The sequence below is a fragment of the Rattus norvegicus genome, chromosome 8, assembly GCF_021556685.1.
Source record: "Rattus norvegicus strain SHRSP/BbbUtx chromosome 8, alternate assembly SHRSP_T2T, whole genome shotgun sequence".
NCBI lineage: Eukaryota > Metazoa > Chordata > Mammalia > Rodentia > Muridae > Rattus > Rattus norvegicus.
Genome location: NC_141541.1, coordinates 34,800,398 through 34,944,576, shown reverse-complemented (window position 1 = coordinate 34,944,576; position 144,179 = coordinate 34,800,398). Strand labels below are relative to the sequence as shown.

The window sequence follows — 144,179 nt, the reverse complement described above, 5'->3', positions numbered from 1 at the left end:
TCTGATTGCATGCTCACTGATGCACTCCTATAAGTTCTGCTTAGAGGTGGGCTCCACTCCAAAGTGGCTTTGGTCTCCCATTCAGTCTGGGTCCTGGAGGTGTCGGGATGAAACCCTGCTTCAGTGATCAGGACACGACTCCATATAGAAGGGGACAGAAGGTCCCTGTGGATAAGTCTCTTTGTTTTCCACAGGGCAAGGTCATTTGGGTACATGTTCTTTCCGTTGCATCAGGCCAGTGGTGCATGAGTCTCCTACTCCAGTGAAGAAATTAATTGGAGGTATAGCAGCCAGATCCCCGGCTGGAACCTGGACGAGCTTCCTCTCGGTCTCTTCATTATGCCGATTCTGGATTTTTCACTTAAAATATTTACCTATTTTTATTTTCTGTGCATGTATGCGTGCCTTTCTGTAAGTAGGTGCACCATGAGCATGCCTGCTGCATGCAGACTAGAAGGTATTGAATCCCCTGGAACTCGAGTCCCTAGGCATTTGTGAATTGCCCAATGTGAATGCTGGGAACTGAATCTGGGTCCTCCACAGAGCCCCATGTATTGTTAAGTGTAGAAGCCACCTTGGCAGCATGGATCTCGAGTTTTCTTATTTGTGCAATTAGAGTGACATTTGGATGACAGTGACATGATTTCCAAGTCTCCCATTGACACTAAGATAGTAGGAACACTCTGTGTTAGAAGGTGAACTTTTGACCTTTGAGATCAAGGCCCATGTGAAATCTTTAAGCACTCTCAGACGGTGAGGATAACTCAAAAGAAATGGGAACTTGAACCTCTGATTAAAAAATCAACTTTTCTCACGTACAAGCCTCAATTTCCAATTTACAGTGTGCAAGGGAGAGTGCAAGGGAGATAAATAAATAGGTCTCAGGCCCTCCTACGCATAAGTGTTTGTAACATCCACTTTTGAGGTTTAGGCCAACCACTCACGATACATCAGCACAATTAACCCAGTCATGAGCTCGCGTTTAGAACCTGTTTAGAGATACTTTGTTTGAGTGATAAATAATTCATCACTTCTCTTTTCCTGCTTTTGTTACCTTGAACAGCTCTCGACTCTGCCCTTTGCTGCCGCTCCCTGGAGCATGTGTGAATTGTGGTTTGAGGAAGAAGACATATGAGGATGGTGATCCCCAGGGAATCTAGACAAACCGAGTCATGGTTTCTATGACACCCCGAGACCCCCAAATTGCTTAGTTTCCCACATCTCTTATCATAACATAAAGAGCCACCTTGTAGTTCACCTGAGGACATGTTCCAAGAAAATCATGGAATATTTATTAGTGGTATTGCATTTTCTTCAGCACCTTTTATCCCAGAGGAGCCCAAAATGCACTGTTAACAGAATATGCTGGAAGATTTTTCCCCATTTCTAAGATCCAGCTGTTCCTTATTTTTCTTCTCACCATACCTCATCAATTTTTCTCCCTTCAGTACATCTCTCCTAACTTGTTGGGATTGCTCATTGCTTAACAAATAACACTGAAATGCTGGATACCTGGTCATGAGCTTCCTGCGGTGGCTGTAACAACTGTCACAAAGCTGGTGGCTTAAAATAATGCACATTAATTCTACCTCAGTTCTGCATGTCAGAAATCCTAAACGGGCTCCACTACGCTCAAACCCAGGGGTGGACAGCATTGGCATAATCTCTCCAGAGACTCTAGCAGAGTCCCTGGCCTTGCCTTTCTCTGCTTCTAGGCCAGGATTCCCTGCATTTCTTGGCCCTTCTATTGACCCAACATTCCCAGATTAGCATCTTGAATTCATCCTGCTCAGTCTTCCCATTTCAAAGAATTCCTACTGCTTTTCTTGAAGGGTAGTCATGATTGCCTTTTATGCCCTCTGTATAATCCTCATGATCTCTTTGTCCCAGTTATAAAATCATAGTTGCCTTAGAAAGTAACATTCCTGGACTTCAGGAATTAGGCTTCAAATATATTTGGTGTCCATTTTCCAGTCTATTATGCACAGTAAGGATAGTCTTGGCACCGATCAAGGTCAATATCTTAGCTTCTTACCATTCTGTGCACAAGCGAGGCTATAGCCAAATGGGAGATGCTCAATTCGACTCTAAAAATCACATGTGCCTGCTTCTGTGTCTTTACCTGTAATTTTCTTTCTTTTTGTGGGTGTTGGGGGGACAAGACGAGAAATGCTTTCTTCCCTCTTCCTTCCCCATTCACAATAACTGGAAGAAAGCACCCTGGTGTGCACACTTTCTGTGGTCCCCTTTCCTCAGGGCTCTGAGGGTGTTGGTTGCTCAGCCACTACGTGGCCCATTCCAGAATGCCACTGAGGCTCTCCTCCTCACACCCACTCCCATGAAAAGCCTCTGTGAAATGCCACATAAATTATTTCCATGGGTATTTTAGAGCAGGGGAGGTTTCCAGGTTGATTCCACAGTCTGTGCTTTTGACCTTCAACAAATATTTATTATTCATTGAAAAATATGTATTGAGTTCTTCCTCATATTCAAGTGCAACTCACAGTGATAAAGAGGTAGGGCATGGTCTTTAAGGAATCCAAGGTCCAGAGGGCACTTTTGGTATCAAACAAGCAATTGTCTATATGGTCTCTTTTCAGCACAAGGGAAGGTAGGCACACTGCAAGATTATGCAGCTGAGGGTGGTTGGTCCTTGTGGTGGGGACTGATGGAAATTAATTCAGTAATTAGAGATACTGCCAAAAGGACAGCCATAATATTATGTATAACAAAGATCTACCTCTCATTTGCATACTGCCTTTTATGAGGTGTGACCAAAATATAACAGAGCAATTTTAAAAAAAACAAACACAGCTAATTATATTACAGGGAATCTCAGTGTGTGTGTGTGTGTGGGGGGGACACTAAACAACAATAACAACAACAACAACAACAACAAAAACAACAAAAACAACAACAAAAAAAACCCAAAGGTCACATTGTTTAGAATTCTTTGTGAGGAGACTTTCTCTCTACAATGTGCCTAGTGAAGATTTTCCTGGATTCTACTTGAAATTTTCTAAAATGGAGGAAAGGTCACATGCATACCATCTAACTACCCACATGTATGTATATCAGCGTATGAGACTTATGCACATATATTTAAGAAATACATATGTATACATACATGCACTGACCTGCAGTGCTGCATTTCTATAATTCTGAGGGTAAAATTTCAGAATATCTTGGGCAATATGAGTGTTGGGACTCATTAGGATATATGTAAATTCTCTCAAAGTAATGGTCTTTGGATAGAGCCCTGTATGTTTTCAGAACATAAAGGTTCTGAAAGCATTTAAAAGTCATTTAAATTTAATTATTTCAGTGTTGATGTTCAGACCTAGGATTTGATAGATACTCAACATGTGTTCTACACCTGATGTACATACTCAGCTTTAAAAATTACAATTGTCCTCATTTTGAAATAATTTCACAGGGACAATATCTACACAATAGCTATTTTTTTCCTTTCCCACATCATAGGTCCATTCTGCAAAAGACTCAGAAAGTCTACGAGTCTCAGGTGACTATAAGATCAAGTCACGATTCTCCTATCTGCCTGCTGCATGGTCTTAATTGAGTCATTTCACATCTCTAAGCCTGGAGTTCACCTATAAAATTGAGCTAATAATACCTTTCACACAGGATAGTTACAAAAAGTAATTATGCTTAGCACATAGCATAAATCAAATTCTTTTCTATTCCTGTATAAAGAAATAGATATAGTCTTATATCTGGTTTTATAGTATATAAAGAAAAGAATAAGAATATGATATTTTTCTAAGTTTCCACAATATCCTAAATATAAAGATTAGGTAATTGGTATCTCATGGATTATTTGTGTGTGTCTCAAATGTTGTGCATTGTTCTTTCTTATCTTTTGGTGGAGAAATACAAATATAGGTATACATGCATGAGTATCTGTATCACCATTTTCCTCAACATCTGAATTGATATGCATATTGGCCTTCTAAAAGACCCAAGCCTGTAAGTACAATAGGTAGTTTTCAAATTTACAACCTGCATCCGGTGATTTCAGAGGAAAGCTTATTTGAATACATCTCTTAGGGGTTTTGAGAATGCTCAGAGGACGCACAGGAGATCAACTGTAATTTAGCATCATGTTTCCGATGACAACATTGCTGTAGTAGTTTTTATACCATGGGGTGGGCTGTATACTATTCTTCCACCCATGGAACTCGTTGAGTGCCTATCACCTTTCGCTCTTACTAAGTGACCTAATGATGAAGGAGTTGCTCTATTCTGAGTTAGAATTCAGTTGGGGAATCAGAGTCACTGTAAATGAGGTGAACAGGAGACTTATGGTAGCAATTAGACTTAACACAAATACGAAAAGATTGGCAATATGAAGGTCTGCAGAGAAGTTGACAGAACAGTAAATAAGTCAATAGTCAAGTGGGCAGAGGATATGCCCAGCCTATGAACTAGAATTACAAAGGAAAGAGCCAAGAAGGATACAAGATACAGTGATGCCCCCTGGGGGCCTGCAGCTTGGCTGACAGTGAGCCCAAGTCATCAGTTGGACAACAGGGCCATCAGTCTGGAAAAAGGGATAGAGTGGTAGATTGCAGCATTTTCTAATATGACGTCTCTTGAATACAGTTCCTCATGTTGTGATGCTCCCTATCATAGGTTTTGTTTTTGTTGCTAATTCATAATTGTAATGTTATGAATTTTTGGAGATAGAGGTTTGCTAAAGGAGTTGCAACTGCTGAGCTAGAGGAAGTCCAGGGAGTGTGAGAAAGAGGTAGGATGACTGGGCAGGTCTCCATGTTCATCACCACATTTCACTCTGGAAACTTCAGACACTCTCCATTGCCCTTTCACCTCAACCTTCCAAATATTGAGTAAATTCTTCTTTTGGCAATTTTAGCCTTGGAAATACAGAGAGAAGAATTATGTTATAAATTGCTTTGATTGAAACAGGCTGACACAGAATAATCAATCAGCATTGCTTGTTAAAGAAGACAGAAAAAGATACTTGAGACATGTGTGCTCAACTTCTCATGGAGAAACAGCTAAAAGGCCTCATCTTCTGTCGAGGTAGCCTGCCAGTAGGACATTGCAATTTGTTGTTTTTTTAATTATTGTGAAGTTTACACAGTTAAGGTTCGTATCTTTCATGTGCAGTTCAGTGTGCTCTGAAAATACATACAATGGATAATTAACACTCCAGTGGAATTGTAAAGTGGTGAAAATAGATAATGCAAATTCTGCAAATTTCTCCCTTTTAGGATTGTTTAGGCTGTTGTAGAGCATTCCTATCGAGGTAGAAATGCAGCCATCAACTGGATACTTTCTGTAGAGTGGTCAGTTGGAAGCATCACTTCAATTGCACTGAAAATAAGTTTGGAGAGTTGCTATTTAAAAATTGAGTTTTCTTAGCTATGCACATCTTAAATTTATTCATTTATGTTTTCTTGAATCTGTTTCAGCAATGTTTCATAGTTTACAGTGTAGAACATATATATTCTAATAATATGCAATATATTAATAAATAATATAATGCAATATAATAGGTTATATTTATATATACATACTAATTTTCATTTTATCTCAGGTTTGCACAACTGCAAAGGCATTTGTCTATCCAGATTGTTAACTGTGGTAGCATAAAGCTCTTGTACCATTCCTGCTGTTCTGATGTCTGTAGGATCAGTGGCGACGCTCACTCCTGTTAAATGTCCAGCCCTGACAATGGTGCATCTTCACTTCTTGCTGCCCAGCCTTGTTCAAGTTGTCATTTCAACTTTATTAACCTTTTCAATAATTCTCTGTAGTTCCTCACTTTTCTCTACTCGATTTCACGTATTGGTCTACTTTCCAACTTACAAGCAGAAACTCGATCGCTTATTTTCAAAATGTCGTAATTTCACTGCTATTGATTCAAGGACAGCATAGAAAATTTGGCTTTCTTCCCATTTCCTTTATCTTCCCCTCTTCCCTTCTTCCCCCTCTTTTCCCTTCCTCCTTCTTTTTCCTCCTTCCTAGATGGTGAATCCCTTATGTTGTCTACCAGTGAACACTATCCCTACTGCAGGATGTGGTGTGTTTATTATTTTCTACTTTCCTGATTTTCATGACCTATGGTTCATTTAGAAACAGGTTGTTTAATTTTCAAGTATTTGAGGATTTCTACATATCTGGTTATTTTCTTATTTTACCTTCACTGTTGGCAAACATATGTGCAAGGCTTCAATTTCCTGAGAGGTATTAGAATTTCCTTTGCAAAAAGACATATGGTCTATATGTACTATCTGTATTTGTATGTTCTACTTGAAAATATGTGCATTCTGTTATTTTGGGGGTAATAGTATAAAAAATTGGTATTAGTATAATTCACAACATGCAAATCTTAGTAGTTTTTAATTTTAAGAATATTTATTTTGTGTATGTGTGTATGTGTATGTCTATGTGAATGAGTGGCAAAAGTGCATGGGTCTCTTCAGAAGCCAGAAGATAGCTTTGGCTCCCTGGGAGTTGGAGTCACAGGCATTTGTGACCTATCTGATGTGCGTGCTGGGAACTGAACTCATGTCCTCTAGAGGAGCAGGAAGTGCTTAACTGTTGGGCTGTCTCTCCAGCCCCATACATCTCTCTATTTTCTTATTGAATTTTCCTAATAATTTATTAGGGAGAGAGTTTTAAGTCTTATTACAGTTGTTTGTGTGTCTCCCCCTTTCTTCCTAGTCTCTCCTCCTAGTGTATTTTAAAGCTCTATTATTACAACAGCCAGTGTGGTTATAACTTGTAGAATAATTGATCTTTTTTACATTGTGATCTCTCTCTCTCGCTCTCTTTGTCTGTAGGAGGATTGCTTGTCAAGATATCTATTTTATCTGATATCAATATAGCCACACATGGGTTCTTATGATTACTGTTTGAGTGATTCATCTTACTCCATTCTTTTACTTGCAACCCATCAGGTCTCTGCATTTCTTGTGCACCTCTTGTAGACAGCATATAATTTAGTCTAAGTTTTTCTAGTCAGTTGGAAAAAAGGATCTGTGCTATTTATTAGGATGTGTATTCCACTGGCTTTTTAATGCAATTATTGTTGCCCCTGGATTGAATCTACTATCTTACCAGTTGTTTTCCAATTGCTTCATCTTTACCTTGGTTTCTAAGTTTCTCTTTCTCCTCTCCTGAATTCATTAGATTATGATAGTATTCAGCTTTCTTTTATTCTACTAGCTTTTTGTCAATCTGTATTTTTTCAGAAATGCTCTAAGGATTAAAAACTAATGTTAGGTTTCGGTCTTCTTAGTGTTAGTATTGCAACTTACCAGATAAAATGTAAAGTTGTACAAAAAAAATACTCTTCTTTCCTTCCCTCCCTCCCTCCCTCCCTCCCTCCCTCCCTCCCTCCCTCCCTCCCTCCCTCCCTTCTTCTCTTCCTTCATATCGTTCTTTCTTGATAGGAGGTTTTCTAGGTATCTCCTGCTGTTTTCAAACCCACGATCATCCTGTCGTGGTCTGCCCGGTGTCAGCACCACGGGCATGCGCGGCTGTGCGGGTTTCCCATACTCTTCATGTTAACACGTGTGGCCACACTGCCTCCGTCTCCTGAGTGTATGCGCTGCAAGGATCCGCAGCTGTTTTTATATAGTCTACTTACAAATCTTTTTGGGGCTTCTAATGATTTATAAAACCAAACGTCTTTAAGATAAAGAGAATGAAAAATGCCATCATTTCTCTTTCCCCTGATGTTTCCCTCTTGTCTGCTCTTATGCTTTAGAAATCCCAAACCCCACTTGAGAAACTGCATTCAGGAGATGTCCTGGTGAAAGACTGCTGAATATGAATCTTTTTGGTTCAGACACAATAAAAAGCAGATGTTATTTTCATTATTATTATTATTATTATTATTATTTGCCAAATGTCATAATTGGGTAATGGTTACATTTTGTTTTTCTTTCATTTATTTAATTCATTCATCACCATCAAGGATGTTCTCTTTAATCTTCTGGCCCTTGCTGGCCAATTGCGCCACATTTAAGATTTTTCTGTTACGTTTGGGTTTCAACATTTGGAATATACTGTGTTTAGTTTTTCTTAAATCACACATTGAGTTGACCCAGCTTGAGATTAAAGTACATTTTTTTTAATTTAGGAAATGCTGGCTTATTTAAATTTACCTTATTTTCTCTTTTATTAAAAAAAAAACACAGAATGCCAAATCGCTGTCACTTCTCTTTAGAGCAGGTCGTTTCTCATTGTCACTTTGGATGGCACGTGAGGGTCTGAGTCCCATCGCCGACCACATCTCTTACCAGCGCTCCTCCCGTCCTCAGCCCAACCGGTGCATTCCACTGCAGACGTGTGCATTTTCTTCCTAGGACCTCCATTTAGGCTGTAGAATCTTTCCCTATACTTTCGTTTGCTTACCTGCATTTTTTTATTCAGCATTATCTTGCCCTTGAACATATTTATAATAGTTAATTTAGTGCTTCTGCGTGTTAATTATAATAGAATAATATTAGGGCGTGTTTCAGCTAGTTGTTTATTTTCCTCATTACAGACCACACATTCTTACATGCCTAGTAACTTTTTTATTCTATTTAAGGACACTTTAGGTGACGCAGCACAAGGAATCTTAATTGTGCTATAGTTTTTTAAAGGGAGAGTAGCAGTGTATTCAGGTAGGCATAACTATTTGTGTCTTCTTTAGATTATTTTTTCTTTCTTTTTCTTTTTTTCGGAGCTGGGGACCGAACCCAGGGCCTTGCGCTTGCTAGGCAAGCGCTCTACCGCTGAGCTAACTCCCCAGCCCCTAGATTCTTTTAAGAACGTTTACTCATCTTCATTATGTAGGTCCCATCCAGGCTTGTCTTTAGCCTAAGGTGTAGCCCTTACTATGAGTGTGTTCCTTGTCCTTAATAGGAAACTTCCCTGAGTTTCAACCAAAGTTATGAGTCAGCTCTGTGAGAGTTGTGTGACTTCAGCGTACGCAATATTCGCTGGGCCTTGTTGGCTCTCGCTGCACGCACGAGGCCCCATTCTTTGTGGCTCTTTCTTCCTCTTTACTCTGTCTAGCCAATTCCAGGGACTTTAGCAGTTTTTAAATTACAGAAAGACTAATATTCTCAGCTTGGGTTTAACTTATGCGAGCTATTATCCGAAGTGTCTCTAGTTGGCAAGCTGAACGCTGGTTCTAAACATTATCTTTTTTGGATCAGCCTTCAGGTGAAAGATAGTGACTATTTGGAATAACAACTTCTATACAAGCAGAGAATATACAGTGGAGCACCATTGTAAGTTTCTCTGACTTCGTTTGTCTGAGGAGCTTCGGCCCCTGTTGTTGCCCCATAGCTAGACCCCTGGGTGACAGAAAAGTGTTCATGTTAAGAGTGAAAGCTAAGCAAGATGCTGCTACCTAGTTATGTAAATAAATGCTATAATATTTAAAGCAATTACACCTCATTTCAATCTCTTGAAAACAGAGAAATTAGGGTTTTTATTTTCACTTTTAGCAACTCTAAGGGAATCACTTTAAGATATTAGGGTGCAGAAGTCAGCTTTAGTATCTTGAACGTGGATTATAATGGTTTCCACAGAGTCTATATTTTAAAGATTTACTTCCTCCCAGACTTGAGTCTCCAAATACCAACTTTCAACTTTCTCCAAACTTTTCAAACCATTTTGGTGACCAGCCTGTCATAGAGCACATCATCGGCCCCATTGTTAGTCTACATAACTTACAAGAGGCCAAAGGCAACATTTTCAACAGTTGCTTATTAAAGAACATTTTTTTCTATTCAACAATAAAAGGACTTCAGGGGGAATCACTATCCCTGAACTCAAGCAGTATTACAGAGCAATAGTGATAAAAACTGCATGGTATTGGTACAGAGACAGACAGATAGACCAATGGAATAGAATTGAAGACCCAGAAATGAACCCACACACCTATGGTCACTTGATTTTTGACAAAGGAGCCAAAACCATCCAATGGAAAAAAGATAGCATTTTCAGCAAATGGTGCTGGTTCAACTGGAGGGCAACATGTAGAAGAATGCAGATCGATCCATGCTTATCACCCTGTACAAAGCTTAAGTCGAAGTGGATCAAGGACCTCCACATCAAACCAGACACACTCAAACTAATAGAAGAAAAACTAGGGAAGCATCTGGAACACATGGGCACTGGAAAAAATTTCCTGAACAAAACACCAATGGCTTATGCTCTAAGATCAAGAATTGACAAATGGGATCTCATAAAACTGCAAAGCTTCTGTAAGGCAAAGGACACTGTGGTTAGGACAAAACGGCAACCAACAGATTGGGAAAAGATCTTTACCAATCCTACAACAGATAGAGGCCTTATATCCAAAATATACAAAGAACTCAAGAAGTTAGACCACAGGGAAACAAATAACCCTATTAAAAAATGGGGTTCAGAGCTAAACAAAGAATTCACAGCTGAGGAATGCCGAATGGCTGAGAAACACCTAAAGAAATGTTCAACATCTTTAGTCATAAGGGAAATGCAAATCAAAACAACCCTGAGATTTCACCTCACACCAGTGCGATTGGCTAAGATCAAAAACTCAGGTGACAGCAGATGCTGGCGAGGTTGTGGAGAAAGAGGAACACTCCTCCATTGTTGGTGGGATTGCAGACTGGTAAAACCATTCTGGAAATCAGTCTGGAGGTTCCTCAGAAAATTGGACATTGAACTGCCTGAGGATCCAGCTATACCTCTCTTGGGCATATACCCAAAAGATGCCTCAACATATAAAAGAGACACGTGCTCCACTATGTTCATCGCAGCCTTATTTATAATAGCCAGAAAATGGAAAGAACCCAGATGCCCTTCAACAGAGGAATGGATACAGAAAATGTGGTACATCTACACAATGGAATACTACTCAGCTATCAAAAACAACGAGTTTATGAAATTCGTAGGCAAATGGTTGGAACTGGAAAATATCATCCTGAGTGAACTAACCCAATCACAGAAAGACATACATGGTATGCACTCATTGATAAGTGGCTATTAGCCCAAATGCTTGAATTACCCTAGATCCCTAGAACAAACGAAACTCAAGACGGATGATCAAAATGTGAATGCTTCACTCCTTCTTTAAATGAGGAAAAAGAATACCCTTGGCAGGGAAGGGAGAGGCAAAGATTAAAACAGAGACTGAAGGAACACCCATTCAGAGCCTGTCCCAAATTTGGCCCATACATATACAGCCACCCAATTGGACTAGATGGATGAAGCAAAGAAGTGCAGACCGACAGGAGCCGGATGTAGATCGCTCCTGAGAGACACAGCCAGAATACAGCAAATACAGAGGCGAATGCCAGCAGCAAACCACTGAACCGAGAATAGGTCCCCTATTGAAGGAATCAGAGAAAGAACTGGAAGAGCTTGAAGGGGCTCGAGACCCCAAAAGTACAACAATGCCAAGCAACCAGAGCTTCCAGGGACTAAGCCACTACCTAAAGACTATACATGGACTGACCCTGGACTCTGACCCCATAGGTAGCAATGAATATCCTAGTAAGAGCACCAGTGGAAGGGGAAGCCCTGGGTCCTGCTAAGACTGAACCCCCAGTGAACTAGTCTATGGGGGGAGGGCGGCAATGGTGGGAGGGTTGGGAGGGGAACACCCATAAGGAAGGGGAGGGGGGAGGGGGATGTTTGCCCGGAAACCGGGAAAGGGAATAACACTCGAAATGTATATAAGAAATACTCAAGTTAATAAAAAAAAAAATAAAAAAAAAAAATCTGGGTCATTACACATAACAATTCTGAAACTAGATAACTCTTTCAGTTCAGTCACTTAAATCCTGTGTGGAAAAGAAATGATTGTTAGATCTAGAGATACACATCTGCCATCCAAGCATGTGGACATAAAAGACAGGAGGATTAAGACTTCAAGGCCACCCTAGGCTAAGTAATATGACCATACTTAAGAAAAAAATATATATTCAATCCTGGGCACTTCAATTATTCCTCCATTACGTTATATCACATTTTATATTATAGTGTTTTAATGGAATACATCATATTCATTTTCCCATTTATTGCTAATTTCCCCCACTATAATAATAATGTCCTTTAAAATAAAATATTTTTTATGCTTTACCCATTGCTGTCTCGTTGAAGTCTAGGTTCCCCAAGTGCTGCAAAGGTACACAGAGTACATTTTTTTCATACATACTTAAATCTCTCACTAGATTAGGCAACCCTGCCTGTAGATGGAGTCTTAGTCAGAGCCAACATTTTTTGCCTGTGGAAGTCCCTTAATTAGTAATAATCAATTTAATAACTGAATGAAACCTTGAACACTTCAGCAAATGTCATTGACTACAAAAGTCAAAACAGTACTTGGATATTTCAAGGGAAGAGAGGAAGTTAAAATCCTGACCTTGTTGGTGATGGTCTTGTGTTTGATTTTTATAACAGTTCATTCCAGGCTATGGCCAGAGGCCCCCAAATTCCCTCTGGTATTTTCTGCTGAAAGAGTGGTACTGATTTTGAGCCTCATTGTTGTACTATGGAGGTCGGGGACTGGAAGTTAGGATTTCACAGTCTTTTCTTGGCTCTGTTAGGCTGTCTTTGCAAAGTGTGACCTTGGAGATTCACAGCCTCTTTGTGCGACCCTGTCCCTATGGAGATGAGCGAGCAGAAGAGAGGCGCTTTTGTCTCCCTTCCCACATAAGTGTTTGTTTTTAGCTTCATGAGTTTGCCAGAGTGCTTAGATACCAAGGTGACAGACGTCACAGGAAACATGACAGCAAAATAACTTGTTACGAAGACATATATGCATGGAGTGTCTTCCTAAAGGGTGTGGAGCATGGGGTCTGGAATAATGTAGTAATACATTTCATGTCCCTTTCACGAATTTAGCAGATAGCCAGTTTAGTTCTGATTTACACAGGACTCTTCTATAGGAGTCTGAGTATAGTCAAGGGCATAAGGGGTGTGAATTTAGTAGATTGGTGATTTAATTGCAATTCAGAGAGGACTTGGCTATAGAATGTTGGCTGTAACCAAGGGAATAAGGTGTTTCTAATGGGCATGGATAGGGATCATTCACAGGGTCTTAGGTAGGGCATAGATGACATACGCAGGAGCCAGAAAGAATTAGAATTGAGTGTGCCACCTGTCTTCCCTCACATGCTTGGCTTGCTGTGGTGTCCCCTGTTCCAAAACTGAGAAGCTGCCTCCAAAAGTGTCACAGACCACAACATGCAACTTGAGCTCAAGTACTCCATAACCCTATTTTTATTGCAGTTGTAAACAGTACTGCTGCGGGGGGACTGGCATGACCGGCTATTTATTTATTTATTTATTTATTTATTTATTTATTTATTTATTTATTTATTTATTTATGGGTTCTTTGTTATCTGGTTTTAAGGGTACCGGGTTCCCCCCTCCCGGAGAGAGTCAGTGGGGGTGGCAATGAGGATGTAAGAAAAGCTTAGGGAGAAGGCTGTGGGGGAAAATAAAACCTGTCTTCATTTTCTCACCTCTTCATTTGTAGCCACATCACGAAAGGTACTGAGAGCAATACAGAGTTGCCATAACAACTAATAAATTGTAATTAGTCAAGATGGGGGAATAGAGTGAAGAGTATGCAGCAAACACAAACAAGGAAAAGAAAGAATCGAATAGAGGGAGAAAGAAAGAAAATTCACAAGGAAAAGAAGGTGTTGTCCATGCACGTTGCTGTGGATGTCAAAATGTGTTCCTGTTAACTTAGATATAGAGATACGCTAGTGAGTTAAAATATGTGAATGGGGATGAAACGAATCAAAAATTTGTGTAGGGATATATTTTAAAACATTAAGTTCCAAAAATGAGTTGATTCGAGATGGCTGACTAGAGGACTAAAGCATTCTCCCACCCCCAACCACACACTATGGAGAGAAATTTAGGATCAACATGAAAATTCAAATTGACCCATGTGGTGTTTGATGAAATTTTCAAAGATATTATTCTATGATTGAACTGATGCATTATCATTATGTGTGTGATAGGAGCACTGTATCCTGGTGGGCCAATGCTTTTCATGCCCTGCTTTATTCCTCAAAGACCACACTTCTACACCACACCCCCTGGCCTTCTAACTCCCTGAAGAATTACACCACTGAGAGGCATTAGAAGATGATACTGGGATACGGTATGGAGGGGGAGAATGTTATGTCTGATACTTTTCTCAAAGTCTAGGCTGCTGGATCTAGATGGATATTCATTCATTGAATGTTTTTGTTTTATTTTAATAAAAAAGCCCTACTATAGGTTGGCGATGTTGAAGGATGGTTAGTGATCACAGCAAACCATATATATATATATATATATATATGTGTATATATATATATGTATATATATACATACACACACACACACATATATATATATATATATATATTTAAGAATAAAATTTAAGCAGTTGTGATCTGTGATCTTAAAATCCCTGGTGTGACTTGGAAGCCAGAGAGGACTCGAGCTCATGATGATGATGGCTAGTCTAGGCCAAAAACGCAAAGGTGGAAGCCGAAGAGTGCTCCTTGGTAAGACAAGCAGGCATATTCTTTTTGCAAAGAAAGAATTAAGATGCCCGAAATTCAGATTCAAATTTCTAGTGATCAAACATCCATTTCATGTAGCTTCAAAGAGTAACATGATCATCTTTTCTGCTGCTTCTTTTTGCCCACCTCCTCTCCCGTGGACAGGGAGGTTCTTGGTTCCCCTCGTGGGCTTGACGACTGTGCCTTAGAACAGAATGGGACTGATGAAGTATGGCTGTCTGCTTTCATTGAGAAAACATTAGCCAACTCGACTACAAAAGGCCACCTTACAGAACAAAGCACTTGCAATGTATAGAGCACAATGGAAATCTCCCAGCTGCAAACAGAAGTGTCTTTGGCTGCCAAGACAGAGGGACCTTGCAGAAGACAGAGCATGAAAGGGATTCTGCACTAAACAAAAGTCAGAACACAATGGTATATATTTCAGGCACATGAAAGCGTGTGTGGCGACAATACTAAAGAGACATGATTTTCCTGCAGACTGGGGGCAGAGAGAGAGCAGAAACCCAATCAGCCAATACAATTGTGGCACAGAAACAGATCTGGCCTTGCAAAGGAAGAGGGGAGAGAAGCTTATTTTTTATGAATTAATCTCTAGTTGGTTTTCATAAGTTGTTCAGAAACAACAGAGCCTATGAATAATACATACAGTCCACAGGCCCAAAACCACAGAGCTATCTCTGGTCGCGATTGTGAAAATGAAGGCATTTTGAGGAAGATAATTGAGTAGAGGGATCAGAGACAAGGCAACGTAGCATGGGGGTGTGAGGAACAGCAGGGAACAGGTGACTCCCCAGGGAGGAAACTGTACATTTCTAATTTTCCCAGTTAGGTTTCAAATTCCCAGAACACTGGAATAATCCTTTTGTCTTCTTAGAGAATTCCGTTTCTCGGTAATATAATACTTTGCCTATAATAGGTGTTCAAGAGTATTAATAGATAAATAAATCCAATGTTCTTGTGGTAAAGAATTAAGGTTGATTGCTAGCTGGTCATTGTGCTGTGAGCACTGAAATCGAAAAGAAGGGATCTATGTTCTTGGGACCAACATTAGTAGATATGAGGCATTTCTAGGCTGTGGACCTGCTTAGATAAAGGGATGCGTGCCTCTACGGCTCTTTCATATAGTGGTATAATTCATTGATTGACCAATAACCCTCAGCATAGTACATTTGCTTTATCTAAAGACCGCAACAGAGAGCTAAAGCTGCAGGTCCTGCTCAGTGTTTCCACACAACATCAGTCCTACCAGAAGCTCTGTGGAAAAAGAAAGTTCTGTGGTCAGTTTAGCTTGGGAAAGGCTGCTGTCCATATTCCCCTCATTATCATTTAAAACACACCGAGGAAACCCAAATTGCCCAGGTGAAACTTGTTAATCTAATGCTTTCCAAATTAAGTTGATCGTGGAAGAACTTCCTTCCCTTTGTATTTGTTGCTTCTTTTTCAAAACCCACCAGTGTTTTTCAGAGTAGGTTTTCCATGAAGTTAACTGTGATAGCTAATTTCGGGTATCAGCTTGACTAGACTGAAGGATGCCAAGATACATGCTAAAACATGGTTTCAGGGCATTATCTATGAGAGTATTATTACAGAGATTGGCAACTTAATCTATAGATTTGCTATAGAAGGTCTGTTCTCACCACCCTAGGCTGATAGCACTCAATCCATTGCAGGCCTGAATGGAACAAGTCAGTGGAAAAAAGTGAATATTGTATCTCTTCTTAATGAGAAATGTCCGTCTTCAGCTTTTGATTATTGAACCCTGTTTCTCAGGCTTTCAGAGTCTGGAATTTACACCATATTACCCATTTTTATAGATTTTGTTACTCCGTCAACTCCACTGCAAACTTTGGACTCCAGCTTTAGTGGTTCTCCATGTAGCAGAGGCATTTCATGAGGCTTCTCAGTTCTATCATCTTGTGAACCAATTCCTCTGTTACATCATCTCTTTCTATATCTGTATGTCCTAGTGGTTTTTCAGCTGGAGAAACCTGACCAGTAAACAGGGAATCCTGATTCGAGACGTTTGAAGCAGGGTACTTTCCAAGTGAGTGATGAAGAGACTCAAATTGTGAACTATCACATGGCTTGTCATCAGCCATTCACAATCATGCCCCGTCCCTTTGATCCTAAATATAGGTTGAGTTCCTTTAAGTAGACCCCAGATGTGGTCAAGGAGCTTTTGCTCTCCACCCACTATTTAGTAAGCCCGCTTGGATCATGGTCTCCAAGCCTAGTGCAAGATACTTAAATCCTAGCCACTTTCAATAATACGTATGTAAATTGGGCTATGAGTATGTCTGGTCTCTGAGCCATCTTCCCCTTGCAAGCCATTGCCACTCACTGACCTCAGAAGTTATGGCTATTATTCGGATTGGCCCATTGCACAATAATTTGGAAAAGGGATGATAAGATTCTGCTTTTCAGAGTGGAACCAGAGCCTGTTCCAATGCACTGTAGATTCTGACTGGCTAACTCTTTTTCCTAGCAATCTTGCAGAGTGATTCGAACCTATGTTTTTGAGCTTCCACTAGAAACCTGGGCTATGTTAGGAGCTACTCTCATTTTTAAGAGGTGAAGAGGCCCTCTAGAGCCATTACAGGAGAGTATCCAGGGAGCATCATGGTCTCCTGTCACGTGTGCTGTCATCCAATGAAATGTTATGGCTTCAATAGCGTACTTGTTCCCATTTCTTGGTCCTGTGGAGTTGAAGGCTACTTGGTGTTTGCCATTGTGTGGGGCAAGACTCCCATATCCATGAATTTGCTGGGCACTGTTTCTTTCACTGAAAGTATGTAGAGAAGGGGTTGGAGTCAGTTTCCTCTGGTAAAATTAATTATTTGTATTGCTGTCCCATTCTTCAACACCCCTCACTTACCCTCCACTTGTGCCTGCTGCACGCTTCCATTGGTTTTATGTCATTACTCACAGTAGAACTCCCAGACTGGACAGTCCTAATGTCCCAGCTTTGCAACTGGCTGCAGAGCTCTGTTTAGGTTAACTTCCCCGAGCCTCCAGTGCCTCATTTGGAAAGCAAGGGTGATATCACTCACCGTACTGATTATTGGAGAATTTAATGAACCCCTGAAGTACAGAAAGCCTTATATGCAGCAAGCACTTAATTGTTGTGAGTTAACTTATGTCTCCCTATTTTCCTAAAGATCAGTGCTGGCCAACAGAATCCTCTGCAGTGATAGACACTTATTGTGTCTGTGCTGACTGGCTTATTAGCTAAAGTAGCATATGGAATACTGGTGGGGTGACCAAGGAACTGAAGTGGCCATCTTGTTTAGTTCTAGCAATTTAAATAAGCAATTGAAGCTAGTAGCGACCACATTGAACATCAGAATTCTGTGTAATTTTATCAATGGATTTGAATGCTTGGGGTCTCCAAAAGATAAGGCTGGACATCAATCTCATTCTAGAAAGTCAGTGGCCAGTACATTGGGTTCCAGATTTCCATGTAAAAATGGATCTCATGGAGAAAGTCTAGAACTAGTACCATATGAGAGTTACCAATCATCGGTGTCTTCCTCTAAGCCTGGGGAGAACTCACACACCCAGGAAATTGAGATCAGGTCCTGATGCTATTTCAGTATGCCCAAACTCTGAAAAAGACAGTTCGTGTAATGGAGAGGTTTCTAAGTTCTTCCCACAGAAATGTAGACTCCCCGTGAGACTTCATCTTGCTCTGTTCCAGACAGCTATATACATCTTTCCATTGTTTCAGAGTTAAGAGAATGATACTTGCTATGATTTCAGATCCTTGTCAGTTAGCAGAACAAACCACCTAGGCCCATATGAAGTCACTTCTCACTCAGAAATAAGCTAAATTTATAAATGTCAAGGCCTTGGAAATGTTAAAACCATTAGAGAAAGAGAGTTGAGGAATCGGGGTTGGGGGGGGAGAATGAGGATGTAAATTTGGTGAAAAATTAGAATAGCATGCAATATTTATTTTTGTAGTGCGATTTACATATCTAAAATCATTTTGCTAAGAAACATAAAATGTATTATGTATAACTTGATTTGCTCATAAAATTATCATTTAGGTAAAATTAGAGACGTGAAGAACAAAATGGAAAAAATAGGAAAGAACAGACTTTTTAACTGATTCATTTCTTCATATATTTATTTAACAAAAACATCCTAGGGGAAGTTTCTTCTGCGACTCTCTCTCTCTCTCTCTCTCTCTCTCTCTCTCTCTCTCTCTCTCTCTCTCTCTCTGTCTCTCTGGGTCTTCCTCAGAGGTCTGGGGAGAATTTACACACCCAGGAAATGGAGACCAGGTCCTGATATTATTTCAGATACTCCCAGTTCTAAACTCTGCCATGGAAATGTATGAACACTCTCTCTCTCCCTCTCTCTCTCCTGTCCTCCCTCTTCTTTTTCTTTCTCCCTTCCTTCGCCCCCATCTCCCCTCCCCCTCCCTCTCTTTGTCCCTCTCTCGCTCCTCTCTCTATCCCTTCTACTCTCTCCCTCCCTCCCTCTCCTCCCTCCTTCCCTCCCTTTTGGTTCCTTCTCTTATTTATTACCTTCATTTCTTTCTCATCTTGGGTCTTCACCCCTTTACCCACATCATCCTCTGTTCACTTTAAGCCTGGTTTCCTGTTACAGACTATGCAATGAGAATGGTGCGTTATCACCTCCCTCACACCACCATCTTTAATCACAATTACGTGAGCCTTCTCCAGTGGTTCCTTTGCACACCCATATTTTCCCTTGGTTACATCAGTCTGTTCAATGTCATAATGGCTCCTTTCTCCAGCACAGGAACTCCCTAGACAAGGGGGTCAGAGCTCCAGAGTAGATCCATGGTGCTATTGTGCTGTGTGACTTGGCTGTGGCTGTTGGTGAATGGGACAATGCTTTCATTGTCCTCATCATCCCCTGGTGAGAAGAGTGTGCTGTTTGGGCCTCCCAAATAATGATAATGAATGTTATCATAGCAACTTGTGTCTCTGAACTGCTTATCAAATGCCAGACACTGTCCTGGGCAAGTTATGTTTATTTCAACTTAGTGTTTACCAAACTCTAAAAGAATAATGCTAGAATTATCCTATTTTATGGACAGTGCAATGGTTCAAAGAAGGGCAAGTATCTAGTTGGAGGTTCTGCAACTGGGTAGCTAGTGAGCTTATCTGAGAGCCAGGATTCAATCCAGTTTGTCTGAGTCTGTTTTCTGACCTCCTGGCTATTGTCCCTTGGCTCCATAACGCGGATACATTTATTTACATGGGACTTTGTGGGTTAGGATTTTTTCTCTCACTTACCTTAGCCTGTGTGACTCTAAGCAACAGCTTTCCTGGAGACATGACAGTTGGCCTGAACAAAAGGAAATGGCTTGGAAGCTAACATGAGCCCAGGCACACCTGCAAACTTTTCAGGTCTTATGCCAGTGAGACAGAGGTAGGCAGAGGGGAGGAGGCTGGCACAGCCAAGTAAGCTGCAGTGACAAGTTTACACGAGGATGGAGAGACACAGCCGGGAGGGCAGGCTGCAGCCTCTCTTGCTGTTCTTGTTTATTTGTTTCTCCTTTTAAAATTCTGCTTTATGAGGCTACCATAAAAACACTCATTAGGCAGTGTTGATTTTCATTAATGTTGATTCTCCGAGAGCTTAATCAATCTTCTGCGACCAATGACCTCATTCCCATGGGAGAAGAAAGCTGTTTAACAAATTAGCTTTACAGATTGTAGGTAAGGCATACAGATGTGAGGTAGCCTGTGTTGCCAAAACAGGACATAGATTAGTGGTTTAATATGCATAAAAACAGTAGCAGTAAATTGTCTCCTTGCTGTTACCAAATGCATCATTAGGAAGCAGCTGTCCTCTTCCCCTCTGGCCCTCCTCGCTCTCCTTCTTAGGCTCACTTTTGCCTTCTGTGCTAGCTGACTTCCTACAGCACCTAGAGGCATGCGCACATCTGTGTTATGAGGAAGGGACAGGACTCACAGATGTACAGGGACTCAGGGGGAAACATCAACCTCCCTGTCACTGTTGACTGGAGACTGCCCTAGGAACAATTACTCTTCAAGGTTACAGGACAAACTTTTCCTCATGATTGGCACTTCAACAGAATAGAACTCTGCTGATTCTCTTGTTCCGAGGGTAACTTGCTTGTAGTTAATTATCAGGTCCTCTCTAGGGGGCAATCCCCAAAGTAGGGAGGACTTTCCTGGCCAGGTAGCCCAGTCAGCCACTGGGAAAGGCCCTAGGATGAGAGGGTTGTAGGCCTAGGGACAAAGGCCTGGCAAAGAATACCTTCTCCTGTGGCCCAGTTTTGCTGCTGGCTGTATCTGGTAGAACTGACTTTCCTACATGAGTCATAGACGTTCTGTTGTGGCTGCTGGCCACTGGTCCTGGCTCCGCTGTACAGCTGGAAGCGACCGTAAGTGCTTTCTCCAGGTTACACAGGGGACCTGGCACCTGAGTGGACCTGGGCACCAGCTGTGCTTCAGCACCAATGTGTTTTCTCCCTCAGTCTTCCATGGATGCCAGCCACTTTCATTTTCTTAGCTTTCCTCTGGGGGACAACAAGGAACATAGTCCTTTTCTTGTATGAAGAAGAAAAATAAGAGGGTCAGGTTGCCCTGATTTGACTATAGCTTCCCAGTAACAGAGCCAGAGTTCTGCAGGTCAGGGTCTTCTGAGAGGAGAAGGAAGGAGGGGTTTGATTGGTGGGTTAAGAGAGGGCCCGGTGGGCTCTGTTGGCAGAGCCCATTCCTCCTTTCTGTATTGCTGCTCTTGCTGCCTTGGGCTCAGGTGCTTTGTTAGCTGCCTAGCTGGCTCAGCAAGTAAGCCTTCTCTGTGGCCATGCGTGTATCCACAGGGACAGCACACATTTCCATCCTGGCTCTACCAAAGGCTGCGCTTTGAGATGTTCTTGGCATCCAGGTGCCAGGGCAGCAGATGTACGGCAGAGGTTAGCCCTAGGAAATGCTAACCCCTTGTCACAGTCATGTCCCCGGATGGCCTGGCTTATACAATAGGGAGTCTTTCTCCCTTAAGCCTCTAACTCTTTGGTCTGCAGTGCAGTCCCATGCCTGAAATCAGGTCACCCTCTCGACTGTGCAGTCACATGCTACAGTGAGTCAGCTCAGCTCTGCTGTGGAGTTCCACAGACTGGGTTGTAATCATTGGGGTCAGAGCAACTGCAAGTGCAGCTTCTAGGAGCTAGCTCTGGATATACAGAAAGAAGGAGGAGGTACCCCAGACTTGCCTCTTGGCACTCTTCTCCACTTATCTAAACATGTCAAATACAATTTCAGTGCCCAGTATATACCTTAATAGACACCAGGGTGATCCTGACTTCAGTGAGCTTCTTGGTATCCAACAGAAGGCTTTTCGTCTGTGTTTGCTTGATCAGTGGGTTTTGCCTGTTTCCTGCATCCTGAACTCTTGACATAGTATTTAATTAATACAGTTTGAGCATGCCTAATTGGAAACTATAGCACCTAAAATGGCCCCATGATCAGAAAGTGTTTTGAAACCTGATGTGACATCACAATGAAAAGTTCCACACTTAACCTCTCATGTAAGTCAAAGAAGAGGCAGGGGTAATATTTCATATGCAGTTGTCTGTCAGCTGTGTTAGTAAGGAATATATGAAATATGAAATTTGTCTTTAGATTTCTGTTCCATAATGTCATTATGTCTTTGCAAACATTCCAAAATCTGAAAAATTCAACTTCCAAAATACCTTTGGTCCAAAGAATTTTGCCTAAGAGGTGGTCAACTTGAATCTATCTCTGTGCCTATGGCATAGTTGATCCTCAAGAAAAATATAGGGACTTCTTAGATAGAGTCATACATTATCCATTTCTTGTTCCCAAAAAAGAGGATCCCTGCTGCTCATTTGATGCAGTTTCTTGAATTCTGTGTTCAGTGCCTACGGAGCCCTGTGTTCAACTTGCACAGTAATGATATGCAGAGGGAGTTCCTTCCTAGTTTACAGAGAAGGGAAGAGAAGTGAGAGATTAAGGATTTGTCTGAGGTTGTAGCCAGAAAACGTCAATCCAGGATTGAAAACCATACTTACAGACGTTAGAACCCATGTCCTCTCCCGCACTGCTTATGACCAGATGGAAGAGTCTTATCACGAGGACAGTTTATACCCAGGGGCTATCACCCAAGAAAAGTCACCAAGAATAGTAAAGTCACAGGCTAACTGGCTGCTCCCACAGTGTTGTGTAGAATCCATTTCAGAGGGCGGACTCATTCTGGGGCCAGGTGATGCTTTTATGGTCCTCTGTAATCCAGGGAGCCATTAAGTCACGCTTTGAGTTGCCTTTTAGAGGACCATGAGTATAAGATCATATATATATATATATATATATATATATATATATATATATATATATATATGATTGCTATGTCTGTATGGCCTTACATTGAAACTCAGATTTACCTGTTTCCCAAAGATCTTGGAACTACCCCCCCAAGAATAGTGCCTTTGAGCTGCAGCTGTGTCTTGGGCTGGGAGGGAGGCAGTGACCTCAAGGTGAAAGTCTCCATATCCCATTACCAATCCAATTACTGGGCACTTGCAGGTTAGATGAGAACTGCCGGACCGGAACCCAACAATGGATCATTTAGCTCTGTGTCTTGTCTCTGACAATAGTCAGGGCTGAGTGTCTCACTCAGGTGCTTCTTATTGGCAGTCTGCAGACACGCTGCCATGCTTCCCTTTAAATGAAGGAATAGAACTGGTCATGGGGAACAGCAAGTAGTTAAAAGATTCACTGTGTTACCTCAGCTCCCACCCAGCTTCTACCCAATCCCTGAACACATCAATTACTTCATAGAACACGTATGCATTGAGCAGGTACTGTGTCCTAAGCAATCTAGGAAACTATAGCCCAAGCCTGGGTGGTTTCTTGGATCTCAGGGGCTTTCATTGAATAGGGAGAGCACAGGTAATTAAACGTATATCGTGATGATTGCTACAAATACTGTAAAAAGCAAAAAGAATCTCAACAAGAAGGATGGATAGGGGCAGCACCTCTTTTCAACACAGCCAAGGAACTCTCTTGGATAAGATGATGTTTTAGCAAAGATATAGAGGAATTTTAGAAGCAAAACATGGCTACCTGAGGGCAGTTCTGTGGAGAGTATCTCTCCTGTCTTTGTGGATTGGAGGCTGAGAGACTTCAAATGTTAAAAGCAGAACAGTAAGCAGTAGGGATGCATTTGTAGGAAGAAGGGAGGAGGGGCAAGGTCATTGGTGTGCCTAGAAGGGATGGGTGAAGAGAAGATGGGAGGCGGTTTCTGAGAGGCAAAGGGCCACAGAGGCTTATAGACTGATAGGAATTTCGGTTTTCACTTTGATAAGCCCAGGAAGCCATTTGAAGGGTTTTGAGTAGTACACACGACACAGCAACATAGTATTTATTAAACATGTAGTCAGATAAATATTTGTTGAATGAATACATGGAAGACTTGTGGGTGATTGAAAGAACAAATATTTCTGAATCACAAGTATAAGTACACAAAGATCCTGGGAGATAACTGTCTATATTTGTTCAGAGGAGAAGGAAGGTTTCTCACTGAAAGAATGATTAACTACCAGCTTCCTCCCAGTGGAAGCTAAGGATGAACAAGTTTGAAGTCATAGGGCATAAGACAGGTAAGTAGCCCAGTGTCCCTGTAGCAGTGGGAATTGGAGAGAAGCTTGCTCGTGTGACAACTCTTGGTCAGGAATATCACCATCTCCCTGGATGCAGCTATTTGCTTGAAGACAGAGATGTTCTTCATGGAGCTAGAGTTAAATATGTGTAGATGCCCCCACATTAAAGTCTGATGGGCTTTCTGCCTCATAGGCTGGGATTTCACATTACAGTTGCCTCATCTTGAGCCTTGAGAGGGTTTTCCACCTTTAAGTCTCATCTCAACCAATGTCAGAGGGTAGATTACTAGTTTTGTACCAAATGTCAACTCTCTAAAAGACCCATCTAAAATTCCTACCAGTGATTCCCACTTTTTAGGGACTGAAGGTTCCCTTCTCTCACATCTAAGCACGACCATTGACCACTGTTCTGGGTTGGGTCTAGGTTCATCATTTCGGCCTCCCTTCTAGACCCCATGTTTCTTGATTCTGAAATGATGTTCCCGTTTTCTGCACTGAGTGTTATATCTGTATTGTAGGTGTGTCTTTCTCTTTCATCTTCTCTCTTTTCTCCTTCTTTTCTTGCTTTTGTTTGTAAGGAACCAAGCACAACACCAGTCTTAGAAACTACCAGAAGGGAATGATTAATACAGTGCTAGGACAGAGCTTGATTGGACACTCAAAATGCAGGCCTTAGTTCGTTGATTAGTAAAACGAGTATTTCACTTCTCTCTTAACAGACTTGTGCTGGGAAATGACATAGATGAATATTAAAATTATTTTTCAGGGTATAAGACATCCATACACACTTTTAGACATTTATATTTGACACCCCCCAAAAGTAGCAGTTATAAAGAGAGGTACCAGACCTGAAAAACTGCTTTGAAAGTCCTCCTGGGGAAGGAAAACAAGGGGACAAGTTCAGTCACCAATGTTGAGTGGCAAAATCCTGGATAGACACTTTTTTTTTTCTGGCTTGTCATGGGCATACATGTTACTACTCTGACAGATGTTACTTGGATACTAGTTGTTTTGAATTTTTTTATTATTAGAGACAGGATCTTATAATATAGGTCAGATCTACCTGGGCTCTGAACTAACCTCTCCTTCTCTCTATCCATATTTTGTTTTCTCTCAGACTTTCTGGGACCTTCTTTGCTTTGTAAGGTCCTGGGCCAGGTTGCTTCTACACTGACATGCCTCGGTTTCAGAATAGAAGTGTCTACTTCACTGGAGACTTTCTAGGCTTGACTGGTTCACCCACCTCAACACTGCTGTTTAATTGACTGGACTTACAAAAACAAACCCAAGCCGATCGATAGAGAAATAATTTTGCAAATTGTGGGCATAAGTCTTTAGAGATCTGTGTGCTCTGTTATTTGTTAAAATGTTGAAAAGGTAAATCAATGTTCTTTATTAAAACACAATTGCTAGTTTAGGCAGAGGCCGGGAGGCAGGGAGCAGGAGGAGCAGGGAGGAGGTTTTGGCACACTTTTGTACCTTTACTCAAGGGTCACTTGTTAGTCTAAAAGGGTCAGGTGCTGGGAAGGGGATGAGAGCTTCCAGGATGGCAAATGTATTAACATTAGAAGTAGAAGGAAGTCATGGGATAGAGGGCTGTGTGAAAACAGTTGGGTTTGAGACTGTAGAAGATACAGCTGTGATGTGCCCATGTGTAGACATCCTTGTCCCCAGCTTGGTACTGTTGGGAAGTGACGCAACTTTTTGTGACGCAACCTTTCAGAAGCAGAGGTAAGTGAGAAGTCTTTGCTCCCTGGATGTGCTTTTGAGGGGAATTATGGGAACCTGGTCTCTTTGGCTTCTCTCCTGTCCTGTATGAGATGAGCAAGATTTTTTTCTTCTTCTTCCACATATTCCCACATTATGTCCTGGCTCTCTGTAGACCCAAAGACATAGGACCAATCAATTACAGTCAGAAACCTCCCAAACTGCATGCCTCAATGAACCTTTTATCTTTATAAAATGATTGTCTCAGGCACTTGTTACGGTAACAAAAAGCCAGCTAACAGAGGTGCAGAGGAAACCCCAAGAAATCCCAGGATCGTCAACATTTCAGAGTTCATTCACCCGGATAAGTTAGATTGATATGTGGCAAGAGACTCAAAGTCACAAGGCTCCAAATCACAGTTTTATTTCTTGCTTACATTGCATAGTTGTTTGTCAATGTGACGGAGCTGAAGGAAGAGCCCCCATTGCAAAGTTGGCTGCTCCATGCACCAGAGAGGAAAAGAGACAGAGATGATTCTGTTTTGGCTCCTAAAACTTCCACTCAGAACCAAAATTACCATCCTAAGTTCTAGTGTTATTGGGCAAAGAAAGGGGCTTGGGGAAAGATGGGGAGATATGGGCATTTCTGCTCATTTCCAGGCACAGCAGCACTCATCCTCTGTCTCATGGCATCCTATACTGTGTTGGGATGCTGGGTCTTCAAGCACAACATAGGCTGCATGTAGAACTGTCAAAAAGTAGTAGTTGGCTTCATCTCCTCTGCTTTACATCCAAGAATGAAAAGTGGCCAAAGACTAGAGACTCTCCCACACTTACAAGAGGAGTCTGCTCAGTGTGATGATAATTGTGACACAACTGCTCTGCCATAAGACGGTTTCTGTCTTTCTCTTTGACAGTTTTCTGGTGTAATCAGAAAGATACTGAAAGAGCTTAGATTCCTGAGTGTCTGAGGGAATAGCGAGTCACCTGTGAGTCACATTCGAGAAGCAGTCAAACTTGAAGAAGCCAGATTGAAATCCGCAATGTTGTTAGACATTATTGTTCTGCCAAAAGTCTTCCAGTGCTAACAAACCTTTATGAATAGTGAATTTCAGGAAGTAGTGTGTCTCTAATGTCACAGAGAGTGTACTTGGGAGTCATTTGAAGAGAAAGATTTGAGGACGGGATGTTGAGATGTATTTCCTTAAACATTGCTGTCATAGGCTGTACTTGAATGTATGTGTGTCCTTTTTCCCTTCACAGGATCTTAATAAACATTAGAAAAATGACTGGGAGTCCTGGAAATCCTACTTCTATCTGCTCTGCTTATAACTGAGATGGAGGCAAATGGTTAAACCCGCCTTGGTGAGACCTAGGAAGGCTGAGGTCTTAGGAAACACTCTCTTTGGATTTAACATGACAGGATGACAGGACCAAGAGTTCAGTGGGCTGAGGAGGCAAGAAAATCCAATGCTCTGTGGCGCACCAGGGCAACGGAAAGCTCACGAGTTCACCCATTAAAAAGTCACGGCTGTCCTGGAAGACCTCAGAACAAATGAACTGGTACAGAGTTATTGGATATTCAGTATGTGCCAGAAACCACTCCCGGCACTCCACAGCATTATTTGATTCAATTCCTTTAACATCAGCATGTTTCACAAGAAGGGAACTGATGTCCGAGCTGTTTGAGGGACTCTCGAGGACTCATGAGCAGTAGGAGCAGAAATGGAAGTCACAACAAGGCAGTAAATTCAGACTTGTGACTGTAATGTTATGGAATCTCAGTGGCTGCTGACCTCTTAAAAATTCACAGGTACATGGTCAGCTTTCTGTGGTTCTTAGAAAATACCCAAGAACACAAACTTACAAGGAGAAAGGGGATTATTTTGGACAGTATTTCCAGGAATTTGGCCCACGGCCACTTGGGTTTGTTATGTATAGCCTATGATGAGGCAGAATATCAAGCAGGAAGTATATTGCAAGGGGAATTTCTCATCTCATGGTGGCCAGGAAGTAAAGTAAACGAAGGAAGATGCCAGAGACCCAGGACTGCCTTCAAGCACATGTCTCTAGTGACCAGCTTTCTAAAGGCTTTATTTCCCATGGTTCTATCACCTTTCAATAATCCTGTAGGCTGGGGCCATTCCTTTAACACATGGCTCTTTGGAGGATTTTCACATCTAAGCCATAGCCCTGGAATGCATAATAGTTCAATGATAAAGGGCAGTTGCCTAACGTGAACAAGTCTTGAGTTTGATCACAACAGCACAAATAAATAAATGACTAAGACAAAGGAAGATCCAAGCCATGTGTGGGATCATGACTTGCGTATGCAGGACTACCTCAACAGCACATGCAAACCAGCAGTCTTCGGACTGCAGGCTCTGTGTTGCCTGCTGTGGCTGTTTCCTCACACTTTCTTCTCTGAGGTCCTAACGAGAAGGAATGGTGTTTCGATTGTTTCTGCTTCACTTGTCTTAGAAGTCATCTGTGGCTTGGAAGGTGATCATTAACTACATACTGAAATTAAAAACATAGCTAGAACTGACTCTATAACCTGTAAAGGATATGAGAAATCTGAGGCCAGGGCATCTGGTCCCATGAAGGACACCAAGTGGGGATTCAAATAGACCAGGAGGTGTGAGTGAACTCTAGCCTGCTTATTCTTTGAACTCGAAGACTAGGAGGCAAAGGAGATAGAGGAATAATTTGAAACCCATTTAACACATGTTTCTTGAGTGTTGCCAGATGTCAGGAACCACCCGGTGCTGCTTCTGCAATCAGACAAAGGAGATGCATTACCCAGTGACCATAGCGCCCATCTTGCCCTTACATGGTGAAGGCTAATGGCTGCAGGGGTTCAGCCTGCCCTGGCCCTAGGATGTGTGATGAAAGCATCATGTGCTTTCAGAAGCTTTAGAAAGGAGAGCTGCCTGGTGAAGAGCCCCACCCAACGGAGAGAACCCAGTTCACCAAGAGGAAATAACAAACAAAATTGAATTTGTAATTTTTCAATTTTGTACATCTTCAGTGTTTTTCAGTGGAGTTTCAGAATTCTTAGGGATTGTTTTTGATTTCTGGGTTCTATAGCTTTAGGGACAATGCTGAAATAAAGTGTTCACGGAGCAGCTGGAGTGAGGTTCTATTCTGAATAACCACTGCAATAGCTCTGCTTTGTTCCCTGTGAGCACACACACACACACACACACACACACACACACACACACACACACACACAGATTATCATACACACGTTCGCACACATACACACATACTAACATGCACAAACTCACACACACTGACACACCTACATAGGACACACGAGCCCCTTGCTTTCATCTCTATCACGACAGGTTGTGCCTGGACTTTAGAGTGTGGTTTAGGCAATTTTGTTGGCCTCCTCCTTCTGCTCACTTACAGCAGCTGTTAGGAAGGACACAGTCATCTTGAACAGCTCAGAGCAGGGAGGCAGGACTGGGAATGGGCTGCTACACTGATTCCTGAAATGAAACACTTGCTTTGCTAGTGTGCAGGCAGCAGTCCTATTTGGGCTACTGAAGCTATTTCTTCTGGCAAAAGAAAAAAAGATCAGAGACTATCTTAGGCTTCAATAAGAAAGAGAGTCATTGTTCTTGTTGAGATAGTTGTTCTAAAATAAAGGGGCCCCAAGAGGCACCAGAGCCTGGGACGGTTATTTGAGATACAAAGGGGTGATCAGGGATAAGGTCTCTTACTCCATTCTAGGTGGCTGAACAAACTACCACTGACTGGGTGACTAGTAAACAATAGAAAATTATTTTGCAGTTGTGCTGGCTAGTATTTGTCAACTTTCCCTCGGGGAAGGGGGAAACTCACTAGAGGAATTGTCTCTATGGGCTTCCCCATAGGGGCATTTTCTTAATTGCTAACTGATGTAGGAAAGCCCAGCCAACCATGAGTGAAACCACATGGTACAAGAAAGGTAGCTGGGCAAGCCAGTGGGAGTAAGCCAGTAAGCAGCATCCCCTCACTGTCTTTGCTTCAGTTTCTGCCTTCAGGATCTTGTCCTGAGTTCCTGCCCTGGCTTCTTTGGATAGTGGGCTATAACCTTCAAACGGAAATAAATTATATTTTCTACATGTTGCTTTTGGTTATGGCATCTATCATAACAACAGAAAGCAAATTAGGACTTTGCTGATCCTCAACTGAGGGTTGGCTTTCTGATTCACAGATAATAATAGGAGTGAAAAGGAAATCTCTCCTTGGTCTCTCTCAAAAGCAGTAATGCCCTTCTTGAGGGCTCTACATTCAAGTCTAAGTTACCTCAAAATGCATATCTCCTAATGCTGGAACCTCAGGGGTTAAAATTTTAACTTGCATTTTGGATGAGACGGGCATGAACATACCAACCATAGCAGAGTCCAGCTGTCTTCTAAGACTAATAAAAAGACAGAGAAATTTAGTGAGAAGCAGAAGGTTCTAGAAGGTTCTAGAAGTTTGGATTCAGATTCTCCTTCTGCAGTTGGATGACCAGGAGGATGCAGGAATTTTAAAGCTATCTCTAAGCTTTCTCCACTATTCCATTGGGTATATTGCTGCATGCGAGCAAGAAGCTCACACAGGCTCCACAAGTTTTAATTGAAATAATTTAAAAATAAACCTGAAAACTCTTGTCAAGAAAGTCATTACTGGGTAGACAGTCTCCCTTCCAGAAGCATTCTTTCCTAATGAGTAGACATTAGACAGGAAGTGCTACACTGGGGTGATAATCAGACAGTCGGTGCCAGTAGGGATAAGGAGTTGGACAGAAGCAATCCTGGAAGAGACTTCCTGGCTGCATAGCATTCTCCATGATGCTTGAGTTGTGAGGGAGTTGTAAGGGTAGGGGAGCCAACTGGAAAGGGCCCGGTTTCACTGGTATAGAGGCCTGGAGCTTGGTCTCGGAGAAATCATATATTGTTCAATTTTGTCTTCCTATCAGTGAGAATGAGAGCAGACCGAGCCAGAAGACTTGGGCATGGCTCTCCAACTATGAGAGATGGGTACCTCTGGCACTACCTAGGGATGAACAGGAGTGATGGAATGGAGGGCTCTGACAGGATAATGGAGAAATGAATGCAAAGGTAGAGAAGGAGAAGGAAAACTATCTAACTTCACCTTTCACAGGTAGGAGAGACTACCTCAGTGGTCAGATGACCTGTCACCCTTGAGCTTTACAAATTCATTGAGATTGACAGTCAGGTGTCATTTTCCTTCCCGCCCACCCCTCTTTAGTCTTGTATATATGTCCTATAAGGCTACCATTCACATTCCTGTCCAGGGGTGGGGACAGCTTATGTTAGGCTTCAACACTGAAGAAGGAGTGCCTCTCTAAGTCAGCTCAGTCCCTGTTGTTGACATGCTTATTTCAGAAATCATCTGTTGTGTGACATTTTTCCTGTTGAGGCATGGATAGACTTCCACTCACCTCAGATAGTGAACTGGCTGCAGATCAAACTATGAATAGTACCAAAGTCCAATTAGGTGAACCAATGAATTTTATCTACAGTAGCATGGGTGAGAGTTTTACTTATAATAGCAGAAATGACTTAGACAGTTCCATCATCAAAGCCCTCCAGAATGTGGGTGACAGCTCATGAGAGCTCAGTGCAAAGCTTACAGGTAGCTCAACAAGTTGGAGGGACTCCTTTCCAGGTGGCTCAGTTAGTTGGTCTCTGCCATTTCAAGGGTGCTGGCCTAGTCTGAGAGTCTTCTATGCAGTTTGGCTTTTCTGAAGGAAACTATAAGTGGTCTTTATTGCTTATATACCCTTGGGAGGGAGGGTCTTGGTGAATCTGATCAGTTTCAGGGACTTCCTGAACCTATTTTGAGATGTTTACTTACTGTCTAAATGAGCTTCTCTGCGGGGCATATTCTTTCACTGCCCCTAGAACAGTGGTTCTCAACTTTCCTAATGGAACGTTTTAATACAGTTTCTCATGTTGTGGTGACACCCCCAGCCATAAAATTATTTCTGTTGCTATTTCATGACTGTTATTCTGAAACTGTTATGACTGATAATGTAATTATCTGGGTTTTTTGATGGTCTTAGATAACCCCTGTGAAGGGTCATTTGACCTCCAAAGGGGTCATGACCCACAAGTTGAAAACCAGAGCTCTGGACCATCCTGGGGTTTCTTAACGTCAGAGGAAAGTGGTACACAATAGCATTTCACTCTTTACACAAATGTTCCACTTGGTCTCTTATATGTCAGTTGTACTTTTCTTCATTTCTTACAATTCAGCGTCTCCTGGTAGCAGTGAGTTTATGTGTACAATATCCGTTCCTGATATCATGGGCATGCGCATTATGATCTACACTAAGCTGATGAGAAACCTAAAACACAGAGTGTTTAGTCAGGTGTACAGTCCCCGTAACATAAAATCCCAAATAACAACTATAATTTTCCTTAAAAGAAACATTTCCTTCTCATTTTAAATAAGGCTTGGAGGCAAGTAGTCTAGAAGCTGTGTGGTCCCAACATGAAACTGTTAGGGATTCAGGTTCTACCATTCCTAGTGAAGCCCTCACCCAAATGGGTTCTGCTATTATATAAGCTAGTAGCAGCAGCAGAGAGGTCAAAATTCCGTATCTGACCCCTTTGCCTGGAACTTGATCCTGTGCCTACAAACTTCAAAGGGGGCCGAGAAGTATTATCATTCTCACTGACGATTTTATTGTTAGGGAGAAGGGTGTGATACATATTGGATCACATGCTTCTTTCTAAGGTCACAGGGCAGAATTTAAACTTAGGTCTTCGATTTAGGATCAGCACTCTGTCATATACATGGGGGTTTCCCAAAGGTAGAGGCAGAGCTGAAACAGGAAGAACCATAACTAAGACATTAGGTGTGCTTCCTGCTCAGAGAGATTGTCCAACCTTTGAGAAATCCAAGGTTGCACAGTAAATTTTATAGTATACTGTATACTACACAGGATAGTATAGTCTGTTACAGTATAGTATAGTGAATTGTACACTATATAGTATAGTATAGTACAGTACAGTACAAAAAATTGTATAGTATATTGTAAACTGTTTCTTGTGAGTATCTGGAAATAGGACCCGTTCTTGTTTTGGAGCTCTGAGGGGAAAGTTTTCCCCAATACAAGTGTTGCAGCTCTGAAGGGAAATCCCTAATGCATGCATTACAGCACTGAGGGGAAAAGCTTCCCCAGTGGAAGTGTTATTGCTCTGAGGGGACAGGTTTCTTGTACGTAAGTGTTAAAGCTCTGAAGAGAACAGTATCCTGGCAACTGGGAAGGAAGGAATACTACAAAGTCACACTGCACAAAAAAAACTCACACAAGAGATTTATCAGGAGAGATACAAGAGGGCAGCTGCCTTTGCTTGGGTGGGAAGCAGCAGGGAACTGAGCAGCAGACTTTTATAGGGTTTCTTGGGGGAGGAGTTTTCCAGGGTGGAAATTTCCATGGTGGGGATTGATAAGATTTTAAGCCAAGTCCAGGGATTGGTGAGATTTCACGTTCAGGGGTTGGTGGGATTTTGTGCTTAGGGATTGGTGGGATTTTGTGCTCAGGAATTGATGGATTTTGTAAGTTTTCAAACCTGCCAAGTGGGCAAACCCTACAATTCTTGTTTTATTTCTGTTGCTGTGATAAAGTATCCTGTCAAAACATAGGGGAGGAAAAGGTTTATTTGAATAAACATTCCAGGTCACATCCATCATTAAGGAAAGTTAGGGCAGGTACTTAGGGTGGGAACTTAAAGAGAGGACAACTTGTTATCCCGTATGGTATTGCCTATGACCAGGGAATTCATTTCATGTGTAAGGAAGTATGGCAGGAACCACAAAGGATGCTGTTTGATGGGAAGTATGGCAGGAACCACAAAGGATGCTGTTTGATGGTTGGCAGGCAGGTGTATGCTCAGCTAACTTTGTTCCATAGTCAGGACCTCCTGCTTAGGGAATGGTGTCCCTCACAGTGGACTGGGATTTCCTATATCAATTAGCAAGGTTATCCCCACAGGTATGCCCACAAGCCAACCTGATCTAGGCAACCCCTTAATTAGGAGGTGGTCTTTCAGGTGATTAGAGGCTGTGGCAAGTTGGCAGTTAAAACTAACCATGACAAGACCCATGTAACAAATGCACCAGGAGAAACTTTTCCTTGTGGGCTGGAGAAGTCATGTAAACTTCTAGACATGAGGACTGAGTCCAGCCCCGAGGGCTAGCTTAATTTACGCATGGGGATGGATGGCTTCTTTGATGGAGGACTTGTGGAAGAGACTGGCTTCTTGTCTTTGAAGATGCAATTCTCAACTGCGACCCTCTTGTCCATCTGACATTTGACATAAAATAAAAATTCCCATCTGCACAAATGTATACAGAAAATTCTTAATTGCAATAGCAGTCATCTGTCTACAAATACCTCCTGCAGTAACAGTAGTGTCCACTAACATTTAATGGACACTTCAGTGTCCTATACCATCTAAGTGCATTACGAATTTATGCTTCCCACAGCCCATGGGCTTGGACATCCATGCTCTCAGGGAAAATGAATCAGAGTGAAGTTCAGTTAGTTGCTAAGGATCATGTATTTGAACCACATTAGAGTTAATGTCTGAATCTGAGAACTCTGTCCCAGACAGCAGAATACACAGCTTTCCCTGGGGGTGGTTCTTGTTTTCTGGAACCCATCCTTTTAAAGCTGCAGAGAATTGCTCATGCCTTCAGAAATGCAGTTCCAGGGGCACCAGGGCAGAGTAAAGCCAGTGTCATCAGAACTACTTTGCTGTGTATTTGTTTATTGAGGGGAATGTTACTGTATTCAGGCTTTTTATTCCACTGTCTTGACTCTAGAAGATAAGATGAGAAGAGAGTGGGGTCCAGAGACATAGGGGACATCTTTGGCTGTTCCCTGGCCTTGGTTTCTGTATCCTGGTTCATTCTGACTTCCCAATGCAGTCCTTACACAGCTGTGTCTCCTAAAGATCAAGCTCTCCACGATCCACGTTCTTCAAGCTCTCCAAGACCAACTTAGGTAAACAATGTCACCTCGTGCTTACATAGTCTAGAGACCAGATCATTACTTGCCCTGGCTGCTTCAGTTATCGGAGGAGAGCCACAATGGAGAAACTACCACTATAAGGTTGGACTACAGGAAAGCCGGTGGCTTGTTTTCTTAATTATCGATGGATGTGCAAGGGCCCAGCCCACTGTGGGCAGTGCTGTATCTAGCAGGTGGTCCTGGGGTGCATAAAAAAACAGCTTGAGCCAGAGGAATAGCAAGCCAGTGAGCGGGTTCCTCCACTGTTTCTGTGTTTCTTCCTTCGGGATGGTGCCCCGAGTTCCTGCGTTGGCTCCATTTATTAAGTCCTGGCTGTAGACTGTAACCTGCAAGTCAAATAAACCCTCTCCTATTCAAGTTGATTTGACTCAAGGTGTTTCATCACTGCAGGAGAAACCCTAGGAATCCCATTCTTAAGCTAAACATACTTGAAGCTGGGGCTCCCAGTATAGCCTAGACTCTAACTCTTGGCAGACTTGGAGAGACAGCTGACATACATTATTAAAGCACACGCTGTATGCCATGTAGTTTTCCAGCTGGAGGCACAGAAAGTGAACAAAACACTGCCCTCAGACAGCTCAGTCAGGGCCTAGTTTCCTAACTTGAGGTTCTGAATGAGCTTCAGTGGATCTGCATGAACCCTAGAACTAGAGATGTTTTGTACTTCTGTCAAGGTGCACACATTTTTCCCCAGGGAGAAACGTCATTTTAATTTTTTTCCAAATCCAGCTCTATTAAGAATTCTGTCATTTAGAAAAGATTGAGGAACACTGACAATGTAGGCAAGTCAGAATCTAAGCAAATAGTCATTGTACCAGACAGAAGTTTTGTAGTGAAGACATAAATAAATCATCATTAAGACTATGATGATGGGGCTGGAGAGATGGTTCAGCAGTTAGGAACACTGGCTGCTCTTCCCAGGGACCTGGGTTCAAAGCCCCATGGTGTGTCACCTTTGTAACTCCAGTTCCAGGGAATCAAAGAGATCTAATGCCTCCAGGGGCATTGCACTCTTGTGATGTACACATGCAAGCCAAACACTCCTATACATACATTAAAGACAGAGTCACACACACGGATACACACACACACACAGAGAGAGAGAGAGAGAGAGAGAGAGAGAGAGAGAGAGAGAGAGAGAGAGAGAGAGAGAGAGAGATGGCCAGGAGCATAGATAAGGGGTAGAGTACCTGCCTAGCATGTGACTGTTTTATCAGCACTGTGATAGCCACTAGATGACAACAATAACAGTTTTGATGATAAAAACCAAATATTGAAACTCTTTCATTAGAGATAGAAAGGTCCAAGGTTCTATTAGCAACCAGTAGCATCTGGAGATATGTGATTAAGTATGGAATCTAATCAAATAAAAGACCAGGGAGAAGGCAATCCAAGTTTAGGACTCAGAGCCCAGAACATCTAGTCTGTTCTGTGCTATACACTTCCAGTATTTGGATGATGAGTATATGGGCCATGAGGATTTGAATGCTGGGTATAGAGGGTCCCTAGAAGTCAGTGTGTCTAAGTCTCCTGGCCCAGCAGAGGTTGATCATCAGTCCTACTGATGAGAGAGCAGAGAAAGGTGAGAAATCCACAACAGGGCTGTAGCAGATCAGCTGGGGTCTGATCTCAGGATACAGGCTGTCTCAGCACGGAGAAGGTCAACTTCATGTTTCAGCTTCCTCTTCCTGAAACCAGGGATTGCTATTTGATAAATAAATCCTGCAATCTTCCCTCCACACCCTGCCCCAAACCAAAAACATCTATGTTACCACCACTTCACAACTGGCCACTGTGGGCCCCTGACAATCAATTACCCACCAGAGATGAAATTATTGTTTAATGGCTCCCACTCTGACATTCATCCCAATCAATAATACATCAGCAGGGATGAAAGAAATTACCTGCCTCCTGCTAAGTGAAAGAGTCCATTTCTATGCAGCACAGCCCTTCACGCCTCCTGAGCAGGCCGGCGCAGGTGGGTGGCCACGTTCTGAGTGCCTCACTCTAGAGAGATGTGAGCAGTCTCAGTTGAAGCGCTGTGTGCAGCTGCCCACTCATGCTCAGCAGAGTCAGGTAGGCCTTTGAGGTGGGCAGAGATGGGGCTGATGACAAGCAGTAAAACAGACTGGGTTTATGATAAACTCCTTGCCACTCTCTCGCTCCATACCCTCTCGCTAAGGTCTTCCACTCCCTGATTTCAGCTACAGAGAGATAGAAAACAAGTTCCTTATGGAAGTTTCGCGAACCATAGGAGAATCTTAGCTCTGCTAATTATGGGTAAGCTTGGACAAATCTTTCACCACCTAGACCTAAGATTTGCAACACTGACATGGGAGGACTGTTGAGGACTACCTGAGTCTCTCTCTCTCTCTCTCTCTCTCTCTCTCTCTCTCTCTCTCTCTCTTTCTCTCTCTCTCTCTCCAAACACACACACACACACACACACACACACACACACACACACACACACACACACACACATATATTCCCTTTCCTTCCTATGTGCATTTGGAACCATACCATACATATACTGTGATTAAATCCATTATAGATGAATGGTGTAGGTTTAAAGACTATTCAAGAGACTATCTTAGAGCACATTTGCTCTATTTCAATATTCAAATGTCATCAGAAATCAGAGAGGTATAGAGATAATGTTCTTCATAGACCAGCCGAGAGGCATTTAAATAACTCAAAACTCAAAACAAGGCTTTCCCCTTTCCCCCACCCCATTTATCTACATTCAGCTTTTCACCCATCTGTTGGATTTGTATTAAGTGCTGCCTGTTGACCAAGAACTAATAGGTCTTATCATTATGTTATATATTAATATATATATGTATATATGATTGTATATATTATAGTGAGTAAATACAGATATTATAAACAATATGGCAATATTTGTCTTTTTCTGCCTGTCTGTTCTTACACTAACATAGAGAATTTTGAATACAGAACCACAGAGTGACCATTGCCACATGCAGCAAGTCACTGTGACTGATCAGGGTTTTAATGAGCAGGTGATGGGTGAGCCCACCATAGTGTAGGGGCAGGAGGTTGCTGATGCATAGGCAATGAAGGCATTTAGGTAGGGTGGGGTATGTCTTATTGCTACTTGATCTGAATGGCACAATCAATTCCTTACTTGGTCCCCATCCTCCTGTTTTGTATTATGTTTATTTTCTTCGAGGATGAAGGGAAGCCAAGTGAGTCATCTGAAATCCTAGAGAGACTGGGGACAGAGATGGAACTGAAATTTGCATGTTTCAATTCCCATCCTTGGGCCTTTAAAAATTCATTTTTGAATGTCTATTTTTCTCCAAAAGTTATTTGTGGAGAAACACTTATATGGCATCAAGTCATTTTTTTCATGCCTTACTGAGCTATAATTGACAAGCACAAATGACCCATTCAAGGTATGCACTATGATTAGACACAGGCACACACTGTAATGATCACCACAATCAAATCAATTGACAATCTACCACCACTCTTACAGTTATTCTTGTGTGCGCATGCTTGTATGGAGAGGCTTAAGAGTCACCTTCTTGACCAAGTCAAGACAAAATAACATGTACAACTAGCTGTAATCAGCATGCTGTTTCTTGGATTTCTAACAAGTACTCACCTTACAACAAAGTTTATAGATTCAGACCAAAAACTCTCAACTTTCCCAATGTGTGGGAAGGTGGCATCTGGAAGCGACCTTCTACTAGCTGCTTCAGTTTCTACACATAAACAAAGTCATTCAGTGTTTGTCTTTTTGTGTCTGGCTTATTTCACTTTGCACAATGTCTCTAGGCCTATTCCTGTTACTGTAAAAGGCAAGCAAGCACATTGCCTTATATGGTCAAATGACATTCCTCAGATTGTTTTCTTTAGTCACTCACCATTAGAGAGCTTCTTAGGCTGATTCCAGGCTGGGCTAATGTGAATAGTGCTAGAGTAAACCTGAAAATGCATATGCATCTTTGATATGTCCATTTCATTTCTGCGTAGGGACCCTTCAACCTTTACGGTGCCTCTGTAGCTCTTTAAATAAGGAAGAAGGTTCATTCAACAGGGTTGACTGAGCCATGATCCACACCATCCCAAGTAACAGTGAGTGAGGAGTTGCTGTAGGATAACAAAGACATCATGCTCAGATAAGCAACTGAGGAATACAACTGAGGAATACCCCAGTAAACGTTCAATAGAGTCAGAACATTGAGGATGTCCTTTGAGGATGATGGGAAGTGTTTAGGTAGGATGAGAGCAATCTCTGCTGGAATCTGCTAGCTCAGATCACTGTTGATTTGATGTAATAATGATCTCTCAACAACTTTAGTATTGTCATTGTTTGTTACCTTCATGGGGCAAGAAGGGACACTTCTTGCCATAGGGGCTTCCTGATAGAAAAACTGATATTTACTCCTTCAACTCCAGTTTGGTTCTAACTGTCAGAATTCTATTCAGCCTCACCTGGTGGCCTGGGAATAGGGAAGCAATAAGGTTTACGTAAGTGCAGGTCTCTCTGCAGCATAGGAGTGTGTCATGGTGATTGAAAAATATAATTCCTAAACACACCGACCTCTACTAGTAATTCCATGCCGAAGTCCATTGCTTGGAGCTCCGAATAACACAATATTGTTGTGGTAAATATGTGCTTGCTTGTGTACAGTCTTGGCTTGAACCCCAGGCTCTAGCTTAAATATCACTGGAGAAATCAAGAATGAGTCACATCCTTGTAGATATGGTCAATGGGGTGGCTAATGTGGCTGGCAGCAGAAACCTCTACATGCAAAGGAGGAGTGTGAAACCTGGAAAGCTGCCCAGCAGAGAGATGGATTCCTGAAGAGAAGCAGCCATGCACTATACGCTAAGGCAGAGACTTCATTTTGAATCCATTTTCCCATTAAACATCCCAGAATTTTCTCACTGGATGTTCACTACTCTGGGCTAATGGCTTATGTACTTCCTCCTCTTCTTTCTCCCCATCTTGGTTCCTTCTCCCCATGCGACACAGGGACCAGTTTATTCAGAGTCTTTAGCAGACAGAAATCAAGTAAATCTTTTCTTTACAATATACCATCAAGATCTTCACAGGGCAACAGTTAGAGATCCAACGTGAATACAACAGTTTATCGAATGAATATTTGATGGCGTTCTTTTCAGGATATTCAACCATTCCCTTGTTGGGACCTTCCAGTTCCTCTCCACTGGAGTCATTGCAAACTGCTGCATTAAATACCTGCATCTCTGCCTGGCTTAGTTCTCTGCTAACTTCTGGGTTAGGTTCTCAACATCGTGAGTATGCGGAGAAAGCCTACGTACATATCTAGGATTTGGTGCCTCTTACCAGAGCCCTGGGGCTACATACCTTCTCAACAGTGGTGTTTGAGATTGCCATTTTATAAGGGGAAGTGTCTGTTTTAAAATGTTAATAGTTCTTAGAGAGATGTTAACTAGCAGCCAAATCCAGTGCCTAAAACTTATATCGTCTTCTTCACAGTCCCCAAAGTGGATCTTATCACATCCATTGACTCATCCGCCTCCTACAGCAATGCCGAGGCTTGTTTCTATAGCAGCAAAAACAGAGAACACCTCGAATGTGCCCACAGCCTGGAGGTTGCCTGATGCCAAGAGGGACAGCATTCTACAGCTGATATATCCAGGGAGCCTTTCACACACCTATGGCCATGCCTTTGTAGGCAAGTTTAAGTTATTTGATATCAGGGTGCAGTGAATGAGCCTCATCTGTGCCTTGGGCCTGGCTCCCCCATCTGTGTCCTGGCTTTACCATCATTGTCCTAGCTCTGCTATCTGTGTCCTGTCTTCTGAGTCCCTCCATTCTTGGACCTTCACACTTTTGTCTGTAAAACAAAGGACTAGAGTAGATGCTGTCCAGGGAGCTCCAGCTCTAGCTGCAATGACGAAGCTAGTCTGGCTGGGAGATCAGCATCTAGGAAAACACTCTTCTGGAGATAAGAGATGCTTTGGAGAAAGAGAAGAAAGAATCCCTGGAAGATAATACATTTTACAACCCACAGCATAGTTAGTTCTGTCCTTTTCCAGTGTGGTTGAAAGAGTAAACTTTTAAGATGCATTCTCAAGATCCTGGGATCAACCAACTGCATGCCTTTATTTGTACCAATGCATGTATCCACATGTGCACATGTCACAGCAGGAGTGGAGGCTAGGAGACAAGTTACAGCTTTTTTCTTTCACATTTGGATCCCAGGTAGTCAGGCACGGTGACAAATATCTACATGCTAGACTCGTTGCCCGCCCCAGTTCCTGGGCTTATTAACTGCTAGCCACTAAGTGTGCTTCTGGGCACTTTCAGCAAAGCAAAAAGGATGTAGGGACTGGGGGAAATGCCATTTCTTCTTTCAACAGCTTGGGGGCAAAACTCGAAAGGGTCTCCCAGCACAAGGTCTTGAGTGTTTCATAAGTTCCGGTCTCCCCAAAGCTTCCAGGGTCCAGACAGAGTGCTAGTGGCTGAAGCATGTCAGCCCTAGAGGTTGCCCAGGTCACCAGGAGGGTTGTTCTAGAACCTTATTTAAATCCAATAGCTTTGCCCTGTTTTTCAGGTCACTGAGGACACTTCATAAGGTTATGCCAAGGTGCTAAAGTTAGGTCCCACAAGTCCTGGGTTTTTAGTTTTGTTTTTCAGTACACCTCGTCAATCCAGTCTCCTACTCAATCTGCTCCACGAAGCACCCTCCTTTTCCTAGTAGTGAAGTAACATTTACTGACTATGGAGGTATTGATCCTTACTAGCATGACTATACTTAGACTCCTCACCCTTAAAACAGACTTTAATAGACAACTGAGGGCCTACTGTGTGCATGTGTAGTTTTGAGCCTTGGTTGATTGGTTGGTTTGGCTCCACTTAGCATCGCAGCACCAGCCTGCGTTCTTCTGACTAGACGGAGCATATAGACCACATGAAGCTGGGAAGACAGAGTATTTCCACAGCCCTCCTCCCTATCAGCTTTCAAAGCAACAAATATATATATATATATATATATATATATATATATATATATATATATATATCTACTGTGGAAAAGAGCTCCCTCTGATCTCAGCCTAAACAGTCAGGTGAGCAGACTTTCCTTCCTGAGGCCAAGTGGGGAGAGCACAGAGACAGAGGAGCCCCATTCCTATCCCATGAGGCTTTCCCATGAGGGAATCAGGCCTGGGTTTCCTATCATGGTTGTGCTTACCTGTCTTCAGGGGGACAAGATAATGAAGTAGACTGGTATGTACAGACACTTTGATTGTGTTTCTTCCCTGAGGAAAGATTCCAGGATGTAAGATGACTGGGCTAAAGATGCATATTTTAAGTTTCTGCACATTTGTGCAATTTAACTTGGCAATTTATACGAATGGGGAAATGCTTTGAAACTGCAGAATAATATCCAAATAGCAAGAAGGCCATCATTGCTGTTAAGTTTAGCTTGGTTGTTTAGGATCTTCTTTAAGTATGTATCCAAAATATGTAATCACTGTGAGTTCTCAGACCGGAGCAATGTCTTCATCTGCTAGATGAGAATAATGATAGTAGTAGTAGTAGTAGTAGTAGTAGTAGTAGTAGTAGTAGTAGTAAAAATAAATACCACTTTCCTTATTAGTTTTTATGAAGGCCAAATTAAACACTGCAGGCAAGAGTACTTTGTAACTATAAAAATTAAATAATACTAATAGTGATAGTTTTATAAAGTTAGTCTTGCTTCCTACTTCTTCATTATCTGGTTTTCAAACAAGAGTCAATACCTTGGCGTGCACTGAGGAATATTTTGGGTGTTCTGAGAAAAAGAAGAGTAGTCCTGCTAGGTGGGTCAACAGTGATGACTTAAAGTGATACTTGGTTGGTAAAGAGAGAGCCAGGTGACCGCTTCATCCTAACATCCTTGGTGATGACAGCAAAAAAAGTGCCTGAAATGTTCTGGGTCATATATCACCTGTAAACCACATCGCTCTCTCTCCCTCCCCCCCCCCTCTCTTTCTCTATCTCTCGTGTGTGTGTGTGTGTGTGTGTGTGTGTGTGTTATGAAATGTTTTGGAGTTTCTTTTGTGCTTGCGTCTTTCTATTTGTCTATATGTGACTGCCTGTCTGAATATATGTATGTATGTATGTATGTATGTATGTATGTATGTTTGTATGTATATATGTATATATATATTTGTGTTTGTGGGCTTTGGTATGTAGCAATAACTGGCATTGTGTTTGACTTATCATTGTGGCTTGGTACCAATGATATTAGTTGATGGTCCCTCACCCCATGGCAAAAATGGGGACAAGTAACACACTGGAGTGCTGGGTGTCCTAAGGAAACAGGTCTAGTTCATGCAGCAGAGGGATCTGAAGTTACTAGATAATATGTCTCTATAGTTGCTTCCTGGCTCCATGATGGCTCATTTGGCTTTTAATGGGAAAAGCTTTGACTCGCTACCTTTATCAGTGATACACCTGAGCAAATGTCAGCCCAGAGGATCAGAGAATGGGACTCTGTTTTATTTTATTTTTTTTCCCCCAAATAGCAGAAAAGGCACCGGAAATCAATGACACTGAGAGAAAACTAAGTCCAAAAAGACGTTTTGTTTCTGGCTTTGTTCTGAACACCTTTTAGTTGGGGGAGAGCTGCAGACTGGCCTCTTGACTGGCAGGAGGCTGGCCTAGAGTACAGGCTTCTGCTGGCAGCATCTTCTGCTTTCTTATCCTTCCCCACCAGATCCACACTCAGCAGCTGCCCCAGGGCTGCAGGGGGCCTCCTGAGGCCCAGCATCTCTTGAAGTCGGGGGAAGGAAGTCGCTTTGGAGGTCAGGTTTCCTACAGACAGCTGGTGCAGCCTGGGGAATAGTGTGCTGCTGCGTTTCTGAGCCATGCAGACAAATGAAACTGGGGCTGTCAGAGTGGAGCCGAGCCAGCCGGGAGGTTAAACCCAGGAAAGGAAGAGGAAGGAGAGTAGGCAAATAGAAATCACAAGGTGCCCATGTTTGCCTGTAATCTAACATGACTTTCCCCTCTGCTGGCAAAGGGGGGCACATGATGTTAACATTCATTATCATGTCATATTCGATTGACTGCCAGAATTTATTATACTCTCTGCTGTTACGTACTGAATACTGACAAAACCCATTCCCACACCCAAGAAAGGTCTCTGCTTTCTAATCTGCACAGAATAACGGGGAGGTGGAAGGCCATCAATACCAGAGTAATGAGTGTCAGAGTGAGGCCAGACCCACGGTGCCTTCATTCCAGGAACAGCAGGAAAAGGAGGGAAGAGGAGGCGACTGAGGTATGTGTGTCAGCCTTGGGATAATGAAGCAAGAGGTGGGCATGGCTTCCCACTAGGAGCAGAAGGCTTTGCTGTGGCCATCATTTGTGGGGGTGTCAGGGTTATCACCAGCCATGTGCCGTCAGACAGTCTGGGAAAAGATCCATTTGTATCACTTGGAGATACTGGCTTAGAGGCTAGGATGCTTGGTGTCTAAGTCAGTTCATTCATGCCTGGATTATGTATTGAGCAACCTCTATGGACCAGGCACTGTTCTAAACTCAGAGAGTTGTAGAAACAAATAGTTGTGAGACTTCAGAATGAAGTAGTGGGGAGAACAGATAGTCTAAGCAATGCTGGAAAGGACGCTAAGTTCATTAATGGAGTTGTGTTTAGTCATTGGAATATGTATTAAGACTTTTGGTTTAAACCACTGAGCATATTGCTGGAAACATGAGGATAAAGAGAATAGAGTTGTTGTCCCCTTGAGACTTCAAGGAGACTATTAGAAGAAGAAAGCAGAAATCCATCTGAAGGGAAATAAGAAAAATACTAGAGGGGAAGGAAGGTGTCTGGTAGTCAGACAGATGTATAAGGGGAGCTGATGGTACTAGGTCTAGTTCCCTGATGGGCTCTTGATTTTTACAATAAAGAAGGCCGGGGGAGCCATATTCTGGGCAGAAGGTACCGGTGGGACATCCAGATCCCAGAAGGAAAAGGAGACACAGGGAAAGAAAGGGTTTTTTTCTGCCATGCTTTGGAATGAGAAGAAAGCAGAAATCATGTTAGATCTCAGGGCAGCTAGGGCCGGCAGACTCCACTATGGGCGGATGGCCAAGGTGGTTGGGGGGTGGGGGGTAGCTGATACAAGCCACTAACTTTAGGGCAGGAGAAGAAACGGAAATAATATTTGATGAGAGTCTATCTTTATAGGCAGAAGATTCTGCACCCAGCAATTGCGCCTAGCCAGCAAGTTCTAAAATAATAAAGCTGTCTCCGTGTCCTTTATCCGTGGATTCTAGGATCTTGGGAATAGGTTGGTAATGCAGCTCCTCCAGGAGCAAAGGCGAGTAGAGAGAGAAACCCGGTTGGGGGATGATTGCGATCCATCCTGGGCTAAGCAGGATGGAGCAAAATGGAGCTGGGAGGGGCTGGCAGCCCGGTCGGTCGTGGTTGAAGTTCTGTATACAAGCAACACATATGTGGGACAAGGTGCTCAGAAATTAGACTATCATGGGAGAAAGTTCAGAAAAAGATAGAGAACCATTGGCTGAAAGACGGCTACAGCAAGGTGTGATGTACCAGAACTAAGGCTGTGGACGGGGAGAGGCCTGGAAAAGCACCAGGACTTACTTTGCAAGGGCGCCATCTGGGGACGCCTGTAGCCTTGGGGAAACCGTGGCTCCAGCCAGCCTTTGCCTCATAGCCTGTCTATCTGCTTCACTTTCCTTTCTTATTTGTACTTTCCCTCCTCCCACTTTATCTTAGTGTACATGTTCATAGGTGTCTTTATCTGAGTGGATGTCGTGATGATCCCAGGTGATGCGCTTTAGTGGAACGCCCCAGAGATGAGATGGCCATCAGGCCCACCACCCCAGAGAACCGGGAGGGAAGAGCGAAGGCACTCGGTTTTCTTAGAACCTCTCAAATTAAGTTATCTGCTCAGAAGACCCATCTGCTTGTGGGAGGTGAGAATAGAGAAAGAAAAATTCTCGCGGGTCTGAATTCAGGTAAACATGTGATTACAGAAGTCGGATGCTGAAGGCTAGAGTCGTGGCTCAGCCTGAATTCTCCAAGATGGAACTAACATCCAGACTTTTTTCTATATTGAGAGAGAGAGAGAGAGAGAGAGAGAGAGAGAGAGAGAGAGAGAGAGAGAGAGAGAGAGAGAGAGAGAGAGAGAGGAGAGAGGAGAGAACTTCAGAGAGAGGTTTGCTTTTTACATTTCTCCCAGCCCTGGGGAACATCATGAAGAATCTAAAATATCCTTGATAGGGGGCCAGAAAATCAGTACTTTAAAGTCTGAAAGAGTAACTCTCATGGAATGCTGAGAATTTATTTATGTTACAATGATTCAGATTTGCCAGAGCCCCTAAGGACGGATCAACTGAGGGAAAGTTATCTTACCAGTTTCCTGTAAACCCAAGGATTCATTTGCATCTTTGTTTGTATAAATTAAAATAATCATTTACATACACATTTGCATACCACACAAACTGTGTACATAAGATTAAATTAATTAGCAGCTCTGATACATAAGTTGCATACAACAAGAACCCACACTGTGGTGTTGTGGAAAAGGTGCAGGCTTTGGGGTCTCTGCCGTAGGGTTGGGTTTGAATAACCCACTCCTTATGGGTGGGTTATGTGTCTTCACTTTCCAGTTTTTCACACATATAATTTTGTAGAACAGTATATACATCAAAGGCTTGTTTTATCTTCAGGCAGTTTATAGTAGACAGAGTATGCCTAGGACCATGCTTGACACAAGGAAGAGAGAGACAAGCTTCAGTAGAAACCTCTCCCTAGTTCATATATCTAAAGAAGGGTGGGTGTCTGTGACTCCACTCAGTTTGAATTCCATGCTCAAAGTTAACCCTGCACATATTATAACTCTCATCTCTGCCATACTCCTCCATGCATATTGAACAAAGGCTAACTCTTTGCTCAGCTTGTAGGTTCACCATGACCTGTATCATTGAAGGCACCAGGAGGAATAAGGCTCACGAGCTTGTATTGGGTAAACTATTTAGGAAGCAGAAATCAAATTGGACTTGGCAGGAAACAGGGTTCGATGCATCTACTTAGAAGCATAAAGCTAAGAAGGGGCAAGACTAGGAAAGGAAGCTTTCCTAACACATGTGAGAGAGTAGGGAAAGCCTTTGATGCCCCCGAGGAAGGTAGGACCAGTCTAATAAAGAAATCTAATGCAAACTTTCCAAAGGACAGTTTTGTCATGCCCATTTATGAGCTATAAGTTGCTGCTAAGAGTGTAGCCTTGGCCTGTATATTTCAGTAGCTTCTGAAGGCAACCTACCAGGAGCTTAGCAGCTGGCTTCCTCCAATTGACCTGTTTCTCCCTTGAAGAGGAATCTGATTTGTGTTATCTCCATGACAGTGTCTTGTGAGTGTTGAATGGGCCATCAGCATTTCTGGCTAATCCTACCATGGGCCCTTGGTTTCACTTTCCTTCCTCTGAGGTGATTGATATAGCACTCTTCTTTATTCCGCTTTCTGGTGACTCTATCCTTTATTTCACTATGATGACGAAACAGAAATAACCCACCATTCCAATCTGCTGCCCTTCCCGCCCCCAGTTTGTCAGTCCCAATAATGATAAACTGTGATTTCATCTGTAGAAATCTCCTCCATGTGGACTGAATCCTCCCTCATGGTCTTTAAAGAACCCCCTTTGCCCTCTTCATCACCCAAGCAGAGATATCTAGTGGTCATCAAAGTTATCATCCCATTTCTCTGAGCTCTTACACTCATATACATGGACCAGAGAGCTGCACACCATCTTAACATTTTTCATGTCCAGTTTTTCCTCATTCTCTTTCCAATAAAATGTTGCCTCTACTGCGTTGGTAAAATTGTTCAATTTTACCTGGCTCAAGACTCTGTGTTCTTGGTGTTCTGCCTCCTCCATGCCCCCTTCTTTATCTCTACCTTAGTCTGTTCAGATGTGTGGAAAAAAGTCTGGGCATCTAGCAAGCAGGATGATTAATAAACAACAGAAATGTATTTCTCACAGTTCTGAAAGTTAAGCGTGTGAGACTTCTGATGTTAGTGTCTGCTGAGAGTCTACTCTCTGCTTCATAGGTGGTAGCTCTCAGTGGTGTTCTCACATGGTCCAAGAGATGAGACAGATCTTTAGGGTCTCTTTCACAAGAATACTAACTCCAATGATAAGAGCAGAGCCTTCCTTATATAATAATCTCCCCACAATCCATCAGGGTGGGAACAAGTATCCAGATCACAACAAGTACATCCATATATTTTTTATTTTTCCTAGACTCTGCAATGTTTTAGAGTAAGAACACTTTCAGGATTCGTGTTTCTATCCTAATCTTATCTAACTTTACTCCTTAAGTGATCTCCTCTTTTTGCATGTCTTTAAATATCCTTCATTTACTTACATTTTCTGTCACAAAAATGTCCTTTAATTGCAGACTGGAGTGTCCAACTGTCCCCACTTAGTTATGTAATGATACATATTAAAAGAAATTAGGGTTCTTCAATCCAGATCTTCCTTTAAACCTCTCTCTCTCATTCATTACCTTTCTCTCTCATTCATTCAGGCTACTTAGACCACAACTCTTTGGTATGCATGTGTATGAATGTGTGCATTTTGTTTTTTGTGTGTATGAATGTTCATGCTCATGTGTTCGTGTGTACATGCAGGCATGCATCTCTCTCTCTCTCTCTCTCTGTGTGTGTGTGTGTGTGTGTGTGTGTGTGTGTGTGTCTGTCTGTCTGTCTGTGTGCGTGCACACACATGGAGGCCAGAAGTAAATCTTGGGAACTGTGTCTCAGGTATTATCCATCCTGCTTTTTGAAACAGTCTCTCACTGGCCTGCATTCACCAAGTGGGTTAATCTGGTTGCCCTGTGAATCCCAGGACAGGTGAGTCCCACCTGTCTGCCTTCACAGCACAGGTCTTATGAATGTGTCTGATGATACCTGACATTTTTATATGGTTGCAGGAGTCAAGTACTGGTCCTCATTCTTTTGCAATGAGTAACCCACTGAGACACCTCTGCAATACCTTAGCAAAAAGTTTTGCACTCATCCACAACGCCCTTCCCACAACCCATAGTCAAACACTCAGTAAGTGATTCAGGGGCAGCCTTTGCCATACCTTTTTTGGGGTTGATTACTTTCACCTCTTCTACCCTAAACCACAGTACCATTCCACAGCATTTCTCTGGTAGCCACTGACTCATTTTGCTGCCATCCTTTGTGACCTCTCATGCTTTGTTCTTCAGACAGCATTAAGGCATTCCTCTGCCAGCAAACCTCTGACAGTGCCATTGCACTTAGCGCCTGACTTTAAAGCTGTCTCTAACATTAGTGACTTTAAGCAGCAAGTAACTTTTATTCTGTCTCAGGATTTTATGGAAGCCATCTAGGAAAGGCTGAGCGAAACAATTCTACACAGCATCAATAGGAGGTACTCAGTGGCATTCAGCTAGGGCTGGTGTGTGTGAGGCCTCAAACATGGTTCCAGTGACAGAGTGCTTGTCTAGCAAGAACAAAGGTTAGGTTTTACTCCCAGCACTGAAAACAAGCACAGAACAAAACAAAGATTGAATGTGAGCTGACCCAAAATAAATGTATTTTTTCATAATTCTACAGTTTCATATTTGTTTTTGTTTCTGTTGTAGTAATTTCTAACGCCAATAATCCTGTACAAAAAACATATAATACATTTACTATATTTATGAGTGATAAACTTAGAGTGGGCAGAACTAGCACTATACTAACTTATACCCCAGGTACGAGACCCTTGTTACTTGTAGTTTCTCCTGGCCACATGGTTCTGGTCCATCTTTGTTTCTTCTCTCCCCTCCTCTTCTAATCTCCTCTCTCTACCTATCCCCACTCCAAGACCTCCCATCTCATCTCTCCCCTCCACTGCCAGTCACAAAGGCTGTAGCCTCTATTGACCAATAAATAGGGAAAAGATTCACATGAAAACACCCGAGTACTGGATTGACTGCTCATCCAAGGGCCACCTCTCTTAGGAAAGCAGAATTAATATCAGAATTCAAACATCATCAGGACAACCTACAATATTTCCCCCTTTTTGTCCAGTTAAAAAAGGCTCTTTCTCTCAGATAAATTGACCACAACCATAAGAATTATGTAAATTATAAAATGATATACATTTAACATCTAGTCTATCATATTTGTCAAGTTAGATAAAATACTCTATCATCTACCCTAACTTAAAGAAGTCACAATTCTGTGTTTGAATTAGGTTGATTTCAAATTTTATTGCCACTTGAAATCCATCATTTCAATATGAACATCTTCTTTAATGCTAAACAACTTAAGTCATGAGACTATAAGTAGTCTTCAACCACACCAGAGATCTGAGAAGGAATTAAATATTACCTGAATATGTAGGAAGAACAAAAACATAGCTTCCAAAACTATACAATTTGTAGAGACAGTTGACTGCCTGGACAGTTCCCTGCTTTCTTATGATGTTCTAGCATCTGTCTCCAGCCTTCTGGCCCAGAACCCTCTGACAGACCTTATGAGAAGCAAAATTTGTGAAGGACTAGCTTACTATGTCTTGTCAGAGCTTAGCAGTTGACTATCTCATATCTGTTTGTCCTTTTTTGAACAGTATTTTTGTCTGCAGATGAATTAGGGCAATTCTTGCCCAGTGGCTACCTTGCCATGACTGAAGCAACTCCTCCTAGATGTAATGATGCTCAATATCTTCCTTGGAGTAGAATGCGGATACTGTTAGAAGCACAAATGTCTTGTAGTAAATTGATCTTAGTAATAACATAATATTAAATTCTATATTCTGTGGATCTCTGACACTTTTGAAATATATATATATTGAATAGTCAAATATTGATTATTCATTATTTACTACTTGAATAATCTTGAAGACACTTGTAATTAACTAACCTAGAATCTAATGACCATGAGTTTCAATATCTGACTATTAACTTGTATTACTTAATCGTCTTAAATAGCTTGTAATAGTAGCTATTATGAGGACTGGGTTTAAGCTTTTGAATTCTTAAATGATTTACACAGGCACAATGCCAATCTAAGAGTGATGATAATCAATGTTTGACAATGTATATTAATATACAAAATATTATATCAATGAAAACCTTAAACCTTTATCAATATGTAATTTCTGTACCAATGTGAGAAGTTATAACTTGAATTTTTGCACCAAATATAAAGATTTTTATCAATGTAAGATTATGGCTATACAATATTTTGCTCAAGAGTAAATTTAATATCCTATCCTATTTGTCTATTTTGTAAATTTCTATAATAGTACTATATCTCCCCCTTTCTTTACCACTCTATACTTCATCTAAGAAAGAAGGAAAGAGAAGAGGAAACAAAAGTAAGTCATAGTCCCTGAGTCTAAGGTCTTTAGTTTCCTCCCTGTCCAAGGCTATTACATTTGCAAATTATTCCTTGAATGACAACATATTTATAATTCACAAAATAACCCAACCCATTCACCCCAACCTAATGAACTGTGATGTTGATCTTCTTTTGTTTGTTTTTCCCTGAATTGTTTCTCCCTGAATTGGGGCAAAGAATTCCCTTCTGGGGGCGGAGAGGGAAACAGGAAAATTGGCTTTGTTAAAGGAAGGCTAGCTTGGATCCATTTTTTGGTTATTATATTCTGTGTGTGTGTGTGTGTGTGTGTGTGTGTGTGTGTGTGTGTGCATATTTCTACCTTCTAGTGTCTCCAGTCATCCCTGGATTGTGGCTAATGATTACCTCCATTCTCTCATAATCTCTCATTCATGTTTCTTCCCTGCATGCCTTCCATAGAGAATTATGCCAATAGATTTAAAACTTCCATGAATATTTCAGGATGAATCCCTTTACAGTATCTTTCATTATATCTTTGTAAAAGTTATTTTGTGCAATGTAAGGTTTCTGCCATGGGTGCATTCTGGCTTTCAGGATGTGGACCTAACTTTTAGGGATTCCATAATTCAACTCTAACCTAGCTTGCTTACTATTGCTGTGATCAACACCATGACCAAAATCAACTTGGAAAGGAAAAAGATTTAATTCATCTTATGGCTTACAGTTGGTTATGAAGAGAAGTCAAGGTAGGAGCCTGGAGGTAGAAACCTGGGCCCAAAAGCACAAGTCCTCGAGGACTGCAGCTACCTGGCCTCTTATGGCTCAGTTTGCTTTTGATACAACCCAGGACCACTTGCCTAGGCATGTCACTGCCCACGATGGTCTCTCTCCTTTCCATATCAATCATCAGTCAGGAAAATAACCTCAGACTTGCCTACAGGCTAGTCTGATGGAGGCATTTTCGCTGCTGAGATTCTTTTTTCCCAAATGACTATAGTTGGTATCAAGTTGTCAAAAACAACAGACACAAACAGTGCAATTTTTCTTTCTCAATTTAAATCTAAAATTCAGGGCAGTAGTTGGCTTCTGGCAAGAGCTGTAGTAGTTCTTTGCTTCCTAGGTTAGAAGCATATGAAGCAAGGAAAGTGAGGTAGAGTAGTTTTCTAAATTTCCTTGCTATTTCAGTGTGTGTGTGTTTGTGTGTGTGTGTGTGTGTGTGTGCATATGTGAACACATACATGTACTCATGTATGCACTGCTGTGTGACCAGGAGGAAGCCAGAAAAGGACATTGGATGTCTTGCTTATCTCTGCCATGTTTTCTTGAAACAGAATCTTTCCCTGAGCATGAAGTTATGCTTGCAAGCAGCAATACTCCTGTTTCACCCTTCATAGCACTGGGGTCACGTGTACATGTGGCCATACCCAACTTTTTATATGGTCACTGGAGATTAGAACTCATGTTTTTTTTGTTTTGTTTTGTTTTGTTTTTGTTTGTTTGTTTGTTTTTGGCTTGGAAAATGCTCTTACCCATTGAGCTATCTTTCTAATCCCACCTTGCTATTTAAAATTTTTTTCCAGTGTAAGTTATATGTATGGACTGAATTATTCTAGGGTCACTCACAAAAGGTCTCATGTTCTTCATTAGTCATGCATTCGCAGGCTACTGCTCAGTGAGACCTTTGCTTACCTATCTTGGTCCACCTCTATCCTTTTACTGCAGTGCACTTGCTCTTCTCAGTTCTATTCATAACCTGACCTTATGAGACTCATAGTTTGCTTCTGTTTTTATCTTGCCATGACAAAGGACTTTTTGTCTGGATCATTTACCACCGAATCTCCAGCTTCAGTAAAAGAGACTTGGAAGAGATGAGACTTAGGGGAGTCTTTGCTTCAGGAAGAGAAGACACAGAAGTCCCCGGGAAGTGTTTATTAAACGATGAGGAAATCCTCTGTGTTCCCGGAGCTGGGTAGGTGGGGGGAAGAACAGGTAGTGAGGCCATTCTTCTTATGCTCCTAGGCAACTCATTAGAAATGGTTTAACTTGACTTGTATTTATTTCCTATAACTGCCTGTGGGAATCCAGGGAAAGTCAGGTCCCAGATGTAGTGATAGAAAAGAGGCTCTGGAGGTATCCTTCTATCAATGCCACTGGCAGCCCCCTGTTCTCTGTGTGGCTTAAGTATGCCAGCCATGTTAAAACTTACACAGAGGGAGAGAATCTAGGCTTTGCAAATGCTCTTCTCTGGCAGGGGTATAGGAATGAGTGGAATGTTCCCTTGGAGTGAACCCTTCCTACTGAGAATTCTAGAATGAAAATGAATTTAAAATATCATGGCTTGGCAAGTAGTTTGTTTTACTCTTCATTAAATTCCCAGCACAAAACCTAGTGCCTGTCACATAATAGGCACTCAATAAATATTAGTAAAATAATGAATTCCATGGGGATTCCTTATGCAGCTCCTGCAGAATTCAGATGTGAGACTTGATACTGCTGAAGAGAAACCTGGCCATGTCTTAGGACCTGTAGCGCTAGCTGGAGGCCATAGAGTCCAACTCGAACCATCTTCTGCTCCTTGTTAAAATGGTTAAAACTACTTTTGTTAGATGAAAAGGAGCCTGTGAATTGGGTAGAGAAGAATGGCCCTTGCAGGGAGTTCTCTGGCATTTCCAATGGAATCCACAGATCTGAGGACCAGGGCAGTGTTCAGAACTGGAAATTCAGCCAGATCTTGGGAAGAGCATCCGAAGACTTGAAAGACTGCCAGCTTTCCTTGTCCCCGCGTCCTACTATTCCTTGGCTGCAAGCTGGCACCTTTCTCTTACTGGCAAACACAATGACCGTGAACAGCTCTTACAATTCATGCTTAAGTGAAAAGACAGGCTCAAGTGACTTCCTGGTGTTGTCCTTTAGACCTGAGGAGAAAGGGAAGTTGTTTTAGCTGCTTATGGGTGTCATATGTAAACCAATCCATTGCCACCAGAGGGTAGGATCTTGTGAGAAAACAGCCATACCTGGAAAACTATGGGAGAACTGATGTATATGCAATCTTTCTGACAGCCAGTTGTGCCTGCACCACATGAACATACCTTCTGCCTACAGACATCCCTCATATCTTATGGACTATTTCACAAGGAAAGCTTGGGTCACATCTGGTTACTTTCTCCAAAATTTGGAGTTGCTGAACTCAGGCTGAAAGAGTTGGCAGTGGAACAGAAGCTGGAAGGGTACTGTGGGAGATGACCTGAATCAGGTTGGGTATAATAGTAGTCAAAACCTGGGAGGCTCAGAGTTATGAGGAAGCAGGGGCCATATATATATATATATATATATATATATATATATATATATATATATATATATGGTACATTCTCAAGAAACATCACACCCTACAGACAAGAGCCAGTGGCTTTCATGAACTTGAGGATGGATGTGGAGGAGGTGTGAGAGGTGTCACCCCTAAGAGAGAAGGCAATATCTGGCACTAGTTTATCATCTGACATGGTTAAGTTGTCAGCGCTACCTTACTACAACCTGGATTTACCTGGGAAGGAATTTGATCAAAAGATTTCTCAGATTAGATTGGCTGGTGGTCGTGACTGTGAGAGGTGACCTAGAGTGATGATTGGTGTGGGAGGGCAGTCCACTGTGGGTGGTGCTATCCCTAAGCAAATAAGCCTAAGCCATGTAAGAAAGCTAACTGATACGAGCCAGAGAGTAAGCCAGTAAGCAACATTCCTCCATAGTTTCTGCTTCCAGTTTGTCACTTCAGTTCCTGCCCTGACTTCTCTTAGCGATGCACTCTAACCTGTAAGATGAAATGAACCCCTTTATCCTCAAGTTGCCTTTGGTCAGACTGCTTTATCATTGCAACTGAAACTAAACCAGAACACCTTAGTTTTACTGTAAGTACAACTGCAGCCCTAGGGCTGAAACAGACGGAGAAATTGAGGGTCAGAGTCTTTATGGCAAAGCTTAACAGGGCGAAAAGGGTTTTGGACATTTTATAGTGAGGGAACTTTTGGTCTGTAGTAGAGCATCTGGCTGGAGGTCAGACCATCAGTGAAAGATCCTAAGCCATATACTTTTACTGCAATTACCAGTGATTTTCAATTCATCACAACACATTCATCTTGAGTTCTCTTCAGCCAAGGATAGGATCTCAGGTCATGTTGGATTGAATCAGGGGAAACTAAGAACATACACTTTCATTAGGCACTTTAAAAAGTAGTTCCCTTCAGCATGAAAGTTTAATTTACCAATTCTGTATAACACACTCAAAAACACCCACACCCCCAACTATAGAAGAGAAAAACTGTAGATAACTCTGCATTAAATCATTATTATCTCTGCAAAATATGTGTTTATTATGATAACATTTTCCCACAGTGATTGATGGAAACATTTTAATTAATAGCATCAAGAAGCTGATTTTAAATATCATCTTCCTAACTAGATTTTATCATTTAATTTAAATTTACCAGTTATTGCTTAATCATCACGGGTAGCTTGTTACTGGTAGTGGGTCCTAAAAGCGCACACGCGTGTCCTAGTCCCTAGAACTGTCAATGTGGACTTATTTGGAAAAAGTGCTGTAATGGATAGAAATTGTTTTTATGCTTTTGTGAATATAGTCCAAGGACCCTGAGTTGGGTTCATTCTGATTGCTAGACCAGCCTTAAACCCAGTGGCAAATGTCTTTATCAGAGTCAGAGACAGAGGGAAGACAAACAGATATAGGAGAAGGAGATGGAGGGAGAGACCAATGGTTAGCCTTAGCAGAGAAGCAGCTGGAGCAGCCAACAGCTGCACGAGGCAAACAGCCTTCTCGTGAAGCCATCAGAGGGGTCTTAGATCTGCCGACATCCTGACAGTACTTGTGACCTCTAAGGTTATAACAGAATAACTCTGCCAACAAAGCGACTTCCTTTCTGCTAGTTTGTCCTGATGGCCACAAGAAACTAATGCCATTCCATCCCCTTTTCTTTTCTCCTAGGGAAATCTAGAGAGAGAGAGAGAGAGAGAGAGAGAGAGAGAGAGAGAGAGAGAGAGAGAGAGAGAGAGAAACAGAGAGAGAGACAGAGAGAGAGAGCCAGAGAAAGAGCCAGAGAGAGAGCCAGAGAGAGAGAGCGCACGCGCGCGCGCGCACGAGAGAGAGAGAGAGAGAGAGAGAGAGAGAGAGAGAGAGAGAGAGAGAGAGAGCGCTATTGGGCCTAGTTTAAGATCTGAAATCTCAAATTCACTCCCAGTGACACAGTTCCTCCAGCAAGACTACACCTTCTATTCGTACCTAAAAGTCCCTGTGGGCCTATAAGGGCAATTTCATCCAAACTATACTGCATGGAGATTCAGTAGATATAACCTCCAAGTTCATACCTCCAAGGATCTACTTCCTCTGACCAGACCCTCTGTCCAGTATCTCTTAAAAATCGATTAAAAAATGTGACGCCATTAAGTGAATTAAGCCTTATATAATTACCTCTGAAAAGATCCTCACAGGCAGACTTAGCAATACTTGTCACTAGCTCCTACCTGAGTCTCAAGTCAACCAAGCCGGCATTTACGATTAACTATCACAATCTATTTTTCGAAGCTCATTTGTCATGCTTGCTTTGCGTCTTGGGCATGATTTTTAAAGCATGTCTTCAATATTTAGTGCATCTTAGGAACTGTGTCTAGTGCTCCATGGGATTGCTTCAAACTACACTATTAATTTATGAGCTCATAACATTATTGTCCTCCTTTTGGTGAGAGAAACTTTGGTCAGAGACATTCCTGTGCTTTCCCGTCATCACAGAGCTGACCAGTGACCTGATTATCATGTGTCCTAGGAACATCTAATTCTATAACCCACAGACTTTGGGTTTTTGGCAGAAAATTCTGTTCTTGCTATTTTGGAGACAAAGGCAGTTCAGAAAACCAAAGCTTCCCTCTCTGGCTGATTGTGTCTTCCTTGGACTGGCACATTTCTACCTGTAGGTTTTCTCTTGTATCTTGGTGTCTCCCTTGCCCCAAAGAGCTTTCTTTCTCCATGCCATTTCTCTGAGCATCTCATTTTTCCCTTGGCTGCCTGAAGATCCTTTTTCCAGTCCAAATTAACCAGAAAGGTATGTGTGGAGAAGGTTCTGAAGTATCTCCTTCCAGCTGGGCCACAGATAGAGTGTTACAATTTGTCTCCTTGCCTTGCTACGAAATCTCTTCTCTCGATGGTTGGAGTGAATTAATATTACTGCATAATACATAAAATACTAAGGGTCACATTTTATATTCTTCCATCAGAGGTTTTGGGGAATTGTATTAAAGGGTTAGGCTTGCTCATTTTTTCCTAAACCAATGCAACTAAATTCCATCACCCCTTCCTTCCCATTTTCCAAGACTTATACATATGTGCTTTGTGTGTCCCTGTGTCCTTGCCATTGGGGTCCCCTTAATGCAAAATTCTAAGCAAGAAAAAGAGAAAGGGTACAAGAAATGAGCTTGCCCATCTCCGGATGCTCTGAAGAAGTGTAAAAGAAATGTAGAAATCAGGGCTAATGCTAAAGCTAGTTTTAAATTAAAATCATCATTCCTAACACACACACACACACACACACACACACACACACACACACACACACACACATTCACCAAGTTCTTAAGAAGAAAAAAAATATAACTTATTCACTTGAGATTATTTATGTAAATACTTCCAAGAACAGGCCTAGAGACATTTTTCTTTTCAGCAGTCCTTTGAATGGTTTCTATCTTTTTCATCTGTTTTCATCTAAGTTCCACTTTAATGTCCTTTAACTGTATAGTTTTATGTGTCACCACTGATGCTAGTCGCCAGATAAATACTGCAGAGTGCTGGCATACATCTTCTTTATGGGGAATATATATACAAAGTTACTTCTGCATTTGGACACGTGCTCCATATATTTGGAACCTGCAACTGACAGACGAAATAATAAACCAACTTTGTAAAGTAACAGATTCCCAATAGTTTAAGGCATTGAAGAAATCTTGACAACCCTTTTTATTATGATGTATAGACAGCATCCATTCAGCAGCAAGCATTGATTTTTGTTGCTGTTGTTGCTATGCCTAGGCATTGGAGGATACCACATGACTAAAATGCAGGCTGCATTTGAGGCTTAGGGTTTTGAGACTTAGGGCAGGTCTGGGTATAAATGACCCGAGCAAGAACACTTCAAATGGAGTACCATGGGGACTAAGAAGAGAGAACGAGTGACATTCTGAGGACATAGGTTGCAAAATACAACCAGATTTACCTACTTTCCGAGCAACAAAGAGTTATTAAACGAGATTGACTCAGATCTTAAAGAAACACTTATTTTAATTAAAAAATGGTGATAAGTGGGTGACAAATTATTCCATGTTTGTTTCTTCTCTAAGAAAGAAAAACATTACAAGCTGTCATGAACAGTGATTTTCTGTTAGTAAGGTCTGGCTCCAGTTCATGTGAGAGAAAAAAAAATCATGAAAAGTAGCCGTGATAGCTGCCTTCAAATATTTGAGGTGCTGTCATGTGGGGAATGAATTACAGTTGCTTAGAAGTCTTCTAGAGGTCGCTGGCTGGGTCCCTAAGGCAACATTTACAGGAAGCAGTGTCTCTAGCTTTGTATGAAAAAGAACTGTCTCTTTGGGAATGGCTTCCCCAGGGAGCAGTGAGTTCCCTGTCAGCAGGTAGATTCAAACTGAGCCAGATGACCTTTCTAGTTTCCTTCCTGGGGTTCCGATAAAACACACTGTCCAAAAGCAACTTGTGGAAGAAAGAGTTTGTTTTATCTGCCAGGTCACAGTTTACCATTGAGGAAAGTTAGGGCAGGAACTCAAGGTAGGGCCTTGATAGGAGTCCTATGTGCTAGTCTACATAACATCATCTCTAATCGGGGAACTCATAGCCATGGAAGGATAGCAGGGATCACAGAAAGCCTGCTAGCTAGTTTACTCTCAGACTTATGCTTAGCTAACTGTCTTATATAACCCAGACCACCAGCCTAGGGAGAGTACTGCCCACAGTGGGCTCGATCCTCCTAAGTCAGTTAATAATAATCAAGACACTCTTCCACAGTCATGCCAACAGACCAACCTGATAATGACAATAATTCAGCAGTCTCTCTGTCTCTGTCTCTGTCTCTTTCTGTCCTCCTCCTCCTCCTCCTCCTCCTCCTCCTCTTCCTCCTCCTCCTCCTCCTCCTCCTCCTCCTCCTCCAGGTGATTCTAGACTGTGTCAAGGTCATAATTAATGCTAACTGGGACAAACCATGGGAAGAAGCTTGATTTTTTTCCTCAGGCCCAGTGAGCTCTTCATTGTGTCCAGACATTGATCCTGGATTAGAAATGAGAAAGATGCTTTGTAGGAGAGCCTCCCATGACACATAGCAGTGGTGTTTAGGACAAAAGATTCTCATTCCATTCGTGAGATCTCCAAGCAGAATAATTCTATTCTATTATCCACTCTAACTTCCTCAGGCCCTGAGAGAGAAAGGCAGATGTTATCATTGCAATCTATAGAGGAGGATGATTCTAAAACACAGCTAGGATCACATCTACCTTCCATCAGGGTAGGAATACAAGGCTTATGTCATTATGAAGTGGCGGGGACTTTCAGGTTCTCAGAAGAAAAGGAGACAGAAGGGCAAAGTAGTGTTTATTTATAAAGCCAGATTTTTACATACAGTGCCTGCCAAGGATTTAGTGCCATGCTTCAAGTGAATAAATCCCTCCTGTGTCAGAGACATAAGACGTTGTCAAGCTGCCTGTGAGACAATGTGATCATAAAGTCTTAGAACTGAAATACCTCCAGTCACCTTGGTAAGAAAATAATCCTCTCTCAAGTGATGCTTTGAAGTTTAATGGAGTTGCTCCCTATGCAGTAAATGACACCCAGTGCTGCGCTGAGATGTTGGCGTGTGGCTGTGGGAGCAGAGGAGGGATGCCACTTGCTTCCCCACTCTGAGGCCACCCAGACTGACCCCAATCTGCTTTTATAGCACCAGTTCCCATAACTGTCCTATCCCAAACACATAAGCTTCATCCAAACCATCTACTCGGCTCGCCTAGGACGGCAATAGGGAGCTTGAAACCCTGGGACTCTGCCAGGGAAGGGGGCAAAATACCCTTTTGATTTGAATGTGATTTTGACTGAACAAATAGGATGACGTTAAAAATCAAGGCTGGTCTGGATGTGGTTAGATAGCTAGTTTGGACCTGTGACAAGATACATCTCTAGCTAGGTAAGAAGGGTAGAGATGTTCACTGAGAGAACTCAAGCTAATGCCATGCTTGGCACACACAAAATGGAAGAGACAGGATGAACAGGTTGAAGTTAGGAATCTTCAGGGCTGGAGTTGGGGCTTCAGTCAGCTCAGGGTACGAGTCACAGGATTTACCTCCATCCAGAGGCATTTCCCTGGAAGAGGCTGGCAATCAAATATCACTTCATCATGGGATCCTCCTGAACATTAAACCCCATGAGCAGAAGAGGGCACAGCCAGTGTCGTCCTTCCTGTGGGACAGTCTTCATTCTTATTTTAGCAAAGCTCTGAGCACAGGTCTCCAGCATTTAGGACACCAAAAGATTTCCTCACTGGAACACCGAGGTGACAAAAGGGTTTAAGACTGACAGCATTTACAACACACACTAGAACTAGCCACAGTTCACTTTCAAGTGTAGCACAGAGCAGAGGAAATGCAGCGATTCCTGAGGTTGGGTACCCAGCTTCCTTTTTTTTTTGAGAAACTGATGGCTGTCCTCCCTGCATCTCTGATGCAGTCTGGATCCTTTTCACATGCTACTTGTGCTGTCTGTAAATAAAAAATGTCTGCCTGCGTGAGTTTAAATATCCCCGGTAAAGGAACTTTTCTGCCAATGCGCATTTCACAAAGGGAACCTTTTAAGGCATGGGTCATTATTGGTTGAGTGCTATAGGAGCTGAAGTTTAATATATTTCTAGAAAAGCTGGTAGGACTGTCGTGTGTTTGAGGCATGCTTTGCCTCCTCCTTAAGATCGACGAGGTCAAGTAGATAGGCAGGAATTAGATCATACAGGACCATGAGGTCACAGCATAGCTTTCCTATCAGACTAGAAGTCTAAGGGCATTGGAGAAAATAAGCAACAGTAAATAATTCTGCAAGTAAGGCATTGAAAATGGATGACAGAGAAACAAAATCCCTGGAACCTGTGGGTGTGTCATCTGATTCATCTCTCCTGAGGCCGGGTCCATTTCATCCTCTAGTGGGCAGATCATCTCCCAGGCAGACTGGAAAGCCAGCAGTGGAATGCCAGTTGTGGCCCGTGTACACTGGGGTAAAGAGAAGAGTCCCTAATATGTGAATTAAGAAGTTCACAGTAGAGATCAGGGAATAGACAGGGAATTTTAAAGTATTTTCTACATTGGGAATAGAACCAGCTATAATTGGATTAAAAGACACCTAAAAGAGCCATTATGTGCAGAAACAGATTTCTCTCTTTATTTTCCTAGCAATTAGTAATTTCTGACTTGAACCAAGTATAGCGCTTTTGGCCTTTGGAACCTGGGAGGCTTCGTATTTCTAGAAAGTTTGTCCATGTGATGGAGAGATGGAGAAGGTGATTCCAGTACAAAAACTAGTTCTCACTGTGGACCCAAGCAACCTTTTCTTGTTTGTTTGTTTGTTTGTTTGTTTGTTTGTTTGTGGTTTTGGAGTTTTTGAGGTGATGAACTTTATATTTGGACTAGCCTATGATGATGGGGCTAGGACAGGTTTGATCAAAGGAGTGGAGTGAAGAAGACAACTTTCAATCAAAACTAGAAAGCATATGGGATTCTTCAGAAAAAGATCTGGTCTGCAGGGTAAGGAGATGGGATGGGTTAGAAGAAGTTGGTTGTTTCATGAGTATAGCAAGACCTAAAAACCATGGTGCAAAAGTCTGTCACATTCTATTTTGTGTTGTTAGAATTCAATACCCAAACCAAGTCAACTCATAGTGAAATGTATTTCTTTTAGGTATGGGGGCTAGAGGACCAAGGAGCTAGCTTTGACATAAAGCCCCTCTTTTGCTCTAGGGCATCACATGGCTACACAGAGACAACAAGGGTTCTAACTTGAGACTTACCCTCATTTTAGAAAACAACTCTCAAGACTGAATTAGATTTAGATCATCTCTAACAGGCCCTAATTTCAAAGACCATCAACGTATGTCTTCAGGGATATCATAGGATATTTTTGGGAACAGAGCTGAATCATAGCACCTGTTATGGTTGCTGTAAATAATAATACACAACTAAGAACCCTGGAATGATGACACATGCCAGTAATCCTAGCACTCAGGAGGCTCAAGATAGGAATAAAAGCAAATCCAAACACAATAACAGAAAGAAGGATGGTCAACTCAAGTTTGGAATTAACAGGCTCATCACATTTCTGCCATTGAACTATAAAGAGGGAGTTAGAACTAGTGAGTAAGGAATAGATGGCAATGGTAACTTAACCTAAAATATCCTGGACAGAGAATGTCAGTTCAAAAGCACAAGAGTAAAAAGGAGCTCATTGCTTTAAGCACTTTGAAGGTAGTTTAGTGTGAATGGTAACAGAAGAGGGATCATAAGAAATACGCTCATGAAAATTCTTGTTGGACAGCTTAAAGAACTTTGACAAGGAAGACCTTTAATGAGCTTTAAACTCGAGAACAGAGGGCACACTCTGCTTTGGAATACAGGCAGCCAGTAATAGTGGACTGGTTGAGAATGAGAGACCTCACGATTGGCCAAGAAATGATGTGGACAGGACATGATGAATATCTGTATTAAGAGCTGACTGCAGGCATGCAGAAAATAAGAATTCCTTAAAAGGAACATGGTTGGCATGGCTAGATGTTTTGAATCCTTGAAGCATTGGTGGAAGTGAGGTGACGAAAAATGACTGGTCAGGTTGCAGGTTATAGTGATGGGGACATCAAGGAAGAGGGAGAAACCAAGCATGTTTGGAAATTCAAGTAGGGAAGGAGATCAGGGAGAAAGCAAGACTCCTGGTTTTAGGTGTGCTAAGAAGAATACTGTCAGGGAAGCAAGAGAGGACATCTGTAATATTCTGGAAAGAAGTCAGGGTTGGAAAGTTGGATTTAAGAGCTGTCAACTCACTTGTATGCAGCCAACAAAAAAATCTAAAATGAATGCAGCCATGTGAAAGCCTGCCATTTCTTACATGTACATAATGTCCAAATGGTCAGGGCTCTGAGGATACACCCACTTACCAAATGAAGCCATGATAAGGTATCAACTCAGCAGTCCTCAGTTAGCTCAACACTTACCCTCTTATAGACGGTACCAGACTGTTAGCATCAGCCAAACCCCACCCTCCTCATTTTACAGCAGCATTACTCCTTTGAAAAGTTCTTTCCACTTTAAATTCCTAATTAGATTTTCTCTGTTCCACTTTCAAACTCATCTACAAAATTATAGACCAGTCCAAATGATAGAATCTTCACTTAAGATGGTGAGACTGGCCATGTTGGCCTAGACATCTTTGTGGATAAACATCAAAGACCTGTATGTGTCTTTCTCTTAGGATTTCTTCTGCATAACTCTTTCACAGACTCAGTGTGTGACACTGTGAGGGATCTCTCCATGTCTGTGTTCATGCACACCCCTGTCTGTCTTGGAAGCCATGATTTTGGGTGAAATATCTGGGAGCTACCCTGGGAATCAGCTTGAAAGATTAGGGGTGTGCAATCTATCCTCATCAAGTTTACTGCAAGATTTTATGCAAGGGGATGACATGGCTTTCAATTTTATTTTGAGCATTAGCAAGAAATTCCATGAGGAAAATAAAAGCCAGCTCCTTCAACATTGCCTTATAAAGGTCAGTGTCATGGTAGAGAAGGACCCTCTACTAGTGCGGATATGAATGGCTAAAGGCTCATGTGTTAAAAGGCTTGGCCATCAAGGAGGAGCTCGTGATTCTTTGAGAGGCAGAGCATTCAGAGTTAAAGGTATCCCCTTGAAAGGGATTGTGAGACCCTACATCTTCCTCCTCCCCTTCCTTCTCATGATTCTCCTCTTCATCCTTCCCCTTCCTTTTCTTCCCCCTCTTGTTTCTGGCTATAAGATGAACTTTTCTGCTATGTCTCAAATGCCTCACACTAATGCTGTGGGATTCTTTTCACAGACTCAATGTGGGCAGCTGACTGTGGGCTGGAGTCTCCAAATGTGGTTAGTCCAAATCAACCACTTCTCTTTCTAACTTGACTATTGCTGGCATTTAACATAGTGCTAGAAAGCTGAATGGCACGCCTCCTGGACCTCAGCATGCTGAGCCTTCCTTCTAGCCTTCTTTTTAAGTTTTTGAGTCTGTTTCTTTCTTGGACACCTCATTTTTTTCTTTATGACATGTCCTTTTATATTCATTCAATATGCTCCTGAGACAAGGTCCAATGTCTTCATTCACAGTTTCAAAATTGTATAATCACTCAGTAGCTACAGGCTTTATTAAAATTCAGTTATATTAACGATGAATACTTTACAGTCAATAATTATTGAGTGTTTACTTCATGTCAGGAATTATCTCGAGTCCATTACATACAATATCTTATTCAATGTTTGCAATAGCCCCATGAGGTAAGTCTCGTGACTATCGCCATTTAAAAGGTAATGAAGGGAGGCAGAGAAAAAGTAAATAACTTTTCCAAGATTGTTCAGCTAATTAGTAATGGAGTCAGGATAGAAAGTTAGCAGCTTCCCATGCTAATCCTTGTTCTTGACTGCTCTGACATACATAATGCATAAAGGTAACATACAGCTAAGGAATCTCATGGTCTCATGGAGTCCTCTCTATGCACAGTCCGTGCCTCATGGGGACTAATATCTCCCTTTTTGCTCTTGAACTTGTCCCTTGCTCTAAATATCAGTTTAGCATCCACTCCCTGCTATTTTCTGATCTGGAGCCCTGCCTGTGCATCTGTTCTGTCTGGGAGACTGTCAATAGGAGTTACATCTTTTGCTGTTTTGAGCCTACCTCCAAGAAGAAGCAGGTCTCAGCTCTGCATTTCTCTTAGCTGAGCAAGCCCGAAATACATACAAGAATTGCCCACGTCTACCATAGTGTGGGTGGCCATGGTGGCTTGGTGGCTGGTGATCTTTTGATTCCTCTAGTAGAACTCAAAGTTCTCATTGTTTTGGTGCCCTTCAAAATATGTTTGGTTTAACCATGGTACCTGCTCCAGTGTCCTCTGATCAGCTAGCTGTAGGCTCCTTGAGGACAGTGATGCCTAGGCCTGCATTATATACTTATTCATGGTAGACTGATAAATGAGAACATGGGAATCTTTAATGTAGTTCAATCTGTAGTTTTAGAACCCAGTCTTCTGCCATCATGTGCCTCCCTCAAAGCCATATCCATTAAAAAAACAGGTCACACAATTTGGTAATAACTTAATATACTCTTCTAGACTCTTTGCGTAATTAACTTGGTGATTTAACAACACTGGATTTTATTGTCATTTTATAGTGCTTTGTTAATACTTCATTTTTATTCTCATCTTATTTCCACACCTCCTAATCTGAAATAATTTTTATTATCTTCCACACAGTCCCCTTTAAAAAACCTTCTAATCAATATTAATTTCATTCCAAGATCATATTTTGAGATGGAGCTGTATTCTTGGTTCAAGTCTGAAGATCAAGAAGTGGTTTGTAGAATCTATGTTTTCAAAGACATTTTCTTATTAAGATAATTATCTTCTAGGCTGGCAGGGTCTTTTCAGTTATATTGTGGCAAACCCCACTGAGGGGTGTATTTCTGCTTCAAGGTGACTCGGTCATTCTCAGAGAGAGAAAGATTGTCACAGCATGGGGGCGGCCAGCAGAGGCTGGAAGGAAGAGAGATCTGAGGGCAGATGGGGTTCACCCCACTACCCTGGATTCCTGTATAGTTGGCATGTTTGGGTTTGGCACTAGGAGACAGAAGCCCACTGCTCCAAGCTCTCAGAAGCATTTGACATGCTGTAGAGCGAAGGTTCTAGGAACAAAGCCATTAGTGGGATGGAGCCAACAGGAGAAAAAGCTAGAGTGAGCAGGTGGCTAGCTACCAAAAAGGAAGCATGCGGAAGACACGCAGTGATTGGCAATCCTTCTCAATTTTGGTGAGTTTTGCTCCACATTCCAAGTACTTTGTGAACTCTGGTCACTCCATGAGTCAAGAAACTTTAACAAGGTTCAGTAGAATTACTTTTATTAAGATAAAAATATTAAGAATATTGATTTATTCATCATTTGAAAAGCCAGCAAGTTATGATATAATTGCAGAAGAGGGGCAAAATAAACAACTGGTTTCTAGCTTATTTTGACAAAAGGCACCCACCTGTCCCGAGTTGGAGACAGAAGAAGCATAGAGATGACAGGAATGGCTGTTGTCTATTGTTTCCATGTATATACACTAATCCTTATTCTTCCTACTCTCTGTTTTGTGAAATTAGTTCCAGTATCCCACCTCTTTCTTTCTCTGCAACAAACACTCAGAAACTGACTTTTTTGAAAGCACTGACTCCTTGCTTGGATGCCCAATGTACCTAAAACCAGGGTAAACCCTTGTTATGTCTTCTTTCATTTTATAGCTGCCACCTACATCTTTGGGCCAGAATCCAGAGAGATGGCTCAGGTAAGATCACTTGCTGCTCTTCCAGAAGACCCTAGCTTGGATCTCAGCACCAGCATGGAGGATCACAACCATCTATAAGTATAGTTCCATGGGGCCTGACATATGGAGTCTCCTCTGGTCTTTTTGGGTACTAGGTACATATACACCTACATGCAGGATAACACTCATTCACGTAAAACAAAAACAAGTCTTAAAAATTTCCAAGCCCACTTCTTTTTCCATCACATCTAACTCCTCTGTCTCATGCAATAAGCGCTTCCAGGGCCACTTCCTGTCATTGCCTTCAATCTCATTTCCAAGTAGAATCCCAGTAGTCTTTGAGCAACACAGAGCTGTTTTATATATAATGATGCAAAATGTTTCACAATGCTCATCAGATAAAGACCTGGCTATCGCACCAGTTCATAAGCCCCTCCACATGTCTCTCAAGTGTCTTTTTTCTCCTTTGCTCCCCCTATCTCTCCATCTTGTCCCTTCTGCATGCCATGATCTTCTTTCTTCCTACACCCTCAGATACTGGCTCAAGTGCTGATTCTCTAGGAAGTCTTTCCCCTCCACCCTGGGTCAGATGATTCTCTATACATTTCACAAATGTTTTCTTCTATTCAGCCTTTGTGAGGCAGTTACTTACTTTCTAATGAATCTATTCCAATAGGTTTTTCAAAAGTTATTATCTAATGATGAAATCTGATTGTCTAGGAGCCATAGAAATGTGATTTTTGCATGTTACTTTTCATGGGAGGGTGTGATTTTGGGACCTATTCAATTTAACAGTAACTTTAGGGCTTATGTAGAATTCAATTGTAAAGTATAAAAATTGAGGACAGTTCAAGATAACCTCAAAGATTAAGATAAAATTGTTCAAAGGACAGTAAACACACATCTAGAACAGCATGAAATAAATGCTATGACATTGGCAAAGTCTTTCTTGGTCATCTCACGCCCTGTTGAGTGACTCCTGAATTAATTCTTCTACAGCCTTACAGAGTCCTACTTGCTTAAAATTCCATTTTCAGTTTTGAAGTTTACCTGTCAGGGCAAATAATGTATCCTGTTTCTAGTTGCCTTCCAACCTCCTTGTGGTTTCTAACATGGTGGGGACTGGACTAATATTTTGTCTTCAAATGAATGAGTCTATGCTTATAAAGGAAATCCAAGCCATATTTCTTCAAATCCAAAGAGCTGAGCCATTTACTAAAGATAGGGCCTGAAAAGATATCTGTAGGTCCCTGCCATCTGGGAATGAGCTACAGTGTTCTCTGGTTATATCTTCCACTGGTGCCAGTGAAGGATGGTGAGACAGGCCTCAATAATCCTATTGATTTTATTGTTAGGGTTTCAGATCTTTATTTTTTCCAAGGAAAAGTGTGGTTAGGTGGGGAAATGGTGCCCTTTGTTTTCATACAAATTTTATCTTTAAACGCTATTGCTTGTTAGGTCTGCGGCCTCAGACAACTTACCTAGATTTCAGGTTTCTCATCGTAGGGAAGAAACAAAGATGTTTTCTTCCCAGCTTGTCCAGCATATCACGTCAGTGCCCCAGCCCTTCCATTCCCTATCACACCTGGTCCCAACTCACTGAGGAAAATTTTGTCTTTGTCTGAAGCATACACAGCTTTCCTTCCTCCTGTCTCCTAATGAGAATTCAGCCTCTGACAGCTAGTGCTGCGGTCTTTGTGATGTAGAATCAAGGGAATGCTTGAAGAGAGACATGACTAGAGAGGTGGGAGGCAACAGAGAAAGGAACAAAAGACAAGAGCCTGGTGGCAGAGGTTCCAGGAGGAGTCTGGGGGGAAGGCAGTTAAAGGAGGGGGTGTGGAGAAGATGCAGGGCAAGAGCGAGCTGGAGTTAGCATCAAGACTGGTTGCTTTTGTCTGATTTTAGGATATGTTGTTTTGTCTTATGGATTAGATTCTCTTTTGTGGATTTTAAGATTTAAAATTCCAGTTCTCTTCATATGCAGTTGTGTCTTTTAGATGTCGTTCAGATCCTTTGGGCAGGCGAGGGCCTATTTCTTAGTGGATGAGTCACATGTATCAAAATGACACCAGTCAATGATGGGCTACATTTATGATGGCGGTGGAGCCCGTCTCTGTTACATAGTGACATCATAGTCATCATAACATAAGTCATAGCTCAAGGACATCATCATCATAATGTAAGTCATAGCTCAATGTACCTATGTGTTTTGCTGATGGTAGAATAAACAAACTTGCTGTCCTGCCAGTTGTGTAATCATGGAGCACACATGATTAGGCACAGCATAGCTTACTTGATGGTAATAGTAAATGCCTACACTCCTGGTTTATGGTTTATCTTTATTTTAGAGAATACTACATTTACACATAAATATATGTATATATTACACTCATTTACACACATATATGTGCATATGTTACACACATACACACACTCACATGTGCACACACACACAGGCACCCATGAACATGCATACTTTATATGTAATACTTAATGTAAAACATATCCTGCACAGCCTGCATTGGCCTTGAATGTTAGTAGGATGGTTTAGGAGCATTTTAATGAGAATGCTCCTCGTAGGCTCAGATATTTCAACACTTAGTCTTCAGCTGTGTGGTGCTGTTTGAATAGGTTTAGGAGGCATGGCCTTCCTAGAGGAAGTATGTCACTGGTTTTGAGATTTCAAAAGCCATCAGGTTTGAGGTGTGAGCTCTTGGCTGCCTCAGTTGCTTGCTGCCATGCCTTCCCATTTGAAAATGATGAACTCTTTTATCCCTTTGGAATCATTAGCCCAAACTAATGTCTGTCTTTTATAAGTTGCCTTGGTCATGTTATTTAATCACGGCAATAGGAAAGTAATTAAGACGTCCAGTGTCCACTACATCTGATCACATCAATGGGCCATGTTGAATGACTGACTCCAACTGTCTGGTTCTGTGAAAGCACATTCCGATTTGGGCCCATGATGATGCATTTGTCAAAATGCATCCTTGTCCCTAAGAGAAGCATAACTCTATTTAGTTGTTCTGTATGCAGAGCCCCTTGGGCAGTGCCCGGCGCAGAGGAAGCACTTGATAAATCACTGCCTTTGTAAATGCACACCTATCATGGCCACCATCATGGGCTAGGTAGGTGGAGAAAGCAATGTAGCAGCTAGAGGAAGCTACTGATGTAGATCACCCTCAACACCTCTTGGCTTCCATTACTTGAGTGTTTCTAAGGGAAACAGAGATTGGGGCTTAAATTATTTAGAAAATTGATCCAAATTTCCGCATATTCCCTTTAAGCCAGGCAGCACCTCAGAGATTGTTGCAAAGTTCTCATTGGTGGTTGTTTTTCTTTTCCTGGTTGCTTATTGAAAACGGTGAAGGACACCTGTTCTGAAACCAGCTGCCAGTCATGACCTAGATTTTTGGGTTCCATTGGCTAGACTTAGGTCCATGGGCAAACCTGGCACTTGGAGTTCAGCTTCTTGAAGATTCCGACTGCCAGAGCTGGACCGACCTTTCCAATCGACATCGGCGGGTTCAGAGACTGCAGTTCTGAGTGGCAGCTTTCGGGAAGAAAAGAGAGAAGAGAAGAAATCAAAACCCAAATAAATAAAATACAAGAAGAGAGAGGACATTTCAACATCAAAAGAGATAAGTGCTAGGAGAGAGAGCCATTTCTGCTTCTCTGTTCTCATTGGTCGCTCCCATTGCCTTTCCCTTTGACACTGCAGTCTGTGTTCTGGGGGAAACAGAGGGAAACATTCTCACTGATTTTTGTCAAAAGCAAGATGCTTAATATGGTAATCAGTCCCTTCTGAGGAGGATGAATGTGGAAGCTCAGCCCAGCAGCAACGATTATACGGTCCCTAATTGTCTCTAGTGTCAGCCCAGACCAAAAAGGATGAAGGCAAGAGGAGGGGGAGCACAGAAGAGGAACTTTTAATCATGCACTACGGGGCACTCCGGATTTCTCAAGCGTGGGGGAGAAGAGCTGATGGAGGGGATCTGTACAGAGCTCGGTTGCCACCTTGACACTTAGCGAAAATGATGTTTCATCTTTGCTTTTGTTTTTAATTTCCACAGCTTGATTCCTCCAAAAGGAATTGGGCATTTTGCGCTGAATCCTAATCCCCTGGTTACTGCCTATGCTCAGTGTGCCTCACCTTACATGACATGAAACAGAAACTCTGGCCCAGAATGACCCTGAAGCTTGGCACAGGTTACCTTGGCTACTAGTGTGATTTCCTCTAAGCCAATAAAAAGAAGTCTGTGCCTGCAGATATATTTTGGAATGATGCCTTCTGGAGACAGCATCCTTAAGGAGCCCAAATGTCCACTCGCCATCCACTTTAACTGGAGGCAAAGGGCTCTGGTGAAATATGGGAGCTTCGGAGCCAAAGGGCCTGCTCAGCTTGTTGTATGGCCTTGGAAGAGGGCTGGGGGAGGGGAATTACCCATCATACTGAGTGAGGTAGATGTGGCGATTACACACCTGTAGGTGTTAGGTAGACATAGGTTGAGAGATAGAGGGAGAGAGAGACACACAGAGGGAGACACACAGAGGGAGGGAGGGAGAGGGAGAGGGAAAGGGAAAGGGAGAGGGAGAGAGAGAGGGAGAGAGAGGAAGAAGAAGAAGGGAGGGAGGGAGGGAGGGAGAGAGAGAGAGAAGAGATATTCAGGATTGAATACAAGGTCCTAATATTATTCTGTCACCCTGTGATTATGGGACCAATATGCTAAGTGGGGTAAAGGGTTAGGAAAAAGTGAGAAATAAACATTATTATATAGAGCTGGTTGCAAACGGAAGATTATTTGTAACCGCTTGCATATACAAGTGGCAGGCCACGTCGTCTTCTTTGGTAGGCTACCAGTCATCCCTGTAAATTACCAGGCAGCAGCAGAGGCAGCCGGCATTTTGACATGTTAATGATATTTTCCTACCATCACTGCTTCGGTGCGCCTCTGGGCTGTTTCACATCACTGGTGATTAAGAAAAGGAACACTCGGGCTCACAATAAACACTGTGAGTTGCTGCTGCCTTAGAACATTTGAAACGTCTTTTGGGTGAGAAACGAAAGGTTTTAGGGAAGTTCTACCTTTATAGATCCTAGAAGGTTCACAGATGAAGCTTGAGGCCTACAGAAGCAAGACTCTGTCCTGACAGGGATTTGCTGCCACAAATGCCTTTTCAAAACATCCAGTCTTAGCTGAAGAGAGTTAAGTGTATATGTTTTAAGCATCTGCAATGGAGCTTATGGAAGGAGATGCTCTAGGGAGGAAAAGGGTATATAGCCTTTAATATGCCCTGCCAGTCAGAGCTTAGGAAGTGACTGTGTATAAGGAACACTCAGAAGTATTGTTAAATCACTGACTTATATGCAGCCAGTCTTGGCATGTTTTAATAGCAATCTCCATCCCCATACCTAGGGCACATGGCACCCCTGCCTGCGGGAACGTTCAACTTCTTAGACGGCCTTTTACACCCCACTTGTCTTGCTTCATCTGAGTCTCTCTCAGATTTATCTGGTGAATTCTCCCCAGCCTCCTGGAGACATATCTCCTAAGATGATGAACAGTGGCCCTTGGAAGCATCCATCCTTCCTCAGCAGGTGAGAGACTGTGTGGCTTTCCTAGATTTACTGGCAGGAATTCTCTCTGCTGGCTGCAGTGTATCCCGTGTTCAAACAATGACGATGAAAGACCTGCCTATTTCCAGCCCTGTCTTGGAGATTGGCTGGTGGGCTTGAAAACACCAGTTTTTGAGAGGTCGGCAAGCTTTGGAGAAATACTTTTCATGCCGAGCAGGACAATGCAAATTGCCCAGCATCTGGAACAAATCACCGTCTGGATACCTGAACCAAAGCGGAGCAAGCAAAGGCTGCCAATGGGAAAATGAAGAGAGGGTGTGGGAGGGGCAGCCACGGGGCTCTGGGATGTTTGCTGCCTTCCTTTTCAACACTGAGGAGTGACATTCCCCTGGCACAGCTGAGAGGACAGGATGAATTGAGAGGCTTACTCTGGAGTCGCTGGTACAATCATACATCACTTAATGTAGGGACACATTCCAAGAAATGTGTTCTAGGTGATTTCATTATTGTATAAACGCCACGGAGCATTCTTACACTAACCTAGAGGGTATACTCTACTAACACTGAGGCTAGTCTCTAATCTTGTAGACCCAGTGACTTATATGTGGCCCAAAACTTGGCATGAATCACACCAAAGTTCCCTGCAAGAAGTCGTGTATCAGAGGCCTCTGGGCACAAAGTCTGCGCCTCTGTCATTATATGGATGCTTATATAGATAACTCTATTGATCTTCAGAACCACCTTTGGGAGGGGTGGGGATTTTTCAGTCTATTTTATTGCTCAAAAATTGAAGTCTGGAGAAGTGAATTGATGTGCAACATGGCAGAGGGTGTAATCTGTGACTGTGCAGGACCTGGCATGCTGTGATGTAACTTGTGCGGAGCCCAAAGTCAGCTCAGAAAAGGCACTAGCGGGCCTCCTATTCTTTGACTTGGTCCTCTCTCACGATGCTGACCAACCTCCCTGGGTATCCTCTGGAGATTTCTGCAGTCTGCCTTCAAGATCCTCTCAACTGCCCACCTTATCTCACCCCTTCTCCAGAATGCCTTCTCCTTCATGCCCCAGTCAACTTGGGCCACTTTCATTGCCTCTGTGACGACAGAAATCATAAAGGTGACAACTGCTTCACTCCTGAGAATAGTCTAATCTAGTGACAGACAGGCCTGTGCAAGTCTCTTTCTTGGCAAGGGGAAAGTTACAAATTCAGTGCTGTAAACATTGGTGAGCAAAGCCTGAGTCTTGACAGTTACTAATACCCTGCAGTTGTTCCTACCCCAGGGCAATATCAGATGGGAATCACACTGGAAGAAGCAGCTGTAAAGACTCACCCTTTCTTGTCCCATGCCTCTTGCTACTCCTTTGGGAGCTGCTTGGCACCTTCTGATATTTCTCAGCTCCAAAATTTCACTCTGCTGTTCACCACAACTCTCTTTTATTAACATTTTTCGTTTCATGTCTTCTCCTCGGCCTAGTAGTATGCTGCTGTCCCTGCGGTAGACTTAAAGAATAGTTTCCCAAAGATATATTCACTTCATAATCCACAGGAACCATCAATATCACTTTATATGGCAAAAGAGTGAATGTCACCATCTACAGCAAAATATGTGATTAGGTTAAATTTTTGAAAGAAAGAACACGTCCTGGATTATTAGAGCAGGTCCTAATCCAATCATAGGTGACCTTCTAGTAAGTAGAAGACATTTTGAGATTGATACAGGAAGAAAAGAAAGAAGACAGACACTGAGTAGTGCAGCCCCAGTGACCAGAAGGAGAAGGGAAGGTACAGCCCTCAACCTCTGGAACCTACGGAGGAGATTGGCCTTGCTGGAACATTGATATTAGACTTCTGAGATCCAGAGCCATGAGGAGTCTATTTCTGTTGCTTAGAGACACTGTGCTAATGCGAATTTGTGGTAGCAGCCCTTAGGATATTAACAAAACTTTAGAGAACAAACATCCTACTTAGATAGTCTCTGCTAAGCAGCACTGAAATGCTAGCCCTGGTCCTACCCTGAAGCCATAGAGGGGAAGAGCTAGTCTATATTAATGGGGATACTACTGAGAAGCTATAAAGGGGAGGAGATAGTCTATATTAGCCAGAGTCCTACTCTAAAGTCACGGAGTGAGTAGAGATGTTCTATATTAACCTACCCTGAAGCAGGATATATTCTTTATTACCCAGGGTCCTACTCTAAAGCTATGGAGGGGAAGGAGATATTCTATATTAACCAGGAGCAGTCCCCAAGGCCATGCTAAAACACTAGGTATTCTAGAGAGACATTGTGTCCTTCTGCTGTGAAACTACCCCTTTGTTTCACTCAAATGGACTTATGTCAAAGAAATGAACTTAAAAGACAAGAAACTCTGCCAGGCCTAGAATGGGTGTGGATCTTATATTTCACACATCCTGAGTTTCTGTTCTCCTTCAAAAAGTGAGGGGCCAAACTTTACAAAGATTCAGTTTTATAACTGATTATCATGAAAAGGTCATCCATGTCCAGAATTATTCTAATCAAATTCTCTTCCTTTATCTTCTTTTGACCCCTCCTCCTCCTGCTGACCCCTTATAATTCCCAACTAACTTATCCAATTTCTACTGTTTAAATCCTCCCTTCCTTGTTTTCTTTCCTTGGGATCAATTGCACTTAATTCGGGTTGCTTACCTGAGCATGGGCAAACTGTTATTTAGTGGGACATGAGAACTTATCAATGTCTACCCCATTGTAGAAACTATGACTCCCTCTCTCTGTATGGGAGACCTTTAAGCCTCCATTTTCCTCGGCCTCAACTTGTTTTAAAAACTGTCTCTATAAAGAGAGAGGAGGCAAGCTGGAGCCTGTTTCCGCTGTTTTATCCCCACTTAGGACTGATGTGTCTCTCTTAAAGTTAAATTTACATACACTTTTAGCCTTGGTATTAGATAAATAAATTGTAGCAAACAAGCAGGCATGATAGCCCCATTTTCTAACTTGTGTAATTGCAAATAAACACATTTCCCTTTCCTACTGAGTTTTGTTTCTGTGTGTGTCTAGACCTGAGTCTAGGAATATTTCATTGTAATCTTTGCCTCCGAAGGTCTGTGTCCTATTGCCGCCGCCTCCTTGGAATCTGGTCTGATTTGTACTCCTTTGATCTGACCGTGGTATCCTCTTACTGTCTCCCCCACATGCAGGGCTGCTTCTTTCCTCCTAGACATTAACTTAATTGTTAAATGTCTCTTCTGCTCTTCTCTGAACATTGTCTCTCTGCTGGGTTGCCTCCTTCTCTACGATCCCAAGAGTGTATACCCACTGCTCCTAGGGTCTGTCAGGAGCTCCATAGTCACCTGGATGAGCTTACTAGAGTCCCTGACAAGCTGCAATCCCTAACTCTTCTGCTCCTGACTTCCAGGACCCAGGCTGACTTTTCTTTGCTTTTATTAGAGTCAAATGTTACACTCACTCCTTGTCACTAACCAACAAGCATTAAATTTATCAGTAGAGGTTGTTGGCCCAGTGGTACTCCCCCACACAGCCTTTAATCAAGACTCCCATCTTCAGCTGTCTTGTCTTTTCATATAGCCTTTGTTTTGCACTCTGCCAGCACAGGCACAACGGGGAACCAAGATGGGTATTCAGCCACTTGGTGCAGGGATCACACCAGCTCTCACCAGCCTCCATCCTAGCTATTCCACCACGATTTAAAAAATTCTCTCATTGGTTCTAAAAATGTGGGACGTTCTCATTGATGTGTACTCAGACACTGCTCCTGGCTCATCTAAGCAGGCTACCCATGCTCTGCTTCTATGGCTGAGGTGAGGAAGAAATGGCCATATAACTGGAGCCTGGAAAACTTATATTTTTAGTTACCTCCTAACAAGGTAGAAATCAGAATCCCTTCCCAGACTGTACTTACCTAGGCAAAGGGCAGAATATTGGTATGTCAGCATTCCAACTGGCATTGCCGACTGGGGCAGCTTCTAGGAATATGTGGAAGATTCCCAGATCTTCAACTCTGAGAATATCCTCTCCCTTAGCATTAGCTAAGAGGCCTTTACCAATTCTATAGACTACAGAGGGAAAGAATGACTGTCTTTCTCCAACTGCCTTCCCATCCACTATTCTACTTCCTGGCAAGCATCTCCATGGGCTTCCCAAGTCTCTCTAGAATCCTTCCCCCTCTGCATCAGTGTTGCAGATGACCTGGCATGTAGTGTGGGGCAGCTTCATCTTTCCATTCTCACCTTCTCATGTATGACATTGAAATCTTCACAGTGCCTTCTACAGAAGAACCATGGATATTAAATACAACTTCTAAGGGATTCATGGACTATCAATGCATAACGTGCACCATGAAAATATTGTCCCTGTTACTATTGTTACTATTTCCTGTAGGTTTAGCATCCTCCCTATACAACATTACTGCCTTGCTGACAACAGGGCTGCTCAAATCTGGTTTCGCTAGAGTCTGAAAATGAGGGATGAATAATAAAAACGTTAAACGTATTCTCAAGTCTCTTCAATGGCTCCTCATTTCCTGCAGGATAAGGCTGAGAGGTTTTGTTTGTGTGGTGCTGGGACCAGAGCCCAGGCTTTGCATGAACTAAGCAAGTGTTCTACCACTGAGGTGTAGCAGACAAGACAATTTCTTAATGAGGTGTATGATATGTGATATAGGTAATAATATTCCAGCTTTGCCTCATATTTTGTGATCCATATTTTATATCTCACATGTACTAAACACATTCATCACTGGAGGAGAGCGTGTGGAGGTGTCTGAGTTCATGAACTTTTTCTATAATGACACCTTCACCATCAATGTAAGTCTTCAGTCTCGAAGCTAATTGTAGTCAGTTTAAGGCTTGGCTCAGGTGCAGTTCTTCTATTCCTGTCTTATAACATCTACCACCTTGGCTAGGTACCCTGGACTCACTGGCAAAGAATTCATCCTATTGATTGTGTGTTTATTTCTCACCTTTCTTTTTTTTTACTCTTTATACCTGCATACAACATCCCAATCATTATTTTTTTTAAATTATAACCTAATTACAACATTTTACCTCTCCCTGTTTTCTTTCAAATTTGTGGAACTTTTATTAATTGTCATATGCATATATATATATATGTACTGTTCAGTCCATATAATGCTAACTGATGTAACTGTATGTATATAGTCAGAGCTGACTATTTGTCACTGGAGAGCCAGTAGGAGGACCACCTCTCCCTTTTCCAGTCTTCCTCAATTGCTTTTAGTTCTTTGTGTAGGGTTGAACTTTTCTGGGCTTCTTACTTTCTAATTTTGTGTGTTCATCGGTGTTGTCTTGTTCAGCTCACAACTGGGCAGTCGTACTGTAAGACTGTGGGTATAGCATCTGATAGTGCTAGGAGACACAATCACACAGCAAACTCCTTCATCTTCTGGCCCTTACAACCTTTCTACGGTCTCCTCTGCAATGTTACCTTAGGTTCTCAAGTGCTTTGTAGATGTATTTGTTGAGACTGGGTTCTGGAGCTCTGCTGTAGTTTTCTGTATTGGTCTCCATCTGTTCCAAAGAGAAATTTCCTTGATGTGGGATGAAAACTACACTTATCTTTGGGTATAAGGACAACTATTTATACATTGTTGTTAGGGATAATACTGATTTTTACTGCTGAAGACACCATGAATTTCTGAAACATGTTCCAGAGACACTTGAGCTGAAACTGATTTGAAAACCTCCTCCATGAGGACTAGCTTTAATGGTTCCAGAAGGCAGTGGTCAAGCTTTCTAAGGAGGAAGACAACCAATGGTTCTATACAACTATGATGACCATGAAGCACATCAATGACCATGGTATGATAACCAACAGGATGTTGTAGTGGCACAATAACTTGGTGGTAACTAACACATCTCTAGTTGGACTTAAGAGTAATTCATCAATTAGGAGACCATGCCTGGTATTGGAAATCTACCTAACTGCCGAATGCTAATGAAGCAATGCTTATTGGAGGAGAATCTATAAGCAGTGATTTACTATACTAGCATAAACCTAACAACAATATAAAATATTTTAGTAAGTTGTCTCTTCTATCCAGGATTAGGATTTATAGGAGCTATTGTTCTGTAACTTGGCTGAACTTGAAAAGTCAGAAAGCAAGTTGTCAGCAAGGTTGTCATGCTTATCCATGGAGGTTGAGGACTGCACAAGTCCAGGGACAGAATGCTGTGTAGACCCCTGCGGTGAAAATAACTGCATTGTGATACAAGTGCTTTGAACCCAGTTCAAAAGGTTGGTTAGGCTATGAGGGCCAAGTACTGAAATGCTAAAATCAGATTGGGAATACTGAAACACTGGAATGAGAGAGACTATGGGGGAGACAAACATCTGTGGTCATGTGCCCCAGAAACACGTTTATAAGAGGTAGTTCTATAATATAAATGGTCCCTAATTTTTTGGGAAGGGTTCAATTGAGTTTCCTTCCAGAGGAACACATCTTCTCCTTGGCAGACTAACAGACAGGTTTCCTAGTCCAAGGAGAAATATGACATGAGACACAGGTAGAGTATAAAGGTAGAGTATCCTCTGTTTGCTAGGTAGAGTATAAAGGGTCAAGGATTCAAGTTCTGTCAATCAAGGCAATCAAGCAGAATCAAGGAGAGCTTAGAGTATTCTCAGTTGTCTGAAAAAGCCTGGGCAGAAGTGTGGGAAGATAACATTGTGACACAGGGACAATGATTATGGCCATCAGAGAAAGGCAAGGAGAAGCTATGAGGCCTGATAGAGTTATGGGACCTCAGTGATGTACGCTAGAGTCCTGGCCAAAGGTGTGCATCAATCCAAACCTCAGTGGACACTGTGTCATACCTAGATACCTTCAGTGACAGAATGCAGCCCTGTTTCCAGAGTAGTCTTCCAGGGAAAACAGGGTACACCTCCCCATGGAACGTGCAAAAGATTTTAAGAGGGACCATGCTTTCCGAAATACCCAAATCAGTAGTTTTGAATGGGAGGTAGAGACATCAGCCTTCAAAGCTTTGGCAATGCCAAGGCTGCAGAGGATTTTAGGAGTCCATGGTGGGCAGCGGGAGGCTAGACACAGAACTTTTGCCATCTCCTCTCAGCCTCACTTCTTTATTTGTGGGCTGTAAGATCCTAAGATAACTCTGCTCTTCCTTTCTCCCAAGCAAGTCCGGCTTTGCTTTTAAAGGATGACTCATGGGGTTTCCCTCAAAGAGTTTGTCCCAGCCTTTCTTTGCTAAGGACAGATGTCCTCATTTCTAGAACAAGCCAATGTTAACTGTGAGTGTCAGTGGCAGAGCCCCTGTTTGTCCTTCTTTGGAGTTCTTTTATTCTGGTTCTCCATTCTCTTCCCGGCTGACTGACCCAGAAGACATATATTCCAGAGTATCCCTCTTTGCCTCCTGTACATGGCCAGGAGAACAATTTAATCAATGCATTTAAAAAAGTCCTCATTAAGGCAAATTAAGGCAGCAAAGCTGGCAACAGAGAGCTTTTTGGAAAAAAAATAGTGTTCATGAAATATTTATTAAAACAGCCATTGTAATAAATATTTGAAAAGCAGTTATTAACGTTAAATCATATCAGTGTCAAGCGTACGTTACATGCGGTCTGTTCTGCTAATTGAGTGTCAGGGTCAGATGCCCAATCTCCTGACACGTCAGCTGAAGCCTTATGTCTGTGGGCTGGGAGAATTCCTCTAAATGTTCACGGAACGTTGTTCCAGAATTGGAACCAGCACACATGGGAGCCCAGAGCTCCAGAAACACAGGTTCTCAGAGCCTCATACTCAGTGAAGGACAGCAGGGAAATCCCCACATCACAGATGGAAGGCTCTGGTACAATTTCTTTGGAGATGAGAATGTCAAATAACAGAATGACATGATTCTAGAAAACACCAGACTCAGTCCATATTTACTCAGCCTAGTGTCTTAGTCTCTAGATCTCACTGATTTCTGTTTTCATTTGTTTTACACTCTCTTTCTGATAAATGCAATTTGTCCGCTCACAACTGCCACATGCCAAGGCACCTGCGAGCCTGTGTCTGCCCATGGGGGCTCACAAAAGACCTACTTTCAACCTGCCTGCCCAGGCATGGCTCAGATTACCCCAGCAGCCTGAACTCCTCCCAAAGTCACCAGCTGTTGTCCTGGCCACATGTTACCTCATTTGCATCTTAACCCCTGGCTTGGATTTATTCAGTTTTCCTTTAATACAAAGATGGCATGAAAATGGAAACACAAACAATGCATCACACATCACTGAGTACAATCACGGTCACTTGCCATCTCACTATGGTCAACTTCCCAACCTGCCACCTGTCTTTGCACTGGCCTCTGCACTCTGTGTTATCCCTTAGTGAGGACATCATCGTTTGTCAGCTGCTCCTGCTTTGGATGCTTCTGCCAGGTCCTGCTGTTGCCTATGCTGTTCCCTTTGCCTGGATTATTCCTCAACTTTAGCAACTGGCTATCCCTCTTGTTTCCCCCGAGAGTTTAGGCCAGGTGCCATTCACTAGGATAAATGGCACACTATGGACTTTCACTTCAAGATTTTATTCCAGCTGCCATCTGACACTCTAAACTAGTGTGTGTTATTTCAGCCACATGTCAAGTCCATGAGAAAAAGTGTCATGAATTTTATCTCCTTTTACAATTCTTGGACTAAACACAAAGGGTGGCGTATCGCAGATGCTTAGTATTTGTTGAGTGAGTAAGTGAATGAATGGGTTTCTTGGTTATTATGCTTATAGTCTTTTCTGTATAAATGCATATTTAAACATGACTTTGCATATATAATTACTATACATGGTACCACTTAACTCATACATAAATCCAAAAACTATACCCACCCCGTGTAATTATTGCTACTAATATGTCCCTTGGGCATTCAGAAAGCTTAGGTAATTTACTTAGTATTTGTAGCTAGCCAATGGTTAAATCCCAACTCCATTGGCTTCTGCATTTATACACTTTGCAGGTATGTCTTGCAGCTTCCTATGCTTGAACTACTTGTAAAATGCTTTACCGAAAAGCTATCATGTACATAAAAATTCAGCTGTCCCTTAGTGTCTAGCTGCTGTAATTCCAAGGTCCTCAATGGGCAGCTGAAACTGCAGATGCTCCTGAGCTCCATGTATACTGCTTGTACATACAGACCTTGCTAAGAGTTTAATTTATTAAATAGTCACACAGGAGAATAAAAAGGGTAACAAATGATGAAATCTGATTATTATAACAATGCACTGTAATAAAATCACCACCATCATTTGTGCTTTGGAATCATTGTCAAGTACAGGTGTCACTTGAACACAAACACTGGCGCAACAGTTGGTCAGACTGTCAAGGCAACTACTGACTAATCCTGGTTAGTGCACACAGTGTGGTTACACTGCACAGAGGGTAACTTACCTCCTGAGTGGGAGGAGAAAGATGGCAGGTAGTTTCATCTTGTTATTAGGTTTCAAAGGTAAGGATTATTTCTTTTTAGAATTTTCTGTTAATCATGCTAGTCACTATCTCATGTAAGAACAATATCCTTTCAGAATTTTCTGTTGTACATATTTAGATTGCACTAGACTGTGGGTGATAGAATCTGCAGAAAACAAAACACAGATAAAGGACAACAGTATATGAAAGGTGAGTTCCACTGGGGCCGTCCCTTCATAACCACTCCCTTGCTCATATCACACAGACTGCCCTGGCCAACCTTAAATCTAGATCTATCGCAGGCTCCTGTATCTGCAACACAGGCAAAAGCCATGGTAGAAAATGCTTTGCAGGCCCCCTATGAGCTTTGTACTGTCCAGTCAATGAAGTTCTGAGGACATCGGGAATGAAGACCTGCTGCCGTGAGCCTTGGCTTCTTGGCTCTGAACAGTTCCAAACTCTGCAAAGATGTTATCACAACATACCAGCAAATATAATGATAATAAAGCTGTTCAAACCTGATGAGGGACAAAGCCAATTATTATTTTTCAATACAACATAAGCTGAATGATTTGCCAATGGAGCAAGATAATTACCCCAGGAGCCTTCCCAAAGGAAGGGAATAAATGTGCCTTCTGTGAAGTACAGTCTCATGCAGAGTGAAGCTGGGAAATAAATCTTGATGTCAGGATGATAACAGATCGAGTAAAATCAATATTGATTATTTGGAGAAGAGGCAGTAAAAACGTTAAGTTCCAACGCTAAAATTATACTAAAAAGCTGGGGTTTAAACACAGAGCATGGCTCTGGAATGCATATAAAGCGTTGCCTGAGCACCAGGGTAGATGTTTTATTTCCAGTGTCAACCACTCTGCTTTATGGGACGGGAGTGCTGCATTTAGAGGCCCCAGAAGCAGAAGGCTGCCATGGTCCCAATGGTTTCTATTAATTGGGAATCTCGCAGGGTCCATAAATCTCTTACCTTTGTTTTGGACCCTGTCATATTTCTTCGTGGCTGTGGAAACAAGGATGGAGATATATGCATCCTTCACACTGATATAAATGAAACGAAGAAACGAAGAGCAGAAACTGCCAGAAAGACAAAAAGTAAAGTCGGCCAGTCTAGATGCGTTATCACAGCGAGCCCTGTGGCCTGCTTTCCTCTGAGAAATACAAGCATCTTTGTAGCTCCTCCCGAGACCTGTCTCTTTATGAAACCTCCCAGGCTCAAAGACAAAGGAAACAGAGACCAAGCAGGAGAGAAACACAAGACAATGTGAGAAAAATGACCCTAAACACATGGAGTGTAAACATGCTAAGGAGGAGAAGCCCCACATTCAGTAGGGACTGAGGTGGGGTCTAGAGTGTGTGGGTCTTGTCTTGCTTTCTGATGTCGCTGAGGTGAAGGGAAGGAGAGGAAGCGGGGTGCTTAGGTGTGCGCTGCACAGGAGCAAGGCTGGCAAAGAAGGCTCAGAGAGAAGATGCTCACATAGGGAATGATATAAAAGGTGCTCAGAAAACACATCCAGCACTTGCTGATGTGTGTTGCCTTTATTTTAAATAATGAATCAATTCGTTAGTGTATGTGTGTTTGAGTTAGCACACGTCATGGCACTCACATGGAGGTCCAAAGACATCTTGCTGTTCTTGCTTCTTCCCTTTTACCACGTGGGCGGGGCCTTTCCCCGTTCCTCCATTTTACTGGTCTCTAGTCTAACTTTAATCATCAAGTAATAAGTGCATATATTTATGTCATGTAGTCTAAGACTTTGAGATGTGTGTTCATTCTGCAGAGCTTAAATCAAGTTAATTAACATACCCTTCATGTCACTGACTTACACCTTTGTGATGAACACGTTTACCTTCCTCTCTGTTAGCGCATATTATTAACTGTCATCACAACACAGTGCGGTAGGACCACCAGTTCTTACCCACCTTGTCTCATGGAATTTTACCCTCTGAGTAACGTTGTTGTTTGTTCATCCCAGGCCTCTGTACATCACCGTGTTGCTCTCTGCTTAAGAGTGAGGTCAGGAGGAAACATCTTGCTGTATCTGGCTTACTTCACCTTTTGCACGCTCTTCTATGCTGTTGCAAATGACAGGTTTGATGATGGTTCCACTGTGCACATGTGCACATATTACCCAATTTCTCTGGGCTTCAGGATCCTATTTTTCTAAAACAACAATAAAATGAGTTAAGAACTGATAACTGAACTCTGGAGCCTTGGAATTTATAATGCTCACAGACCACAGACCTCTCCTTCACCCTACATATCAGTGATATATCCCATTATCAAATTCTTTCTAAAGTTTTAAGATCCATTCTAATCCAAGTTTTGAATTGGATACTAACCATGTAAGACAGAGCAACTGATGTAAGCATTTGAGGCTCTTGGCTCAGTCATATGATCCTCTAGTTCAGTTGTTCTCAACCTCCCTGATGCTGCAACCCCTTTAATACAGTTTGTCATGTTATGCTGACCACACAACCATAAAATTATTTTATTGCTATTTCATAACTGTAATTTTGCTATTGTTAGAAATCATAATGTAAATATCTCACATGCATCATATCCGATATGTGACCCCTATGAAAAGGTCGTTCAACCCCAAAGGGGTCACAGCCCACAGATTGAGAACCCTTCTGCTGTGGTCCCACATGGCTTTATCTCTACAGGGAAGTAATTCTATTTGAATAGTATTCCAGTCATCCAGAGAACTTTAAGAAACCGTACTACTGGTCCAGAGCAATGACTGTGGGGATAAAGGCACTTGCCATTCAATCCTGGTGTCTAGAGTTTAATCCCTGGAATTCACATAAAGGCAGAAGGAAAACAAGCAAGGTCACAAAGTCTTCACAACATTGTCTTCTGACTTTCACATGTGTGCTGTGGTGGCATGACTTGCTACCCTCACATCATACGTGCACATGCACAATAATAACAAGTAAAATTTAAAAGATCATTGTGCTATAAGCTCACCCATAGTAAGTAATTAGAAACTTTGGATGGGTTTCAGGCACCTGTGTTTTTAGAGCCCTTAACTGTGAAGCCAAGACTGACACCTTATTCTAGTCTAGTGTCTGACAAAACAGCTTACACTCAGTATTTATGTAGTTATTTATCAATTTTAGTCAATCTTAATATAAAGGGTCAGAGTGTAGATTATCAGTGATCTTATTTTATATGCACAAATATTTTCAATACTTGAAAATTGGGTTATTGTCCTGTGTATTTACTCCTTAAAGTCCTCCCCTCTGATATATTTAAATCCTTACTTGGAAGCATCAACCTTCAATGGTGTTTCTTCATTTATTGGGTTTTCTCCAGGTATCAGGAAAGCATGAAAGCCCTCACTCTTCCCTCATCCTCTTCCCCTCTTCACACACAGTGTTCTTTCCACTCATGGTGTCAAGGTTGATAAACCACATACATTACAGTCTGCAGCTACAAGCAAGACTCTGTTCTGTGTTCACAGATCTTTAAAAGCCAAATGCAGATCAACAGTGTTCTCATCTGGCGGGGATAGAAAATATTTAGCCTTTGGTTGCGGGAGGCCAAGACTAAGAAATCTCCTGCTATCTGGGAGTCCCTCTGGGATATTCCTGGAGATAGAGGTGTTTAGCTCCAGGACTAAGGTATCTCCTGCTTTCTGGGATTCCCTCTGGGACAGCCTTGGAGACAGAGGTGTTTAGCTTCTCTCTGTTCTCTTGCCTGCTGTTTGCTCGCCCTGTCGCATTACACATCACTTCCTTTTAGAATGTTAATTTCATATGCATTTTTTTCCATCTGGAAAAACAGTGTCTTCTGTAACACCTTGCCTTTCTTTGGCCTGGAGTTATTCCCTTACACTCCTACATGTACCATCTGTTCTCCCCAGACCACCGACCTTCCTGCCCACCTCACCTTGGAGCTCTGTCCTTTTCTTCCAAACTCCATAGCTTGAACTCATTAGACTTCCCAAGCACTAGTGTTAGTGGGACAGCATCTGTGTATCACTTAGTAATCCAATGCTTCTCTTGAATCACATGGTTTCCCATTCTGGGACTGACTAGATACAGAAATCTATCCCCAAACAGGTTTTCAAGGAAGAAGGCTGTTTAAATAAAATGCTTTCACCCAGGGGATGTTTTTAATCTAGTGGTAGGATTGGCCAAATATCCAGGTGAGCACAGAACTTGGAATATAAATATGACGTTCACCTGTACCTTAGCATCACTACTTTCTCATTCTCCTGCATCCCATGGCAAACAGGAGACAGGTAAGTTATAGGATTCATTCCCGTCCTCTGGAGGTCACTTGTTTCTGTCCCACCAGACCCTTTTGTGGTTTATTTATTTGTCTGCTTATTCTACTTTTATTTTTGTGTCTTGGGGACAATGTTTTGTGTATATAATATAGGCTGGCTAGCCTGGAAGTCACTATGTAGCGCAAGCCTGCCATAGTTTCACAGCAATTGTTTTGCCTTGACTTCCCAAGTACTAGGATTATAAACGAGCCACTCCAGCACCTGGTTTGTGATGTTGTTTTGAAGACTTACATCTTTCTGGATTGTGCTTGGTACTTTGAGAACTTTGTAAATATAAAGACATGTGCCCTTAGCACTGGACATTCTAATATGCCTTGTTAATTCTGTCCTGTTTACCCACATTTGCTTCAGGATTTGCATGCTTTGGGACATAGGTTCCTTGGACTGATCTCTAGCTCTCAGTTCTCATCATGGTTCACTCCTTGTTGGCTCTTCTTGCTTTACCGTCTGGGAACTTCTTTTCACAGTGGTTCAACATCTCCCTTTGTGTTTAGTGTTTATGTACTGGCTGCTCTCCTGTTTGCATTATCTTGAGTATCTGCTTACATTCCCCCGCCAAGACCAAAATAATGGTTACCACAAAACCTTTGTTTGTACTCTAGAAGGCACACGTTTTCCTTTCAGAATCCCTTTGGCCTTTTTCTGGTTGTTAATTTAATACTTTTCTCTTTCCCGTCCTTTGTTCTCCACATGAGCCAAATGGGCTTCATTAGACTGAAGCCTTGGGAATGGTAACCCTGAGCCATGGGGGAGATGGTGAGGAGCCAATTGAAGGAAGAGCCCCTCCCCCTATGCCTAAATAAAAACTTCTATTTTCAACTTTTTTGCTTATTTTCATTTGGGACCCATTCCCTCTCTGCCATTCCTACTCCCTGTTAGCTTAGAGCTTCCAGAGTTCCACAGAGGCAACCTGGGCATCCCCTTACCTGCTAACCACTGTAACTAATGACTTTGTTTACTTGCTTCGTTAGTCAGTCTTGCTGGCTGTTCTAAGAAATACAGTAAGATTTCTAATTCGTTAGTAGCACCCGTCCATTGAAACTCCTCTCTACTTGGCCATTGGGTACTTGGTGGCTTATTCCCTTTGGAACATCTGAACTTTGGTTTCAGCTGCTACCTAGGTGGGACCAGAGGTGAATGGGTTGTTTCAGAGTGTCTACCTAGCAACACTCCACCCTGCTAAGATGTTGCTACATAGACACTGCTCAGCTCTGATTTAGGTTTCATTTTCCTGAATATCTCTTCTAGAGAAATCATCTATCAACACAGAAAAAAAAATATAGGTTCAGTTGTCAGAGATCCAAGCCCATTGAAACACAGTTGATAATTGAAGAGTCTCTTCTGCTGATGTTATGGTTTAACTGACAATAAGTACATTGACTTCCAGAGTCAGATGGATCTTGATAAAAGTTTGTCATTTTAGAAACAAGGAAACCATAGTGTAGAGAAAAACAAAACAAAACACTCAAACCCTCATGTCTCGACCCTATCACCAATGACTTGATTGCCTGCTCCCTAGCCATTTCCTCTTCTGCATCGTTCATCAAATTAAATTACCATTATTTGATTAAAATGGAATCCCAGAGTTGGCATGATGGCTCAGTAGAATACTTGCCATGCAAGCATGAATACCTAGCAAAGATTCCCAGAACCCATGGAAAACTGACTTATTAGAATATGTCTGTAAATCTAACATTTCTATGGCAAGATGAGAGGTGGGGACAAGAGAATCCCTCTGAAACTCTGGGTCAACTATCCTATCACAAGCAGTAGTGAATCACTAGGGACCTTGTCTCGGGCAAGGAGGAAGATAAGGACAGACACCCAAGGTTGTGTCATGGTTTCCACATGTATGCTGGAGATGCGCCTGTTTCACTTGTATATATGAACACACACAAGATTAAAAATACGTATATTTGGGGTTGGGGATTTAGCTCAGTGGTAGAGTGCTTGCCTAGCAAGCGCAAGGTCCTGGGTTCGGTCCCCAGCTCTGAAAAAAAAAAAGAAAAGAAAAAAAAATACATATATTTGCACACACACACACACACACACACACACACACACACACACACACACACATGCTCCCATCCCTTCAGTCCCTTAACTGGTAGTAAAAAGGACTGAACTTGGGCAGGTACAATGTACTTGTAAATGTGATCTATTTGAGAACTAAAACTCTTTTTATCTCCTCCATCCCCAAGACAGGGTTCCTCTGTGTAGCCCTGGCTGTCCTAGAACTTTCTTTGTAGACCAAGTTGGCCTCAAGCTCAAAGATCCGCCTACCTCTGCCTTTCAAATACTGGGATTAAAGGTGTGTGCCACCACCCTCCAGCTGAGAACCAAAACTCTTACTAATTAAAATTGGAACCTGGTCAGTATAATTCTGTGGAGATTCAAACTGGGCTTGAGAAACAGACGATTAAACTTTCTCCTATCGTATAAACATGAGCATTTTAGGTACCTACCACTTCAAAGTCAGGGCCTTTGGGAGCCCTGCAGAGCAAAGCAGTGTGGATCAGAGACTTTGAGGCATGGCACAGACCACAGAGCAGGAAGATGGCCCAAGAAAAGTTACCCCACCAGGTCAATGGCACATACTGTAGTAACAGATCCAAGTCTGAGGGTCCTAGGCTTCCCAAGAGCTTTCTTCGTGCAAAAGTGATCGTGTGCTATTTACAAAGCCAAGCAGCTGGAGTTAGATGGAGACTCCTTCTTATTATTTTTAGCTAAGAAGAAAAAAAAAAAGATAATGAAGCCCAGCCCAGGCCTGATTCACATAAAAGCTGATGTGAAACAGATTTACAGCCGTGCACTGCCGTGCTTTTATATAAAGCTGAGCTCAGGGGGCTCATCCATCTCCGAGGAAGCTGAGGTGAGTGAGATTTCAAAGGCGGCCTTTCTTTGTTCCATAATGGGTTGGACACTTCAGAGTAAAAAGAATCAAAAGGTGTTAAGGATGATATTTATAACAGCAACATTGCACACCTATTTTGGTAATAGGCTTTAAGTAGTTAAGACGGAATCATCTTGTATTTCATGTGCTTGGCTGTGTCTCTTCTTTTGTAAATTTGTCACACAGGACTGACAACAACACAGCTTGCAAAATAAATGGTGGTTAAACCGGAGTTGATGTCCAGGCTTTAGCTGGCTTACTGATCTAAAGGTCTTAAATTCCTGTGTGAGCTCAGGCGACACTCAAATGCATTGTTTCAAGAAGAGAGGGGCTTACTGCGCAATGCAAAAACCCTGCCAGGTAATTGCAGCATTTGGTTATCTCGTCTGTTAATCATGAAATCCTGAGAAGTTGGACACTCTCAACATAGCCCCTTTTCTGTATTTCCCTACGTATGCAGATGGAATGAGAAATATTTGCAAAAAATGTCTTTGCTTTCTGTGGTGAGGTTGAGTCTACAGAATGGTGCTAAGGCCTGCTCAGAGCTGTTCGCAACTCCTATGCTTCCTTTCTCTTCTAGGTGGTGGGGGCTGTGGTGCAGTGGATCACAGAGAGGGCACTGAAAAGTTGTCCTAGAGAGACAAAGTGGGAGAAGATCCAAGCTGCTCAAATCACGAAGGAGTCATGAAACTTCCCCATACCCATGCTCTGAAGGCACGGCTGCCGCAGAAACAGGTCGTTCTCCCTATGTGAACGTGGGTTCCTGAGTCACTTCAGGACACCTGAGCTTTGTAGAGAAAGTTGCAATGGGAACAACACCAGTCCAGGTTGAGTTCACATCCATTAGGTGAGAAGTAGGAGAAGATAGAAGGTGCAGAGAGGGGAAAAGTTGACGAGCTTCCCCTCTTCTGGTGTGAAAAGTTCATCAGGTGAGAAGCCAGGAGGGCACGGGTAACTAGGGAATCAGCGCATCTGGCTGTCACGCTCCCTCCCTTAATTCATTCCTCCCCCACCTACCCCTCGCTCCTGTCGTAGGTTTATGATCTGAATGTACACACTTCAGTGTCTGCTTGGATCTCCCCTTCTTATGACCTCCCTGCAAGAGTCAGTCAAGAGTCTATTTGGAAGAGTGGTCAGAATGAGACAGATTCTGAAATCAACCTTTCCTGGGCTTCTGCTTTCCTGAGGACCCCTGGAAACTTCTATATGTGTTAAGAAGATCCCAATGGTATTGATAATCTCTTCATACCCAAAGAGGGAACATCAGTTAATTTTTTTCCTTTTTGCAGTAAGAGTTTTCATAACATTCTATACACCCAGCTTTCAGATCCTGACACAACCCCACAAATGTACATTAATAAATACATTTCACGTTTTGCAAATGTTTCATACCGTCTTCCTTTCTTGTCAGTCATAGGTCCAATAATAGCAGCGAAGAAGAGCAGGATGACGTATACATTCATACACAGCTCTATCTTGTCTGGAAGATTTCTGAAGAGACAAGAGAGCTATTAACCTAGCAATTTATGTGTGTATCTCTCCAGGGTGAAGGGAGACCAGATGTTCCTAACACCAAATGAAGTACACATTTGTCAATTATCTGGCAGTTTTTGTTCAGTGGGGGCCAGCCTAAGATCCCAGGAACCTGAGCTGGTTTTATCTAGTTTTATTCCAGCTCGGTCCTACATATCTCACCTGAGCTGCATTGGGGCTCACACTTGTTCACTGGTGGCTCAACTCGGTTCTGTCCTGTGCTACACAGATGACCCCGGCCTAGGGTGATCTTCCTCCCAGTCTCATGAGTTCACCATGAACAACCTCTGCAGTATAAATACAGGAGGGATTTCATTAGAGTGATAGAATTTAATTATCCATTTTTAGAACAGAGGGAGGATGCGAGGCTAACAGGCCGACATTCACCTGCAGTGCTTGGGGAATGCCTTCTCTGAAGAGCAGTGTGCTTGGTGTGTGCAGAGCTTGGGTTTTCAGGCTTCTTCTGCAAACACACAGAGACAGTGCTCCTCTCCCCACAGCTGAGCTCACTTCAAACCCTGCTGGGTGCTAAGCCTGAATCCCAGGCAGTGAATCCCAACCATTAGATCTCACAAAGCTTTTTATTTTGATCACACTTCCATTTATCTTGTTTTTGTCACCTACACTTTTATTCTCCATCCCATAGATGACCAGGTCACTGTCTTGCCATCTTCAATAGCTTAGCTCTATTTCTCTTTGAGTTATTTTTTTTTAAGGTTTGATTTGCCAGTTTGGGGAGGAAAATAGAATCATTTCAGTTTTGCCCCTATTTGAACTTACTTTGTGCCTACGCACCTCCCACTGAAAGCAGGGGGATGTGTAGCTGATGACATTCTGAATGACCTTGTACAGGTGGAAAGCTGCTCTTGGTGGCACCATGACAGTGTCACCCTTGGAAGACTTTGAATAAATACATGATAAGGAGGTGCCAGGATGCTAAACACAAAACTGGTTCTGATGTTCTTGGGTTCCTTGCTTCTCTCTGACATCCTGGTTGGTTTATTCATTGTGCAATGCCTCTGGAATTTTAGGAGATAAGGGGACAAAAAAGGAACTCGAAGTGCTCCAGAATCATCTCACACTTTTTTTAAATCCCTTAAAGTGTCTTCCTCACTTGGTGGTGGTGGCACATGCCTTTAATTCCAGCACTGATGGGGCAGAGGAAGTCGGATCTCTGAATTCCAGGCCAGCCTGATCTACAGAGAGTTCAGGACAGCCAGGGCTACACAGCCCTGTCTCAAAATGAACAAGCAAACAAGCAAACAAGAAAGGCCTTCCTTGTCCTTCTTAAACCTCAGATGGTATGTAGCCTCCTGGCACAAAGCCATCAGGCCCACTCTCAGTTCCAGATCTGATCTCCAAGTTTCTGGGTGATGCATTCACTTGAGCATCCAAAGAACCTCTTATAGGTGATGGATTCCAGAATCTTAATTTTCCCTCCTAAGGTGCCACTTCTTCTGGGCGCTATCTGTGGCAGGCAGGACTGCTCAAGCAACTGCACTTAACTGCTTAAATGAGGATGGAGGATGCCTGCCTTGCTTTATTTATTTATTTATTTATTTATTTATTTATTTAGTAATTGGATCCTCATGAACATAAAATCTAACGGCAAGTCCTATCAACCGTGCCTCAGAAATCCATCTCAAGCCCTTCTTCTAATCTTTACTACTGTTTTAATTCTAGCTGCTGCAAACCTCAGTATGGCCTTGGTAAGAGCTTATCTCTTTTCAGTCAGTCAGTCAGTCAGTCAGTCAGTCAGTCAGTCAGTCAGTCAGTCAGTCAGTCACTCTGTCTATCTATCTATCTATCTATCTATCTATCTATCTATCTATCATCTATCTATCCACCCCTCTATCATTATCATATATTTATCCATCTATCATCTATTTTTTCTATGTATGTATGTATGTATGTGTGTATGTATGTATGTATGTATGTATGTATGTATGTATGTATGAGCACCTATTTATCTATCTATAATCTATCTATCTTCCATCTATTATCTATCAATTACCTACCTGGCTATTCAATTAAAATACTTAACTGTAAAAATAACTCTTATTTTCTCAGATGAAAAGATGAGATGAGAACTGTACCCAAACTATTTTAATACATGGCTTGGGCTGAGCGCAGAACATTTCTTTCTTATTCTATCTATCCCTAGGTCTAGGCCTGGAAGTGCCTAGCCTCTGTACAGTCCGATCTAAGCCTAGAATGTTTCAGTCTCTGAGACTTACCGCTAGATTAACTCACCCTTTCTAGCTCTTTATGAATTCAGGATGACTGGTTCAACTTAGCCATTCTGGCTCAAAATTCCTCTCCAAACTGACTAATTCAAATTGTATTCTATTGACTTCTCACTGAATTGCTTTGCTTGGCTTCATACTAACTTAAACAATATGGCCTGATCATCTGGATCCTTCTCATTCTTTGGCTTGTTCTATCTTTACCTGCAACTTATCTCAGTACAACTGTCCCTGCAAAACAGCCACCTTTCCCTCTGTCCCTCTCCCCACCTCTGCTCTCTCTCTGTCCCCTGCTGTTTTCTTAAGTCCCCTTTCTTTCTTGTGTTGTTCTCTTAAGAGTTGGGCGTATCCTATCTCTGGGTCATTCTCTCAAAATCTCCCTCTGATTTTCACTTTGTCTGCCCCTCAACTAGACATCATTATTAGGGATTAAACGTATGGACTAAGAGCATGTCTGTATTCGAGACAGAGGGATTAAAGGTGTGTGGCCTGTCTGCATTCCAGCCAGATTTGGGATCCCTTGGCACAGCAGCCATGTTGCTGGATTAAAATTCCTCTACACTTAACCAAATACATGTTTTAAACTTTTTTCAGGTTTTAATAAAACATAGTGGTCATAAGGTGAAAGCTATCTCACACAATACTACACCTCCTCTATTTCTGAAAGTGCATATCAAATGAAAGATGACAATAGGGAAGACAAATCTCATGAGATTGGCAATTTTGACAACCATTTTAACCTTCAAAAATCACAGTGGAATAGGATTTGATCCTTCATTTCTTAAAATCTCTATCAGATAATGTATAATGTACATATACTCGACTCTTTGAAAAAATATAATTTATATCTTTACTGATTTGCACAAAAATAACAGCATTATTTAGATTCAGTTTTATCTTTACTAATAGTTGGGGATGTTTTATTAACGGTAAGTAAGGACTGTCTTCATTTTCTTTAAATAACCACTGAGCAGTGCCATTCTATGACGACGCCATTATGAATTTACTTTCTCTGTTATTGATGGGCATTCAGGCTGTTTCCAATATTTTGACATTGCAGCGCAACAATGAATAATTTTTACATACATTGCTTTATACGCACTAAACTCTTAGCTCTATTCTTCTCTGTCACTCTTCCTCCAAACTATTCTGCAACAATCAGAGCAGTCTCTGAAGACATGATTCAAACTATGCTGTTCACATACCTAGGGACATGCAGTGCATTCTATCATAATTAAATGAAAACCCCAATGACTCATACCGGGCCAGTATGGCTCCAAACGACCATGCTTCGGCTCAGTTCTGTCCTGACCTGTGCCTCTCTCTTCTGCATCACCACACACTAGCTTTTTGTGCTCTCCAAACCTGCAAGATTACTGTCCTTCTTAGAACAATGGACCTGCTTTCTTGGCTATTTTCTCCTGGTGGTTCACATCCATGTCTTTCTGTCCTTGAGGTCTGATTGTAATGCAGTAGTGCGCTGGTACATATTTAACATCCACCTCTCTGGGAAAAGGAAGCCATGGCTTTTAGCATTTGCCTACTTGTCTAAATACAATGCTGTGGACTATTTAAAGTCACCACAGCAATATCATGTAGCTCACAAACTTGAGTAAATTTTGACAATCTGTTCTTTGAAGTTGGTAGCTGGCTCTGGTTTAACATTGCTTTAAATGTTAATTTCTCTGAATAACCAACTTAAAGTAACTGTCAATCAATATGAAACCTGTTCCTTTTATATTCATGGGAACCATATCAACAGCAATCGAATGTTTCCTCGTTTACTTATTTACTTGACTATCAAGTCATTCTTGGCCCCCTCCCACCCAACACACATACTCATAAGAATCAAAGTTCCATCAGGAACCTTGTCTAATTTTTCTTTCAGACCTTCTGTTTCCTATGTTTAGATTGGCAACCTGGCACATAATATGTGCATAGAGAATGTTTATAGAATCAGTATTTGAATTTATTTCAATCAGGGATGAATTTTCCAAACTAACTCTGACCCCAAATCTTCAAACATTGTTCTTGAAAGTTCACCAGAATGTGTTTTAAAATTTCCACAGAACTCTTACAAATCCAGTGGCCCAATTTTTCTTAGAGTATGGGCACCATGTCTTTTGGTAGTTTAAATTGCTCTATCTTCTTATATCTTATTTCTATATATATTAAATTGTTATACATGCTATGGTACCATAAGGCGTGTCCAGCTTTTTTATGCTTTAAAATACTGCAGAGAATTCCAGCCTGCCATCTCTACTCAGACACCAGGTTACTAAAGGTCACAGTGACTCCTATTCTATATGTTCCTGTGTAAGTTCTGTATATTTCTGTTGAGTACGCCCTACTCTTTCTCCTCTTTATTTAACTTTTCCGAACTCATTAAGATCCAAGCTCTTGATTGAAGAGTCCCCTGTTTATTTTTACTAAGTATTATAGATTCTTTCTATCTCTGAACCCATTCCATATCTGTAGCTGAGAAAATTCAACACTTGGTCTAACAACACGAACCTGTACCTTAGATATAGACAGCACACTCTGATAATATTATGAAACTGATATTCATTTTCTCAGGGGTGATCATGGTAATGAGACTCCGTAGGAAAGCATCTTTATTCTTAGGTAACAAGTGCTGCAGTATTGAAGAAGGAAGTGTCACGATGTCTACAACTTACTTCCAAATTATTTTTGATATAGGAGGAGAGAGACCAAGATAAGAAAATGCAGCAAAATGTTCATAATTGGTCTAGATGAGGAGTATGTGGGTGTGCTCATCATTACATTATTATTTCTGTAAGTTTGACATTTGCCAAATGAAAAGTTGAACAAAACTCTGGTGTATTTGAAATACCCATTAGGCTTATAAATGTATGGTTCTGTGCTCCCCAAACTCCAGATCTATAGATTCTGGTTCAGTAAGTCTGGGTGTTTAAAGATTTCATTGTAGATCCTTCTGTGAGCCTCCACTGATGCTTCTGATGTGTTGTGTTTTGAACTGAGTTTCCTTGTGTCAGCCTGAGACGTGCTTACTAGGAAATAGCTGTCAGGAGAAGAGTAAGAAATGCATGGTGGAGACAAAAGGAGCTAAGGGATCATATGGCCATATTGATCATGGCCATAGCCAGAGACTTGCTTCAGGTCAATCCCAGGGAATTGTTTTGAAATACAGTCATTGTTCAGGTTCAGTTCTGATTCTGTCAAGTGTTGCAGTTTAGACACTGTGTCTCTCCATTCCCAGGCATGGGTTGAAGACTTGGACAATGCAGTCAATGTTCAGAGCTAAGACTATTGGCATTGTTATGTATGATTTCTGGCAAGTTCTGTTGATAGTTTTTTATGTATTCATGGCTTGATGACCCAATTGGAAGGTGGTAGAAACTAGAAAAGAGGCCCGACTTGGATGCAATAGATAGCTGAGGGTTTACCCTGAAGGATATACTTCATTCCTGGTCTTTTCCCCAACCTGTACTTTCTTGCTTCCATGAAGAATGCAGCTTCCTCTGTCAAACACTTCTATTAGCATGATGTCCTGCCTCATCACAGGCCCAGTGGATCATGGGCTGTAATCTTTGAAACCTGAGCCAAAATGTAATTCTTTACCTTTAAAATTCATATATTTTGCCAAGTGTCATAAAGTGGTTAACAAATTAATATATCAACAGACTGCTTTCCTGAATGCTCAGACCAGTGAGGCATTCTTGAGGTTTGTGGCAGCAGATGGTAGGATATAAGACAACCATTAAGGTAAAGGTTTGACCAAGGACAGCTGTTCATAGACTTCTGTAAGTTGCCCACTAATGCTTCAGAGGCTCGGAGGCTCCATTTAGACAGAGGGACCAGGTCACCATCTCAACAGGTTTTATGACATATGGCCAAGAGGTGAGAAGACTTACTTCTGTTAAAATGGCATGGGTTAGAACCCCATCGCCCCATATTTCTCATGTCTTGTCTTTCTAACTTGAGAGCAAGAATGGTGCTCTAACTGTGGCTCTGCTTTGCAGAGGTTAACACAGTACTGCTAACAGTACAATAAACAATTGGGAATTCTCTCTGGCTTACTGACTTGACCTATTTCATATTCTTAACAGAATGTACTCATCCACAAAAGAAACAGGCAACATGATTTCCCTGAGGCTGCTGTTGTGAAGAGAAGGGTATAGGAAAAATGGCAGAGGGCTTAGAAGTGTGGCTTTCAATAGCTCAAGAATTCTATGATCTGGCTGTTGGCATCCTTTCTTCATGAGCTTCTCTGTTTCAAAACTGTAGCTAGGGTAATGGCAATTAAAACTGGGCTTCCTCAGGAACAACTTTAAACAAAGACCTCAGTAGCATCTCTGGGAGGTGATTCCAGGTATATCAGTAGGAGAGTGGGAGCTGTGACCAAGAGAGACACATCAAACGAACTGTTGGTATCTGGAACTCTGTCCCTCTCTTTGTGCTAGACTTGTGCTTCAATTTCATCATACTCGGGAGCTGAGGAGTGGTAGAATTTATGCCAAACAAATCAAATGTTGCTTGAGAGACAGTTCTGTAGGATTGGGGAGGTCTTTAATTCTCAAAGTTCTGGCAGAACTATCTCTGGCTGTTACCAATGGTAGACATGTCACAGAGACAGGATAGTGGTGTAGAGCAGAGCTGGCCATGCTACTCACGTTTTATCTGATCTGTACAACATCCCTCTAAGGGACTGGCACCAGCCCCGTTCATAGACTGGGACAATGGCCCCTTCCAAGTGGCAGCTCTTTAGCGAGTGGCAAAGCAGAATCTCACTTCTGATATACCTGCTTGTACTGCTAACTCAAGTGGTTCCCTAGAATATAGTTGTGAAGGGAAACCAAGTGGATGAGTTGCTCTTGGTAACTATTACAGCTAAGACTGGTGCTCAACTGTTAATAAAAACAACACCATGTTAGAGAAATTTGGAAATAGGATTAGAAGCTGTGTATATTCTACTAAATAATGACAGTCAAGAGGACAGTCATCGTGACTACAGGATCACTCATGGAGGAGCTGGAGTGCTTTTGATGGACTACACTCAACCTCAAAGAATACCCCTTATTCTGTCAGTCATAGCTCCAATTTTTGTGGATCCTCGTGATTATCCTACCCTCAAGCCAACGGGAAAAACTCATATCATTTGTCATCTCACCAACTGCCTGCCAGTGCCTGGCAGTCTCCTTCTTCAGCTCTGTTCTGTTGATTGGAGGTACTTTCAATGAATAAACACAAACAGAAAAGTTAGGAGAAGATACTGAGGTCAGAAGAGATGGAAATTGAAGAGGTCATCACTAGGCTGCAGACTCAAGAGTATACATGTTAGCTACCACTGAGGTTGTGTGCTCAGGATTCTCATGAGGCTCTGAGGTCCTTGAGTGGAGCTTTGCTGGGTTTAACAGGTTTGTGTGTCTGGCCACTAGAAGCAATCTGGAGCAGTGTTGCTACCCACTACATTGTACATGTTTTGAATTCATGGACTCAATGGAACAAACATAGGGTTCACTTGGTTGAAAACTGGTTTGTGTATACCAGAAGCTTAAGAAAGACTCCACTGCTGTTAAAGAGCAACAAAGAAAACTTGTAAAGCTATAAATTCACAAAGCTTACAAGAATTCTTGGGATTAAACAGAGAACACGTAGCCAAAATTGTGAGAAGCAGGACTTGGGATTAGTCATGCCTCAAACGTCTTTCTCAATTCTAACACCAGACAAGCCTGCAACTCAAGATATAGAATCTCTCTGATCCCTGTCTGTAAGGTAAATTTGAGAACACCTGCCATCTGTACATCTATAAATGAGGTACATATGAACTTACTAATATTTATGTTATGAACCTCACATGTATAAACTCTTAAAAATGGCATTATACATAAGTAGACATGCTACCATTTTTTCTAGATCCTTGATGCATACACTAGGCTCCTCTTGAGTAAACTTTGGTTTGGATGACATTGTTGTAGATACAAAGTCTTTCGTTCTTCTAGGTTAATAATTCCACTCTACAGCCTTGTAAAGACCTAAACTAAACCAGACTTCTAGATGGGGACTTTATTGAGCTATTTTGGGAGATCCAGAGAGATTGGGGTTAAATCCTAGTTCCATGAAGTTTGGTCTTGTGACTTCTCACTGGTTACTTCCCTTATTGAGCCTTGGGTTTCATTCTTTCTTCCTTTCACCTGTAAGGAAGAGCTAATTATAATCACAGTTCCCATCTTACAAGATTGTTGAGACAATGTAGATGAAGCATGTAAATTGCTTAGTATTATGCCTGGCGCATAATAAGGATACAATAGATGGCAGCTACCACTGAAATTTTAAAATTAACGTATGCCTTCCCTGTCAACCGTCACCTTTCCTGTGTGTGCAGGATTAATTGTTGCTCAAGTTCAAAGATCCAAGCCTCTTACTGAGCATGAGAGCCAACAGCCTCAAAGCTGACTCTGTAGGAGCTCAGATCTCACTATTACCCGAAGGCTACCCTGACCCTGAAGAATACCTTTAGGACTTGGTCGTACTAGGGCCCCGGAAGACTGCTTGCTTGCCTTCAGGTATGAACTGACCCACCATTGTGGGACTCAAAGCTGTAAGGAGGAGAGAAGAAAGTCATAAGATCGGAGGAAGGAGAGGAGCAGTGCCCCAATGGTAGAGTGTTCCTAATGTTGCTCTCCACTCTTCTCACTTAGACACTTGGATTCGAGCTGCTGAAGCTGACCTCCCCTTCACTATCGCCTATGCTTTAGGAATACAAGCCATTGTGATTGTTCTTCAAAGTTTTATTTATTCCAGCCAAGAATATTGAACACACAACCTCTCACTGCTGAATTCCCTTATTGAGCCACTGGGAAGGAGAACCTGAGGCCACCAGCCTGCCACTGACTGGCTGCAGGATATTGGGAGTTTGGGGGGGTTGTGACTCTAAGTATCTGCGTGTTCATCTGTAATTTGGGACTGTAACAGGATAGAAACACAGACAATCTAGGAAAATGAGCTTTGGTATACATTTCCATACATACGGAAAGGTTTATTCTGGGTTCTTCCTCTGAAGGGAAGTAGCATTGTAAAATTGTGAACAGAACAGAAACTATTTTGATATTTCATGCCTCAGTGCATTCTACCATTAAGGAAAGAAAAAGCAAAGGAGAGAGCTAGAGTGGGTGAGAAGGAGGTAAAAAGAGAGAGAAGGAGGGAGGGGGAAGGAGATGGAAAGGAAGTGGGAAGAGAGAGGTCTCAGTATAATTTAAGGAAGCCTGCTTTAGAATTAGAGAGGAACAAAATGAAGGGTGAGGAATGTAACGATTATAATTCTCATCTATTGCACCATCTAAAAAGACATCTATTTGAACTCCTGTACAAGCAGCAATTACCTGGAAAATAAATGTAATAAGAATCTCCTAAGTTGGCAGTAAAATTAGCATCGTTGAATTTTAATTAATAGTCCAGCTCAGAATGAATATACTTTTCCCTTTGATGGAAAGAATGGCCTCAGCCAGAGAACAACCCTCCATAGGTCAGCATATTTGTATTCAGCAGGTGTATTTTCCCCTTAGTTTCCTGGAGAGTTTCCTACAGAGTCTCTGGAAGAACCATGATGGTAAGAGGATTACAGCTGTCCATAAAAGGAAAGATGCCCATCATTAACCCCCACCATGGGCCTTGCTTTTCTCATTTGCATAATGGTGGAAGGGTGTGCTAGAGAAAGACTTGGAACCAAGGCCTCTTGGGCTCATTTGAGCTTTACTATTCATTGTATTTCGTCCCAGACACATTCTCACAAGACTTCTCTATGCTCGGTGCTAAATATTTTTTTATAATGGTTACCATGGCTTCAAAGGTAAAACAAGTGGGCAGGAGAGCCTAGGAGTTGTGTAAGCATTACATTTTGTGGCACTCATGGTATCTCTTTGTAGTGGTTCCTGTCTATTGTCTATCATGTAGATCATGAGGCAGGACTCAGTAGAACATTGCCAGAGCCATACCTGGAGTATGAAATGATAAAATTTAAATGAATCCTGTTGATTTTTAGAGAATTATTGAAGTACTTTGCCAGGGACTCAGAGGATCAAGCCTCATAAGATTTACTAGGTGTGGACCAGTACGGTGACTCAGAGGGCACAGGTACCTGCTGCTAAGAGTGAATGATTGCCTGGGTTTTATCCCTGAGCCCCAGATGCCAGGGAGAGAACCAAATGTTAAAAGTTGTCCTCTGACCCCCACATGTGCAATGTTGAAAGGATATTTATCATCTCTGAAACATGGAGGTCCTTCTATGGATCCTTAGTCCTCATTCCCCATTAAGCAGCATAGCTATTTTCTTAGATCTTTCTAGATCTCTGGTAACCTTCAGTTATTTATTCCTTACTTTTCACACTCATGAATTCATCAAATTCTGTTCTTTTATTACTTTATTAATTCGGGGCTAATGTGTCAGATAGTGCATGAGAAACTTAGCAATAATTGTTTCTTAATTTATATTGTGCTTTAGAGTTCTCAAAGGGCATTCATGTGCATTATCTTAGCTGACCCTTGACATGGCTTCTGAAATTGACAATCTGCACTTCACAGACGAAGAGACGGGAGCCCTGAGATTCAGTTAGCCGGAAGAAGACTTGGAATCAAATCGTTGCATTAAAACTTCATTATCTTGGTTCATTTTCTGTTGTGATAACAGAATACCCAGGAATAAGTAATTAATAAAGAAATAACTTATTATCAAATGGTCCCGGAAATCCAGAATGTAAGGTCAGACCTCTGGGTATCTGAGGAGAAGTTCACACACTCTAGAGGAGATAAGATAAAGGTCAAATAGACACAGAGGCTTGAGACATGTACGAAAGGCATCGTGCTACAACAACACGATCTTGCAATGCCAAGCCAATGCACAGGATGGCCAGTGTATTGGGTATCTGCCTTTTTTTGTTCATTCCCATGCTATCTACCAAAGTTCTGGCTCTCACTGTGATCCCTGTCTTCTATACCAACCACATGGTTGATTTCTGTCTCTTACTTCTGCTCAGAATGATACACTAATTTTTCATTTTTAAAAGTACAGAGGATCCCCTATTATCTTGGATCAAAGTTATCTTTCTCAGTAAATCTTTCAAGGTTCTCCATCCTCTCTTTTATCAGCATTTACAAATACATCTGAGTTTTCTTTATTGCCTTCCACCTCAGAGCCAGAATACCTGGCTTATAGCATGCACACAGTCAACACTCACACCCTAAACACACTTGTCTTGTTTAATACTCATAGCTTTTACCTCTGTTATCTAAAGGTTGAGCCAGGACAGTCTCAAAGTCTGTGAGAAATGTGGCATTTCAGACCACTAGACTGTCAAGATCTGCTTGTTAACAAGGTCTCAGTGATTGGTGTGCACATTAAAGTCTAAGAATTGGATAGAGATGTTGCTCGTGACGTCATGGTTGAAGCAGAGGCATTCCTGTATGAATGCCTGGATTCACACCCCGTTCTACCACTTGCAGACTGTGTGACCTTGAAGAAATTTGTAAAATGCCTATAGCCTTCATCACATGCACACACACACACATACATACACACACACACACACACACACACACACACACACACACACGAAAATGAAAGCTCGCTAGTCACAAATAGGATGTATAGATTATTGATAATTATATGAAATTCATTTTTTTCTTTTTTTCGGAGCTAGGGACCGAACCCAGGGCCTTGCGCTTGCTAGGCAAGCGCTCGACCACTGAGCTAAATCCCCAACCCCATGAAATTCATTTTTATTGTGATAAATAATTTCAAGATGAGAACACCTAGGCAGCACCAACCAGGCCGCACACTCAATAACTGACACAGGGTCATCCCTGGCAGAGTTGTGATTCGAACCCACCTTCATTTGGTAATAAATGCCATTTTACCTTCATGTTTCCCCTCTGGGCCTGCACCATATTGTGGGACTGGGTTGCACACTATTGTAAAGATCAAATGAAATTCAGGCTGTCCTGTGCTCTGGGCTCTGAAAAGCTGTGTACGAATGTTATTGGTTACCATCAAGATCGCCAGCTCCAATTGTTCTCTAATTGCCTTAAGTATTTTGCTTTGTTTCCTTGCTGTTAATAGCAGCTTTGCTCATTGCCGGAGTAGTTGAAGAATTCGAGGTACCGCTCTTTACTGCAAACAAGAAATATGAAATATGCACTGGGTGTACATGCAGATGCTTGCTACCGGCTGATTAGCGATGAGCCGGAGATGGAATGAAAGGAGGCAGAGAATAGGGGAGAAGAAGATAAATTGGCCTTTGATTTATCTGGGGGACAGGAATGTGTGAAAGGAAATTGATTAGAAGTAGGGCTAGGAAAGTAAAAAGATGAACCTGGAGTGTTTTAGATTACTCAAGGAGGAAGTTACAATTCTCGAGAATGATTCACTCAAAAAAAAAAAAAAAGCTAGGAAAGAAATGGGTTTGGGGGTTTTCGTTGTGGCTTTCTCTAAGGTATGGGAAGAACACACTAGTCCCCCCCACACCCTCTCCCACACATAGGAAGTTGGGCTTTTCTGTGCCACGCCGTTTGCATATAAATTTATTATTCACCCTTCACTGCTGCAGGAGGAATTTTAAAGTGTGGAAGAATTATGTGATCAAAGTGTGATCTTATCAACACGCAGAAATCAGAAAAAAACGGGCATTGCTTTCGAAGGATGACTGTCATTTGAAGCAACTCCAAAAGCATTGCCCCTTCCCAGGTGAAAGAAGTGGGTGGTCACTGTAGGACGCAGCCCTCAGAAGGGAGCTGGTTCTTACGTTTCTCACGCCTTCTGTAAGTTACTGACAGACAGACAGACAGTCTCAGACAGAGAAGGGGAGAGCAGCAGGGAGATGTGAAGCCTGGGAAAAGTGATGCCTGAACTTTAGACCTTTGTCCCAATACAAACATTGTTTATGAAAATTACTAAGAACTTAAGAAATAGATACTAAATTTAAAAATAGACACTGGGAGAGAACATGAGGAGGGGAGATAGTGAAGCCCCGTGGCACTAAGGGGCTTTTGGTCTTTCTAACTGGATCAAATGGAGTCAGCATCTCCATCATATGCCCATGATTTTAAGGTTGATAAACTTTTGATTAGATTTTTGCACAACCTTTAGCTAGTTAAAGGCTATCCTATGACCAAGGATAAGTAAGGGCAGACCTTGAACTTTCAAAGTCCACTTTAAGGAGAAAAGATAGCATCCTGCACTGTGGTTTGGAAATAACTTTGTATTTCCTTCAAACTTGCAGTAAGATAATAATCCACGAGTGGCTAGGGTCGGGATAACTGAAATATAGTTAGAAGTACACCAATATAAGGCTGAAGACATTCTTCTTCAAGCTCCATGCTTTGCTACTTCATTGCAGCATATTCTGTAAATGTACTTAACCTTCTCCTTTAAAATAGAATAATAATACATCTAACGGTTGTTCAATTGTTAAGTACAATGATGTCTTAGAAGATGTTTGTATCTTTGGTTTGACTGATTTTATATTTGAAGAAACAGACATAGAAACTTTCGACAATAATAACAATAATTTCCACATCCCAGGTTCTTTACTCAAGATTTTACAAACATTATCTAGTATTTTGGGTTATCTTTTTCATGTAGAAAATATTTTCATTCATACTTTATGAATACACCAGGGCTTAAATAAATAAACAGTTTAACCCAAGATAACCTAAACTTTCATATGGTGGAATAAAGATTAGAGTTTCTATATTGTCTGTCTCCCTAAGGCTGGGGTCATCTTGAACTTTCAATGCTACCACCATGGCAGACAATTGACCAGAATGCACATTCACATTTGTTTGGATGTATAGTATTCTGAGTAAGCAACAGAATTACTGGTGGCCAGAGGCTTTTGTGGTCAAATGTCACATATTCTTGGGAAATGCTTTACACAGGAGCTCTATTATGTTTATATTTTAAATAAATAAAGAATAATCATCAGCATATACATATTCCATGCAGCACTTAGCACATATGTATACATACAACGTATGGCCACAACAATAAAAAAAAGGACCTTGAACTAACAATGATCTAGAGTCTAGGCTGGCTACCCTGGGCTGCCTTCTCAGGGTTTAGCTAGAGTCTAAGCAGAAAATCTAGGAGCAGGAAGGAGGGAGGTCAGTGTAGAATGCTGGAAGAAGGTTGAATTGTCCTCAAGACATCTTTCTAGGCATAGTTCTATCTTGCATAGACAGGCTGCCAGCATCGTCTGCCTAGAGTCATGTGGTAGCCACAGTTCTTACAGAGTAGTCTATTCTACCTGGGTGTCAGAGCAGAGGACATCAGAGGCATTGCTGTATAAATGGCCACTCTCACCAGGAAGCAAAGGTTTGGACAGACAAGTCATCCTGAAACTGGGAATGGCCCCCAGCTCTCTGTAGGAGCAAGGGTATGGAGACAATTTGCATGTGAAAACTGAAAAACAATTCATCCAGAGCCAATTTCAGCTCAGACCAGGGGGAAATTGCTGTTCAAATTGTTATTTCCATTGCCAAGTTTATTGACAAAAAATGAAATAAAAAAAGCCTCTTTGTTTTATGAATTTGTTGTCAATTACAAGAAAAATAAATAAATAAAAAGAGAGATAGGGGCATTTATCCTCCCCAGTTGGTGGCAGACTGGGTTTTGACAAGTCTTTTATAAATATAAAAATGTGTACACTTGAGCAAGGATATACCCTCCCTCCATGGAGAGTAGCGTGGCTCTGGGTCTTTGGATAGAATATTTCATCAGTGACATCTTTGTGTCTCCTGAGAGGCTTGTCCTCATTTTAAAACTAAGGAAAATAGGAGGCCGGTATGGGAAATGACTTTTCCAAGGGCACAGACAGACAGAGGTGCTAGCTACTGGCTGAGTAGAGCATAATGTCTTGTAGGCTTGGTTGAGATCTCTGTTCTCATAAGACCCTCAAACTCCTCTCACATGTGATCAAGGAAATCCAGGCTGCGGGACCTTTCTGAAAACACTGATGCCTTCCTTCTCTGTTCTCACATGATTATAGTTTCCTTCTGGCTTACATGTCTGGTCCTCTTCATAGCTCCCCGCCTCTCCCAGCCCTGTCTCATCAGGGTCTGCAATACTCCACAGCGTCGCTCACTGTGCAGTGTATAGGGATTCTGAGGTCTTTCAAGAACCCAGCAGCCCTTCCATAATTGCCTCTGACATAGAAACACCAGAGCAAATGGGTAGCAATTCATATGTCGCTGCAAGATAGAGCAAAACCCTCTACTGAGGCATTAAAGCTGAAACTATCCTACAGGGTTTCTACGTGAGTCTGCTCACGACATCTGGAGTGGCAGCTAGTTGGAACCTCTTTGCTGTCAGCATGATTCTTGTCATGCCGGCTGGAATGAAGCCTCAAGAGTAAGGGGAGCTATAGGGTGGACAGGAAGCACACAAAACAATTTCTGATCCCTAAGTGACCTCCATGACCAAGAAGCTCGCTCACCCTTGCTCTACTCCCACAAACCCTCCTAGTGACAAAGCTATGTCCCTGTGAAAAGGCCTCAGCAGGTTTGAGGCTGTCTCCCATCTGTTTGAGAAGACTGTGACAGCTCAGAGTTTGTGCTCCTGGAGGGGAAAGTGCCTTGGGCTGAGAAGAGCAGAGGAGAGGAAGCTTAGGGCGGCCCACAGGCTGTGTCAGGGCATGTTCCAACAGGCTGCAGGGGTGTGGAAAGATGCAGAAAGCTTAGAAGAAATCCAACACACCACCTGCCAGCATGGGGGTGTTACTAATCGGCCATCTTTTGGCAGATGTTTACTATTTCAGGAGGTGGGAGGGATGTTGCTGCCAGTGACTGCATCCTGTGTTAGAAGCAGCTGGTTAGGTGCGATTCTCCCACAGGGGAGGGAACTCCCAGGGCTGATGCACTTTTGCTGGAACCACCAGTATTTGCTGAGGGAGATGGTTTTTTAGCTACTCAGGAAAATTACGTAGTGTCTTTAGGGACCCTGGGCTGAGCACCACTGGGGAGTGCTTCACCTTCATTTCCTCTGGGCCTGCTGTCTTCATGGTTCAGGACTCATGACCAAACAGCAGGGTCCCTGCACATGGGCCAAAGTGATTTTAGGATTTTATTCAGCGTTTTGCATGGTAGCAGTGGCTGTTATTGGAAACTCCCCTCAGCCTTTTTTAATCTTGGTTTTCCTATTTGGAGAATGGGAAGAACGATTTGAGCTTCTTGTCTTAGTAAGTTTGAGTTGCTGTAAGAAAACCCCTCAGACTAGGTAGCTTATTAAACAATGGAATTCATCCCTCACAGGTCTGGAGGTTGCAAGGCTCTGGCAGGTGCAGCATCTACAGAAGAGCCAATTCCCAAGTCATCAGTCAGCTTCACTGCCTTTTGATGGAAACGCAAGACATTTATAAGGATACTGATACTACTTATGAGTTCGCCATCTTCAGTCCCAACCATTGGGCAAGGGCTCCATCTACTTAGATCATCATCATGAGGGTCAAAATTTCTACCTATGAATTGTTGAAACTTGACTTCCTTCCACAGACTCATACATTTGCTGAGTACCAAAGAGGATGGGAACCAGGATTACAGTTTCAGAGAGCTGTCTTAATCTGACAGTTTACCTACGTAAAAGTTTCCGGTTTCGGTCTCCATGTTTTGATGTGGAGCTGATAGAAGTGGCCATGAGAAACAGGCATCTTTTCCTCTGTATCATAACTTAGGGATGCTGTTGACAATAGGATCCTCCCGTGAATGTCATTTTTAAGAGTTTTAAAAATAGAACCTTCCTCAGGTGAGGTTTTTTGCAGGGAAGTCTCGTGCAACTGCTCCCAAATCAGGGTAGGATGGATGGATTCTTGTAACCCATCAAAGTCTTTGCACCTCATCAATGTCTTGAAATGACTTTGTTTGCCTATGTTCTTCTTAGCATTTTCATACATTGCCTTTAAAGTTTGAAAATTTTTGTCAGTCTTCGTATATACTTGCTTTTAATTGATAGATTCATGTGTACGTATAATGTCTCGAAGCACAAGCACACTGTAAAATGGTTAAATCTGGTTAATAAACGTATGAATAATTTCCTGTAGCTATGTTTATGGTGAGTACCTCTAACTTCTATTGTTCCAGTGGTTCCAAAGCAAAGGAGACATTTCCAATGACTACAAGTTGCCATTCTAGACTGCACACTGCACCTCTTCCTCCCATTTCAGGGTAACTTTGACTGGCATCTTCCAACTTTCCCTGACCTCTGGTAACTACCATTCTGTCTCTGTCTTTGTGGTCAACCTTTCTTGGCTTTTGCCTGTGAGAGATCTTATTTTTGCCACATTTGTCTTTTTGTGTCTGATCTATTTCACTGGATAGTACATCGTATAGTTTCATTGACATTTTCCACAAATGACAAGATTTTCTTACATTTTAGGCTAAATAATATCTGTACCATCCCTTTGTGTGTTCCCTTTCTTTTTTATAATTTGTTTTTTTATTCTTTAATCCTTTTTCACAGTCCAGAGTTCATCCCCCTACCTGTCTGCCCCCTAACTGCTCCCCCTCCCACCTCTTATCTCCTGAGGTTGCCTGTTTCCATTCTTTCTGCTGGGCCTCAGGGCTTCAGTCCTATTTCCCCCAATACCTGATCATGTCCCTCTCTTCTACTCCCTGTCCTCTTTCTCACCCATGTCCCTCCCTCCCTCTCCCCTCCTGTGATTGCTTTCTTCTCCCTCCCAAGTAGAATGGAGTCATCCTCACTCAGGTCCTCCTTGAGTCCTGTGGATTGTGTCCTGGGTAATCTGTACATTTTTTAATACATACCATGCTTGTCCTTTTGGGTCTGAGTTGCCTCACTCAGGGTAATACTTTCTAGTTCTATCCATTTGCCTGTAAAACACATGATGCCCTCATTCTTAATAGCTGAGTAGTATTCCGTTGAGTAAATGAACCACATTTCCTTTATATATTTTGGCTTTGAAGGGTTATTGAAGTTTTTTCCCCAATCTGTAGGTTGCCAGTTTGCCCTAATGATTATGTCCTTTGCCTTACTTAAGCTTTCCAGTTTCAAAGTCCCATTTGTCAATTCTTTATCTTAGAGCCTGAGCCATTGGAGTTCTGTTAAGGAAATTTCCCCCTGTGCCAATGAGTTCAAGGCTCTTTTCCACTTTCTCTTCTATTAGATTCAGAGTGACTGGTTTTATGTTGAGGTCCATGACCCACTTGGACTTGCGCTTTGTGCAAGGTGACAAATATGTCTCTATTTTATTATTTTTTTTTTTACATACAGACTTCCAGTTAGACAAGCACCATTTATAGAAGATGCTTTTTCCCCCATTGTATATTTTTGGCTTCTTTGTCAATGGTCAAATGTGTGTGGTTTTATTTCTGGATCTTTAATTCTATTCCATTGATCAACCTATCTGTCTCTGGACCAATACCATGCTATTTTTATCACTATTGCTCTGTATAGCTTGAGGTCAGGGATGGTGATTCCCTCAGAAGTTCTTTTATTGTTAAGAATTGTTTTCACTGTTCTGTTTTGTTGTTGTTGTCATTGTTGTTGTTGTTGTTTCCAGATGAATTTGAGAATTGCACTTTCCATATCTTTGAAGAATTGTGTTGGGATTTTGATTGGGATTGCATCGAATCTGTAGATTGCGGATGGCCATTTTTACTAGGTTAATTCTATCAATCCATGAACATGGACGATCTCTCCATTTTCTGAGCTTTACCTTGATTTCCTTCTTGAGAAATTTGAAATTCTTGTCATACAGCTCTTTCACTTGTTTGGTTAAAGTTACTCCAAAATATTTTATATTATTTGTGACTATTGTGAAGGGTATTGCTCCTCTAATTTCTTTCTCAGCCCATTTATCATTTGTATAAAGGAAGGCTACCGATTTGAGTTAATTTTATATTCAGCCACTTTGCTGAAGTTGTTTATCAGTTGTCAAAGTTCTCTGGTGGAATTTTTGGGGTCGCTTATGTATACTATCATATCATCTGCAGATAGTGATACCTTGACTTCTTCTTTACCAATTTACATCGCCTTGATCTCCTTTTGTTTTCTTATTGCTCTAGCTAGAACTTCGAGTACTATATTATAGAATAGATATGAGGAGAGTGGGCATCCTTGTCTTGTCCCTGATTTTAGTGGGATTGTTTTAAATATTTCTCCATTTAATTTGATATTTGCTGTTGGTTTGTTGTATATTGCTTTTATTATGTTTAGGTATGTGCTTTGAGTTCCTGATTTTTCCAAGACTTTTAACATGAAGCGATCTTGTATTTTGTAAAATGCTTTTCCAGCATCTAGTGAGATTATCATGTGAGTTTTTTCTTTGAGTTGTGTATATAGTGGATTACATTAATGGATTTTCATATATTGAACCAGCCTTGCATCCCTGGGATGAAGCCTACTTGGTCATGGTGGATGATGGTTTTAATGTGTTCTTGGATTTGGTTGGCGAGAATTTTGTTGAGTGTTTTTATTGAGTATTCTATTTATTAATTTTATTGAGCATTGATATTCATAAGTGAAATTGATCTGAAGTTCTCTTTTTATTGTGTAGTCCTTGTATAGTTTAAGGACCAAAGTAATTGTGGCTTCACAGAATGAATTAGATAGTGTTCCTTTTGTTTCTATTCTATGGAATCGTTTGAGGAATAATGGTATTAGTTCTTCTTTCAAGGTCTGGTAGAATTCTGCACAAAAACCATCTGGCCCTGGGAATATTTTTGGTTGGGAAGGTTTTAATGATTTCTTCTATTTCCTTAAGGTATATGGGTCTGTTTAATAGTTTACCTACTCTTGATTTAATTTTGATACATGGTATCTTTCTAGAAAATCATCCTTTTCATCTAGATTTTCCAGTTTTGTTGAGTATAGACATTTGTAGTAGATTATTTTTTAATTTCTTCAGTTTCTGTTGTGTCTCCCTTTTAATTTCTGATTTTGTTGATGATTTGGATACTGTCTCTGTGTCCGTTTGTTAGTTTGGCTAGGGTTTATCTATGTTGTTGATTTCCTCAAAAAACAGCTTTTGGTTTTCTTGATTCTTTGTATCATTTTTCTTTCTTTCTACTTGGTTGATTTCAGCTCTGAGTTTGACTATTTCTTGCTGTCTACTTCTTTTGGGTGTGTTTGCTTCTTTTTGTTCCAGAGCTCTCAGGTGTACTTTAAGTTGCGAGTGTAGGATCTCTCCAATTTCTTTACCCAGGCACTTAGTGCTATGTCTTTTCCTCTTAGCACCGCTTTCATTGTGTCACATAAGTTTGGGTATGCTGTATCAATATTTTCATTAAATTCCAGGAAGTCTTAAATTTCTTTTTTTTTTATTTCTTCCCTTACCAAGTTATCGTTGAGTAAAGAGTTGTTCAGTTTCCATGTGTATGTGGGTTTTCTGTTGTTATTGTTGTTACTGAGGGCTAACCTTAGTCCGTGGTTATAAGATAGGATGCATGGGGTTATTTCAATCTTCTTGTATTGGTAGAGGCTCGTTTTGTGACCGATTTTATGGTCAATTTTGAAAAAGTTACCATGAGATGCTGAGAAGAAGGTATATTCTTTTGTTTTAGGGTGAAATGTTCTATACATTTGATTTATAACCTCTATTAGTTTCATTGTGTCTCTGTTTAATTTCTGTTTCAATGACTTGTCCATTAATGAGAGTGGGTTGTTGAAGTCTCCCACTATTATTATGTAGGGTTCAATGTGTGTTTTCAGCTTTAGTAAAGTTTCTTTTATTAATGTGGGTGTTCTTGCATTGTGGTCTAGATGTTCAGAATTGAGACTTTTTCTTGGTGGACTTTTCCTTTGATGAATATGAAGTGTCCTTCCTCATCTCGCTTGATAACTTTTGATTGAAAGTCTATTTTATTTTATTGGATATTAGGATTCAACTCCAGCTTGTTTTTTGGGACCATTTGCTTGGAAGACTTTTTTTTTTTCAGCTTTTTGCTCTGAGGTAGTGTACGTCTTTGTTACTGAGGTGTGTTTCCTGTATGCAGCAAAATGCTGGACCCTTTTTGTGTATCTAGTGTGATAGCTTATGTCTTTCTATAGGGGAACTGAGTCCATTGATACTGAGAGATATTAAAGACAAATGATTGTTAGTTCCTGTTATATTTGTTGTTGTAGTTGGCACTATGCACATGTGATTCTCTCCTTTTGACTTCGATATGAAGTGATTAATATCTTGTTTTTTCTTTGCTGTAGGTACCTTCCCTGTGTTGTAGTTTTCCTTCTAGAATCCTCTGTAGGGCTAGATTGGTAGGTAGATGTTGTCTGAATTTTCGTTTTGTCTTGGACTATTTTGATTTCTCCATCTATGTTGATCGAGAGGTTTTCTGGGTATAATAGCCTGGGATGGCATTCCTGTCTTCTTATGGTCTACATGACCTCTGTCCAGGCTCTTCTGGCTGTGGAGAAGTCCGGTGTAATTCTAATAGGTTTGCCTTTATATGTGACTTGGCCTTTTTTCCTTGCAGCTTTTAATATTCTTTCTTTGTTTTGTGCATTTAGTGTTTTGATTATTATGTGACAAGAGGATTTTCTTTTCTGGTCCAATCTATTTAGTATTCTATAACCTTCTTGTCTCTTTATGGCCACCTCTTTCTTTAGGTTGGGGAAGTTTTCCTCTGTGATTTTGTTGAAGATGTCCATTGAGCTGGGAATCTTCGTTCTCCTCTATTCCAATTATTCTTAGATTTTCATTCTTGTCTTTTCATTGTGTCCTGAATTTACTGGATGTTTTTGGTTTAGGAGTTTTTTATGTTTTGAATTTTCTTTGGCAGTTGTGTCAATATCTTCTAAGATATCTTTTACACTTGAGATTCTCTCTTCTACCTCTTGTATTCTGTTGGTGAGGCTTATGTCTTAATTCCTGACCTCTTTCCTAGGTTCTCCATTTTAAGGGCTTCCTCCATTTGGGCTTTCTTTATTGTTTCTACTTCCATTTTAGGTTTTGGACCACTTTGTTCAATTTCTTCACCTGTTTGATTGTGTTTTCCTATATTTCTTTCAGGGATTTGTTTCCTTTTTTTTTTTTTGTTGTTGTTTTTTTTTTTTTTTAAAGATTTATTCATTTATTTTTATGTACAGCATCCTGCCTGCATATGTGACTGCAGGCCAGAAGAGGGCACCAGATCTCATTACAGATGGTTGTGAGCCACCATGTGGTTGGTGGGAATTGAACTCAGGACCTCTGGAAGAGCAGTCAGTGCTCTTAACCGCTGAGCCATCTCTCCAGCCCGATTTGTTTCCTTTTTTAAGGGTTTCTTCCTATTTACCTGTGTTTTCATGTATTTCCTTCAGCGAGTTATTTATATCCTTTTTAAAGGATTCTTACTGGGAGATAACATTTTAGGTCAGCTTCCTGATTTTCAGGTGTGTTGGTATATCCAGGGCTTGCTGTGGTGGGAAAACCTGGTTCTGAGGATACCAAAGTATATTGGCTTCTGATTATCCCTGGTGTTAGTTGGTCTGAGTATCTCTGTCTGGTGCCTGCCTCTTGTGCCCCTGGGTTGCTGCCGTTCTGGAAGGCCTGTGTCCCTGGCTGTAGCAGGTCTCCTGGGAGGCCATTAGACTGTTGGGCCTGTTGCTCTGTGTGTAGCAGAACAGTTGCTCTGTGTGCAGTGGACCTCTTGGAGGCCTTGAGACAAGTTGGTGATCTTCTCCAGAGGTAGGCGCTCAGCCAGAACGGCATGTTCCCTTTCATATACACATGGTGTTTGTTTGTTTGTTTTTTATCTTTTCTTCCCCTCTATATCAATCAGTGAACACTTTGTATAGGGTGATTCAATGCCTTGACACTGAGCAGGATGATGAGAGGCATGCTATCAACATCCCAATTTTGTACCCTTCTTCGTCTGCCTAGTAGTAGCATACACAAGTTCCAGACTTGAGATTTTGATGAATCTCTGTATGGCCTTTCCCATGTAGTAATTTATATTCTCATCAATAAGAGTGTCCTTTACTCTGCATCTTTAACAATCTTTTTTTTTTGAAGTGTTGTCAAAACAGGCTGGTATGGAGAGAAGAGTTTAGCTAGACCTGGAAAACAGTTTTAACTCAGAACTCTGATTTTTACACCAACAGTGTGACTAGAAACAAAATTTCTGTCTCCGAATGCCGTTGCTTTACATAAAGGTGGGATAAGAATCCTCACATTTCAGTATCATGAGAAGGTCAAATATGGGAAGGTCCTTGGCTTAGCCCACCCCAGACACTGAGTAATCAGGGGGCTCTCTGCTGTGATCGACAAAGTCACTGCTTCTGTTAAAGTGTGGAGTGAAAGAAACTGGAAACATAAGCGGATTCTCTATGTATTTTTTCAAGGGGAGATGGTTGTTTTTAGCCCCATCATGTCTGAATTGCAATCTGAGATAGTACACATGCTGAGGAAGCAAAGATAATACATCTGTCCCACTAGGCACCTGGGACATGGATGAATAGTAATTCCTTTGATGAGAATCATCAGCATTCAAACAAAAAAAAAGTCAAATGTTTGAAAAAGCCTACAAGTTGTAAAATCTGAGAGCCAGTTTTCAGGATGTAAAGATTATATAAATATGAAAATGATTTTATGTCTTTAAAAATAATTGGAAATTCCTCATAATGATACTCAAGCTAGAAGAGCATAATCATGTCTTATCAAACACTAAATAGAGGGAGAAATGGGGTCACCTGGTATAATTGCCTATATGATAGACTGTGAGATGACTCAAGGGAACTGGTGACTTTAGGAGAAGAAATGTAGTGATGTAGACCATGACTCAGAGGAAGCATTTTTACTAGATGCCGTTTTGTTTGAATCTTGAACTGTATAAACACATTGACTAACTAGTCAAAGTAAAAATAAATAAAATTAAACTCTAAAATAGAGATTTTTATCTAATGAAAATCAATATAGTTTCTGCTCATTTCTGAGAAGTTATTTAAATATTTGTGAAACAATAGCCTAGTGAAAGTAGTTCAGAACATGTAATGTCGATTCTAGTTAAGACCCAAAGAAAATCATCTTATTATATTAACTACTACATAGTCATACCAACCTTTTGACTTCCAAAAGGTGGGGTATGACCTGTGTGGATTTGGTGTGTTTCTCTGGGTAGTAGCTCACTTGTCTAGGGATCAACTCTAGGGAGGCTAAGGTCTAAATCGTGCTCTACAGTTGACAAGTTAACATCTTTCTGAGGGTACCCTGGATAAAACCTGGGTTAGATCCATATCAGTTGTCTCTGAGTAGAAAGATGAAGAGGAGGTCAGAGAGCTCCCAAGGTAACTGTGTGATGGCTTATTAAGAGAGGGTATCAGCAGCAAAGCCAAAGATGTGAAGAATTCAAGGAATACTCGGGGCATTTGCAAGGCAACATTCCTCTATGGCAGAAGTGGTCTTAGTGGGAGGGTGTGAGGGGGATGGGTGGCTGGTAGAGGAGTAATCATTCTCTCATTCTGTTTTCGGCCCACAGCGTTCTCCCATTCAGATTCTTTCAACCTTAGATTTTGTGAATAGACTTGATGCAAACATCAAAGTAATTGGATAGGTTAGAGGCATGTCTAAAGTGCCTACAGGGTTCCAACGAGATTCCCAAATCCATCTGTGTCTTCAGGCATTTTACTCTTCTGTCTTCATGGGACAAGAGCTTGTGCTATTTTAAGCAGAAGAAAAATTCTAAGAGTGGCAGCCAATGCAGGGTGTTGGAAGGAGAGCATGCAGCAGCAGCATTTGTGTGTGAGGGATACAGAATACCAAGATACTACCTTCCTTCTTAAGTGCTTAGCTATTACTAAAGTTGGGAGTGGAACGAGCAGTGTTTTAATTTCTGCCTAACCGTATATGTGTCTTCTATAGTTTCCTACATTAGATTCCCAGGCCGCCATGGTGTCATCGAGGTTGGAGTAATAGTTTTAATAACACACACTTATGGAGCTTTCTATATTTTTGACATAAGTCCCATGTTAATTGTTCCATGCAGTAGACAAAACAAACCAATGGCATGGGTTTATTTCCATATCATACATGAAGAAACTGGATCCAGCCTCAACTATCCACCTCAACATTACATCTTAGGAGCCTGATTATTTCTCATCCATGAGTAAGAATCTTGGGATGTGTGGTGTTTATGTTTCCAGGTCTGATGGACTTTTCTCACAAATGGAATCATAGTTTTTATTGAAGAAAGTTTCCACCAAAGCTCAAATTTAAGCCAGTGTCAGAGCCAGTCCGCGTACCATCTAAAGTTAGTGCTAATAGATACCTGTTAGTTCCATTGGTGCTTACCTAGCAGGAAGTTATTGGCAAATACCATGTGTTTACCCAGTAATTACACACCCATGCAGATTACTCACTAATTATGCTCAGCAGGTGCAAAAGTCATTAGCACAACACATCCCTGGTACTGGGGGTTAAAAAAAAAAAGGTACATGATTCTGTCTTGATTTGCAGTAGTTCTGTATTATTTAGTAATTGTAAATCATCCCTCATTCCCCATATTTGGGGTTATTTCACTTCAGAACAATAAAGAAGTGCTATGGAGTACCTTCAGAAGACCACTTGCAACTGTCAACCAAGAGTACCACCAGGCACATGTCAGTGTAGCTGCTCCCTCTTGCTCTTGGTGTGAAGTATGGTGATAGCCACACCAGGAGAGATTCTCAGAGGTCTCAGGCAGACCCACTGAGGGTAGAGCTTGCTTTTGACTCTGCCAACCTGCCTTTTCCTGACTGTGTCTATCCAGAGCAAATTTAAAATCCTCGACCAGCCTTCCCAACTCCCAGCATGTTCCTGAGCTGCTCTGTGCTCAGGGAATTAAAACTAATTTTAATATTAGCCCTAAGCAAAGAATAATTAGAAAGATAAATCTTTGCAACTCTCTCCTACTAGGCCTCTCCACCACCACCTCCGCCCCCATCCCACCTTCCTGCCATAATGTGTTATGAAGCTAGATATGAATGTCTTGAACAGTGTTTGTAACAACACTAAACACATTTGTTCAGCTAATTAAAAGTTGATTCTGATGTCAAGCAAACACCAGAGGGGTGACACTTATAAGGGTGGGACTGTCCCTGATAGCAGACTCCAAGAGGAGGGGTTAGGATAGCTCCACATAACCTGTCCCTGCTTTTTCCTGCAGATCACAAGTCCCTCTTTAGTTCCCAAGAATTCCCTTACTTGCATGATCATAAGAACCTGCAAAGCCAATGGTAAGACAGCCCTCCACTGACTGATGTTCCCTTTGCTTTTAATATACATCTTCATCTCTAGGAATGACTGCTCATCTCACACAGCTTAAGATGCCCATAGGCTAAAAAGAAAAATGTCAGGGGTTTAACAAAGAGCAACCAGGAAGGCAGCATGATGGGTATCCCAAAAGACAGGGAAGGTTGGACAGGGATTGTTCTCTTGTCTAACCATCCCCATCTACAGGTTAGAAGGCTGAGCTCTGTGTAGACAGGAGGACATATGGGCTTTTAGTTATTGATAGAAAAGGTTAAGGATTTTAATTTGGTATCTATATCTATCTATATCTATATCTATATCTATCTATCTATTTATATATATATATATATATATATATATATATAGAGAGAGAGAGAGAGAGAGAGAGAGAGAGAGAGATAGCTGTCTTCAGACACACTGAATAGGGCATCAGATCCCATTACAGATGGTTGTGAGCCACCATGTGGTTGCTGGGATTTGAACTCAGGACTTCTGGAAGAGCAGTCAATGCTTTTTTTTTTTTTTTTTTTCGGATCTGGGGACCGAACCCAGGGCCTTGTGCTTGCTAGGCAAGGGCTCTACCACTGAGCTAAATCCCAACCCCTAGCAGTCAATGCTCTTAATCACTGAGCCATCTCTCCAGCCCTATTTTGGTGATTGTTGACCTGTGAATTGGACCGCTTAAACCATTCTGCTTCACTATTGGAAATGGGCTCAACGTGTGCCAACAGGCTCCTTTAGTTCCTACTTCTCCTTCTTTAAGGAATCAGTGGACAACCAGCACAGCCTTTCCTTCTACTTCACTTGGCTCAGTGATCTCTCTGAAGTCTTATAGAAGGCTTTCTCCTCTTCAAAGTGCTAAGCTCTTGGCTGTCAGCGTCACACTCACAGGTTGTGAAGCTGGTGCCAGAGAGAAATGAAAAAGACAAAACAAGAGCAAACAAGCAGACAGGCCTGTAGCCACAGGACATGTCATGACAGGTAGGGGCATCTGTGGCCTCCCAGGGATCAGACATAAAAGGACCATGTCAAAACTTGCTGGAGACTCTGACCCCCATTTCTCTTACCTCCAGTAGCTCCGTGTCCTCACGTCGCTCGCCCAGCTATTGTACTTCCGTGCGGACACCTCACGAGTTACTGACAGCAGCGCAGCATCCCGAGCCTTCTGTTCCTCACTGATTTCCCACAGCTTTTCTACCCTACAACTGTCATCTTTGGCTTTCTTTTTAAGACTCTGCTCTTTATTTTACAAGGTGTTAAAAAAAATGGGGAGGAGGGGGTGGGTGGGTGGATCTCAGCTCAATTAAGGAACTGTGAGGTAGGCTTGCTCGGAGCAACACCTACCCATTCTCAACCTTGTCCCAAGTTCAAGTTCTGAACGCAGAGGGCACAGCGCCCTGCTCCTTGCCTTGCCCTTATTGCTCAGCTTTTGGTCCTGGCTTTCCCAGTTATCTGCAATTTGCTGACCTGTAGGGAGCACTCAGGGTGTGCCGGGCCTCCTTAGCTCCTTGATCCTGTAGATGCGACCTTTGGTGTATGAGTCAAGGAACCCTGCAAAGGGCGTGGCTGTGAACAAGCTGGAGGCAGAAGGAGGGTGCTCCTATATACTTTCGTGGCACTCGCTGAGCTTCAAACATTTCCAAAGTACTTACAAGTATGATGTGTGGATTCATTCATTCCTTGTGCCTTATACACTGCTTTCCTTGCTTGGAATCTCTCCCTCCCTCCCTCCCTCCCTCCCTCCCTCCCTCCCTCCCTCCCTCCCTCCCTCCCTCCCTCTCTCCCTCTCTGCAATCTTGGTCCTCATTCATGAATCAAGTCTGCTGTTAATCTGCTTTGAACACTTTCTCCCATGCCCTTAGTTGACTCAATTTCTGCCTTCTTTGATTCCCTGCTGTCCTTAGTCATGGATGAAACAGTAGCAGAGTGATTCGCCCATGAGTTTTCAAACTTCTTTGGAGATCTGGAGCCTGTTTCGGTTGGTGCTTAGGTTGATAGCAAGACAAAGGAAACTAGAATGTGCCAACCTCCGTGAACAAGGCAAATTCTTCCAATTGATCATGTTGCTGTACCATTCCTAAGTAATTCAAGCATCACATGGGAAAGGACTCAGATCTGTTAGCAGTCACTGTGTGCCACACGCTACGGCCTGTTGCTTCACTTTTCCTTTGTGGTACCGTAGATGTGTGCTTGATCTATATTCTGCCACTAGGTTATATCTATAACTTCAAGGGAAGTGTTTTTATGCTTTCTAGGAGATGAGGAAAAGTTTAGTTAGACAAATTAAGATAGCTTAGAGGACAAGTTTCAGATTTCCCTTCCAGACCTCCATTTGTCTGGTGATAAATCACTTGCACTTCCCAGGTTTCGTGGCAGCTCTCAGGGAGCTGCCATACATAAGTTAGGGTTTGATTTTGTTTATTTGTTTGTTTTGTTTTGGTGCCAAGGTCTGGGTAGGGGAGTTCAGTTTGCCAGAAGTACCCTTCTGTGCTGCTTTCTAATCTCATGGGAATTTTTCCCTATCCTGTTCAGAGGCTGCCTGACCCTGGCGAATCAAAGTATATCCATTTTCTTTGTGCGTTCTCTCTTTTAGGTGTGTGATTTAACCAAACAGTTTCTGACTGAGTTTCAGCCTCGCTATTGTGTGGCATCTTCTATTTTCTCGCAGAGCTTGCAGCCTGATACATAGGACGAGTCCTCCTGGCTTGGATGACACTGTGCATTCATTTCAATTGGGAGAACTCACAATGGCTGCTTGGAAACAGGTTCCTTTCCCAAACACTCCCTCTGAGCTGGTCCACCCTCTTCTCTCTTGTTAAAATGATACTTCCTTGGCATTTCAGCCATATAAAGGTTTTATAGGATGTATGACGGGATGCCTCAATTACTGTTGTTTAATTATCATGATTGCCTTTGAATTGCCACTGAGAGCCAATGGTGACTTGGCAAAGGGCATGAAAAGGCAACGTCACAATAGTTTTATCGACAAGGCAACAGGCCTGGATTGTAAAGTGGAAGCTGTGGAGCAGTTGAAGGCAAAGGTGCATCTTCTAGACTAGAGTGGTTTGATTGGCTCAGCCGTTTCTCTCTATGAGCAAGTGCTCTTGGACAGAAGCTGCTAAGAACTTTCTCAAGTGTTTCATAGCACTGGGTAGGATTGGCTTAAAGAAAACATGCTGTACTTCCTACACAAGAATAGCACCAAGCCCACTCCCGTGTGCTTTCCAGAAATGATGCTGGCTATGCTACGATGCAGTTATACACCCACTCAACCAATCCCCACTGTGATCATGGCCAAGGACCTGGCGAAATGAGACATCCCATAAGGCCATCTCTGTTCTCCCCTCGGCCTCATATTCTAAGCAGCACTGACACATAGATCATAGGATTGTGGAATTCGATGCTCAGCAAAGAATTTTGATTGAAATTTGGTGAGCTTGACCATCATGATTCAGACAACAACAAAGAGCTTTAAAGACTTCAGTCTTATGCTGAGTATACCTAACTTAGCATCTTCTTTGGTGAGTGGGACTTGAGAGGAGACAATGGTAGCTGCATGGGATTTTAAGATCTAGCTTCTAGGATTTGGGGATTTAGCTCAGTGGTAGAGCCCTTGACTAGTAAGCTCAAGGCCCTTGGTTCAGTTCTCAGCTCCAAAAAAAAGAAGAAAAAAAAAAGATCTAGTTTCTATCCTTGTAGAACTCAGAGTCAAGTGGGGAGAAACAGTTGCATAGAAAATCAGAAACATCCCCTGACAATTGTTCAAAATTTCACGGCACCCTCCTCTGTGCTCCAATAACGGGCCATCATTAGCAAATGGTCTATGATGATATTCTAAAGCACAGAAACAAAATGTCAGTGCATCCCTTGCTGGGGGAATCATGTGTTTGTTATCAGGAAGGAAGGCCTGACAATCAGCTCTTTGAGGGTGGGATCTCTCCATTTGTTCATGGTTTTTCCTCTTCCACTGCTTGCTCACGTCTCTCTTCAGTCAGAGAAGCCTTCCCTTTCCCTTCAATGCTGCAGGCTTTGATGAAAATGATAGTGTGCAGGGGGGAAAAGCAGATATGCCACAAAGGAAGAAAGCCTCACTGACAGAGAGGACAGCGAGGAGGGAAGACAGAACAGTAGTCTTGGATGGGCAGATTGCCAGCCCTGGTGGGAAGAGAGCAGCCTCTTGGAAACAGGGCTGGGCCCCTGAGCAGAATGCTAGGGTGATGGGCAGGTGATGGGGAGAACCAGTGCAGGGTCTTATTCATGGAGGAAGGGAGGAAGCTGGCCTTCTGTGTGCAGAATGGCCAGGAGCCAGGCCAGCACGGGGAATCTTCAAGGGGATAAATACTCAGAGATTTCCAACCCTTTTGGGACAAGTGCCAGGGAAAGAGGCCAAGATTCCAGGGAACACAGCCAGGATGGGGTTATTATAATCCCCAGGAGGATTCATTTGCCAACTACTAAAGCAAACGCAAGCAGCACCCTGAAATGGAGACTAGCTATTTTGGAGCAATTAGCCATTGGTGCCTGCTGCTGCCTTTGGAGAAAATCCAGTAGCCAGAGGGAGAATGAGGAAAGCAGGAAGTCCTGTTGGCTGCAGAGAGATGCTCTTCTTGGTACCTTTCCTCACCTGAAACATCTGGCTAATACAATGTTGGCCTGGGCTTCGAAGTCCTGGGCTAATGCTTCAAGACGCCACCAGGATGACATGGAGCCACACAGCTATTGAAGACCCTGGAGCTGGCCACAAGCATGAGGTCCAGGCTAAGCCAAACAGATAACTCTTTCTTCAGTGTTCAGTCCTGTGTTGGGGACATTTTAGGGCATCTGCCTTTGAGGGACAAGGAATCACCAGCTATTATAAAATTGTCTTGTATATGTGCATAGTTTATTTTCTGGTGAGAATTTTCAAATAGTTATCAGAATTTTGAGGGTCTAACCACACCCATCCCTATTTAAAAAAAATACTGGTTTGTCCCATTCTTAGACAACGAAAGGGTAAAAGTCTTTACTACCCCCATTCCTATTAGTGCTGTCAAAATGGAGTCCATCTCATTTTTTTAAAATGATACAGTAAGAACCTTGAGACTGCCAGGCACCTCCCATGGTGGAGAGATCGAGATGTTGCTCAGACGCAGCCTCCGAACAAGGCTGGCTTCTCAATATGTTCTTGCTCAAAGTAAAGAGAAGATTCATTTTCCTGCACCATTTTCCATGTGTGTTGTGGTAGAGCCATTGAGGTCAGCACTTCCTAGCCTGAATGTGAATTTGAACTTCCCTTTGAGCATTCTCCATGGCCCTTTGTTAGAACTTCGTGGGGGTACATGCTCCAGTAAGCAGCGCCAGCAAGCTCTGTAATGGATGCTGAAAGGAAGTGAGAGAAGAGACAACAGAATTTCACAGAGAAGTTTAGGGAGCTGATACCTGTAGGGCTCCTCAGAGACTAAAGAACTGACAGAGTTCCCCTTGCGAGGGTGTCAGATACATAGGAGCAGGGAGATTTTCATCTCCAAGGTGGGTGCTGGATGCTGGATGCTGAGTGCTGGATGCTGAGTGCTGGGTGCTGGGTCCTGGATGCTGGGTGCTGGATGCTGGGTGCTGGATGCTTGGTGTTTCTGAGTGCTGCGAGATCTCCCTGAAAGATAAGGACAGAGATCTGAGGAAGGGAGAAAGGCCTTGTGTATCAGCGTGGTATGGTTCTTTAAGAAGCATTTGGGTGGATCCACCTGCCCAGTCACAGGTAGGTGTGTATTTTTTCACTTTCTCATTTGTGCTTCTTGAGGAACCATTATGATGTCAGAATTCTCGAAGTACATAGCTCGCAGAAGTCAATACCCATATATTTTAAACCTATTTTCTTCAAACTCTGATGGAGATGAGACATCTGCCTGGGGAGTTCTCATCCCCCTGAGAGCCTTTACTCTGCAAGTCAGGAAACAATCAGCCATTTCAACATGCATCCTTCCCCCGATGCGTGTTTCTTTGGGGAGTTATTGGACATCGAACCCAGGAACTCCCAATGATGTGCTTTATTATTGAGCTCTGTACACTTCTACCCTAGCATCTGTTCCTTGTCATGTGTGAACCTCCCTCTCTGCTCCACCCCCTGCTTCTAGAGGCTGGGTGGGCTCCTTCCTCCTATGTACTTGACTCAGGACCCTTGAGGCTGTCACAGACTGAGCTAAGTCAAGTAATTCTTCGGTACTGCTCTCCTTCCCAACATTCCCTTTCCACAAGACTCTTAGCAATTGTATGGAGACTGGGTGTTCACAGGCTGTGCAAGGACCAGTCAAGATTGTGCTGTTCTGTGCTCTGGAAGTGAGATGCTTATCCTATTATAACGTTTCAGGGTTATCTGTTGAGTAGACATGGAGATACGCTTGCTCCTCCGTAGGGTCACCTCTGGTGCATTCTCTGCCACATTCCTAACCAGAGGAAGACTCTGGCCTCAGATCATGTCTAAGATTGACTATTACCTATTGATGCTGTTGCTGCGGAGCTGTCAAAGTAGCTTTGTCCACCCACATTTAGGTGCCAGATGCTAGCAGGTTAGTGGAGGGGTGGGGCAACTCAGCCCAAGCCAGAGAACCCAGGCTCCCTGCCTGCGCTGCCTCCACCAGCCAGCAGGGGGCTTCAACTAATGAGAGGGTTCCTGTTGGCAGCCACAGCTGAGCCCCTCTGCTCCCAGGGCCAGGTGCTGACAGCGCGCAGGACCAGAGCCAAAGGGGAAGGACTGTGATCCAGAGAGGAGGCTGGCCCTCTGCGAGGCTGACAGGAAGTTTGTAGCCAGCACAAGAGCAGTCTGCCGCCCTCGATAGCGAGGTGGGGGCCTGGCTTGCTGATGCTTCCCGACTCTATCTGAACATCTTGATTTGCTGCTAATTGAGCAGCCTGACACCAGCAGCGTCATGTGATCCATAGACAGCCGAGACCAGAGACTGCTCCCCTGGCTCACTGGAAAGCCAGGAGGACCAACTGCAAGCTGGTGATGCCAAGGAGAGCTGCCTGGGCAGGGCCTCCGGAGAGTGGAAATCCGAGGCCTTGGCAGCTGGCCTGACCAAGGTTTGGCTCCCTCTTCAGCTCCACCAGAGCTCTCCAGCTGGCTGGTCTGATCTTCTGAGACACAGTGGTGATCAGAGCATCACCGTGGTGCCGCTAAGCCTAGATTTGCTCAGAGGTATCTATCTGGCATAGTGTCTGTGCAACTTCACGGGTGGGCGTGGCCTCCTCATTTTATGAATGGGGAAGACTAGACCTCTGGCAGGAAAGGTTGCCAGGTAACCATGAATAAGTAGTAAAGCAGGGTATGTGACTTCGGTGACATTTGACTATGGAGTCAGCTTGACAGCTTCTGATATAGTATTGACTAAAAGACCACCTCCCCACCTCATGCCCATGTCCTCCTGCGCTTAGCTTAAGCTTCATCTCTGTTGTCACGAACAGCCAGTCCCATCTCCTTTTTTTAAAGACTGAAATATTCCATTGTGAGCAGGTGCTTCAGTTTCTCCAGCCACTCACCCAACCATTGATACTTACATGGCTTCAGTGTCTTGAATATTTAGGATAATGCTACTTGTACTCAGGAAGTCCGTACCTCAACTCTTTTAGGAGAAATGCCCAGAAATGGGTTTAATCACTGCAGGGTTATGTCTCCACATAAATGGGGTATCTGAACACCTCATATTCATGGGAGTAGAGAGCAGAATGGTAGTTGCCAAGGCAGAGGAGGAGGTGGGAGACCTCAGGTGTCTATGATGAATAAGCACCAGAGGTCTGCCTTGGCTGGCAGTGCCTTCAGACCGTGATAGCGTGTTCCTCACTCGACAGTCTACTAAGAGGGTGAATTGAGTGTGGGTGGATCGTCCCCACCACAACAAACAACACTTTTAAAAAAGGAAAGATGGAAGGAAGGAGTACGGGATGGCCCATCAGTCATGCCATTCGTAGATTTCCTTAAGCTTTTTGATTCTAAATATAAGGAGGGAAGATTTAGAGCCCTGAAGTAGTAATTACCTTGTGCTCATCGATGATTTGCAGTCTAAAAACATACTTTGTACATTCATTCCCTCTGGTGATCACAACTGTTTTCATGAGGGATGTGCTTCGCCAAGCTTCAGAGGAACATAAGCCACATTCTAATGGTCAGGAGGATCCCTGGATGACTGGGTCAAAGCAGGTCAGATCCAGTCAGTTAGGAGGCTCCCCTGGAGAGGCAGCCTGTGTCCCAAGTCAGAAGTCATCAAAGTGCCTCTGAGGTACCATTGCAATTAGAGCTGGGATGAGACCCCCACTTGGTCTCAGCCTTTGCTTTCAAATTAAACTCCTTGCTCCCCAAGTTGGACTTGGCAGGAACTGATGAATCTGCTCCAATCTCTGCGCCTGTTTCTGGGGGGTCATTCTTCAAATCTATTTGTTTCCTATTGAATTAGTCCAGGTGTTTAAGGCAATGTGTGGATGCTTTAGGATAACACTGCTTGTACCCAGGTCCTTACTTCAACTCGTTTAGAAGAAATGCTGAGAGATGGGTTTGATAACTGAATGGTTACATCTCCACATAATCGGGGTATCTGAAATCCTCATACATATGGGTATCTCTCCCTCCCTTTCTCTCTCTCCCTCCTTCCCTCACTCCCTCCCCCTCCCCTGCTGGCAGTGCTGAGAAGAGACAGGCAGGGCACACAGGTGAGGCAGAGCATGTGTCCCTGCAGATGAGAAGATGAGCAGGGCCACAGAAATGAGGGAAAAGGTCTAAAGTCTCACTTTAAAAAAAAAAAACCTGAAAGTAAAAAAAAAAAAAATCAATCCATGACCTTAAAGAAGTTTATGAATTCCTAGCTTAGGAATCAATGCACATTGATTTTTGGACCTCTGCATGGGCTGCACATGTACACTATCAAGTGATGAAAGCTGTATTTTGTTGGTCTTCTAGTGGGGATAAGCAGGTGCCATTTCTACCAGATTGCTAAGAGTAGATTGCTAAGAGAAATGAAAACAACAAGGAAAGAAAGAAGGGAGGGAGGGGAGGAGGGAGGGAGGAAGAAAACGGAGAAAGGAAAAAGGGAGGAAGGAAAGGAAGGAAGAAAAAAGAAAAGGGAGTGCTTTCTTTTCTGGTCTCAGCCTAGAGCCTGAGGCTTCTGTCTGTGACTGCTAAGTCAGAATTCTAGATATGGCCAGTGATGAACTATCACTCATTCCTGCAGACTGCAGTCTGGTCCTACCTGCTGGATCACCATTTCCATAGCCCCAAGCATCTCCCACACTCAATGCCCTTCCTAGAGGTGTTTGTGAAGCACAGATTTGTTGGGTAGGGAATGGAGAGGCTTAGGACTCCCATAGACCCAGAGCTATAATGTGAAGACACCATACAAAGTCTAAATAGAAGAGCATTCCCTAGGAAATAGACTATTCCAGGTATCACTCCACTGGAATATGAAATCTGAAACCAGTCAGCACATATATCCTCTTTTCAACCCACAAATAAAGAACCACATGCTAAGAAAACCCATAACTTGCTTAGGAAAAGTTGGTATGAATGGCGTCAATCTGACACTTTGCTCTGTGCCTCTTACCCCTAGTCTATTCTAGTATGCGGTTTTTATTTTGGATCTAGAGGACAGAGCAGCTCTGTTGAGATCCATCCTAAGGGATAAAAGAGAATAGCACTTTCTGTATAGGGGACATGTCTAAGCATGTCCAAGAAACATTGGCGGTACAACTGAGTCAGAGGGAAGACTATGTAACCACGCCAAGGGGACACTGGGGTAGAGATGCAAAGCTCCTTCTGAGTTCAGCAACTGGACCATCCATGGAATGCCTGTAATGGAACCACCAGCCCTGAGCTGGGGTCACAAGGCAAAGACTTAGGAAGCAACTCGGGTTCTCGGGAACCACATTTGCAGATAACCCCTGAGCACCTCGCACTCTTCCATCCCCAGGTGATCTTGTCATCCCTACACCAGCTTCCAATTCCTGCTCTTGCTGAAATTTCTAGCTGTTATGCAGCCATTTCTATTTGCCAGGTCCAGAAGCCCAGAAGCCCTTCCCTTCCGTCATTGTCTGGCAGCTGCTGTTACCCGCTTTCTGACAACTTCATTAGGAGTGATTAGTCCCGCGGTTACCTCCCTCAACAGTCACAGGCGGTATTTCTTTTGTTTTGAAATTTGTACTGTATGATGAATGCACCTCCCTTAAGTGTTTAGGTGTGTGCAGTGTATTATTGTTAACTTTGTTAGATTAGATGGTAACTTTGTTAAGCGTAGTGTTGTACTACCAGTCTCTAGAAGTTTTTCCACAGTGCATAACTGCAGCTGTACGCACGTTGAGCAGCAGCCCTCTTAGGCTTTTGGTAACCATGGCAACCACCACTCCACTCTGACTCTGTGAATTTGGTTTCTTTTTGGTACCTCACTTTGGATGAGTGAGAGCACACAGGATTTGTCCTTCTCTATGTGGCTTATTCTAACTAGCATGTCCTCTAGGCTTATTCATATTGTCAAACACTATAGAATTTCCTGCTTTGGGGAAGCCAAATAATGTCCCATTAGGTATATATCTACCCTATTTTCTGTGTCCATTTGTCTGTCTGTGGACATGCAGACTACTTCTATCTTAGATGTTATGAATACTGATGGGATGAGCACGGTAGTGTAGATAACTCTTAGAGACTTTGATTTAAATTTCGTTGGATATATACCCAGAAGTGGGATTACTGAATCATATGGTAGTTCTATTTTTAATTATTTGAGGATCATACGTTTTTCTTGAGTCTTGATTCAAGACCCTTCTCCTACTTCCCTCATCCGTCTCCTGCACTGTTCTGTATCGGTGTTCCTTCCCTAGATTGTAGATTTCTTCTTTTCTTACATAAGCATTCTTCTGTAATTACCTATTTGAAATATGAATTGTAGTTTTTATTTTCATTTCTCCACTTCTTTTCCTTTGTGAACAGATTATGTCTCAAGTACTAGCCAGAACTATGGGCACAGATAAGTAAACTCACGAAATATAGCTCCCCTCTTGCCCTCAATTGCTTAGTACTCTCTAAATGATGCAAAGTCTGGGGTGTGGAATTACCTCAAAGTGATTAGCATGTGTAGCATCTTGGTTAGACAGGAAGTCTGAACAAGGAATCAATGGGAGTTGTAAAAATGTATATATAATACACACCTAAATTGGTGGACTTCAATTCCTAGACACTAGCTTGATGAGTTGCCAATCAATCTTTGAAACATTTAAATTTCACAAAGAAGTAGATGGGTGACTCATATACATCCCTACAGCTTGCTCTACTCATAGGGCCAGTTGAGTTGTTTCCGGGAATGTGTTTGTGGTCCTCTGTGAATTGAACATACTTGGGGTCTTCTTATGTATGCAGGTTCAAAGTCACATACATTTATGGAGTTCAAAGTGATCTGGGCTAGAGTCACTCTCACTTAATGACAGTTCTGTGTCTAAGTCCGTTGTCACCCATATAATTTAAACTCAACCTTAAACCTCTGCTCTTTGAACACAAAGTCTTCTAAAAAAAAAAAAAAAAAAACCCTCTGCCTGAGTTCCCAGGTTGACCCCAGCTGCTCTGTCTCTTTGGCATCTTCATGGGCTTGACATCCAATATGTTGGGTTATGTTCTGTTGCCATCATTTCCTTGGGAAGGATTGCCGAGATGGGGATAGGTCACCAGGAGACATCTGACTGTTCCCTCTGTTTCACAGGGGACACAGGGATGCCACATCCTGTTGTGTTTTTAGAAGGAAATTCCTCCCATAGGCTCCTGTATTTGAACACTTGCTCACCGGTTGGTAGTATGTCACTAGGGAGTGGACTTTGAGGTCTTTATAACTCAGCCCCATGTCCTGTTTTATTCTTTGTATTGTGAATGCTGGACTGGCCTCACAGTCCCTTTGTTTTGCCCTCCTTGCCATGAAGAACTCTCTCTTCTGCAAGTGCAAGCCAAAATAAACCCTCTTTCCCCCAACTTGCTTTTTGTTGGGGCATCTACCATAGCAACAGGAAAGTAACCAATGTACAACCCCCCCCGGGGGGGGGAAGCTTGGCTTCCTTCTGTAGATAGTTAGATAGTTAGAGACCGATTTCTGAATCGGCAGCTTTCACACCTGTGGATTTCATCAACCGAAGATTGGAAATATTTGAAAAGAATTGCACAGGATTTTTCCCCCGTTTCATCATTCCCTAAACAATGCAGCATAACAACTATTTACATATAATTTACATTGCGTTAGGTATCATAAAGGAGTCTCGAGATGATTTAAAGTAAATGGGAAGTGTGTATATTCGCCCACACGGTATTCAAATACTGTGCCATTTCATATAGGAGATTTGAGCATCACAGATTTTCGTATCTGTAGGGGTCCTAGAAACAATCCTCCATGAGTGGACAGTACATGGACCTGTCCCTTAACCTCTTCATTTTGTACATCAATGGATCCATAGGAAAGTCTATGTAGATAATGTGTATTGTGCTTGTAACCTTCAGTGCATATGTACATGCATGTGTTTATACAAATATATATACACATACAAATACATATATATGTTTATATTTATATATACAAGTGTGTACATGTATGTATGTGTGTGTATTCATGTGTGTGTGTGCGTGTGTGTGTGTATGTGTGTGTGTGTGAAAGATAAAGAGATAGTGATTGTTTCCCATCTTTACTTGGAAATGTTTGCTTTGCTTTGACTAGGAGGAAGCTTCAGTTTGAGAATGACTCAGAACCAGATATCACTTTCCAGCACAGGCTTGAGCATGTAGAGGGGATTAGAGAGGGGCTCACACAGGGTCTGCCAAGCCAGTTCTTAATCAGATCACATCATTACCTATGATGGCTTATAAATATGGAGGGGCATCCTTAACAGTTCCTGGCAATATTTGCAGAGAACATACCTCTACTCCGTGCTCAGTAAGCAATCATCTTTTGGCCAGAAGAGGACGAGATGGAGACAAAGAGGAAAAAATGAATGGCTAGAAGTGAGCAAGATAAGTGCAGTGTTGATGAGGGGATGGGGGAGTTCCTAAGTCTATACATTGAGTAAAATTCACTCAGAAATAAATTAAGAATGAAAACAGACTGTTTAAAATCTGAATGAGCCAGATTCTCATAGACTAGTTACTCCACTGATGATGGGCAAAGCAGCTGGGAGAATCATCAGAGGCAAATCTCCCAAGTCAGCAGCCGGAAGCCGTCCTATGAGGCACACGTCTCTGTTGGGAATATTCCTTTTAATTTGTATTCTTGGGGGAGTAGCTAAAAGTTGGTGAGCACGAGGCACTAAAAGAACCATTTATTGGGCTAGGCGGGAATTTCTTGCGCTTAAAATTTTAAAAATTTGGTTTGAGTAATCTTTATTATGAGGTCATCTGGGACATTTTAGAGGGCCAGCAGCAACACTATTCTGCACCATTGTCCTTGCTGTAACAAGCAAAGATGTCTGAAGTCACACAGGATCCCCTTGGGGACATAATCAAGGATGGTTAAGGGCCAGATGCTTAAGGAAACCTCACAATACTACTACTGGCTTAATTCCCACTGTAGGCATTTCTTGCAAACAAGAATAGGGTTAGGACAAGAATTTTCTTTGCAAACAAGAATAGGGTCAGGACTAGGTTTTGGATTGGCCCACTTCCCCTGGAGTCTGTTTGTGCTGGCTGGAACTACAGTGTCCCCCATGCTCTCTCAGTGGTCTAGTCCCTGAATGAGTCACTGTTCATGTCTGAGAGTAGAGCCCTCCCAAGAGTCATTTTGACTGTTGGTGTGAATTCAGCAACTTCTGTAAGTCCTGCCTTTCATCGTTTTAACTTCCAGCATGTCAGATAATTGGTGATCAGTGTTTTTAGCTTTAAGTCACAGTTGGCTGAGGGCAGAGGTGGGAGTCAGTGTGGAGACTGGAAGGGAGAAGACTCTGGGAAGCCTGATTTAAGCTGATTTAAATCTCACCAGGACTATTCACCAGACCCACAGCGATACTGCCTGTCCTTACCAGCTTTCATCTCTGGCTAACAGTAATGGAGTAGACTTTGCATGCAAAGGTATTCTGGATACCCCATCTTGTTGATAACTGAAATACACCTCGTAGTAGTTAGATTTCCAGTTTCATTCACCATTAAAATATTATTGAAATATTGAATATATGGAGTAATATTAGTATGATAAAATTTTCACCACCAGCAGCATCCTATGAGGCTTTCTCTAAATAAAGGAAGCCAGGCATAAGAATCTAAATATCTCTGAATGGTCAATAATGGTATATGCATTATTATTTTTCCAGGTTAGTACCTTATCTATTATTACTTGAAAATGTAAAGTGGTCTCTAAGTAGGTCCCCCCGCTTCTATTCCTCTCTATCCATTCACCCAGTTTACACCTTCGACATTTACTTATGTGAGGCTGATCCTTCCACCTTGGAAATTCATCTGAACATTTAATGCTCCTCTGAGCCTTAAGAGAAATTTGAAGTTTCTTGGCGTAACTTGTAAATATTTTCTTATTAGGACCGGTCCTATTTTTTATCACTTCCATATCATACTGAGACTCTAATCATATAAGAATCTCTTCTTTCTAGAAAACTTTCCCAGTTCCCTCTTCTATTGTCTACTTCAATTGCCTTTCAGAGCTTCTCACATAGCCTACAGGAATATCCCATGTCTTAACATATGAAAATGACTTCTTCACTAACCTTTGACCTCTCAAAGAAAAGTCGTCAGTTGGCCCTCACTACGATGCCGTGTAGAGGAAAGAACCAGTAACTGAGTACACAGTGACTGTCTCACTAGCTGCTGGAAGTCACTGGCAGTTTCGATCAGCCACCCAGTTTTCCATTTTATATTCTAGACCAAAAGTCTCTTCAACCAGATCTTCAGAAATGAGTCAACCATTTTTCTGCTGTCACTTAGGTTTGGATTACTCCTTTGGAAGGTTGATTGATTCGATTGAGTCCTTTATCGTCAGTCTCCCCCTGTTCACATGAAGGAGTAAAGTGCGAAGGCACAGTAGTTCTAGGATTAAAGAGGAAGGATCTTTTCTACCCTTTCCTGGAACTGAAGGCCTGCCCGAGTCTTCACCATTCACGATGTACTTCGCAAATTCTAAATGTTGAAATCGTATTGACATCACATCTCAGTTGAACCTCTTCCCAGCTAGCTACTGTCTCTTTTACAGGCAGATCATACTCTATAGCTATGGATCTGTTACTAGACTGACACGAGCAAGTACGTCATCCTACACAAGGGCAGGGAAGCCAAAGAAACCTGATTCAGTCGCCTTACCTGGAGCTGGATCATGGTAGAATTTCAAGCTGAGCTGAGCTACAGTGGAAAGTATTTATTTATTAATTTATTTCATCTCCCCACCCACCTTTCTTCACAGCTGCAAATGCCTTTTGATAACAACTGTGGATTACGAAAGGTGTTAGAAATGTGTTAGGAACAGAAGGCTTGGCATTCTGTTCAGCTGTTAATAACTTGTGAGTACTGTCAGCAACACAACAGAAGCCACTGTCAGCGGAGAAGGCATGAGAAACACTGCTTTTGGACCCCCAGTCTCTTGGCCCTGTTTGCAAGGAGGGTTATCAAGGACACTGCCAGACACTGAGAGGAAGTATGCTAGGATCCCAGGAGAAATTGTCTGAATAAGGAAGTAAGCATTCTCTGTCTTGCCTGTAAAAGATTTGTTAACCAAATTGGGGGTGGGGTTGTTCAAATGCTGAGGCTGCAAGTGGGATTAATGAAATTTTTACAGTAGTACAAATGAATCCAATTCTGGCAACAGTAATGAGTTAAGTTTATTATTTAAAATAATCAAACTTAGTAGATTTTGTTTCCAACCTATCCCTAGCAGGGAAGGATAGAGTAATGTGAGCAGGTTTTATTGAGGATGATGATGCTGGTTATTCCCAAAGAGGAAGGGTAACTACGTGCTATGTTGAAGCTTCTCCACAGTTAAGTTGGGGGGAGGGCTGATGAATGAGTATGCTTCAGGTAGAAAGGTAAAAATTTACAAGGCAGTATATATGCATACTTCTAAATAAATACCCAAAAGAGAGGTGCAGATGACAGAGAACAAGGGCTGATGCTGGGCAGAGAAGTAAACAACTACCTGTAGTCATAGGAAAAATAAAGGCAAGAACCATCTAAGAGGGAGAAAGAGAGAATGGGGAAGAGTAGAGGGAACCAGAGAGTAATTTAGAGAACAAACTCTAAATTACTGAGATTGGTAGCTGGCAGCTTTTGAGAAATAAAGTGACATTTATTAGATTCTAGTAGCATATCAACTATGCATTCTTTGGGAGGCTAGGGACCTGATAGAGAACAAAAGTATATAAACATCATTGATTAAATCAACATGACTGAGCAAAATATTGGGAGTGGCATTCTAAGAGATTCTAATGCTCCAGGTTTTCGGTCTAGAAATCACAGCTACTCTCTCTGGGGTATAAAGAGATTTTCAGACCATCCTACCTTTTATTTTGAATCCCCATTCATATATGATGCCTAATCTTGGTTTGGTCACCGTGTCACCATGAAGAAGAGCAGGCGCTGTGGTAGAATACCAATTTGGGTCTCAAAGATGGGCGTGAGCTTCTGCCAGCTCTGTGATTTGCAATTCAGACCTCAGTAAAGCTCCCAACACATATGTCTCCCTCCTTAAGCATTGCAGCTTCTGTAACATCTGCTGTGTGAGGTTAAAGGACTCAAATGTATGGAATTTGTATTTTCATGGAGGAGAAAGGAAATGTTTCTCATGCATTTTGTTAGAGAAGAAAAAAAATCCGTATTTCTATAAACAAAGAAATCAAAGTACTGTGGTGTCAAATACTTACGGCACTAACTGTGCCATAGAGTCCTAAATTCAAAGCATCTGATCCAAGCATGTCCCATTCTGAACATTGAGCATGGTTACATAGATTTTAACAATCTTCCTTGGATCTGTTTCTGCTTCTGAATGAACACAGAGATGTAATTTTCTACCTGGAAGATGATTTAGCTATCAAGACACTACTCTTGAAAGACTGGGCAGGCAGATATAAAGTATGAGTTGTGAAAGAAACAAGAGGGTACACACCGGGTGGAGAAGAAGAGAGCATGAAGGAATATATGTGTCTGGGAGTGTGCCCATATGCATGCACGTGTGTCTGTGAAAGGGAGGCACAGACTGGAGAAGAAAGGGAAGATAACAAGGGAAATGAGATACGGCATAGACATAAAGACATGCTTTAAAATTGCTTTCTTTTGTTAAATAAAGGACATATTCTGAGTTAATGGTTTTCAGTGGATTCCCAGTGGGTGTTTGAGTCCCGAGTTTCTTGCAATGCATTAGCCAGACTGTATAAGGAATTGGCTCCCAGAAAGGCATGGTCATTTGTTCTCAATTCTGTATGCTCCCTACCCTCGTACTGCTCTGATGTCAACTTTTGACATTTTCCATCGGGCAATTTATACACTGTCACCTGCCAGCTTTCCCATAGTACTCATGTTTGTTTGATCTCATACAAACTCCCCTCTCCGATCTGTTGATGAAATAATAAATCTGGGGACCTTTGAAGATAGTGCACTGTAGGAGAGCACAAATGGAAATGTTTTCTCCATACTTAGGCATTCTGAATGCTGAGTTTCTGGGGCTGATGTGGTCTACATTGTGCATGTCCTTTGCGCACATTTAGACAAATCCATCAAGCAGGAGTCCCTAAAAGCCTATAATTTTCCAGGCAATATGGGACATACCACAACGGTAATGGAAGATTCTTGTAAAGCAGCATGATCCCAAGCAATGCTATCTATTTATTTGATTTAAATGGTTTTAAGCACTTTTGATTTCCTGGTGTGATATCAAGAACCTCACATAATTTAACTTGAAGACATAAATCTGACCTTCGAAGAACTTCAAGTCCCAAATAGCATGCTTGTTTAGAACATTAATACTTCTAAAACACTTTTTGGATATTTCATCAGTCTAGTGGAAAACCTCCAGGGACTCAGTTTGATAAGATGAATACATTTAGGTACTTGAGCCTGATACTCAAGGTCTTCCCCAACTTGAACCCAGAGACTTACTAACTTGACCTTATCTTTGCTCCTATTAAAAAAATAAAAATCATCTATTCAGACACCATAGACAGAAGGACAGCTCTTGAACTTTTGGCTCCTTAAAAACACAGTCTCTGATATTCACATGCAATTGACTCTTGACTTAATCTAAAATTCCACTTCTTTCGTCCATCCTATTCTCTATCCTCATTCTCTTATTTGTTTGTTTGTTTGTTTTGAAGTAGGCTTTGTCCTCAGGGCAAATTTCGGCACATCAAAACTGAGGTGAAATTGAAATGATATCCCACATACCCTGTCGTGGTTCAATGAGAAATATCCCTTATAGGTTTGGAAACTTGGTCCCTGGTTGGTGGTACTGTTTGGGAGGGGGAAGCCTGCTAGAGCCAGAGGTGTACTGGAGAATGATTGCCATTGAGGGGAGAGCTTTGAGAGTTTGTGGACCCTCCCTAGTTCCAGTTCACTTTCTCTGCTTTACATTTTTGGCTGAAGATCCAATCACTTAGCTTCCTGCTCTGACTATCTGCTGCCTCCCCCCCCCCATTATGGATTTTCTCCTTGGAATGATAAACCAGAATAGACTCTTTCTCCCATAAGGTGCTTTTGGTCATAGTATTTCGTTATAGCAACAAAAAATAACTAATATATTCCCCCACCTGTGTAACCTTTCTCCAATGTTGACAGTTCTCTTACATCATAAGCATATAGCGATGTCTTTATTTCCCAAAGATCATAATCTGCCTTACTTGATAATTCTTTCTTAGTGCTATGCATTCTGTTGTTGGCCCATCTTATGCTTGTGCCCAGCATCATTGGACCAAGTGGAGAGATTTTGCTGCTCTAGAAATCCTGGGCTCTGCTATCCCTCACTGTCCTGATTGCTGATAGCTATGGGTCTTCTCATTATCCCTAGTTTTGCCTCTCTTAATGTTATACAGCCACACTATGCAGGATATTGATGTAGGCTTGTTTATTCAGTTGGTCCACTTAAAGATCTTCCAAGTCTTTTTCAGGCTGTGGGAGCGCAATTCCTTTTAGTGCTAAACAATATTCTATTGTCTGGATATAGCACACCTCATGGCTCTGTTCAAAATTCTGGTAATTATTAGTGTCCACATTTGCTCTGCAAGAAGCAGCTGGTAGGTATGAGTGGCTATTTATGCATGAAATAATTATGCTAAACTAAAAATTAGGTTGCTTAAGCATACTAGCCACAATAAAACTGCCCAGGAGTCTGTGAAGACACTGATTGCTGTCTTAAACATTTGGGATATTGAATTATCCAAGTTATCTTAGAAGACTCTTATTAGAGAATTTTGTGCTAGACTTGATATGATATATGGCAGGGTAGTCCATTTATTATTATATAGTTATTCCCTAAACTGTGTATCATTCCATTTAATATAAATATGGTTTTATTCCTAATTCCATCCTGACTCCAGGAATCAGCTATTGTTTGACTTAATTTTCTGCCTTTCATTTACTTTGTAAAAGCTTTTGTATTGTTGTCTTTGGTTGTACTTTGCTTCTAATCATTAATTATATGAGTTGAAAAGGACCTGCAGAACTTCTATCCCAGATGACATGTCAAAATGTGGTTTCTGAGTTCATACAGGTGAAGGACAGTCCCTACCACCTAACTGCTGGGTGAAGGGAGCATCATTGTTTTGGAGTCCTCAGCTATTAGCATACATCCTTTAAATTATAAGGTATTTGGGGTATGTGTGTGTGTATGTGTATGTGTGTGTATGTGTGTGTGGTGTCTGTGTGTGTGTGTGTGTGTGTCTGTGTTCCATTTAATAACAAGCAAAGTATATATCTACACATGTGAAAGGGTGAGTTGAGGGCACTGTCTACTTTCCCGTGGAACTGTGAGAGGTTCACAGGACAATCCAGGCTTCTAGGTACCTTCCTAGACCACAATTTGGCTGTGCTGAGAAAGACAGAGGGCAGATAAGAATTGTTGCTAAAAGAACAAGGCTGTTGGCAATCAATATTAATAACTTATTCATTCAGCAACATTCAACAGAAATTTATCGAGCACAAACTATGTTTAATGTGCTGAGATGGGCAGCAGGGGTGCAGAGGTGAGTAAGAAAACCTGGAATAAGATGTACACATCTGAAGTTAAAACCAGGAAGTGGAGGGCAAGTTTGGGAGAAGTTGTCAGACCGTTGGGGAGAGAAGAGCCATAGAAATGTGTTGTATTGAGCCAAGGAGCTTTCTGAAGAGGAAAAAGCTTCCTCTGAGAACATCTCGCAAATGCTAAGCACAAGATCAATTTCTGACTATGTGCAGGAGAAGCCCCCTGAACCCAGGGGAAGGCCCCCTTGATATATAACCAACTATCATTCCATATTTGCAGCTGAAATTTGCACACAGCTATGACCTCCCAACTCTCTCAGACAGCTGGGGTTCCCTCTCAGTACTCATTTGAGCACATGGCCTGATTTTTTAGTCCCAATGAAAGAAAAGAAAGAAAATAAAAACATTTGCATGATTATGGTGGAAAAGTGACCAGCTCTAGATTATGGAGCCGGAAGGGGATTCTTCAGTCAAGACTAGTGAGAATATCTAGTAGGTCCCATGTTTGTTCTCAAGTCCAAGGTAACTGGAACACCACAGTTTCCTGCAAGCACCACAGTTGCCTGCACTTCTATAGAATCTGTGTAAACACGTACACATATGCCTCCCTTTCTTGCACTAACATCATAAGGGCCTGGATTCTGGATGGTAAAATCCCCAAATATCTTTGACTCATGAACCCTGGGGCTCCTTGAATAATCTTCTACATTGGCCCAGCACCTCTTGGCACGCATTGCCACATCTTGGTGCAAGTGATGGAGCTCCAGCTTGTCTTGGTCCTAAATGAGATGGTAATTGACTTCAGATGCTCCTTTCTTCCCTGGGCTTTATAAGAGCTTTTTGACTCCGTCCTTGATATCTTCCTTCCTGTGACCTCTCCTCAGTGACAGTTCCTCCCTAACCCATACCTGTCTGACCTTATGCCAGCCACCACCCTACCCCAGGTTCTTACTTCTAATGACTTGGCACCCAGACAAGGGACAGAACTCTAGTCATACTGGCTGAGCCCAACATGACTTTTTATTGTCTCCCAGTTTACTTCTTGGCTTTGTACCCTTGTCCTACTCTGTCTATTATCGGCACTGTGACCGAGTGACCCTTTTAAACATAAGTTGCATCATGTCATTCTCTACTCAAAACTCTAATGGCTCCCCTTCATTCAGAGAGTAGCAGCCTTTCACAGACAGACAAGGCTTTCCAAAGCCTGACCTCTGACATATTGCTTTCCCTCTTGCTCAGCTGACTGCTGCCAAAATGGCCTTCTACAGGGGCCCCAGACATGTTGTGTGAACTCAGACCAGGGCTTTGCTTTCCCTGTTCCTATGCCTGACTCGCTCATGTCCTTTGTCCTTCAGTGTATATCAATCAGGTTAGACACAGAGCTTGCAAGGAGATAGATGGGAGGAGTTGTGCACTGTGACTTTATCAGAGTGGCCACTTCTGACCATCATTCCCCTGCTTTCTGGCTCTTTCCTATCTTTTTACCAGGTTTGGCTCTTTAAAAAGTTTTCCAGACACACATAACAGGCATAGCTGAGTCCTCACGTTCCAACAGTTTAGACATCTCAGTTGCAATCCATTGGCTTTTTCTCGTTTTTCAGTTGGTTTTAATTTTTTCATGATGTTATTAAGATGGCCTCCAGTACTCTAAGCTTACCCTCCAATTGGCCCCACTGCTAAGAATACACATCATTTGCAATGATTCTGTGAAAGACGCAAGCAGTGGATCTCAGCAGAACCCACCCAGAAATAGCTTATTTTACACCACTCTGTGGTGAAAAGAAAGATCACTTTGCATAGGCAGACCACTGATGTGTCTCTCTGGAAAGAAATGGGGTGGAATCACCCTTTCTCAAAACACAGGGCCTGTGACTATTGAGAGATGATCCCCAAGGAAAACTCCAGACATAGATGCCCCGAGAAGGCAAAAGCCCTGTATTCATAGGACTCTTGTAGCCATTTTCAGGCTTGTTTGTGACCTTGGAGCCACCATTTCTGTGTCTTACAATCACTTTGAGCTCAGAAAAATACACCTGCGATCTGTTGCCCTTCTGTCTGTAAATATTTAGAGCTGTAAATATTTAGAGTTAGTGTTCAAGGTTCATGGACTAGCAGCCAAAGCTCACCACAAACTTGATTGACCTTATCTTTCCCACCTGCTCTCTGTAAGTTTTGTATCTGCCCTCCAGGTCCAAAACTGACTAATCACACCTTCCATGCTTTTTGGACTGTGTTGCCTTCATCTTCCAAAGCATTGTCTATTTTATCTCCTGTTTGAGATGATTTTTTTTTTGCCATGTGAAGACAGACTTTTGTGAAAGCCTTTAGTAATTTCTGATGCCCTGGCATTCCCTGTATTTACACATTGGAGTCACTTCCCTCCATCCCTGACACTTTAGTGCAAGTTTTCTGTGCGTAGAATACTTTAGATATTCCTTGGCATCACAAACAAAGGCCTTAGCACATAGTGGGAAGCAGTGAAGCATAATTAATGGTGCCTATGCCTTTTTTTCTAAGTTTCTTCTTCACTCTTAAGAACATGTTTTTTTTTTGCCAAGACACCAAAAGCACCATTTTTTTACAAGAAGAAGAAGAAGAAGAAGGAGGAGGAGGAGGAGGAGGAGGAGGAGGAGGAGAAGGAGGAGGAGGAGGAGGAGGAGGAGGAGGAGGAGGAGGAGGAGAAGAAGAAGAAGAAGAAGAAGAAGAAGAAGAAGAAGAAGAAGAAGAAGAAGAAGAAGAAGGAGAAGGAGAAGAAGAAGGAGAAGGAGGAGGAGGAGGAGGAGGAGGAGGAGAAGGAGGAGGAGGAGGAGGAGGAGGAGGAGGAGGAGAAGAAGAAGAAGAAGAAGAAGAAGAAGAAGAAGAGGAAGAAGAAGAGGAAGAGGAAGAAGAGGAAGAGGAAGAGGAAGAGGAAAAAGAAGAAGAAAGAAGAAGAAGAAGAAGAAGAAGAGGAAGAGGTAGAGGAAGAAGAAGAAGAGGAAGAGGAAGAAGAAGAAGAAGAAAGAAGAAGAAGAAGAAGAAGAAGAAGAAGAAGAAGAAGAAGAAGAAGAAGAAGAAGAAGAAGAGAAGGAAGGAAGGAAGGAAGGAAGGAAGGAAGGAAGGAAGGAAGGACAAACATGAGGCAGAGGAGGAGCAGAAGGAGCAGGAAGAGGAGGAGGTGATTCCCACACAGTTTTACACTCATTATCTCCATCTTTCCTCTGTTTCCTTTCCCAGGATTGGGGGTTCTGTCTCTGTAGGGGTTGGTGTAAACCGTCAAAGAGTTTCCATTTTCTTCCATTCTCCAGTGACAGCCCTACAGCTTCCAACTGACTTCCTTAGGTCTAGGGAAAGAGCGTAAATCTTTAGAGAGGCTGAGGGGTCTACTCTTCTGCATCCTTCAGTCCTAGACCTCCTTTGGCTCTGAATTTGTTCCTGTCTTTTCACACTGTTAGACCCTCCTGTGCTGTGTAGCTTATTGCTATTCATCCAGAAGAGCTACACTGGTCACTTACCAGCTTTATGATGTTGAGCCTGTCTGTGGACGATTGCATTGCAGCTCGCTCTCTCTCTCCCTTCCCTCTCTCCTTTTAAATTAGTAAAATAAGGTTATAATTTTGGTTACCATGTAGATAAAGCAGATAGGGAATGAAGAGGGCAGGATGCATAGTAGGTGCTCAGTACAACTGATTCCCAGCCATGTTTACCTCTTTTATTACAGTTTGACAAGTGTTGTCATCTAGTGGCATCTTGGAGGAACTGAACCTGATGGCTACCCAGGTGAGGGACGAGTCCTGACCTGCTCCTGAAGCTGAGAAGGTGGGTGTTTGCTCTGTTGATGAGGATTCCTCTCTCTCTGCATGATTCCATGGCTCCAGCCCCACATATGGTCTGTCCTAACTATCTGTGGCTTCCCCTCCGAAGGACAGGACAGAAATTCTAGCCACATCTTCCATGCCCATTGGTCAGGATTCCTACCAACTCCTGTTTTATGCTGGCTTGGGTATTTTCAGTTTGATTAAACTTTGCCCCACTCTCATGTTCATCAATTTTCTTGATTGTTGGACAGAATTAGTGAAGAAATGTATCAAAGCGGATAGAACTTGTATTCCTATGGCATAGAGTACTTTTGACAGCACAGATACATTTTATATAAATATACAATGATTGGTTCTTTGAGGATGGAATTCTGTCATCAGAACAAAGCTAGGTCCTGAGCTATAAAAAATATTATAAAACCAGAGGCCACAGAGCACAAAGGGATTAACTACCAGGGAGAATTCATGAGGGCACCCTGGCATGTCTGAGAACATTACTGTGATGTCTCTCCAAAACTTAGGCTGTGTGTAAACACCTGAGAAAATGTTCCCAGGATGCCCAGGCCTTAGACCACTGTGACACATTGTACTGAAGTGTAACGAGGTCCCAGAAATCCTGAAGGGAAAACTGTTTGACTTTACTTAGCAATGGCTTCTTCCTGCACACAGTTATTAACATTTCACAGGGGCCCTGCTTCTCGGTAACACTACAAACAGTACCATTATATGCACTTCTTTGCTAAGTTCCATGTATAGACTTGAAGTCCTTTGTTCAAAAATATTTTGAACACCTGTTATGCAATGATGCAGCTCCTTAGGAAGCAATGTATAGAAATACAGACTCCATTCCCATCCAGTGAATCTTTTGTTATAGTGTGAGGTACAGACCATATAAGTACATATGTAAATATTCACTAAATTAGATGGGTGTGAGTATGGTGGGCAATGATAGTTGCAGAGAGAATAATACTCTATTATTATTAGTCAGGAAAGACCAACCATGAGGTCTTCAAAAAGAGGAGCAACCAGGCATAGAAAAATCAATAATCTGTCCTTGAGGAGGAATGAGTGGGAGGAGGCCATGGGCCTGTGGTCAGGTAGGGGCAGATGAAAACAATGGTCAGGGGAGAAGGTGAAGCGATTCTCAAGAGCTGAGAGAAGAGGAAAGACAGATAGGGTCAGGCCTGGAGGATGGGTAAAGGGTATATATTCCCAAAGAAATCAGAGTTTTGTAGATGTAGCCAAAGGTGATGAAGGAAAGTCTAGAGTTAGTACTCTCGATGTGATGTCACAGGATATAGACTTAAATACTCCAGTCATAACTCCATGTCTCCAGTTATAGTCGGGGAGATGGTCTGCCTGTGAAATTGTGTGATTATATGAACACTGGCGTTGCAAGTGCCAAGCAAAGGGCTGATTTCATTACTAAGAGTAGGAGACACAATGAATTATGTTTAAGGAACATGAGACAGAGCATTTTTTATTGGAGGCGAATCTGTTAATGGCTATTCTTCAGCACAGTTTACATGGAACCAGGAAGCTGTTGGCTGTGGTCCATTCACAGTGAAGTTCCTTCCTTCAAATATCTGTTCCCAATCCTCATTCAGGAAATACCTCTTGGGTACCACTGTGTATTATAGTTTGGCAACAGACTGAGAACTGTTAACTGTCTGAAGCCTTCCAGTAGATCAACTCTTGAAGGAAGTAGAATTAATAAAAGATACAGAATTCTTCTTTTGCTGCTAAATACAACTCATTTCCAAAGGCTAGCCAAACATTTTTTCTTTAATTTTTAATTATGGTAAGAGGGATACACATGATGTGAAATTTACCATCTTATTCATTTTTAAATATACAGTTCAGTAAAGTGCATTCATATTGATGTGCAAATAGTTTTCAGAAGTCTTTTCTCCAGAGAAGACATTTTGTCTTATAGAAATAAAGCTCTATACTCATTTGATTATTTTCCACTCCCTGGTCCAACCTCTGGCATCCCTGCTGTTCATTCTGTTGTCTCTGGGAATATAACTGCTCAAGGATTATAGACATCTAAGTGTGCTGAAAAGGGATTTGTCTTCTTAAGACTATCTTTGTTCTATTAGTACAATGACCACAAAATGCATTAGAAGCAATTACACCTATTTCCTTTCTTTTCAAAGCTGAATGATATTCCAATCCATTCATGAACTAGGCTTCCTTTTCTCATTCAACTAGGCATGGATACATGGATCATTTCTATGTTTTGACTAGTAAGAGAAGTACCAGTGTGGTGTGATCTCAGAACTGGAACTATTAGGTTACATCTTTGGATGACCTTTTTTTTTTTTTTTTGAGGAATTGTCATACTGTTTGTCCCATTTCACATTTCCATTCATAAGGGTTTTGAATGTTTTGGTTGTTATTTTCACATTCACCCCAACAATTACCTTCCCTTCTTTGAAAATATCCATATTAGCCATCACCATGGATGTGAGTTGGATTCCTATGGGTGTTTTATTTCCATTTCCCAATGAATAGTGGAGGCAACCATCTTTAGGGCTCATTGACTACTTGCATATCTTCTGTGAGAAAAATGACTATTGATGTCCTTTGCCTAATTTTTTAAATTGGTGGGTGGTTTGCCAGCCAAGCATTTTCAACAATCACCAAACTAAGATAATATTTATTTTTTGTCCTAGGCCCAGCTGGGTTAAATGTTTATCTACTCAGACTTCAAAATTACAGATGGCCAATGTCAGTCCTCACCTGCTGTGTGCATGACCATGGACATGACCAGCCATCACAGTCATACTTAAAAGTGACACTGACAGTTCTGTCACCCATAGAGTAACCGAGGAGGATGAAAACTGGCTTTGGACTCCATCTTTTATGAAAAGTTGATGTTATAGTCATAATTATGTTTAAAAAGACATAGACAAAAAATATTTTCTTTGCCTCTTGGCTCAATCTGAACAACCACAGCTCTTAGTGCCACATGTCCTTCGACTGTCATTGCCACTCCCACCAGAGATGATCCAAGGCTCACTGAAATCCACATGTGCTCTCAACTGCTTACCACATCTGGTGCCCCAAGGCTAAAATCAATCTGTATTCACATCCTGTAGGGGAACGATAACCAGCCATTCAAGTCATCTGGTTGGTTAAACGCCCTAAGTGT

The 144,179-nt window shown here is 42.1% G+C and overlaps 1 protein-coding gene across 8 annotated transcripts; it reads right to left on the bottom strand.

Annotated features, from left to right (window-relative positions):
* Window positions 1–52,818: 52,818 nt before the first annotated feature.
* Window positions 52,819–118,512, bottom strand: LOC148004006 (uncharacterized). 8 transcript variants are annotated; one of them, XR_015627092.1, is made up of 8 exons: window positions 118,156–118,512; window positions 90,811–90,935; window positions 90,508–90,606; window positions 83,848–84,088; window positions 81,895–82,078; window positions 77,945–78,027; window positions 73,835–74,004; window positions 69,254–70,481 (listed from the first exon to the last, which is right to left on the bottom strand). XR_015627092.1 is itself a non-coding variant. In XM_087564011.1 (7 exons), exons 4-7 carry the CDS (start codon window positions 83,855–83,857, stop codon window positions 70,326–70,328), a joined length of 369 nt encoding a protein of 122 aa, XP_087420137.1. In that variant the 5' UTR covers window positions 83,858–84,088; window positions 90,508–90,606; window positions 90,811–90,935; window positions 118,156–118,512; the 3' UTR covers window positions 69,254–70,325. The 8 variants fall into 8 exon arrangements, 1 of the variants encoding a protein (XP_087420137.1); XM_087564011.1 differs by lacking the exons at window positions 77,945–78,027; window positions 81,895–82,078 and adding an exon at window positions 82,895–82,927; XR_015627096.1 differs by lacking the exons at window positions 77,945–78,027; window positions 90,508–90,606; window positions 90,811–90,935 and adding an exon at window positions 52,819–54,224 and having other exon boundaries at window positions 70,379–70,481.
* Window positions 118,513–144,179: the final 25,667 nt, after the last annotated feature.

What these genes read in the sequence shown, in the direction of transcription:
- LOC148004006 (XM_087564011.1), bottom strand. An exon ending in TGACAGGGTCCAAAACAAAG is followed by an intron (nt 74,005 to 82,894) that starts GTAAGAGATTTA and finishes CTATTCTTTAAG; the next exon opens with TCTACCGCAGGGACAGCAGC. An exon ending in GAGGCATGGGACAAGAAAGG is followed by an intron (nt 70,482 to 73,834) that starts GTGAGTCTTTAC and finishes TCTTCCCGAAAG; the next exon opens with CTGCCACTCAGAACTGCAGT.